We start from the raw sequence: 114,393 nt of genomic DNA, 5'->3' as shown, positions 1-114,393 counted from the left end.
AGATAAATCATCAGATAAAGCTTCCCTCAATTTGTTCTATTACTGTATTCTCTCTTTGCCTCCCCTTGCTCCCATTTTTAGATTTAGTCAGCTTGATAGAATCTCTTATTGTCACATGTACTGACATGTATTTCGTCACAAGCCTTGATCCCTGGATCAGAATCTACCTGGGAATCAGTCAGTAACCCCTTCACATGCAGTATAAATTATTGTTCCTTCTGAGATTCAGCATTCTTGAAGTATGGAGAAGGTACAATGGCAGCCTCTTATGATCCCATGTTAGGTACAGGTATCTAGCTACAAAGCTTGCATACAACAGAGGAATAAAGAAGTAGTTTAAAAAATAAGTTAGAATTAAGATAGCATTAAAGGGTTGACCTTACAGTGGGGTAAAACAATTTCAGATAAACATTACAGCGTCGCAGCTTGGCACAGGGCCACCACATGTGGTCTGACCACCTGCACCAGACCCCAGTCCAAAAGCCGTCCCCGCTCCACTCCAAGCCATCAGTCCGCTCCCTACCAGCACTCGGCTGCTCCAAGGTAAGTCCCAGGACTGTCTCCCAATGCCAGTCTCCATCAGGGAGTTGCTTCAGCTCACGCTGTTCTAGGGCTCACAGCCAGAGCTGCGTTCCGGGACTCGAGCTGCTCCAGGATCACTGCCCGTGTCTGCCCCAATCCAGGATTCACCTCTCGGGGTGAGGAATGAGAAAAACAAACAAAAAAGAGAAAAGAACGGATGGAGCAGAGGACCTGCCATCTTGCCAGTAGTACAGGACGTGAGCATTGCTGAAACATGGGCCATGCTACTGGAACTTTTCATCATGCACTCATCAGGACAGATTTGCAAGAATACCAAATCTCATATGAAGAGGTTGCTGATTGGTTGCCAAGTGGATTCTGATCAGGGGATCAAGGCTTGTGACTAAATATGGAGAAAGTGAGGACTGCAATGCTGGAGAATCTAAAAGTAAATGCACAGCATGTCAGGTAGCATCCGAGGAGCAGGAGAGTCAACGTTTCAGGCATAAGTCCTTCACCAGTAATGGCTGATGCTTATGCCTGAAACATCGACTCTCCTGCTCCTCAGATGCTACCTGACATACTGTGCACTTACTTTGAGATTCTCCTGCATTGCAGTCCTCACTTTCTCAATATTTAGTCACAAGCTGCTTGACTTGCTGTGCTTTTCCAGTGCCACACTTTTCGACTTGTGACTGAACATCTAAGGACACCTGTCCTATCAAAAGGACAGGCGAGAGGGCAGAGGGGGCAGGGTTGCCTTGCTAGTAAGAAATTAAAGTAAATCCATAGCAAGGTGTGGAATGTTTGCCATTGTATTATAATACTTCTTGGGAAACTCTTCAATAAGAACATAGAAAATTGTAGCAGAAGTAACGGTGGCACAGTGGTTAGCACTGCTGCCTCACAGCGCCAAAGACCCGGGCTCAATTCCCGACTCAGGCGACTGACTGTGTGGAGTTTGCACTTTCTCCCCTTGTCTGCGTGGGTTTCCTCAGGGTGCTCCGGTTTCCTCCCACAATCCAAAGATGTGCAGGGTAAGGTGAATTGGCCATACTAAATTGCCCATAGTGTTAGGTAAGGGGTAAATGTAGGGGTATGGGTGGTTTGCGCTTCGGCGGGTCGGTGTGGACTTGTTGGGCTGAAGGGCCTGTTTCCACACTGTAAAGCAATCTAATCTATTCTAAAATACATTATATGTGCACGTGCTGTGTGGCCATCTCTTAAAATCGAAGGGGGCAGTTTTCAGTTAAATCAAAGCCAGTGATACAAGCTTTTAGGTAGGAGATCCAGCAGAGTAACTCAAGGGCATCACTTGGTATCAGACCAGGGGCTTGGGGGATGAGGGCAAAACTGGCTGGAGTGAACTGGAAAGTAGCTTAACGGTAAACATATTTGAGGAATTATTGTAGGAATTTAAGAAAAAAGTTCATGGATCACAGTAATATATATCTCATGAAGGAAGGAGGATTTTCAGAATAGGATAATTCAACCACAGTTAGCTAGGGGAGTTGCGGGCAGCATCAAAAAGCAGTCCAGGTGGCAAAGACCCCCTCTTTTGAATTTTTGATTGCTTTTTGTTGTTTTGTAGAAATTCTATGACTCTATATCAAAATACAGCAGCATTATATTATTTTGTAGAACTTGAATATTATATCGAAGTACTGCAGGAAGCTGCAGTAGAGAGGGAATTGGAAGTCCTTGTCTATGAAGCTAGCATACAAGTTCATCAGGTAATAGAGACAGCAAATGAAATGTTTGTCTTTGTGTCAAAGGGAATGGAGCAGAAAATTAAGGAGGTTTTACTAAACTTACATAAGGCATTAGTCAGACCACAGCAAGAATACTGCATTACAGTATCAGCACTCTTATCTGAAGAAAGTTATTCTGGCACTGGAGACAGCTCAGAGAAGATTACGTAAACTTCCATCTAGTAAAGAGGGACTGTCTTATAAGGAGAGACTGAATAGTTTAGACCTGTGCTCATCAAAGTTTAGAAGAATGAGAGGTAGCCTTATTGTTACACAAGACTTAAAAGACTTGACAGGATAACTTGACTTGATGCAAAAAAAAGGTTATTTCATTTTGTGGAAGAGTCGAGGACCAGAGAGCATAATCTCAGAATAAATTGTCACACATTTAAGACAGCGATGAGAAGGAATTCCTTCTCCCAGTGAGTAATGAGTCTGTAGGATTCTTCAGCACAAAGGGCTCTTAAAGCTGAATTGTTAAGTATATTCAAGGCATATAGACATATTTTTAATCAGTAATCGAGCCGAGGGACATGGAGAAAAGTCAGAAAAGCAGAGTTGAAAATTATGAGATCAGCTGTGAGTTCAGTACATAGATATATACCAAAACAGCTTGAAGAAAATGTTTCAGCAAAATTAATTGTTCTTAGGTTAAATAGAATCCACAAAAGCAAAAGCTAAGGAAGAGGTGAGCTGCCAAAAGTTATTTAGGGTATACTTAGTCTTCCAAATCTCAACAGACAATAACATATCAAAGTAAAGTTACCATAGTCCCACTCTCATGTCAGAGAGATAACTGGTGGTGATTTGACCACCACACCTTGGTCTAGACATGTTAGAAATTTATAGGTTTATAGAGTCATAGAGAGGTACAACATGGAAACAGACCTTTTGGTCCAACCCGTCCATGCCGACCAGATATCCCAACCCAATCTAGTCCCACCTGCCAGCACTCAGCCCATATCCCTCCAAACCCTTCCTATTCATATACCCATCCAAATGCCTCTTAAATGTTGCAATTGTACCAGCCTCCACCACTTCCTCTAGCAGCTCATTTCATATCCGTACCACTCTCTGTGTGAAAAAGTTGCCCCTTAGGTCTCTTTTATATCTTTCCCCTCTCACTCTAAACCTATGCCCTCTAGTTCTGGACTCCCTGACCCTCGGGAAAAACTTTGCCTATTTATCCTATCCATGCCCCTCATAATTTTGTAAACTTCTATAAGGTTACCCCTAAGCCTCCAACGCTCCAGGGAAAACAGCACCAGCCTGTTCAGCTTCTCCCTATCACTCAAATCCTCCAGCCCTGCCAACATCCTTGTAAATCTTTTCTGAACACTTTCAAATTTCACAACATCTTTCTGATAGGAAGGAGAACAGAATTGCACGCAATACTCCAACAGTGGCCTAACTAATATCCTGTACAGCTGCAACATGACCTCTCAACTCCTGTACGCAATACTCTGACCAATAAAAGAAAGCATACCAAACACTTTCTTCACTATCCTAACTACCTGTGACTCTACTTTCAAGGAACTATGAACCTGCACTCCAAGGTCTCTTTGTTCAGCAACACTCCCTAGGACCTTAACATTAAGTGTATAAGTCCTGCTAAGATTTGCTTTCGCAAAATGCAGCACCTTGCATTTATCTGAATTAAACTCCAGATTCCGCCCTCATTCTTCTAACTTCAGAAAACACAATTATAATCTACTCATACGTTAGTCCTGCCATCCAGTGAATCCATGTGGTAAACCTTTGCTGCACTTCCTGTATTGAAAGACCATTCTTCCTCAGATAATGAGGCCAAAACTGCACACAATAGTCCAGGTGTGATCTCACCAATAATCTGTATAATTGCAGCAAAACGTCCTTGATCCTGTACTCAAACCCTCTCACTTATATAGTTTGCTATCTTCACTGCCTTCTGCACCTGCTTGCTTACTTTCAGTCAACTGGAGCATGAGGACACCCAGGTCTTGTTGAACATTCCGCTCTCAATTTACAACCATTCAAATAATACTCTGCCTTGTTATTTTGCTACTAAAGCTGATAGCCTTACATTAATACACATTATAATGCAACTGCCATGCATTTGCCCTCTCACTCAGTCTGTCCAAATCAAACTGTAATATCTCTGTATCCTGCTCACAGCTCACCCTTCCACGCAGGTTTAAATCACCTGCAAATTTAGAGATGGTGTATTTAGTTCATCCATCAAAATCATGAACATATATTAAGAATAGCTGGGACTCAAGTACTAATTCCTACAGTAACCCACTATTCAAAAAAAACAAATTCAGTGGTTAGCACTGCTGCCTCACAGCACCAGGAATCCAGGTTCGATTCCGGCCTTGGGCAACTGTCTGTCTGGAGTTTGCACATTCTCCCTGTGTCTGCATGGGTTTCCTCCAGGTGGTCCGGTTTCCTGCTACAACCCAAATATGTGCAGGTTAGGTGAATTGACCATGCTAAGTTCACATAGTGAAAAGGGATGTGTAGGTTAGGTGCATTAGTCAGGGGTAGAACGTAGAGTCATAGAGATGTACAGCATGGAAACAGAACCTTCGGTCCAACCCATCCATGCCGACTAGATATCCCAACCCAATCTAGTTCCACCTGCCAGCACCCAGCCCATATCCCTCCAAACCTTTCATATTCATATACCCATCCAAATGCCTCTTAAATGTTGCAATTGTACCAGCCTCCACCACTTCCTCTGGCAGTTCATTCCACACACGTACCACCTCTGTGTGAAAACGTTGCCCCGTAGGTCTCTTTTATATCTTTTCCCTCTCACCCTAAACCTATCCCCTCTAGTTCTGGACTCCCTGACCCCAGGGAAAAGACTTTGTCGATTTATCCTATCCATGCCCTTCATGATTTTATAAATCTCTACAAGGTCACCTCTCAGTCTCCAATGTTCCAGGAAAAACAGCCCCAGCCTATTCAACCTCTCCCTATAGCTCAAATCTTCCAACCCTGTCAACATCCTTGTAAATCTTTTCTGAACACTTTCAACTTTCACAATATCCTTCTGATAGGAGGGAGACCAGAGTTGCAGACAATATTCCTAAAGTAGCCTAACCAATGTCCTGTACAGCCACAACATGACCTCCCAACTCCTGTACTCAATACTCTGACCAATAAAGGAAAACATACCAAATGCCTTCTTCACTACCCTGTCTACCTGCGACTCCACTTTCAAAGAGCTACGAATCTGCACTCCAAAGTCTCTTTGTCAGCAACACTCCCTGGAACATTACCATTAAGTGTATAAGTCCTGCTAAGATTTGTTTTCCCAAAATGCAGCACCTCACATTTATCTGAATTAAACTCCATCTGACACTCCTCAGCCCATTGGTCCATCTGATCAAGATCCTGTTGTAATCTGAGGTAACCTTCTTTGCCATCCACTACACCCCCAATATTGCTGTCATCTGCAAACTTACTAACAATACCTCCTATGCTTACATCCAATTCATTTATATGCATGACGAAAAGTACTGATCTTTGTGGCACTCCACGGGTCACAGGCCTCCAGTCTGTAAAACACCCTCCACCACCATCCTCTGTCTTCTGCCTTCGAGTCAGTTTTGTATACCAAATGGCTTGTTTCCCCAGTATTCCATAAGATCTAACCTTGCTAACTAGTCTCCCATGGGGAACCTTGTCGAACACCTTACTGAAGGCAATATACATCATGTCAACTGCTCTGCCCTCATCAATCCTCTTTGTCACTTTTCAAAAAAACTCTATCAACTTTGTGAGACATTATTTTACACACCAAGCCATGTTGAATATCCCTAATCAGTCCTTGCCTTTTCAAATACATGCACCTCCTGTCCCTCAGGATTCCTTCCAACAACTTGCCCACCACTGCGTCAAGCTCACCTGTCTATAGTTCCCTGGCTTTTCCTTACCAACTTTCTTAAATAGTGGCATGACATTAGTCAACCTCCAGTTTTTCAGCACCTCACCTGTGACTATTGATGATACAAATATCTCAGCAAGGAGCCCAGCGATCACTTCCTTAGCTTCCCACAGAGTTCTAAGGTGCACCTGATCAGATCCTGGGAATTTATCCGCTTTTATGCATTTCAAGACATCCAACATCTCCTGCTCTGTAACATGGACATTTTTCGAGATGTCACCAACTATTTCCCTACATTCCATATCTTCCATGTCCATTTCCACTGTAAACACTGATGCAAAATACTCGTTTAATATCTCCCCAGTCACCTGCGGCTCCACACAAAGGCCGCCTTGCTGATCTTTGCGGGACCTTATTCTCTCCCTAGTTACCCTTTTGTCCTTAATGCATTTGCAAAAGCCCTGTGGATTCTCCTTATCTCAATTTGCCAAAGCTATCTCATGTTTCCTTTTTGCCCTCCTGATTTCCCCCTTTCTCCTACTGCCTTTATACTCTTGAAGATGGGGTGGGGGGAGGAGGAGGAGGAGGAGGAAACAACCATCCCAGATGGTGTCACCATGATACCAACGGTGAAGACACCCTTCATATATTCCTTCACTCAAACTGTATGAATTGTATAATGAAGTTCCTTTACAATGCTGAACTCATTATCTAGCCAATATCTTGGGCCACAAAGAATAATACAAACGAGTATTACACTACATTGTCTGCCTTGGGCAAGGCCAAGGTCCAAAACAAAACCATTTGAATCTGTTTCCATTAGCTACGTTATAAATTTTCAGTCAAATTGCAAACATAAAGGCAGGCTAAAAGCGTGGGAGCTGGACTATCAGCAGATACAGCCTGTCTTGTGGGAAATAGAAATGATGCCAGTAAAGAAAACAAGGAAACAGCAAATAATAGGAGACATCTGGACAGAGAGGTGTTGGAGTTGGAATGGTTCCTTTTAATCTTAGAGACTTAAAACCCATCTGAGTGAGGGTTGCACTGCTCATTGGGTTCCTCCAGTGTGTGTGGGAAAAAAGCAATAGTTAGGAACAAACTACTGCAGATGCTGGAATCTGTACTGAAAAGAATAAATGCTGAAGATCACAGGTCAGGCAACATCCATGGAGAAAGAGCAAGCTAACAGTTCAAGTCTAGATGACTCTTCATCAGAAGTGAAGTATGGAGGGTGCTGGAGGACTGTAGTGACTGTAGTGGGTGTAGGGTGCAGGTGGAGAAAAAAATGTTAGTTGTTTATATTAAGTGAACAGAATGTGAAAATGAGGCAATAATGGTGTGTCTCCAGCCAGATTTGAAAAGATAGTAAGTGGGGTGGGCGGGGTGAGGACATGATAACAAGCTGAAAAAAATGGTTCACCATTTAAAGGTATTGAACTCAATATTAAATCCAGAAGGCTATAAAGTGCTTAGTCTGAAGCTGAGATGTTGTTCCTCCAGTTTGCGCTGTGTTTCACTGGAACACTGCAGCATGTTGAGGACAGACATGTGGGCATGTGAGCAGGATGCTGTGTTGGCTGCAGGAAAGTTGGGATCCTGCTTTCACACTGACTAGAGATGCTCCACAAAGTGGTCACCCAGTCTGCATTTGGGTTCTCCAATGTAGAGTAGGTGACATTGGGTGCAGTGAATACAATACACAAGATTGGAGGAGGTCCAGGTGAAATGCTGCTTCACCTGGAAAGGCTGTTTCGGTCCTTGGATGGTGAGCAGGGAGGAGGCGAAAGGGCACATGGCAAAGTGCCATAGGAAGTGGGGTGGTGTTGGTGGTTGTGGAATGGACGAGGGCAATCCCTATGAAATACAGACAATGGGGTGAGGTGGTGTTCTGCTGGAGTTGTCAGAAATGGTGGAGAATGATCCTTTGAATTCAGAGGCTGGTGGGATGAAAAGTGAGGACAAGGTGAACCTGATCACGCTGTTGTGAATGAAGGGAAGAGGCAAAAGCGGAAGCATAGGTATGGTTGAGGGCCCAGTCAACCATAGTAGGTGGGAAGCCACAATAGTGAAAGAAGCAAGCCGTGTCAGCAGCACTGCTTTGGAAGGTGGTAGCATCCAAACTGATGTGACGTAGGTGAAGAGACTGGGAGAATGGGATGGAGGCCTTGCAGGGCATGGGGTGTGATCAGCTGTAATAAAGGTAGCTTCATGGAAGTCAGTGGCTTTGTAGTGGATGGCAGTGGACAGTTTATTCCCTGAAATGGAGACAGAGAGGTCAAGGAAAGGAAGGGAAGTATTGGAAATGTACAATGTGAAATTTATAGAGCAGTGGAAATTGGAGGCAAAATGAATGACATTTTCAAGGTCCTTGCGTGATGCCACCTTCCAAAACAGTACTGCTGACATAGCTTGGTTCTTCCATGACTGTGGTTTCCCACCCAATGTGGTTGATGGCCCTCAACTGCATCTGGCCTTACACCCGTGCTTCTGCCCTTGCCCCTTCCCTTCACTCACAAATTGTGATTGTGTTCCCTTTTCCTCACTTTTCATCCCACCAACTTTCGTATTTAAAGAATCACTCGCCACTATTTCAGATAACTCCAACTGGTCGCCACCACCAAACACACCTTCTCCTCACTCCCTCTGCCTTAATTTCGGAGGGATCACTCCCTTTGTTCACCCGAGTTCATTCCACAACCACCAACCCCTTCCCACTATGCCTTCCCATGTAACTGCATAAGGTGCAGTTTGCCTCCTCCCTGTTCACCATCCAAGAAAGTTTTCCTCTGATTCCAATTGACTCTTAGGGCTCCTTGATTCCAAACTCGGTCAAAAGCAGCTTTGATGTCAAGGGCTGTCACTCTCACCTCACCTCTGGCATACAGTGTTTTTTCCACGTTTGAACCAAGGCTGTAATGACGTCACGAGCTGAGTGACCCTAGTAGAACCTGTACATGGTGTCTCTGAGCAGGTTTTCACTGAGCATGTGCTTCTGAATTGAGTTGTTGATGACAATTTTCAATCATTTTAGTTAGACATGGTCCAATATGGCCTTCCCTTAACACGACTACACTGGAGCAAAAGATAATAATATAGTATTTAAAATTAGGCTGAAACATGAAATACAATGCAAAAGCTTAGTACAGAGTAAAGACATATGGATATAGCTGTACACAGAGGGAGAAGAGTTATTTGTCTGTTGTATTTGGACAAGTTGGTACTATTTTCACCCAATAATTGTGTTTCTGATAAGTGTAGTCATTAATAAAGAAGACACCACTAAAAGATTGGCCCAGGAATAATACATGGGGTGAAGAATATTAAAATACATGGACATTGAGTAAAAAGCCGATATGTCCTATTTTGCAATAAGAGTTGGCAATCTATTACAGTCCCATTATTAACCCAACCATTTAAACCCAGTTAGAAATGAAATGTCCAGAAGGTTTACTTTGGTGTCATTTCTCAAACACGGGTTATCTTTGCTCACAGATGCAAATGAAACAGACGATTGGCTTTTCACTTGATGGTGTCGCTTATCATTGCAACTGCAATAAACAGAATTGCTACAGAGACCAGAAACCAATCAGACAAAGGGAGACAGGAGGGTGGGCCATGAAAAAAATCAATAAAAAGAAACAAAATTTGTCGGTGGACAGCTCGAAACTGTTGAGGAGACTCGAAGAGTGACGAGAGCAGCAGCCATGGCACTTGAAACCATCTGTCCAAAGTAGTTTGATAAAGTGAATCTGAAGGCAGAAGCAAACGTTGCTGGAGAAACTCAGCAGCTCTGGCAGCATCTACACAGAGGGAAACAGTCTACATTTCGGGTCCAGTGACTCTTTATCTGAAGAACCCAACTGGACCCGAAATATCAGCTCTGCTTTCTGCCCACACATGTTCAGACCGACTGAGTTTCTCCAACAATTCCTGTTTTCGTTCCAAAATTGCAGCATCTGCCGGTCTTTGCTTCGTCAATGGAAAGGCAGCGCAATGAGGAAACGGTATTTTCTGCATTGAGCGGCTGCATGATCTCAAACAAATGATAGTCTGAATTCCAGTGTTCTCTCACGTTAGCTCCTCAGGATTTCCCAGTGACTTTTGTGTTCCAGAGGCGACTCCCGACATCGGCACCTGAATAATGAGGTTAGGTTGGGGGATCGGTGGTTTATTTTATTCTTTGTTCCGGCAGGCTATTTATCATTCATCCCGGAAGCAAGGCTTACTTTTCCTACGACGAGAATAACCAGGAGAAACTCCAAAACCATGGGAAGAAGGTCATTGATGCTGTGGCCAAGGCGACAAAAAACGTGAACAATCTGAAGTGCAACCTCGACAAGCTGGCTACAAAGCATGGGAAAGAGCTTTTGGTGGATCCTCAGAACTTCCCGGTAGGTATCTTCGCGGGAATCTTGAGATGCTCGGCACAGGGACTGGACATTCATTTGGAAGGGCGGGAAATGAAAAGCCAGCTGTGCACGGAACTGAGTTTCCAATCACGGCATGGTGAGGCTGCGTTCTCCTTCATGTATACTATTTCCATTTACAATGTGAGTTACACATGATCATCAGAGTTAGGAGTGATAGGCCCAGGGATGTCTACAAACAGGATGATCTACACCTGAACCAGAGGGGTACCAAGACCCTGAGCAGGAGGGGGGGGGAGGGGGGGAGGGGTGAATTTGCTAATGCTCTTCTGGAGGGTTTAAATTAATTCATCAGGGGGAATGGGAACCTGACTTGTAGCTGCAGTATACAGGAGCTTGAGAGGAGTGAGATCATGAATAAGGTTTCAAGGTCTCAGGGTGGCCGACAGGAAGCTGGTTTGAAGGATGTCCACTTCAGCATTAGGAGCATCCAGAATAAGTTGGGTGAACTTGCAGCATCGGTTGGTACCTGAGACTTTGATATTCTGGCCATTTCTGAGACATGGATAGAGCAGGGTCAGGGGTGGTTGTTGTAGGTTCTCTGGGTTTAGTTGTTTCAGTAAGTTCAGGGAAGGTGGTAAAAGAGGGGGAGATGTGGCATCGTTAGTCAAGGACAATATGATGGTAGCGGAAAGGACATTTGTTGAGGACTCATCTACTGGAGTAGTATTGGCTGCGGTTAGAAACGGGAAAGGAGAGGTCAGCCTGTTGGGAGTTCTCTATAAGCCCCTGAAAAGTTCCAGGGGTGTAGAGAAAAGGATTGCAGGGATGATTCTGGATAGGGGCGAGAGTAACAGGGTCATTATGGGGGCTTTAACTTTCCCAAATATTGACTGGAAATGCTATAGTTTGAGTACTTTAGATGGGTCATTTTTGTCTTAAGTATGCATGAGGGTTTCCGAACACAGTATGTCGGTAAACCAACACATTGGATTTGCTGTTAGATTTGGAGGTAGGTGAGCACTTTGGTGATAGTGATCACAATTTGGTTACATTTATTTTAGCGATATATACCACAGGGCAAGAATTATAGCTGGGGAAAGGCAATTATGATGTAATTAGGCAAGATTTATTACATGTGGGATGGGGAAGGAAGCTGCAGGGAATTGGCACAAATGAAATCCCCTTGATAAGTATGTACCTGTCAGGCAGGGAAGAAGTGGTCAAGTGAGGGAGCCGTGGTTTACTAAAGAAGTTGAATCGCTTGTCACGAGGAAGAAGAAGGCTTATATTAGGATGGTTTGGAGATGCTGGTGTTGGACTGAGGTGTACAAAGCTAACAATCACACAACACCAGGTTGTAGTCCAACAGGTTTATTTGGAAGCACTAGCGTTCAGAGTGCTGCTCCATCAGGTGATTGTGGAGTACATGTTTACAATTGTGTACTCCACAATCACCTGATGAAGGAGCAGTGCTCTGAAAGCTAGTACTTCCAATTAAACCTGTTGGACTATAACCTGGTGTTGTGTGATTGTTAACTTTGTTAGGATGAAATGTGAAGGCTCAGTTAGGGCGCTTGAGAGTTATAAGTTAGCCAGGAAGGAACTAAAGAGTGAGCTAAGAAGAGCCAGGAGGGGACATGAGAAGTCTTTGGCAGGTAGGATCAAGGAAAACCCAAACGTTTTCTATTGGTATGACTAGATTAAGATTGGGGCCAGTCAAGGACAGTTGTGGGAAGTTGTGCATGGAGTCCAAGGAGATAGGAGAGGCTCTAAGTGAATATATTTTGTCAGTGTTCACACTGGAAAAAGAATATGTTGTCAAGGAGAATACTGAGATACAGGCTATTAAATAGATGGGATTGAGATTCATATGGAGGTGGTGTTAGTGATTCTGGAATGTGTGAAAATAGAGAAGTCCCCTGGGCCAGATGGGATTTATTTTAGGATTTTCTGCGAAGGTAGGGAGGAGTTGCAGAACCTTTGGTCTTTATGTTGTCATTGTCTGCAGGAATAGTGCCTGAAGACTGGAGGATAGCAAATGTTGTCCCCTTCTTTAAGAAGGGGAGTACAGACAATTATAGACCAGTGAAACTTACTTCAGTTGTGGATAAAGTGTTGGAAAAAATTATAAAAGATAGGATTTCTAATCATCTAGAAAGAAATAATTTGATTAGGGTTAGTCAACATGGATCTGTGAAGCCTTGTGTGCCTTGGCATAGCAGGTGCACATCTAAATCTTTGCTCAATGTTATGAAGGTTTCTTCATCTACCAACCTTACAGGCATGAGTTCCAGGTACTCAGGTCATCGTTGATCTCACTGTGGTCTGAACTCCACTTTCCTGCCTGTCTGTCATAGCCTATAACTCTCTTACTGATAAAAACAAACTGCTTTATTATTGCAAGCATTGGTCTCAGTGGAAGAGAATTGAAGTGAGTAAAGGAATGCTTCCTCATAAGACCGTAAGACCATAAGAAATAGGAGTGGAAGTAAGGCCATTTGGCCCATCGAGTCCATTCCACCATTCAATCATGGCTGATGGGCATTTCAATGCCAGTTACCCGCATCTCTGCATTCAATTGGAAACTTATTGTTTTTAAACGGTGACACCCAAGTTCTAATTCTCCCCCATGAGAGGACACAGGTACTGACCACTGATCAGTCAACTCCTTCAGAATCGCATATCTTGCAATTATTTCACCTCTCATTCTTCTAAACTCAAATAGGTGTAGGTCAAACTTTCCCTCACACCAGAATATCTTCTTCCCAGAATGAGACTGGCAAATCTCCTTCGAACAAGTTTCAATGGAAGCGTATTGCTCTTTAGATAAAGGGACCAGGACAGTACTCCAGATACAATCTAAACATTTCCCAAGAAGGTTACTACAAGATTCCCCTGGGATTATATTCCAACCACCTAACCAGACAGGCAAATATCCCAGTTGTCTTTCTAATCACACACTGCAGGTCTGTGCTGAAAATTTTGTCCCTGATGAATGAAGTCACCCAAGTCTCTCCATGCTGTAGCATATTATTTATATCGTTACAATGTTATTCTTCCTGTTAGTGAACAGATTGCCAGATTTTACTCACCATCCACCACAAAGCTTGTTTTCTGTTTGAAATTTGACTTTGGAAAACTGAAACTCAAACTGATAACTACAAAAGGCAGCCTTGAAATCAAATTTAAAATGCAAGGTCATTTCGATAAATGACTCTTCCTTTCAACATGACCGATGTCAGGTGGCAAAACAGAAATTTAATTACTGTATTGCATTGTTACCTCCTTAATTTTGTGTAAGAAAGCTGTAGCAATGTCCAATTGATTTCAGAGTGTCCTTTTCCAATCTCTGGGTATCCATGCCAGTGTTGAACATTGTTCAGAGAATATGGCAATATCATTCCTAAAATTTCTTATTGAACTCAGAACATATCCCCCTTTTACACGGCAAAATGTTTTCTTGAAAGTGTGTTAAAATATGTAATGCTTTTACATACGTCTCACACCTCATTTTATATTCGCATTTCCTGTCAACAAAGTGAATTTTAAATCCAAGGAGCAACTTGTTCTTGCAGAGGCTGGTGCATGTATGGAAATGAGCTACCAGAGAAAGTGGTGGAGGCTGGTACAATACAATATTTAAAAGGGATTTGGATGGGTACATTAATAGGAAGGGTTTAGGGAGATATGGGCCAAGCGCTGGCAAATGGATCTAGATCAGTTTAGGATTTTTGGTCAGCATGATCTGTTTCTGTACTGAATGACTCTGTGACTCTAGGTGGAGTCCAGGCGACCAATCATGTAGCACCAAATGCCAGAATTAGTGAAATTGTGCATATTATGAAGGCTTCCAAGTCTGGATAGCTAAGATAGTAAGATAGCTAAATGTTGAGGCCAGGGGGCATTTGAAAACAAGGATTAGAATATTAAAATACAGCCTTTTAGCTGGGAGCCAACAGGGTCTAAATGTTGAAGATCTAAAATGGAGGAAGGCTAATTTTGACAGTATTAGGCAAGAATTTTCAAAAGCTGATTGGGAACAGATTTTGCAGGTAAAGGGATGGTTGGAAAGTGGAAAGCCTTCAGAAATGAGATAATGGGAGTCCAGAGGCAGTATATTCCTGTCAGGGTGAAAGGAAAGGCTGGTAGGTGTAGAGAATGCTGGATGACTAAAGAAATTGAGGTTTTGGTTCAGAAAAAGAAGGAAGCATATGTCAGGTATAGGCATGATAGATCGAGTGAATCCTTAGAAGAGTATAAAGGCAGTAAGAGTATACTTAAGAGGGAAATCAGGAGGGCAATAGAGGGACATGAGATAGCTTTGACAAACAGGGTTAAGGAGAACCCAAATGGTTTTTACAAATACATTAAGGACAAAAGGGTAACTCGGGAGAGAAAAGGGGCCCTCAAAGATCAGCAAGGCGGCCGATGTGTGGAGTTGCAGGCGATGGGGAAAATACTAAGCAAATATTCTGCATCAGTGTATACTGTGGCGACGGGCATGGAAGATATGGGATGTGGGGAAATAGTTGGTTACATCTTAAAAATGTCCATATCACAGAAGAAGAGATGCTGAATGTCTTGAAATGCATAAAAGGTGATGAATCCCCAGGGTCTGATCAGGTGTGTCCTAGAACTCTATGCGAGGCTAAGGAAGTGATTGTTGGGCCCCTTACTGATATATTTGTATCATTGATAGTCACAGATGAGGTGCTGGAGGACTGGATGTTGGCTAACATGGTGCCACGAGTTAAGAAAGGTGGTGAGGAAAAGCCAGGGAACTATAGATGATGAGCCAGACATCAGTGGTGAGCTGGTTGTTGGAGGGAATTCTGAGGGTTAGGATTGACATATATTTGGAAAGGCAAGGACTAAATAGGGATAGTCAGCATGGGCTTGTGCGTGGGAAATCATGTCTCATGTACATGATTGAGTTTTTTGAAGAAGTAACAAAGAGGATTGATGAGGCCAGAGTGGTGGACATGATCTACATAGACTTCAGTAAGGCGTTTGACAAGGTTCCTTTTGGGAGACTGGTTAGCAAGGTTAGATCTCATGGAATAAATGGTGGGTCCATGGTTTTTCATCCACATAGGAGGTATAGTTAGTAAGTTTGTGGATGACACCAAAATTGGAGGTGCAGTGGACAGCGAAGAAGGTTGCCTCAGAGTACAATGGAATCTTGATCAGATGGACAAAAGTGCTGAGGAGTGGCAGATGGAATTTAATTTAGATAAATGTGAGGTGCTCCATTTTGGAAAGGCAAATCAGAGCAGGACTTATACTTTAATTGTAAGCTCCTGGGAAGTGTTGCTGCACCTTGGAGTGCAGGTTCATAGTTCCTTGAAAGTAGATTTGCAGGGAGGTGGGATAGTGAAGAAGGTGTTTGGTATGCTTTCCTTTATTGGTCAGAGTATTAAGTATATGAGTTGGGAGGTCATGTTGTGGCTGTACAGGACATTGGTTAGGCCACTTTTGGTTATTGCAAGCAATTCTGGTCTCCTTCCTATTGGAAAGATGTTGTGAAACTTGAAAGTGTGAAGAAATGATTTACAAGGATGTTGCCGGATTGGAGGATTTGAGCTGTAGGGAAAGGTTGAATAGACGAGGCCTGTTTTGCCTGGAGTGTCAGAGACTAAGGGGTGACCTTATAGAGGTTTATAAAATCATGAGGGGCATGGATAGGGTAAATAGATAAGGTGTTTTCCATGGGGTGGGGGGGAGTCCAGAACGAGAGGGCATAGATTTAGGGTGAGAGGGGAAAGATATAGAAGGACCTAAGGGGCAACATTTTCACACAGAGGGTGGTGCATGTTTAGAATGAGCTGCCAGAGGAAGTGGTGGAGGTTGGTACAATTAAAGCATTTAAAAGACATCTGGATGGATATATGAATAGGGAGGGTTTAGAGGGATATGGGCCAAGTGCTGGTAAAGGGGTCGAGATTCGTTTAGGATATCTAGTCAGGATATCTAGGATATCAAGTTGTTTCCATGCTGTACACCTCTATGACTGCATGACTCTAAATCAATGAAGACGGAAATGAGATTTGCGCCAAGTAGATGCAAGCAACAATCCTCCAGGCACTCATGGTAACAGCCGGGAAGTCAGTCAGCTAACAGTGGAATAGTCAGTGCTGTATTTACTAAAGTAAGGGTGTGCATAGCCAAGTATCAGAGGTGGGTAATAGTAGTCAGGTGATATTACAGGTTAGAAAAAGGCAACTGTATAGTCTCACTTCTCACCCAACTACGAATCGCAAGTGAGACAACATGGGGATGGAAAAGCTGTCCAGGGACAATTGGAAATGATGGCAATGCTGCAGTGAAGGCATATGGTCCTGCAAATGATATCAGTCCTGACAGTTGCACTCATGACCTGTACTTCAGAACTCGCCATATCTCTGGAGAAGTGCTTCGAGATGATAACATTTACTTCATTCATTTCAAGTGATTTAAGAAGGAAAGATATCCTGTGCAATGTTAAAGAGCCTTGGTTGAGAAGTGCCTGGAGGATTCTATACATTCTTGGACAACGATCTACAAGTCAGTCCTCAGCTGATTTTCTGTCTATTGTTGCAATATTACTTATTGTTTATTCTTACTGTAGTTGCTTCAAATTTTTGAATCCAATCATGGAAGGTGTGGAATTTGAATTCAATAAATAGCGAAATAAGTATCTAATGATGGCCCTGAAATTACTGTCATTTATCAGACAACTCCATCTGGCTCACTATTATCTTCAGGGGCCTGGTCTTACCTATTGTACACCTACAGTAATGTGGTTAACTCTCAGCTGCCCTCTGAAACATGCTAGAAAGCCACTCAGTTGTTTCAATGATGACACAGTTCATACAAAGGAATAAAACTTGACAGAACACATGGCATTGACCAAAGCACCAGGAATAACAATCTCAGCTTTGTCTAAGTACAAAGTCTGCCTTTTTAACACTTTTTTTTGGGAGGGGGTGGTGTGTCTTAAGTGCCACAATTGGGAGAACTATCTCACAGATTAATTAAGCAACAGCCTGATATACTCATGCTCACAAAATCATATCCATTAGACAATATCCCACACACCACCACCACCATCCCTGGATCTGCGCTGTCCAATCAGCAGGAGAGACCCAGCAGAAGCAGGGGCACAGTGGTTCACAGTCAGGAGGGACTTGCCCTGGGAGTCCTCAACATTGACTCCAGACCCTCATGGCACCAGGTCAGACAAGGGAAAGGCAACCTCCTTACTGATTACCACCTCCCTTGGCTGGCGAACCACAATTTCTCCATGTTGAACAACACTTGGAGGAAGCATTGAGGATGGCAAGGATGCAAAAAGTACTCTGGGTGGGGGATATCAGTGATGGTCACCAGCAGTGGATTGGCAGCAGCACTACTTGATCGAGCTTGTTGGATGCTGAATGACGTAGTTACAAGATGGACTTGCAGCTGGTGGTGAAGGAACCAATAAGAGGAAAAACACATGAAGGACATGGATGAGGTGAACAGACAATGTCTTTTCCCTGGGGAGAGGAGTCCAAACCTCGATAGCACAGGTTTAAGGTGAGAGGGGAAACATTGAAAGGAACCTAAAAGACAACGTTTTCTTGCAGAGAGTGTTGTGTATATGGAATGAGTTGCCAGAAGAGGTGGGGGAGTCTGGTACAATTACAACATTTAAAAGGCATCCGGATAGCAATATGAATAGGAAGGGTTTAGAGGGATATGGGCCAAATGCTGGCAAATGGGACTATTAGTTGAGGATATCGAGATGGCTTGGATGAGTTGGACTGAAGGGTCTGTTTCTGTGCGGTATATCTCTATGACGCTATGATCTCATTCTCACTAATGAATTGGCTGCAGATGCATCTGTCCATGACAATATCAGTTAGAATGACCACCGCACAGTCCTTGTGGAGACAAAGTCCCACCTTCACGTTCAGAAAACCCGTCCTTCGCATTGTTCGCTGCTGTCACCGTGCTAAATGGGACAGACTTTTAATAGATTTGGGCATCCATAAGGTGCTGTGGGCCTTCAACAGCAACAGAATTGTACTTCAGCACAACCTGCAACCTCATGGCCAGGCACATCCTCTACTTAACCATTATCCTCAACCCTGGTTCAATGGAGAATTCAGGAGTGCATACCAGGAACAACAACAGACATATCTAAAATGAAAGTGTCAACCTGGTGAAGATACTAAGCAGGACTTAATACATGTCAAACATTATAAGCAGCAAGCAATAGAACTAAGCGATCCCACAACCAACAGACCAGATCCAAATTCTGTAGTCCTGCCTCATTCAGTCGTGAATTGTGGTGGACAATTAAACAATTCACTGGAAGACAATGATCCACAAATAACACCATTCACGGTGATGCAAAATTAAGGCTGAAGCATTTGCAACAATCTTCAACTACAAGTGGATGATCTATCTTAGCTTCCACCAGTAACCCAAAGCAGCACAGAAACCGGTCTTCAGTCAGTTCAATTAACTCCCCGTGATAGCAAGAAATGGTTGGAAGCACTGGCCGGTGCAAAGGCTCTGTGCCCCGTGAACATTCTGGATCTCGTAATGAAAACTTCTGCTCCCGAACTTGCTGCTCCACCAGCCAGGCTGCTCCAGTACAGGTATAACACTGGCAATGATCTGACAACATGGAAAATTTCCCAGGATTTCCTGTACACTGTAGGGGAAGCAGTAATGCAGTGGTAAGATCATGAGGCCAAATGCAGAACCCTAAAGAAAGAGATCACCGCCCCACCCCCGACAGTTTGGTGAAATGTGTATTCATTTTATATTTGGAATTTAAAAACTGGTTTAATGGCAACTGTGAAATTACTGTAAATTGTCCGTAATCTCGTCTGGATCATTAATGTCCTTCAAGGAGGAAATCTGCCCTTCTTGTCCTGTCTGGCCTCCAAGTGACTCCAAAGCCACAGCAATGTGGTTGCCCCTTAAATTGCTGTCTGGGCATTTTGGAAAGGGAAAATAAATACTGGTCAAGCCAGGGATGTCCATATCTCACAAACTAATTTTCAAAAAGCAGGAAAAATCCAACCCAACCAATTACTGCCTCATCAATCTACTCTCCATCATCAGTAAAGTCATAAACTATAGACCGGTGAGCCTGACATCAGTGATGGGCAAATTGTTGGAGCGGAGCCTACTGGACAGGATTTGCATGTATTTGGAAAGGCAAGGACTGATTAGGGGTAACCAACATGGCTTGATGGGTGGGAAATCATGTCTTATTAACTTAATTAAGTTTTTTTGAAGAAGTAACAAAGAGAATTGATGAAGGCAGAATGGTGGACGTCATCTATATGGATTTTAGTAAGGCGGTTAGCAAGGGTTCCACATGGTGGACTGGTTAGCAAGGGTTGGATCACATAGAGTACAGGGATCTAGCCATTTGGACAAAGAACTGGCTCGAAGGTAGGAGACAGAGGGTGGTAGTGGAGTGTTGATTTCAGACTGGACAAGTAGTGTATCACAGAGATCGGTGCTGGGTCCACTGCATTTTGACATTTATATAAATGATCTGGATATGAATATAGAAGGTATGGTTACTAAGTTTGCAGATGACATCAAAACTGAAGTGTAGTGGGCAGCCAAGAAAGTTATCTCAAAGTACAATGGGATGTTGATCAGATGGGCCAGTGGGCTGAGGAGTGGCAGATGGAGTTTAATTTAGATAAATGTGAAGTGCAACATCTTGGAATGGGAAATCAGGACAGGATGTATACAGTTAATGGTAGGGTCTTGGGAAATGTTGGTGAACAGGGAGACCTTGGATTCGGAGTTCACAGTTCCTTGAAAGTAGTGTCAGATGTAGACAGGATAGTGAAGAAGGCATTTGGTATGCTTGTCTTTACTGGTCAGTATAGGAGTTGGGTGGTCATGTATAGGACACTGGATAGGCTACTTTTGAAATACTGCATTCAATTCTGCTGAACCTGCTTTAGGAAGGATTTTGTGAAACTTGAGAAGTTTGAGAAAAGATTTATAAGGATGTTGCCAGGGTCGGAGGGTTTGAGCTATAGGGCGAGACTGAATAGGCTGGGGTTATTTTTTATGGAGAGGTTCATAAAATCATGAGGGGCATGGATAGGGTAAATAGGTCTTCTCCCAGGTTCCTGAGTCCAGAAACCAGTAGGCATAGGTTTAAGCTGACCGGGAAAGATTTAAAACGGACCAAAGGAGCAACTTTTTCACGCAAAGGCTGGTGCATGTATGGAATGAGCTGCCAGAGGAAGTTCATTGCAACATTTAAAAGGTATCTGGATGAGTGTATGAACAGGAAAGTTTTAAACGGATATGGGCCAAATGTTAGCAAATATGTCCAAGATCAGTCTATGATGTGGACATGCCTGTTGAATGATAGCCAGGTGTCATGTGATTTTTGACGAGATCAGTTAAGATTATCTGGTCGGTATGGATCATTTGGATTGAAGGGGCCATTTCTGCGCTCTATTTCACCATGATGATAAGTGGACTCAGGGCTCCCAATGGTGGGTCTGTTTCCATGTTGCACAGCTCTATGACTCTTATGATGGAAGGTGTCATCAACAGTGCTAATAAAAAGCAGCTGCTCAATAATACCCTGCTCAAGATGAAGTAATACACACTACAGAAGCTGTGAAAATATTTTCTATCTGAAAAGCCAAAACTGAAAATATCTTTTTCCCTACAGGAGCGTTTGCCACCTCAGATAGAAGGCATTGATACAGTAACTCTAGAAAACCGTTCAATGGTAATGGTTTTCTTTTGAAGTGCGCTTGCTAACAGAACACCCAGTCTGATCCCACACGTGTCTAGTACCTGGTTACCTGCAACACCCCTTCCAGAACCCACATGAGCTCGAGGCAGCTGTTACACACTGGAAACCAAGCTGGATATTTCTCCACACCGCCTACAGGGACAGGACAGAGTTAGGTTTTCACATCTGAACTATTGTCCTGGGTAAGTTTATCAGGAAATAATGCACACAAGTATGAGGCAAATTTTTAAATTAAATGAAATACTGCTTTGCCAGAACAATTGGTCAATTAATTTTCCATTTCTCCTCATTGTCCAAAAAGCTCTTAAAACATTTAATTAGTACCCAATGTGTGTGTAAGAGATTTGAAGTTTAACAAGTATCAGCGCGGCCAACTCCAGGAATATAATCAACATTCACCCTGAACCTTGGGTTGTTCATGGTGTTTGCAGAGATAAGATAATGATCCAAAGCATGAAAAGTTGTCTGTTGGACCTCATTTCAAAACTGATGCGGGGGAGGCCCTGTACTACAGATACAGGTGAACTGATAAACAAAGTGCTGAAGAAACTCAACAGAACTGGCAGCACTGGGGTTAATGGGGGGTGTGGAAAAGAAACAAAATTAATAACACAAGTGCCTTAACACTTCTATGGAAGTGGACAGGCCTATCAAATGATGGTTACAATAGCGTTGGGAGGTGGATTAGTCAGATAGATTGTGAGGTTGCTTCAAACAAAGAGGACTGATCTTGATGATAAATAAGTGTAATGATACCTTTCGGACAGTCAAAAATAGTTTCATTTGCTCAGAGCAAACCCAAGTTAACAAATGGTGAAAGAAGAAGGAGAATCCAGTTCATGTCATTATGTGTCCATCAACCTTATTGATTTGTACCGTTCCTGCACAATGGGTCTTTGTTCCACATGCACGTGAATATCTATACACCTCTGCATCTTGGAATGTTGCAGGCAGCGTAGGTCATACAAGATATTTTGCATTGCTTTGACTGTTTCTGCCACATTATACTCCATCTGCCAGATTTTGCCAACTCATTCAAGCTGTTCATATCCATCAACAACTTCATTATGTTTCCTTGGAAATGTAGTTTCCGAACTACCTTGGTGTCATCTCTGAAATTAGATGCCATGGATTTGCTCCCCTTAAATATTTGTTACTTTCACATCCAACAGCTTCTCCTGAATCTGGTAAGTTTTGGAAAATTAACACCAACGTGTGCACTAACACAGCAGTCTGAGGATAAGCTCCATTGGTACCTGAAAATTTGTCAGCCTGTATCTCCATCATTTCGGTCTCTATTCCTTCCCTCATGATTGTAATGTTGCTAAGAGCCTCTCTCTGTTCCATTTCCTGATTTACAGTATTGATTGGAAGAAGTTTTAAACCCTCCATAGCAACGAATGAATCAAAATATTAGTTCATTTCATCCATTATTTCTTTATATGTGGCATTTAACTCTGGATTCACACTGTCTCGATGATGTGCTGTTTGACTTTATGTTTCACTTGACATACTGTTTTCTTTTTCGAGTTGCTGTTAAAATGCTTAATGTTCAATTTACATTCCTATTTAGTTTTTTCTCCAACTCCAGGGGAATAAGAATTAGGGCGCAATATTAGAAACGAGCTCCAGGAGCTGGTTATCAGGATTTGAATCCTTTCCCCACATTGAATCCAAGACATGTCTGCTCTCCACAAGTGAGGGATCAGCTGGAGATGGGGAGAGCATCTTCCACTGGAGAGCTGAGATGCTATCAGTGCCAGAGACCGATTTGGATCCACTCCATCTACTGACTGATAAAAGGGCATTTTCATCACCATCTTTATATGAATACCCTTCAAGAAAGTGGACGTTGGAATGGAAACTGTGAGAAAAGTCTTCAATGCATGGCAAACGCCGGGTGGCACGGTGTCAAAAGTGTGGGTTCAGCTCCTACACTGGCTGAGGGCACTATCGAGATCCTGCCTACTCAACCTTACCCATTAACTAAAGTGTGGTAACCCTCAGGTTAAACGTATCACCAGGTTTTCACCAGTGGGACCAAGGTGACCTCTACTTTGCCTCTCTTAATGGTGCATGCACATGTTAAAGTTTTTACCAATTCATTGGCGTCATGCTGTTTCCCCAGGGAGTGTTGGTTTAGTGTCACTTCTTGTTGCTTTAGTCACCAGGTTTGCTCTGTTTCTGTTGTTGAGATTGCTGTGGAGCCATGGGTCTGAAGGTTGGTGGTAAGTTTACCCTCTCCTGGTCAGCTGTCTGCAGTTGAGGAAAGCCTCTGCAGTTGGATGAACCCACTGACAGTTGTGAGCTATGTCTAATTCTTCACTTCCACCACATACAGTCAAGTTGATAACTGCTCCAGACAGGAATCAAATCATCATTTGTCCTGCCTTCTGTTGAGGATACTGAGGATTTGTACCATGACTGGCCTTAGAATGACTATTCCTAATTGCCTTCTAGAAGGTGGTGATGTACTGCCTACTTGATCTGCTGCAGCTCATTTCACATGCCATTAGGAACGGTGATCCAGGATTTTGACTCAGCGGCACTGAAAGAATGGTGATTTATTTCCAAGGTTGGATCGTGAGTGATTTGATGGGGAATTGCATGTGTTGGTATTCCCAGGTATCTGCTGCCCTTATCCTTCAAGATGGAAGTGACCCAGGGTTTGCAAAATGCTGTTGGAGCAGCTGTGCTGAAATCTTGAAGTGCATCTTGCAGATAGAACACATTACTGCTACTGAGTATCAGTGGTAGAGGGAGTGATTTTCATTGATGTAGTGCCAATCAAGTTGGGTAACATTGAATGTCAAGTGGTGATGATTTGATTTTGTCCAGCTGCAAATGGTCATCGCCTGGCACTTGTGTGAAATGAATGATAATTGCCGCTTGTCAGCCCCAACGTGGATATTGTCAGGTTTGTCTGCATTTGAACATGGATTATTTCAGTGTCTGAGGAATCAAGAATGATGCTGAATATTGTACAATCATTGCAAACATCCACAGTTTTGACCTTATAAAGGAGGAAAGGTCATTGATGAGGCAGCTGAAGATGGTTGTACCTGGGACACTATGCTGAGGAACTTTTACAGAGATGTCCTTGAGATCAGATGACCAACCAGGAGCATCTTCATATGTACCAGGTATGACTCGAAGCAAACAAAGAGCTTTCCTTTGATTCCCATTGACTCCAGTTTTTCTAAGAATCCTTGATGCCACACTTAAACAAATGCAGCCTTGATGTCAAAGGGAAGTCACTCCCACCTCACACCTGGAATTCTTGTCTCCATGTTTGAACCAAGGCTGTAATGAGGTCAGGGGCTGAGGGGCCCTGGTAGAACCTAAACTGAAAATCATGCAGCAGGTTTTTGCTGAGCATATATTACTTGATAGCACTGTTGATGGCTACTTCCATTACTTTGCTGATGATCAAGAGTTGGCTGGTGGGAGTAGCATTTATTCAGGTTAGAACTACCCTGCATTTTGTGGATAGGACATACTTGGACAATATTCCACATTGTTAATAGAGGCCACTGTTGCAACTGGCCTACACTGGACCACAACAATGTCTTCAGATAGATAGGTTCTTGACTGGTAAGGGTTATGGGGAGACGTTAGGACAATGGAGTTGATAACTATATTGTCCATGATTGAATGGCGGAGCAGACTTAATGGGTCAAAGGGCCTAACTCTGCTCCAAAATCTTGTGGCCCCAACGAAGACTTTTCCCCTTTGACTTTTAGACAGGTTACTTAGAGAAGCATTGGAAAGGGTGCAGGGGAGATTTACCAGGATGTTGCCTGGTATGGAGGGAAGGTCTTATGTGGAAAGGCTGAGGAACTTGAGTCTGTTTTCATTAGAGAGAAAAAGGTTAAGAAGTGACTTAATAGAGACATACAAGATGATCAGAGGATTAGATATGGTGGACAGTGAGAACATTTTTCCATGGATGGTGATGGCTAGCATGAGGCACCTAGCTTTAAACTGAGGGGTGATTGCTGTCGGACAGATGTCAGGGGTAGGATCTGTACTCAGAAAGTAGTATAGGTGTGGAATGGCCTGTCTGCAACATTGGTAGACTCGCAAACTTTAAGGCCATTTAAATAGTCATTGGATAAACATATGGATCAATGGAATATTCTAGGTTAGACGGGCTTCAGAACGGTTTCACAGGTCAGAGTAACATCGAGAGCCGAAGGATCTGTATTGTTCTGTTCTAGGTTCGAGAATACTTGTTTGAAGAACATGTAGTGTGCTTGTCACAGAGGTAGTTATGTTGCTGACTGCCACAGACTCAATGGGCTGAAGGGCCTTTTCTCTGGGCTGTAGACATTGATGATTCTTAGAACAGAAGAAACTCACACACAGTGTGAAACAATGGAGCACAGCAACATTAACCAGCCACTTCACTGTTCAGTGCCCCCTACAGTGACAAGGTGCCTACTTCCCTCTCTGTAGGAACAAACAATACTGACCGCAGAGTCCAGGAGCCTCAGAGTGAGCTCAACAAGGGAGCTGTAAGAAATGAGACCCAGTGACTTGAGATGTTGATTTGGCGAGGCCGGTGGCTTGCTGGTGCCAACTTGTTCAGATGAAGTGGGCACAGGAGTGCATCCTTGGAGGGTCTTAACATCTTTCAATTGGTTGATTAAAACAATTATTATTCAGCAAAATACTATGACTACTCTTTGTATTGACTGGACAGGAGTGAGCCAGGAAGGACTGATTAATGTTCAACATGTGGTTGTCTTAATGCTGAAACATAGAAGAGTGCTACCCAGAGATAGGACATTAGGGTCCCACCCAGCCCAAAAAGGTTCAGCCTATGACATTGGGATTTAGCTTTGGGGAAGGGCCCTGTAACAGAGCATAAAAGGAGACGAACTTCAGGGACAACACAGCTTCTTCGTACAAGGGAAAGCAGTGACCTCTTAACAGACAAAATGGTGCATTGGACTGACAAGGAGACAGCTGAGATTGCAAAATGGAACACTTTGGATTGTGACGATCTTGTTTGCAAAAGCCTGAAGAGGTACAGCTTTATTTTCATTTGAATGCTTCCTTTGGATTAGATGAGATTCCCTACAGTGTGGAAACAGGCCCTTCAGCCCAACAAGTCCACACCAACCATCTGAAGAGTAACTCACCCAGTCCCATTTCTCTCTGACTATTGCACCTTACACTATGGGCAATTTAGCGTGGCCAATCCACCTAACCTGCACATCTTTGAACTGTGGGAGGAAACCCACACAGGCAGTCACCCGAGTCTGGGATTAAACCTGGGACTTTGGTGCTGTGAGCCACCATGTTGCTTTACATTTACACAATTCTCTTGACATGCGCATGTGTTTGTGCAGGAAGTTCATATCAAAGGATTCATTGCAGTTTCAGTCACACTGCTGTAAAATGGAGCTACAGTGCAAAATATTCATTGATTAGCTTTGTGATGTAGAAATGCAATCTGGAACTTGGCATTAAATTGAATCATTGTGCTTTTCCTCTCCAGGATGTTTACTGTCTATCCTTGGACTAACCGTTACCTTGACAAAAGGGAAAATTTTGCGAAAAAAGTGTCATGGAAGATTACTGAAGCTGTCAATGATCTTAATAACATCAAGGACAATTTTGTAGATCTCAGCAAGTTCCATGCTAACGTTTTACACGTGGATTCTGGAAGCTTCCATGTACGTATCAAATTTTCTTCTTTATATATGTGTTCCATTTTCATTGAAATTGTGTTGTAACTGCAAACTAATCCTGGGTCAGCATTGACATGACACTCGGTCAACTGAGACTCCCTGGAAAAGGGTGTGTGTAGTTTCCAGCGAGAGACTTACTCTCCTCCTACTTTTGCTGCAAAGTCGATTTGGGGCATTACTCTGGAAACGGAGTGCACAGGTCAGTAAGCCTCAAACACTTCATTCTGACCAACTTGATCTGCTCGTTGGCTCATATAATGCTTTACACAGCAGCACAAGCTGATCTGAACGAGTACTTATTACTCACTGTTCCATAGACTTATTGTTAAAGTTCAGGGTCAGGATATGTGGTGATACACTTTAGTGGGAAGGTGGGACTTGAACTAGGATTTCTGTCTCAGAGGTGGCGATACTACCACAAAACCGCACCATTCTGAGGACACTGAGATCTTTCCTGTCATGATTAGCATTTTGGCAGAAAATATGTTAAAGTGCAGTAAGTTTAAAGTTTAACCTATTGGTGCACACTTTATTTTCAATGAACTAAGGCTTTTTACTTCTCTTTCTAGCTGTTGGCTAACTGCATTATCATCGAATTGTCTGCTCAGAACCATGGAAATTTCAATGCAAAGCTCCATGGGATATGGCACAAATTTTTTGCTGTGCTGGTTCATGCTATTACAAAGCAGTACCATTAAATCCACGATGATAAAATCCTGTCATCTTTTGTCAAGAAATGAAACCATCATAACCAAAAGCTCTCAGCTCTTAATTGTCTAGTAGCTCATGCTAAAATGTAGCTGATGATTTTGTTGAATACACTTCATTTTTTGAAAATGCACTCCTTCCAATATGCTAATTCTACACAATTTCTGAAACTTACCTCCCTGTATTTTCATCCTGTTGCTTAGAAATCCAATAAAGAATCAATGTTACCTTGCAATTGTCAGTTTCTTTATCCGACTTTTGTCCAAACATTAAACAAACATGAAATGACATAGTGAGGTGAACATTCAGGATCCATTTCTCAGTCAGTCCACTGATAGCTTAATAATTAAAGTTTTCAATTTTAATCAACTTTTCACCAAGTATTATAACATTTTGAATGCTAGGAGAGTGACAACTACTTCGGGGAATTCAGTACACATCAAATTTTCTTGGAAGCTGGACAGCATACATTAGTGAGGGGAAGAGTTGACATGTAATGATGATGAGGGATTTGGCACAGAGTTCTGCAACCACAACATGATTTCTGAGTGTTACATTGCCTCCCTGATACCAGGTTAGAAGATATCACCAAGCAAGAACAGGACATACTGCCTGGGAAAGGGAAGATCCAAAAATTGTTGTCTTTTTCAGAATTGATTGTGTGTTAATGAGAGACTGATTTAATAGATCACAAACACAGTAATTGCTAATATAATAACTTTCAAAAATACAGTAAGCAGCCCACAAATATATCTGCTATAGCCATGTGATTGAATATGACAATCACCTTTCTGAACACTCTCCAAAGTCAAATTCTTCCAGAGAGTCATGCCCCAGGTAATTCCTGATAGGTGTGGAATGCTTGCCATTGTTATATAATCCTCAACATAAACAGTTGTTTTCTTGGGAAACTCTTCAATAGGAACATTTCCAAGTCAGGATGGTTAGTGGTTTGCAGCTGGTAGCATTCCCACACCTCTGCTGGCCTTGTCCTTTTAGGATGGAAGGAGTTGTGTATTTGGAAGGTGCATCGTAGGGAGCTTTGGTGAATTTCTGCAGTGCAGATATGATCGATAGTACATACTGCGCATCAGTGGTGGAGGCAATGGAAGCTTGTGGTTGTAATGCCAATCAAGTGGGCTGCTTTGTCCTGAATGGTGTCAAGCTCCTTGAATGTTGTTGTAGCTGCATCCATCCAGGCAAGTGGGGAGCATTCTGCCATATTCTTGGCTTGTGGCCTGTAGATGGTGAACAGGTTTTGGGGAGTCGTGAAGTGAGTTACTTGCTGCAGGCTTCCTAGCGTCTGACTTGCTCTGTGGTCATATTAATTATATACCGAGTCCAGTTTAATTCAGCAGAATAAATAATGTCAGAGTAAACAATCCATTGTTAACAGTGGCTGTCCTGTGTGAAAACTCATTCCATACACACACACTCTGCCCCGAAGATGCTTTTTAAATCTTTCCCCTCTCATCTGGCACATGGCCCCAGGTTTTGGACTGCCTCACCTTGGAGAAAAGACCTTGTCTATTTACTTTATCCATGCCCATCTTAAATGATGCTATCATGCCCAGTTCTACCACCTCCACTGGCAACACGATCCAGGCACTGACCACTCTCTGCGCAAAGAACTTGCCACACATATTTCCATTAAACCTTTTCCCCTTACCTTGAACTCCATTAAACCTTTCCCTCTCACCTTGAACTCGTGACCCCTGGTAATTGAGTCCCCCACTCTGGGAAAAAAACTTCTTGCTATCCACTCTGTCTATACCTCTCATGATTTTGTAGACCTCAATAAGATCCCCCCTTCAATCTCCATCCTCCTAATGAAAATAATCCTAATCTACTCAACCTCTCCTCATAGCTAGCATCCTCTATACCACACAACATCCTGGTAAATCTTCTCTGTACCTTCTCCAAAGCATCCACATCCTTTTGGTAATATGGTGACTAGAACTGTGCGCAGTATACCAAATGCAGCTGAACTAAAGTCCTACTCAGATTACAACAGGATCTGGACCAGATTGGCCAATGGGCTGAGAAGTGGCAGATGGAGTTAATTCAGATAAACGCGAGGTGCTGCATTTTGGGAAAGCAAATCTTAGCAGGACTTATACACTTAATGGTAAGGTCCTAGAGAGTGTTGCTGAACAGAGAGAGACCTTGGAGTGCAGGCTCATAGCTCCTTGAAAGTGGAGTCGCAGGTAGATAGGATAGTGAAGAAGGCACTTGGTATGCTTTCCTTTATTGGTCAGAGTATTGAATACAGGAGTTGGGAGGTCATGTTGTGGCTGTACAGGACATTGGTTAGACCACTGTTGGAATATTGCGTGTAATTCTGGTCTCCTTTCTATTGGAAAGATGTTGTGAAACATGAAAGAGTTCAGAAAAAATTTACAAGAATGTTGCCAGGGTTGGAGGATTTGAGCAATAGGGAGAGGCTGAACAGGCTGGGGCTATTTTTCCAGAAGCGCCGGAGGCTCAGGGGTGACCTTATAGAGTTTAAAATTTAAATAGGCAAAGTCTTTTCCCTGGGGTCAGGGAGTCCAGAACTAGAGGGCATAGGTTTAGGGTGAGAGGGGAAAGATATAAAAGAGACCTACGGGGCAACGTTTTCACGCAGAGGGTGGTACGTGTATGGAATGACCTGCCAGAGGAAGTGGTGGAGGCTGGTACAATTGCAACATTTAAGAGGCATTTGGATGGGTATATGAATAGGAAGGGTTTGGAGGGATACGGGCTGAGTGTTGGCAGGTGAGACTAGATTGGGTTGGGATATCTGGTCGGCATGGACGGGTTGGATGGAAGGGTCTGCTTCCATGCTGTACCTCTCTATGACTCTATGGCTCTATGACTATAACATGACCTGCCAACTCTTGTACGCAATACCACATTTGATGAAGGAAAGCATGCTGTATGCCACCTTGACCACTCTACTGACCTGTGCTGCCACCTTCAGGGAACAATGGACCTGAACACTCAGATCTCTATGTATTAATTTTCCCCAGGGGTCTTCCATTTACTGTATAGTTCACTCTTGAATTGGATCTTCCAAAATACATCACCACACATTTGCGCAGATTGAACTCCATCTACCATTTCTCTACCTATCTCTCCAATCTATGATCTACTGTTCTCTCTGACAGTCCCCTTCACTGTCTGCTACTGCACCAATTTTACTGTCATCTGCAAACTTTCTCATCAAACCACCCATACCTGGCTCCAGATCATCTATGTACACTACAAACAACAGTGATCCCAGCAGGGATCCCTGTGGAACACCACTGGACACAGGCCTCCATTTTGAGAAACTCCCTTCCACTACTACTTTCTGTGTCCTGCTGCCCAGCCAGTTCTCTATCCATTTAGCTAGTATACCCTGGACCCAATGCAACTTCACTTTCTCCATCAGCCTACTATGGGAACCTGATCAAACACCTTACTAATGTCCACGTAGATGACATCTACATCCCTTCCCTCATCAATCAGCTTTGTCACTTCCTCAAAGAATTTTATTAAATTGGTAAGACATGACCTTCCCTCACAAAACCATGCTGTCGAACACTGATAAACCCATTTCCTTCCAAACGGGAATACATTCTATCCGTCAGTATCTTCTCCAGGGGCTTTCCTACCACTGACATCAGGCTTACCAGTTTATAATTACCTGGATTTTCACTGCTACCCTTCTGAAACAAGGGGACATTAGCAGTTCTCCAGTCCTCTGGGACCTCACCCATGCTCAAGGATGCTGCAAAGATATCTGTTAAAACCCCAGCTATTTCCTCTCTCGCTTCCCTCAGTAAGCTAGGATAGATCCCATCTGGATCTGGGGACTTGTCCTCCTTAATGCCATTTTGAATATCCAACACTTCCTCCCTCCTTATGCCAACTGGAGTAATCAAATATCTCTCCCTACCGTCAACATCCGTCATGTCCCTCTCCTTGTTAAATACCGATGCAAAGTACTCATTAAAAATCTCACCCATTCTCTCTGATTCCACACATACCTTTCATCCTTTGTCCTTGAGTGAGCCAACCCTTTCTCTAATTACCCTCTTGATCCTTACACATGAATAAAAGACTTTGGGATTTTCCTTAGCCCTGTTTGCTAAAGATATTTCATGACCACTTTTAGCCCTCATAATTCCTCGTTTCAGATGGGTCCTACTTTCCTGATAGTATTCCAAAGATTTGTCTGTTTACAGTTACCTGGACCTTATGTATTCTTCCTTTTTCCTCTTAGCTAATCTCACAATTTCACCTGTCACCCATAGTTCTCTAATCTTGCCATTTCTATCCCTCATTTTCACAGTGATATATCTGTTCTGCACTCTAATCAAGCTTTGTTTAAAAGCCTCCCACATATTAAATGTGGATTAACCTTCAAACAGTTGCTCCCAATCCACATTCCCCAGCTCCTGCCGAAGTTTGGTATTGTTGGCCTTCCCCAAGTTTATCCCTCTTCCTTTAGGACAATTCTTGTCTTTGTCCATGAGTATTCTAAACCTTATGGAATTGAGATCACTATTCCTAAAGTAATCCCCTACTGAAACTTCAACCATCTGGCTGGGCTCATTCCCCAACACCAGGCCTTTTCCCAAGGTGGACTATTTACATTCTGGGCAGCATCTGAGGAGCAGGAGAATTGACGTTTCAGGCATAAGCCCTTCATCAGAAATGAGGCTGGTGTGCTATTCCTGAAGAAGGGCTTATGCCCAAAATATCGATTCTCCTGCTCCTCGGATGCTGCCTGGCCTGCTGTGTTTTGTCAACATCACATTTTTCAACTCTGGTACTCCAGCATCTGCAGTCCTCACTTTCGCCTATTTACATACTGCTCTAGAAAATCACCTGAATGCTCCTTACAAATTCTGCTCCATCTAGACTTCTAACAATAAGCAAATCCCAGCCAATGTTGGGAAAATTAAAATCTCCTATCACCACCATTCTCTTGCTCCTACATCTTTCCATAATCTATTTACATATTTATACATCTATCTTATACTTGGTATTGCGAGGCCTTTAATACAGCCCCTATTTTGCTACCATACTCTTCCTATTTCTGTGCACTGCCCATATTGCCTCACTGCTCAAGTCCTCCACAGTGCCCTCCTTCAACACAGCTGTGATATCCTCTTTGACCAGTAATGCAACTCCTCCACCCCTTTTACCTTCCTCTCTATCCCACCTGAAGCATCGATATCTTGGGATATTTAGTTGCCAATCATGCCGTTCCCTCAACCAAGTCTCAGTAATAGCAATAACATCATGCTCCCAGTACTAATTCAAGCCCTAAGTACATCTGCCTTACCTACTATACTTCTCGCATTAAAACAAATGTACCTCAGGCTACCTGTCCCTTTGTGTTCATTACCTGCTTTAGTTACTACCTCCTTCCTGTCTACTAACCTCCTCATTTGGTTCCCATTCCCCCTCCCCAACAGCATTAGCAAAAGTGTCCCCTAGGACATGGGTTCCAGTCTGGCCCAGGAGTAGACAGTTGAAACTTTATTGCTGGAACAGCACAGCAGGTCAGGCAGCATCCAGGGAACAGGAGATTCAACGTTTCGGGCACAGGCCCTTCTTCAGGAATCTTCGAGGAGAAAGTGAGGTCTGCAGATGCTGGAGATCAAAGTTGAAACTTTATTGCTGGAACAGCACAGCAGGTCAGGCAGCATCCTGTTCCCTGGATGCTGCCTGACCTGCTGTGCCGTTCCAGGAATAAAGTTTCAACTTTGATCTCCAGCATCTGCAGACCTCACTTTCTCCCAGGAGTAGACAGTCCAACTAGTAATAGTCCCACCTCCCCCAGAACCAGTCCCAATGTCCCAAAAATCTGAACCCCTCCCTCCTGCAATATCTCTCGAGCCAAGTGCAAAGCCTCAAGCAATGACCATCTCCAATAAGAGTGAATCTAACCCTCGCCCCTTGATATTTAACAGCATTACCATGGCTAAATTTCCCAATGTCAATATCCTTCAGTTTTCTATTCAGCAGAAACTGAAATGCATCGTCCATATAATTACAATAGCAGGTCAGTGGCTGGTCTTTTTCTTGCAAATATCTCACCTGGGTTCTCCAGTTCCTGACCATTATCTACAAGTTGAGACGCAATATAACAATCTCCCCTTGCCTTGGTTGATCTAACAATGTGAAAAGGTACTTGGACAGCAGAGACTTGAGAACACCACAAACTGCAAGTTCCCATCCAAAGCACCCACCATTCTGACTTAGAGATGTATTGCCTTTCCTTCACTGTCACTGGGTAAATATCTTCAACTCCATTCCCAGCAGCACTGCGGGTATCTCTGTATTCCAATGACTGGAACAGGTTAAGATGGCAGCTTTTCAAAACCGTTATAAATGGGCAATATGTGCAGGCCTAGCCAGGGACATCCACATCCCAAAAACAAATAATATAAATTGGGTGGAGATCATGGGTGCATTGCAAACCATCACCCTAATCTCAGCTTTAAGATCCTGATCCCACAATTAGCATTCTGCACTCATTGCTGACAGCTACATTGGTCTGTACTTTGGAGTGTGTTTTGCAGATCACCCACTAGCGTGACCCTGAGTGTGGACACTCCAATTTGCTTCAATGTGGACCTTTCAGTTTGCAGTCAGCTGCAGTGAAGCTCAACGCGAGCTTCAGGAACAGCACCATAACTTTTGAGTCAAATCTCTTCAGCACTCTGGATGCAAAATCAAAATCAACAATGAGAGATCATAACTTCAGCTTCCCATTTTGTTCTGCGTGCTTTTCTTTTGTGTGTTTCTTTGTGTTGCTCTCGGGTGTGGGAACGGAGCCATTCTTAGTGCAGCTTATGCTTTTTCACTATCTGTTAAGGTATATTTTACAAACTTTAGTAAAATAAATGTTAAAATGTCCATTAAGCTTTGTTTGGGCAAAGGTGAGGTTCTTTGTGTGTATCTGCTTTGACACAAGGCACTGTAGACCAGATGGTAGGAAGTAAGGAAAACAGCCATGACTCTGTTAAACCAAGCAATAATTTAGAATTTAGAATTCCTACAGTGTGGGAACAGGCCCTTCAGCCCAACAAATCCTCACCGAACCTCCAAAGATTCTCTCCCACTCATTACTCTATATTTATCCCTGACTAATGCACCTAATCTACACATCCCTGAACACTATGGACATTTTAGCATTGCCAGTTCACCTTTGGATTGTGGGAGGAAACCAGTGCACCCAGAGGAAACCCACACAGACATGGGGAAAATGTGCAAACTCCACACAGATTGGAATCGAACCCAGGTCCCTGGCGCTGTGAGGCAGCAGTGCCAACCACTGAGCCACCATGTTGCCCTCCATGTTATTTCTCTCCATAATGCAGGTACAGGTAGACAGGGTGTGCTCCCAGGATCTTAGTAACACTGTTGCCACTGTTCCTCCTGCCCCTGTTATGATCCACAGTCTGGGGGCTCCCTCTATGCTGGATGACAACTCAGGCATTGGTTTCGAACATCACCAATTGTGATGATATGGGCAGTGCTATCTTTGTTCCTGGCAGCTGCAGCTTTCATCACTTCGAGGTGAAGTAACCTTGCATGTTCAGTGGCACTGGTGTTGACAATAAATGCAGATATCTACATCGTCATCTCTTTGGCTTTTGCATCTTCGATGAATGTTGCCAGTTCATTTCTCCTGCCCTATCAGAGTCCGCTCTTGTTCCTTTGCCACCTTACCCTCCTCAGGGCTCTTTTGCTGGCTTAAAAACATTGATATTTCCACCATCCTCCAGTTCTGAAGAAAGGTCATTGACCTGAGACGTTAACTCAGCTGCCTGACCTGCTGAGTTTAGATTCAGGCCTTAATACTCCTGCAAGTCTTCTCCAACATTATAATCCATTTCCATCATCAATAAGGACAGGAAAAAGGTCAACTGACCCTTTCAAGCCTGCTCTAATAATCTGTAAGATTATGGCTGATCTGATTGTGGCCTGTTCTCCACATTGATGCTAAAGTTTCTCAACCCACCCATCCCCATGACCTCTGACACCAGAAAGAGCAAATGCCTACTTCACCCTTGAATATCATCAATGGCTCAGCGGCCGTTACTCCCCAAAGGAGAGAATTACATGGCTCAACAATCAGTCTTGTCATTGCCATTTATAATGTAGGAGCGCCCCTATTTGTAAACTGTGCCCCCTGTCTCTAGATTCTACCACAAAGGGAACAACTAACCTGTCAAGCCTGTTCAGAATATTATTTATTTCACTATGTGTGCCTCTCATTCTTCTAATCTTGGTCAAGCATCGGTCCAAAATGTTCAACCTTTCTTCATAAAACAAGCTTTATACAGAGGAAACCACCTAGTGAATCCTCTCCAATATCCTTCTCGTACACTTCTACCCCTCCTTAAGTAAGGGAACCAAAACCATCCCCGGGTCTCTATGTGAAGCCTTACCCATCGCCTTTCTTTACTTTTATCCTCCATCCTTCCTGCAAAAAATGCCAACATTCCAGAGCCCGTACTTAACCACTTGCTGTGTTTGTCTGCGAACTTGTTGTAATCCATGCACTAGGACACCCTAGTCTCTCTGTACTGCTATATCCTGCCAACATTTAAACAACTTTTCCAGCCAAGCCAATAGCCTCATATTTTCCAACGATCCACCTCCTGCCAAATGTGGCCCAATCATTTATCCTGTCTGTATCCCCTTACAAACTATGCAGAGCCTGCTTTATGACCCATCATTGCTAAGAGCTAATGTTGCTGCTGTTGTTGACCAGAGAAAATTGAAGTGACACCCAATTTTCATGTTTACTTGTTTTTGCATGTATATCGAAACACCCAGCTCTGCCTAACTGCTCTCACATCTGACTATTCAACTGCCTTGAAATTGCAAAGAGCTACCTCGTATTATTAAGATATCCTAAATCCTCCGGCATGACATGACCAGCTCAGCCACACTGTCTCCAAAATATACCAGCCTTTGTCATCACCAGCCTTGATAACACTCGCTTGACATGGAACCCTACAGTGTGGAAGCAGGCCATTCAACTCTTCGGGTCCGCTCTGACCCTCAGAACAGCATCCCATCCATAGACAATCGCTACCCCATTCCTGCAAACCCTGCATTTTCCATGGCTAATCCATCTAGCCTGCACGTCCCTGGACAACTTAACACGGCCAATCCACCTGACCTGCACCTCTTTGAACTGTGGGAGGAAACCTGCACAGACATGGGGGGGTGTTGGGGAGGTGACGGGATAGCGGGGAAGGGGTTGGGGGGTGTGAATACGCAAACTCCACACAGACAGTCACCCAAGGATGGGATTAAACCTGGGTCCCTGGTGCTGCTAGCACTGAGGCACTGTGCTGCCCATCTCACAGTGTACAATGTGGAAACTTGAAGTCAATCAAATTTTTGCTGCTCATGTTGTTAACACAACAAGTCCTGTTCACCATCACCCAGGTAGGGTGTTTTTATTTTTAAATTCTCAACTGGTTTCTAAATCCTTGCACCTTAAAAATCTACCTTATGTTGCAGTTTTACAGGATGTTGGTGAGGCTGCACTTGGAGAATTGTGTTCAGTTTTGGTCACCTTGCTATCTGTTATTAAACTGGAAAGGATCCAGAAGAAATGTACAAGGATGTTGTCTGCACTCAACAGCCTGAGTCATAGGGAGAGGTTGGACAAGCTAGGACCTTTTTTCTTTAGAGTGTAGGAGATTGAGGTGTATAAGATCATGAGAGGCATAGATAGGGTGAATGCAATCAGTCTTTTCCCCAGGGTGGGGAAAGGTTAGACGGGAAAGGATAAAAGGGAACCTGAGGGGCAACTTTCTTATACAGAGGGTGGTACACATATGGAATTAGCTGCCAGCGGAAGTGATTGAGGCAGGTACATTTACAACATTTAAAAGGCATTTGGACAAATACATGGACAGGAAAGGATGAGAAGGATATGGGGCAAGTTCAAGGAAATGGGGTTTTGGTCAGCATGGAGCAGTTTGGGTCATAGGGCCAGTCTCTCTGCTATAAGACTCTATGATTCATTGACCAAACTTATCCTTCTATTTCTCCATGTTGTCTGGTATAAAGTTTGATTGGTACCACTCCTGTCAAATACCTCAGGTCATTTTACTACATTGCATTCATTGCACTTTCCAAATTGTCCACAGTGCAACCACGTAGCTGTGGGTCTGAAGCCTCACAAACTTGATTGAGTTTTTTGAAGAAGTAACAAAGAGGATTGATAAGGATAGAGTGGTAATGTGATCTATATGGACTTATAAGGCATTCTACAAAGTTCCCCATGGGAGACTGGTTAGCAAGGTTGGATCTCATGAAATACAGGGAAAAAATACCCATTTGGATAAGAATTGGCTCAAAGGTAGAAGACAGAGGGTGGTAGTGGAGGGCTGTTTTTTCAGACTGGAGGCCTGTGAGCAGTGGAGTGCCACAAGAATCAGTGCTGGGTCCACTACTTTTCATCATTTATTTAAATGATTTGTATGTGAGCATAAGAGATGTAGTCAGTAAGTTTGCAGATGACACCAAAATTGGAGGTGTAGTGGACAGCGAAGAAGTTTACCTTAGATTACAACAGAATCTTGATCACATGGGCCAATGGGCTGAGAAGTGGCAGATTGAGTTTAATTCAGAAAAATGCAAGGTGCTGCATTTTGGGAAAGTAAATCTTAGCAGACTTAGACACTTAGGTCCGAGGGAGTGTTGCTGAACAAAGAGACCTTGGAGTGCAGGTTCATAGCTCTTTGAAAGTGGAGTTGCAGGCGATTAGTATAGTGAAGAAGGTGTTTGGTATGCTTTCCTTTATTGGTCAGAGTATTGAGTACAGGAGTTGGGAGGTCATGCTGAGGCTGTACAGGTAATTGGTTAGACCACTGTTGGAATATTGTGTATAATTCTGGTCTCCTTCCTATTGGAAAGATGTTGTGAAACTTGAAAGGGTTCAGAAAAGATTTACAAGGATGTTGCCAGGGTTGGAGGATTTGAGCTACAGGGAGAAGTTGAATAGTTTGGGGTTATTTTCCCCAGGAGTGTTGACGGCTGAGGGATGAACTTATAGAGGTTTATAAAATCATGAGGAGCACGGATATGGTAAATAGACAAGGTCTTTTCCCTGGGGTGGTGGAGTCCAGAACTAGAGGGCATAGGTTTAGGGTGAGAGGGGAAAGATATAAAAGAGACATTAGGGGCAACTTTTTCACATGGATGGTGGTGCATGTATGGAATGAGTAGCCAGAGGAAATGTGGAGAATGGTACAATTGCAACATTTAAAAGGCATTTGGATGGGTATATGATTAGGAAGGGTTTGGAGGGACATGGGGCCGGGTGCTGGCAGGTGGGACTAGATTGGGTTGGGATATCTGGTCGGCATGGACAGGTTGAACCGAAGGGTCTGTTTCCATGCTGTACATCTCTATGACTCTATGAGATGTAGGCCAGACCTGGTAAGGATCGCACATTCCTTCCCTAAAGGTCATTAGCGAGCCATTACAAGGAAACACCTAGAACTTGTTAGTGCTGGCCTTCATGTTCACATTATCAACATCAAACAGCGCTCAGGCCTGAGAAGCCGCCTTTAGGGAGCTGTTACCAAAGATAGAACCAAAGTTCCTGGTCCCGATATTTCAAAAAAATGGTTTTAAAGTTCACTCATGCCATTAATCCCCCAGAAAACATATTTATATATTTTCCCTGATATCTCTGCAATATTTTATTGCATTTTCACCAACTTGTTTCAGGAATAATACTTTTTGAAGGTGTATGGAGAAAACTGGGCATGATTGACAATTTCTCAAACTTTTATTAAACTGTTCCATGGGCTACATAGCTGAATTAAAGTCCTTTGGATGATGTGTTAGGGCAGATTTGGTGTTTCTGTTATGGTTAGAATTAACTGGCTGGGATCTGACAGCTCCAACAAGGATGACCATTAACCTGCACGTCACTAGAATGTTTCATTGTCCCACCATGCCCCACAGCACTTCACAGGAATTGAGCTGTGCCAGAGTTGTAATTGTTGTTATGATAACAAATGCAGCAGGAAGCAATTGCACATAAGAAAAGTTGATCAGTGATCAGAAAATGCAAATACCCCAAAAAATTAGGCAATCAGAAAATTGTGATGCTTGCCTTACCTATGCTCAGTAGAAATGCTACAGCTGGTACACGACTTCTAGCTGACTTCTGATGTAAATGGCTGTAGTATGTAGCCTAGTGCTAAGCAGGAGAGGTTTGTGCAAGGCCATTACTATATCGTAAGCAGGCCATGGCTCACAAAGGTGAGGTGGCACCCAACTACAGTCAGAACTAAAAGAATACCTGACCAACATAGTGGCTCAGTGGTTAGCACTGCTGTCTCACAGCACCAGGGATCTGGGTTCGATTCTAATCTTGAATGACTGTTGAATGTGAAGTTTGCACATTCTCCCTGTGCCTGTGAGGGTTTCCTCCCACAGTCCAAAGATGTGCAGGCTAGGTGGATTGAGCATGTTCAATTTGCCCTCATAGCGTCCAGGAATGTGCAGGCTATGTGGGAAACGCGATGGGAAATGCAACGTTACAGGGTTGGGGAGGAGTGGGCATTGGCTCTGGCTGGGATGATCTTTGGAGGGTCAATGGAGAATCGATAGGCAGAATGACCTCTTTCCTTTACAATCGGGGTCCTATGAGAGCGTGTGACTTAGTAAATAGTGGGATTGCATATTGTTTAGTGCAGGAAGTGACTGCGAGAGATACTGGCTCATTCAGTTCAGTGGGATAAGCAGTGAGGGAGTGGAATGGTCACAGTGGATCAAAAGCTGAGAAGGTGGGCACTGTGCCATGAGAAATTCCCTGACTTCACTCTCTGAGTTTGGTGAAGAGGGAGTGGGTGATACCAGAGCCCCCTGCTGCTTCTCAGTGAGCTGTTGATTTTAACGCGCTTAGCATAGCAGGTGAAAGCTCATTGGCCTATCTCTGTTTGACTACGGCTGCACTTGCCTTCCTGCTCCCTGGAGGAGAAGAGGAAGGGAGCATGGGGAGACAGAAATCAGGTCCTAGGGTTGAGGGGACATTGGGACAATTGGGTCACAGGACTGCGGGGGTCTCAGGATTACGGAAGTAGAGGGGAGTCTCGAGTCCCAGGAAGTGGTGTCAGATTCTGAGGGGAGAGAGGGGTGTGTCAGGTCTGGGTCTGAGTTCTGAGAGAGTGGTAGGGGTCTGGGGAAGATGAGGTGGGAGGTAAGTCAGGGACTCAACTGAATAGTTTCTCAAGAGTTAGACTATCAATTCAATCGTAATTTTTGCTGAGTAACTATTTACTTAACTGCACTGGAGTCCTTCAAACACTCTGCCTTGAACAGATATTTCCAGAACCTTTCAGGTGAAGGGAAAATTGTTGAATGGAATCTTAAATTTCCCAGGCAGTTTGCCCGGACTTTGCTGCAATGGGGATTGCACAGGGTCTCAGACGTTACTCCCAGCCACACTGCAGCAAGTTAAACATCACATACAGCTCCAGGTTATAGTATAATAGGTTTATTTGGAAGCACTAGCTCTCAGAGCACTGCTCCCTCTGAAAGCCAGTGCTTCCAGATAAACCTGTTGGACTATAACCTGGTGTTGTGTGATTTTTAACTTTGGATTAGAGTGGTGCTGGAAAAGCACAGCAGGTCAGGAAGCATCCGAGGACAGTCCTTGTTTTTACCTAATTGATTTTTAACCTTGTCCACCCCAGTCCAACACCGGCACCTCCACATCAACACTGCGGAAATGACTGCAATTCAAGCCCAAATTTAAACACAGATGTTGGTAGCCCATTCCCATCGACATCCACATACCCTCCCTTAAGTTAAAGCCCTCGCGATATGCCTGATGCATCTATCCTTAGTGTTATATCCAGTCTTTTGGGTGAGAGAAACCCGGTAAAACTTGCAAAGGCTCACACTTCTCCCAACTTGTCTGACACACTGCTCACAGCAGACTCTCTGTACAACAGTACATTCATTTTCAGGTGTGGCTTTTTAAAAAAAAGGCATTTCCCTGAATAGAAATAAAAGCCATGGGTGATGAAAACCAGGTGCTGCATTTTGGAAAGGCAAATCAGGGTAGGACTTACACACTTAATGGTAAGGTCCTCGGGAGTGTTGCTGAACAAAGAGACCTTGGAGCGCAGGTTCATAGTCACAGGTAGTGAAGAAGGTATTTGGCATGCTTGTCTTTATTGGTCAGAGCATTGAGCATAGGAATTGGGAGATCATGTTGCAGCTGTACAGGACACTGGTTAGGCCACTTTTGGAATATTGCATTCACTTTTGTACTCCAGGAAGGATGTTGTGAAACTTGAAAGGGTTTAGAAAAGATTTACAAGGATGTTGCCAGGGTTGGAGGTTTGACCTATGGGGAGAGAGGCTGAACAGGCTGGGGCTGTTTTCCCTGGAACATCGGAGGCTGAGGGGTGGCCTTATAGAGGTTTATAAAATCATGGATAGGGTAAATAGGCAAAGTCGTTTCCCTGGGGTTGAGGAAGACAACAACTGGAAGGCATCGATTTAGGGTGAGAGGGGAAAGATATATTAGTGTGGTGCGTGTATGGAATAAGCTGCCAGAGGAAGTGGTGGAGGCTGGTACAGTTACAACATTTAAAAAGCACCTGGATAGGTATATGAATAGGAAGGGTTTGGAGGGATATGGGCCAAATGCTGGCAATGGGACTAGATTAATATAGGATATCTGGTCAGCATGGGTGAGTTGGACCAAAGGGTCTGTTTCTGTGCTGTACATCTCTCTGACTCTGTAACTCACTACAAATTACTACACAAATTACTCCCATTAACCAGGGATTTCTCAACAATGACTGCACTTTGTTTAAAGCACATCGAATCCTTACGGTGTGGACACCTTGAGTCTAGGCCAACCCACACCCCCAAAAGCAGGGGAAACCAGACCTATCCCTGCATTCGCCATCACTAGCCCACCAGACCTGTACATCCCTGGACACAATGGGGCTATTTAGTACAGTCAATCCACCCTAACCTGCACACCTTTGGACTGTGGGAGGAAAGCGGAGCACTCGGAGGAAACTCACGCAGACACGGGAAGAATGGGCAAACTCCACACAGACAGTCACCCAAGGCTGGAATCGAACCCAGGTCCCTGACGCCGTGAGGCAGCAGTGCTATCCACTGAGCCTAACCATGATGCTCCAATTTCCACAACATTTCCAGCAAAAGTGCTGGGAAAATTACCAATCCAATTGTTAAATTGAATTACATTTACATATGATAGCAAAAGCAATTCTGTTGATTTAATAAAATGTACATTATTTGTCCTTGAACTTGTACAGTTTTGCATTGTATCATGTACAAGATTCCTGTGACTAAAAGTTACTCATCCATTCTGTTCTCTTCCACTGTTTAAAAAGTCGTTAAGGCAAACAATAGACTAACAATTTGCATTTGTATTTGAAACCAAAAAAAAGAAAACGACATGGTTAAAAGTTGCTTTACAAATTTTAACCATTAAACCCACACCCTTTAGCATTAAATATCTTCGCAAAACACACTTGTTCATTACGTGCTGACAAAAAAAACGTCGTTTTAACAGAAACTCAGTTGCCCAACGGATGGGTTCCTGGACAATGCAGACGGGTGAGTTCCTAGCGAGATAGCAGGCTGCACTTTCCATGCAGTATCTGGGCTCCCAATGCTGAGCCGTTCCTAATGATGAAATGGCTTCCACAGTCATTATTAACAATGGCTAGTGACTGCACAGTGTGGGGCAGCGCCAGGTGGGGGGAGACAGAACTGGTTGAGGCTCATGGGGGATCCTCAAAAATGCAGGTTCCGTCTGATAGCTGCAGAACATTAAATAAAGTAATGAAGGCCCACACTGCAAGAGCCATCAGTGTGGCCCAGGGCTGATCATGCTGCAATTTTGACTTTTTTTATCCTGGTGTATCCTTCATTATCATCTTTTTCTTCCTTTGGTGTGAGGTGAACATGACAGAAAAAATACTGCTTTTATTGCTTACTTTCAATGAAGTGCTTGTTATTACTGACTGAAATACCTCTGACAAGGCAAGATCAGAGAAGTTACATCAAAACAAGCCACACCAACTTGTATTAAAGGTGTCGAGATGAAAATGTTAAAACAGCAAAGAGAGAAATTTGGCGTCAGTCAGTTCACACAATAATGTCACTCCCTGCAATGCGGGCCCTCACAACCTCAATCCATGGCCCTACACATTTCAAGACACAGCTCTCCAGCACCTTCTCAAGGGCAATTAGTGATGGACAATAAATGCTGATCTGACCCATATCTCTTGCAGAAATACAACAGGACTACCACACAATGGTCTGTGCGACAGCTATTCTTTCTGCAGCTGCAAGAAACACTGTCAGGATTGAATGAGATAAATCATCAGATAAAGCTTCCCTCAATTTGTTCTATTACTATATTCTCTCTTTGCCTCCCCATGCTCCCATTTTTAGATTTAGTCAGCTTGATAGAATCCCTTATTGTCACACATACTGACATGTATTTAGTCACAAGCCTTGATCCCTGGATCAGAATCTACCTGGGAATCAGTCAGTAACCCCTTCTCATGCAGTATAAATTATTGTCCCTTCTGAGATTCAGCATTCTTGAAGTATGGAGAAGGTACAATGGCAGCCTCTTATGATCCCATGTTAGGTACAGGTATCTAGCTACAAACCTTGCATACAACAGAGGAATAAAGAGGTAGTTTAAAAAATACGTTAGAATTAAGATAGTATTAAAGGGTTGACCTTACAGTGGGGTAAAACAATTTCAGATAAACATTACAGCGTCGCAGCTTGGCACAGGGCCACCACATGTGGTCTGACCACCTGCACCAGACCCCAGTCCAAAAGCCGTCCCCGCTCCACTCCAAGCCACCAGTCCGCTCCCTACCAGCACTCGGCTACTCCAAGGTCAGTCCCAGGACTGTCTCCCAATGCCAGTCTCCATCAGGGAGTTGCTTCAGCTCACGCTGTTCTGGGGCTCACAGCCGGAGCGGCGTTCCGGGACTCGAGCTGCTCCAGGATTACTGCCCGTGTCTGCCCCAATCCAGGATTCACCTCTGGGGGTGAGGAATGAGAAAAACAAACAAAAAAGAGAAAAGAACGGATGGAGCAGAGGACCTGCCATCTTGCCAGTAGTACAGGACGTGAGCATTGCTGAAACATGGGCCATGCTACTGGAACTTTTCATCATGCACTCATCAGGACAGATTTGCAAGAATACCAAATCTCATATGAAGAGGTTGCTGATTGGTTGCCAAGTGGATTCTGATCAGGGGATCAAGGCTTGTGACTAAATATGGAGAAAGTGAGGACTGCAATGCTGGAGAATCTAAAAATAAATGCACAGCATGTCAGGTAGCATATGAGGAGCAGGAGAGTCAATGTTTCAGGCATAAGTCCTTCACCAGTAATGGCTGATGCTTATGCCTAAAACATCGACTCTCCTGCTCCTCAGATGCTTACTGTGCTTTTCCAGTGCCTCACTTTTCGACTTGTGACTGAATATCAAATGACACCTGTCCTATCAAAAGGACAGGTGAGAGAGGGCAGAGGGGGCAGGGTTGCCTTGCTAGTAAGAAATTAAAGTAAATCCGTAGCAAGAAGCGATATAGACTCGGAAGAATCTGTTGAGGAACCTCAAAGGGTAAAAAAACCCTGTAGGGGGTTGTGCATGGGCCTCCTAGCAGTAGTCTGGATATGGAGCAGAAAATAAACCCTGGGACAGAAATGATACGCAGGCAAGGCACTATTACTATTGTCATGGGGTCTTCAATATGCAGGTGAACTGGGAAAACCAGGTTAGTAATGGATCCCGAGAAAAGAAATTTGCGAAATGCCTACGAGATTTTGTTTTGGAACAGCTTGTGGTAGAAACAACTAGGTAAAAACAAGGACTGCAGACGCTGGAAACCAGAGTCTAGATTAGAGTCGTGCTGGAAAAGCACAGCAGGTCAGGCAGCATCCAAGGAGCGGGACAATCGATGTTTCGGGCAAAAGCCCTTCATCAGGAATAGAGGCAGGGTGCCTGCAGAGCGCAGACCCTGTAGAAACAACTAGGACCAGGCAATTCTGGATTTGGTGATGCATAATGAGGCAAACTTGATAAGAGAGCTGATGGTGAAGGAATTCACCCCGCAATTCATAGATTCCCTACAGTGTGGAAACAGGCCTTACAGCCCAACAAGTCCAAACCGACCCTCTGAACAGTAACCCACCCAGACCCATTCTCACCCCCCCTCGCCCTATTACTTTACATTTACCCCAGACTAATGCACCTAACCTACACATCCCTGAACACTGCGGGCAATTTAGCATGGCCAATTCACCTAACCTGCACATCTTTGGACTGTGGGAGGAAACCGGAGCACCCGGAGGAAACCCACACAGACACAGGGGAGAATGTGCAAACTCCACACAGGCTGGAATCAAACCTGGGACTCTGGTGCTGTGAGGCAGCAGTGCTAACCACTGAGCCACCGGGTTTGAGAGGGAGAAGATGGCAGCAGATGTAATGGCATTGAAATTGGGGAAAGGTAATAGAGACACGAGGAAGAAGCTGGTCAGAGTTGATGGGATGGAGAGCCTAGTAGGGAAGATGGTGGAGCAGAAATGGCAGGAATTTCTGGAGGTAATTTAGAGACACAGTAGAAATTTATCGCAAGGAAGAAGAAACATACTCTGGGGAGGATGAGGCAACCATGGCTGAGACAGTGTAAAATCATACAAATGTGATTAAGGTTAGTGGGAAACCTGAGAATTGGGAAGCTTTTAAAAACCAGCAGAGGACAACGGGAAAAGCAATAAAGATGGGGGAAGATGAACAATGAGGGTGAGCTAGCTAGTAGCATAAAATAAGATTTCAAGAGTCTCTTAGCTATGTGAAAGGTAAGAGAGAGGTAAGAATAGACATGGGACGGTTGGAGAAGTAGTAATGGGAAACAAAGAAATGGCAGAGGAACTGAATAGATACTTTGTATTAGTCTTCATGGTGGAAGTGGCCAGCAGCGTTATAGAACTTCAAGAGAGTCGGGGGCAGAGGTGAGAGTAGTGACCATCACTAAGGACACAGTGCTGGAGAAGCTCAAAAGTTGGAAAGTAGCTTAATCACTCAGACCAGACGGACTTCCCCCCCCAGGATTCTGAAGGAGATTGTGAACGCATTGGTTGTGATCTTTCAGGAATCCCTGGTACCAGGGAGAGTGCCAGAGGACTGAAAAATGGTTAATGTAACTGTCCTGTTTAAGAAGGCAGGGCGGCAGAAGAAAACTATAGGCCAGTTAGCCTGACTTCAGTTATTGGTAAGATTTTAGAGTCCATTATTAAGGATGACTTGCGGAGTATTTGGAAGTGTATGGTAAAATATGGCTAAGTCAGCACAGCTTCGTCAAGGGGAGGTAACGTCTGTCAGAAATCTTTGAGGAGGTAACCAGCAAGTTAGACAAGTGCGAGTCTGTGGATGTGATCGATTTGGATTTCCAGGGGTCTTTGACAAGGTGACATACAGGAAGCTGCTAAATAAGATAAGAGCCCATGGTACCAGGGTCAAGGCATGGGCATGGATAGAGGATTGGCTGACTGGCAGAAGGCAGAGAGTGGGGATAAAGAGGTCTTTTTCAGAATGGCAGTTGATGACCAGTGGAGGTACACAAGGGTCAGTGTGAGGACCACAGCTATTCACATTATACATTGACAATCTGGACAAGGGAACTGAAGGCATTCTTGCTAAGTTTGCAGATGACACAAAGATAAATGGAGGGACAAGTAGCACTGCTGCAAAAGGATTTGAACAGGCGAGGAACGGGGCAAATAAGTGGCAAATGGAATACTATGTGGGAAAAAATGTGAGGTTATGTACTTTGTTAGGAAAAGTAAAGGTACAGACTATTTACTAAAAGGGGAAAGGCATTGCATGTCAGAAGCACAAAGTGACTTGGGAGTCCTAGTGCAGGATCCTCTGAAGGTTGACATGTATGCTCAGTTGGCGGTTAGGAAGACAAATGCAATGTTAGCATTCATTTCAAAAGAGCTAGAATACAAGAGCAAAGATGTCCTGCTGAGGCTGAATAAAGCTCTGGCCAGACTGCATTTGGAATATTGTGAGCATTTTTGGGTCCCGTATCTAAGGAAGGATTCTCCAACATTCTAAGGGGGTCCAGAGGAGGTTTCCAAGTATGATCCTGGGAATGATGGGCTTGTCATATGAGGAGTCAGTGGAAACTCTGGGTCTGTACTCAATGGAGGTTAGAAGGATGACGGGGAATCTGATCGAAACTGAGAGACCTGGATAGAGTGGACATGGAGAAGAAGATGCTTCCATAGTAGAAGTGACTAGGACCCAAGGGCACAGCCTCAGAGGGAAGGGAGGACTTTCTTCAACCAGAGGATGGTCTATCTGTGGAACACATTGCCACGGAGGGCTGTGGAGGCCAAGTCATTGAGTGTATTTAAGACAAAGATAGATTCTTGAACAGTAAGGGGATAAAGCAATATGGGGAGAATTGTGCCCTGGTGGGGCAGATTCAAAGCGCTCATTCTGCTCATATATCTTATGTACTGGAGTAGAATCATAGAATCCCTGCAGTGTGGAAACAGGCCCTTCAGCCCAACAACTCCACACCAACCCTCTGAAGAGCAACCCACCCAGACCCATTCTCCTACTTTTATCCCTGACTAATGCAGGAGAAAGTGAGGACTGCAGATGCTGGAGGTCAGAGCTGAAAATGTATTAAATTCCTGAAGAAGGGCTCATGGCCGAAACGTCGATTCCTCTGGTCCTTGGATGCTGCCTGACCTGCTGCGCTTTTGCAGCAATACATTTTAAGCCCTGACTAATGCACCTAACTAATGCACATTACTGAACACTGTGGTCAATTTAGCATGGCCAATTCACCTAACCTGCACATCCTTGGACTGTGAGAGGAAACCAGAGCACCCAGAGGAAACCCACACAGACACAGGGAGAATGTGCAAACTCCACACAGACAGTCTGGGATTGAACCCAGGTCCCTGGCGCTGTAAGGTCACAGTGCTAACCACTGGGACACTGTGCCACACATGTATCACATAAATCTAACGAGGCAATGTTGATCCTGAGTGCCCAACTTCCTGTGTGCCTTTCACACTATGGAACCCAAACTGCTTTTAGCTCTTCCTAAACCATGACTAATCAACTCCCTCTCCCACCCCCCAGAGTACTGCAAACTCCCTCAGGTACTGCCACTTTATCAACTGCTGGCTGAACCTTTCCTTCAGATTGTAGTCTTAAAGAATATCCTAATGACAAAGAATAGACATTGATAGACAGCTCCTGATCTTCCCTGCCATCAGGCACAAGCATATTTCCGTGAATTTGACAACCTAGCCAAGTTTACAAGAATTTAAGAAAACAGCGCGCAATGATATTTCCAAATGATTTTTAAATCCTGAAACAGTTCAAAATTGACATGACAACTGCACTGTCAGATTTATTCCCACTAAACAGTCTATGCTCACTCTGCTTTATAAAAGAAGTGACAGCGGCTGTTAGGAACACAGGAACTAGGATAATCTCCAATTTATGTTCTTGAAGTCTAAATCGTTCCTGTCACACTTGCATGGTGGAGCTATACCGCCACGTGGTGGCGATCGGCTCCAAGTACAGATTCACCAAAAACAGTCACTGCAGGAATCCCAATTCTAGCCGGATGCAGATGAATTTCACTCTGGAGTTGCATAACCAAACATGCGATGATAAAAGGATCGCAATGACAGGAAATAATCATATAAACATTATACCAATATAAACACAACATTTTATATAGAAAATAGTGATTTGTGCACTTGTAAATAAAATATCTTAGCACTTTTTATTGTCCCTCATTCAGAAATATTAATGATCAACCTCATTTTAAAAGAAGATAGAAAAACTACAAAGTGCCCGGAGAAGCTGAGCGGGTCTGGCAGGGAGAGAAACATAGGTTAACTTTTCAATGTCAATTAGAAACGCTTCAGTCTAAGTCACAAGTATTCAGCACTCCATTTTTAAAAGGTACTTCCTTTTGTGTCACACTACTGATGAAAAGTCTTTCATGGTGGGCACCATTCTGCGAGGGGAGAGGAAAAATAATGGGTTAGCCAAAGAGTTAGCACGGGTATAATGGGTTAAATGGCTTCCTCCTCTCTATTCTCATTCCTTGATTCAGTCTGTGATTTAGCTGTGATCTACCAGCGGAGCAGATACTGTCTCAGAAATCCAACACAGAGTCAGGAATATCATTCTTAAGACATTTTGTTCAGAATATTAATATCGAAGGAACAGGGAAATCCAACGCAGCAGTCTAGAAGATAGAGAGAGTGGAGCATGCAAGCATGTGTGTGATGGACAATTAAACTCACCGGAGGAAGAGGCTCCACAAATATCCTTATCTTCAATGATGGAGGAGCCCAGCATACCAGTGTAAATGATCAGCCTGAAGCTTTCACAGCAATCTTCAGCCAAAAGTGCTGTGTGGATGGTCCATCTCGGCCTCCTCCAGTGGTCCCCAGCATCATGGATGCTGGTCTTCAGTCAACTTCATTCACTCCATGTGATATCAAGAGACGGTTGGAGGCACTTGGATACTACAAAGACGATGGGCCCTGAAAGTACTCCTGCAATACTACTGAAGATTTGTGCTCCAGAATTTGTTACTACCCAAGCCAGGCTGTTCCAATACATTTACAAACTGGCATCTACTTGACAATGTGGAAAATTGCCCAGCTTTGTTCTGTATGTAAAAAGCAGGAGAAATCCAACCTGTCCAATTACCCGTCCCATCAGTCTCCTCTTTATCATCAGTAAAGTGATGGAAGTTGTCATCGACAGTGCTATCAAGCAGCACCTGCCCAGCTATAACCTGCTCAGTGACGCCCAGTTTTCATTCCACCAGGGTCACTCAGCTCCTGACCTCATTACAGCCTTGGTTCAAACATGGACAAAAGAGCTGAATTTCAGAGGGGAGGAGAGAGTGACTGCCCTTGTCTGTGTTTTTGTCCGAGTGTGGAATCAAGGAGCACTAAGAATCAGCTGGAATTAGAGGAAAGCTTTCCACTGGTCAGATTCCTACCCGGCAGAAAGGAAGCTGATTGTTGCAGTCGAAGGTCACCAGGATGTTGCCTGGTATGGAGGTCACTAGCTATGAAGAGAGGTTGAGCAGATTAGAATTATTTTCATTAGAAAGGCGGAGGTTGAGGTGGGGACCTGATTGAGGTCTACAAAATCATGAGAGGTATAGACAAGGTGAATAGCAAGAAACTTTTTCCCAGAGTGGGGGACTCAATTATTAGGGGTCACAAGTTCAAACTGAGAGGTGAAAGGTTTAGGGGAGATATACATGGAAGGTTCTTTATGCAGACAGTGTTGGGGGGGCCTGGAATGTGTTGTTAGTGAAAGTGGTAGAGGCGGGAATGATAGCATCATTTAAGATGTATCTAGACAGATACATGAATGGGGAGGGAGCAAAGGGAATAGGCGCCAGGTTTAGACAGAGGATCTGGATTGGCGCAGGCTTGGAGGGCCGAAGGGCCTGTTCCTGTGCGTCAATGTACTTTGTTTGTTCTTTGCTTCTTTTTTGTTTGTCAGTCATCTCAGCTCCAGCACATCTCTGCAGGAGTTCCTCGAGGTAGTGTCCTAAGCCCAACTATCTTTCGCTGCTTCATCAATGTTCCTCCCTCCATCATAAGGTCAGAAGTGGGGATGTGCATCGATGATTGCACAATGTTTTGCATCATTCTTGTCTCCTCAGATATTGAAGCAGTCCATGTTCAAATGCAACAAGATCTGGGCAATATCCAGGCTTGGCTGACAAGTGACAAGTAACATTAGCACTACATATGCACCAGACAATGTGCCATCAACAAAGAGAATTGAACCATCATCATTTGACATCATCAATGCCATTAGCGTCACTGAATCTCCCACCGTCAACATCCTAAGAGCTATCATTCAGGAGAAACTGAATTGGACATAATTAGCAGAGTGGCTATACAAGTAGGTCAGAGTTAGGAACATTACAACAAATAACTCACCTCCTGGCTCCCCAAAGCCTGTCCACTATCTACAAGACACAAGTCAGGAGTGTGATGGAATAGTCCCAATTACCTGGATAGGGGCGGCTCCAAGACTCAAGGAACTTGACACCATCCAGGACAAAGCAACCCACTTGATTAGCATTACTTCCACAAATATCCACTCCCTCCACCAAGGATGCTCAGCAGCAGCAGTGTGAGCTATCTATGAGATGCACGGCAGACTTTCACCAAGACTCCTTATAAAGCACCTGCCAAACCCACCACCACTTCCATCAAGAAGGACAGGGGCAACAGGTACTTGGGAACACCACCACCTGCAATTTCCCCTCCAAGCCACTCACCACCCGAACTTGTAAGTATATCGCCATTCGTTCACTGTTACTAGGTCAAAGTTGTGGAATTCCCTACCTAAGGGCATTGTGGGTCAACCCACAGTAGGTGGATTGCAGCAGTTCAAGAGCAGAGCTCACCACCACGTTCTCAAGAGCAGCTTGGGACAGGCGAAAATGCTGGTCAAAGCTTATAAATGAAAGAAAAGCAAGAATTTACATTTACTCGCTTATGACAAAAAAAATTCACTTGAATTTGTTATTAGCTTTCTTTTGTCAAAATGGCCTGCTTGTAAAACTGGATTGAATGATGAAAATCGACTTGCCAGGATTGTATAAAGGTTGTAATACAATTTTGTTCCTTGTGGTGGCAGCATTGGGCTTTACAAAGACAATGAGTCTTTGTTACACTTGAAAAGAAATTACTGGCACTGTAACTGGCAGTGTGATGCTGAAGAGTTATCCTGGGAAAGGATACTTGCTGTTGGTGGTTCCTGTGTAGCTGTGACCTTGTTCTTCTGAGTAGTAGAACTCACAGGTTTGGAAAATGCTCTTGGGAAAGAGTTTAGTGGGTCAATGCAGTGTGTCCTATAAATGGCACATAGTGCTCCTGCTGTGTGGGGTGGTGAAGGGAGTGTATGTTGAAATTGGTGAGTCTGGTGCCAATCAAGAGGAGGACTTGTCGTGGATGGTGTGAAGCTTCTTGTTGTTGCAAACAAGTGAGGGTATCCCAACATGCTCCTGACTTGTGCCTTGTAGATGGTGGAAAGGCTTTGGGGAGTCAAGAGATGAGTTGGTCTCTGCAGGACCTCCACTCTCTGAGCTTGGCACTACGATATGTGCAGGGTTTGTTCAGTTTCTGGTCAATGGCATTCCCTAGGATGTGGATTATGTGGAACTCAATGACAGTGATGCTATGGAATTGCAAAAGGCAGTGGTTAGGTTGCCTCTTATTGGAGATGCTCATCACCGAGCTGTTGTATGACATGCATATTACTTGCCAATTGTTCTCACAGTTTTCCAGCCGCATTGGACACAGACTGCTTTGGCCTCTGAGGAATTGTGCTGAAAATGTGTTGCTGGAAAAGCACAGCAGGTCAGGCAGCATCCAAGGAACAGGAGAATCGACGTTTTGGGCATAAGCCCTTCTTCAGGGCTCATGCCCGAAACGTCGATTCTCCTGTTCCTTGGATGCTGCCTGACCTGCTGCATTTTTCCAGCAACACATTTTCAGCTCTGATCTCCAGCATCTGCAGTCCTCACTTTCTCCTCTGAGGAATTGTGAATGGTATTGAAGATCAAGCAGTGAACAGCCCCATTTCTGACCTCATGGGGAAGTGGCTGGAGACAGTCAGGTCTGGGACACTACTCCAAGCAATAATCTTCTGAAATTAACATGATCTGTCTCCAAAAACCACGACACTTCCTTTCATATTAAAACTTCACCTCTCACCATAAGCCTAATCTATCAACATATCAATGTGTGTTTGCAGTGCAGGTTTGTTCATTAATCTTGCTGCAGACGACTATCAAAGATACCAATGTATACTTAGTCACACCCAGGAGAACACTCCAGCTGTCCTTGTGATGCTCCCATCTCCTCCCACTCCCACCACCCCCCAGAGCAGGGGCCCAAGCCTCGATTCCACGCCCAACTCCAACTTGTGACTTCAAAGTCTCAACCCCAGCCCTTTGTGGCTCCCTTTCACTCTCCCCTCTCCTATATTCCCATCCATCACCTTTACCACTAGCACCAGAGAGTGCTAACGCAATGCAGGGTTTTAAACTCTGGCTGACACAGACGATGGGATAGCAACGTCTACTGTCATTCAACCGAAAACAGCATTTCTGAATACAATTATACAAGTTTAAAAGAACAGCACATTTAAAGCAATACTGAAAAGATACAGATTTCAAATATCTTTACAGTGGTAAGGTTCATCAGCACATTGAGAAGGAATGGAAAAGGAGGTCATAGTATTTCACAATCAGAGAAGGGCTGTGCAGATCACAAGTGTGGATTTCATTGAGGTCAAATTTCTTAAGATAAAACATTGCCTCAAAATTGAACACTTCAGACCAAAGCTGAGCAAATGACTACAATTCAATACATTTAGAGGTTCCTCTGGTCCCCCATACCTCTAAGGGGCCTACCATGTACTCCCTTGCCTTGTTGGTTTTCCGAGAGTGCATTGCCTCACACCGATCAGGTTTAATTCCCATTTGCTACTGTTCAGCCCATCTGACCAGGCTATTGATATCATCCTGTGGTCCAAGGCTACCCTCCTCGCTATTTACCACATCATTAATGTTTGTGCCATCTGCGAACTTATTGTCCATTTCTCCTGCATTCATATCGAGATCATTAATGTACACTACCAAAAACAGGAGACCCACCACTAAACTTTGTAATATATCACTCTTTAAGGAGAAAGTGAGGTCTGCAGATGCTGGAGATCAGAGCTGGAAATGTGTTGCTGGAAAAGCGCAGCAGGTCAGGCAGCATCCAGGGAACAGGAGAATCGCCGTTTCGGGCATAAGCCCTTCTTCAGGAATGGGGAAAGTTTGTCCAGCAGGCTAAGATAAAAGGTAGGGAGGAGGGACTTGGGGGAGGGGCGTCGGAAATGTGATAGGTGGAAAGAGGTCAAGGTGAGGGTGATAGGTCAGACTGGGGTGGGGGCGGAGAGGTCGGGAAGAAGATCTCAGGTTAGGAAGGCGGTGCTGAATTTGATGGATTTGACTGAGACAGGGTGGGGGGAGGGGAAATGAGGAAACTGGTGAAATCCGAGTTCATCCCTTGTGGTTGGAGGGTTCCTAGCCGGAAGATGAGGCGTTCTTCCTCCAACCGTCGTTTTGTTGTGGTCTGACGATGGAGGAGTCCAAAGACCTGCATATCCTTGGTGGAGTGGGAGGGGGAATTGAAATGTTGAGCTACAGGGTGGTTGGGTTGGTTGGTCCGGGTGTCCCAGAGGTGTTCCCTGAAACGCTCCGCAAGTAGCCGGCCTGTCTCCCCAATATAGAGGAGGCCACATCGGGTGCAAAGGATGCAATAGATGATATGTGTGGAGGTGCAGGTGAATCTGTGGCGGATATGGAAGTTTCCTTTGGGGCCTTGGAGGGAGGTGAGGGGGGAGGTGTGGGCGCAAGTCTTGCACCTCCTGCGGTTGCAGGGGAAGGTGCTGGGAGTGGAGGTTGGGTTGGTGGGGGGTGTGGATCTGACGAGGGAGTCACGGAAGGAGTGGTCTTTACGGAATGCTGATAGGGGAGGGGAGGGAAATATATCCTTGGTGGTGGGGTCCGTTTGGAGGTAGCGGAAATGACGGCGGATGATGCGCTGTACATGGAGATTGGTGGGGTGGTAGGTGAGGACCAGTGGGGTTCTGTCCTGGTGGCGGTTGGAGGGGCGGGGTTCAAGGGCGGAGGAGCGGGAAGTGGAAGAGATGCGGTGGAGGGCATCGTCGACCATGTCGGGGGGGAAATTGCGGTCCTTGAAGAAGGAGGCCATCTGGGTTGTGCGTTTTTGGAACTGGTCCTCCTGGGAGCAGATGCGGCGGAGTCGAAGGAATTGGGAGAATGGGATGGCGTTTTTACAGGGGGCAGGATGGGAGGAGGTGTAGTCCAGGTAGCTGTGGGAGTCGGTCGGTTTGTAGTAGATGTCCGTGTTGATTCGGTCGCCTGAGATAGAAATAGAAAGGTCGAGGAAGGGGAGGGAGGAATCTGAGACTGTCCAGGTGAATTTGAGGTCGGGGTGGAAGGTATTGGTGAAGTGGATGAACTGTTCAACTTCCTCATGGGAGCACGAGGCGGTGCCGATACAGTCATCGATGTAGCGGAGGAAAAGGTGGGGGGTGGGGCCAGTGTAGTTGTGGAAGATGGATTGTTCCACATCCTACGAAGAGGCAGGCATAGCTGGGGCCCATGCGGGTGCCCATGGCTACTCCTTTCGTTTGGAGGAAGTGGGAGGATTGGAAAGAGAAGTTGTTCAGGGTGAGGACCAGTTCAGTCAGTCGAAGGAGGGTGTCAGTGGAAGGGTACTGGTCGGTACGGCGGGAAAGAAAGAAGCGGAGGGCTTTGAGTCCTTCGTGATGGGGGATGGAGGTGTACAGGGACTGGATGTCCATGGTGAAAATAAGGCGTTGGGGACCGGGGAAGCGAAAATCATGGAGCAGGCGGAGGGCATGGGTGGTGTCCCGAACGTAGGTGGGGAGTTCTTGGACTAAGGGGGACAGGACGGTGTCAAGGTACGCAGAGATGAGTTCTGTCACTCTTCACAGGCTTCCAGACAAAAAAAAACTTCAACTACCACCCTTATTTTGACAGTTTGGATCCAATTTGTCCAATTTCCCTGGTTCCCAAAAATTCTTACCTTCTTGACCAGAGTCTTTCGCCAGACCTTGTCAAAAGCCTTACGAATGTTTGTGTCAACTAGACTAGCTGCATTTCCCTCATCTACACATCTAACTGAATCCTTGAAAAATTCAATTAAATCTGTCAGACATGAATTCACCCCAGTCCCCCCACCCCTATCCGAAAAAGTCATTCGGACGATTCTTGATGAATCCTTGCATCACCAAGTGGGGATTAATTCTGTCCCTTCAGAACTCTCTCCAAAGATTTCCCTGCCACAGATGTTAGATTCATCGGACTGTAGTCCCCTGGTTTATCCCTACCACTCTTCTCTAATCTTCATAGAATGGCTACAGCCCTTTAGCCCGACAAGTCTACACTGACCCACCGAAGAATATCTCACCCAAACCCTTTGCCCATAACTCTATATTTACCCCTGACTAATTAGATTAGATTTAGGTTACTTACTTACAGTGTGGAAACAGGCCCTTTGGCCCAACTAGTTCACACCGACCCTCTGACAAGCAACCCACCCAGACCCAGTCCCCTACATTTACCCCTTCACCTAACACTATGGACAATTTAGCATGGCCAATTCACCTGACCTGCACATCTTTGGACTGTGGGAGGAAACCAGAGCATCCGGAGGAAACCCACGCAGACACGGGGAGAATGTGCAAACTCCACACAGACAGTAGTCCGAGGCGGGAATTGAACCCGGGTCTCTGGCGCTGTGAGGCAGCAGTGCTAACCACTGTGCCACCATGCTGCCCCAATGTGCCTAATCCACGCATCACTGAACAACTATGGGCAATTTAGCATGGCCAATTCATCTTTAGATTGTGGGAGGAAACCAGAGGAAACTCATACAGACATGGGGAGAATGAGCAAATTCCACGCAGACAGCCGCCTGAGGCTGGAATCAAACCCAGGACCCGGGTGCCATGAGGCAGCAGTGCTAACCACTGAGCCACCGTGCCACCCCTATGGGACCATATGCTCTTCAGTCTTCTGGAAACTCTCCTGTTGCCAGAAAGGATTTGAGACTTAATGTTAAGGCCTCAGCAATATCCCTTCATGCTTCCAACAGCATCCTGGGCTACTGGGCCTAGTCGTTTAACTCATTTTAATCCCAATAAATCCATTACTATCTCTGTCGGACCATAAGGAACTACAGAAAGTTGTGTGCACAGCTGAGGCCATCACTTAAGCCAACCTTCCATCCATGGATTCTATTTACACTTCTCATTGCCGTGGAAAGGCTGCCAACATCATCAGTGACCCCTCCCACGCCGGTACCATTCTCTTCCATCAGGCAGAAGATTCAGAAGTTTGAACACATGCACAAACAGATTCTCTGCCATTATTAAACTGCTGAATGGACCTCTCTAACTTCAAGTAATATTGATGTTGCTTTGTGCACCTCCTGTACTGTAGTAACCCTGTATGCCTCACTCTGTCTAAATACACTGATCTGTATGTCCTTGTTTGCTGTGATCTGCCTGTACTGCTTGCAAAACAAAACTTTTCACTGTACTTAGGTACATTAAACAACAGTAAGTCAAACCCTTTCTTTACACAGTAACTTATTCAAATATATGACTTATCGCCTCACTCAACTCCATCATTTCATTTTCATTGACAGGATGTGGATGTCACTGGCCAGGGCAGCATTCATAATGCCTCATTTCTGATGAAGGGCTTTGCGTGAAACATTGAGTTTCCTACTCCCCGGATGCTGCCTGACTTGCTGTGCTTTTCCAGCATCACTCTAATCGTGACTCCGATCTCCAGCATCTGCTGTTCTCACTTTCGCCAGACAGCATTCATTGCCCAGCAGGCTGTGGGCCTGGAGTCACATGCAGGCCAGACCAGGTGAAGATAATAGATAACCTTTCCTGAAAGTTATTAATGAGCCAGATTCTTATTGACACCAACTTTGGTCATCAGTAGATTCTTAATTACAGATTTCTTTCTATTGAATTCAAATTCCACCATCTGCATGGCAGGATTCAAACCCAGGTCTCCAGAACCTGATGAAAGGCTTCTGCCCGAAACATCGAGTATCCTGCTGCTCGGATGCTGCCTGACCTGCTGTGCTTTTCCAGCTCTCAACTCTGATCTCCAGCATCTGCAGGCCTCACTGTCTCCAGAACATTAGCTGAATTTCTGGATTAATAGCCTAGCGACAATACCACTAGGCCATTGCCTCCTCCATTTTGCCCTGCCATGAACATAGATGCAAAGTACTCACTTAGAACCTCACCTAAGTCCTCTGTCTCAACACACAGTTTGTCACTTTAGTCAGGAAATGGGCCTTTTTCCTTACTCTGGCCATCTTCTTGAGTTAAGACGCTCACCAAATTCCTTTGAATTTTTCTTTATTTTACCTGCCAGTATTTTCTCATGCTCTCACTTCAGTTTCCAAATTTACATTTCAAATTATCTCTGCATTTTCTACACGCTTCTAGGACTTTCAATGTTTCAAGCCCTTCATATCTCCCATAATCTTCCTTTTTTTTAAAATCCTGGTCAGTCTTGTTCATGTCAATGGTGGTCAACCATCACCTTTACAGAAACATGTTGATCCTGAGGTCTCACTATTTCCCTTTTCAAAAGTCTCCCATTGTGCTAATATAATCCAACAGGTTTATTTGGAAGCACTAGCTTTCAGACTGCTGCTCCTTTGTCAGATAGCTAGTGGGGCAAGATCATAGAAGACAGAATTGACAGCACAAGATCATAGTGTCATGCAACTGATGCAATATATTGAACAAACCTAGATTGTTGTCAAGTCTTTCATCTTTTAGAATGGGTTGCAGGTTTCAGATCATTAAGATGTAAATCCCAGAATTTCTTTCAAGTCACATTCCTGAGATAACTTAAGATTTTATTGTTAAAAAGTGACGTCTCAGCTCAGAAAATGCATTAAAGGTGTGAGGTTAGAGTCTGTCTGTATCCCAATCTTGAGTCAGACTGGTTCTGTTTCCAAAGTAGGAATTTATAAAATGTCACCTGGATTGACTGCCTGCAGATTGTGTGTCTTTGAGCAAAACTAGAATGAATCTGCAAATACAATTCTGCAAATGCAAATTCAACTCCAAGGTTTATATGTATGAGGGAGAGGGGGGAGAGAGAGAGATTTTTAACTTTGTCCATCCCAGTTCAACACCGGCACCTCCTCATCGTATTAAATTGGGCTTATCCCCAGTTCAGAAACTTTACTTCCAATCCAACTTGGTTCTTTTCCAAGAATGACTGAAATCTTACTCAGCTATATTGACTAATGTTCCCTCTAAGCTGCATGGAGAATAGTCCACTCTAAAGATCAATGTCACATCACAAATTCGAAGTGAGTATCTGAAAGCTGAATTTTAGTTTGACAAGACAGACAAAATGAAATGGAGAACCAGTCAGAGTGCAAACCTTCAACACTCTCAACAAGAGTCAGTCCAAGTGGCAAACTGGATAATAGATAGATTAGTTGTCAGCTCAATTAAACATGTTGGGTGGTGGAATTTGAATTTGGTAATCATCTAGAATTAAGAATCTACTGATGACCATGAGATCATTGTCAATTACCAGAAAGATTCATCTGGTTCAACAGTGTCCTTTAGGGAAAAAACTGCCATCCTCACCAGGGCTGGCCTATTTGTAACTCCAGACCCACAGCGATGTGGTTGACTCACAGATACCCTTTGAAATGGCCTAGCAAGCCACTCAGTTCACAGGGCAACTAGGAATGGGCAATTAATGCTGGGCCAGCCAGCAACGCCCATGCCCCATCTGTGAATAAAAGAAAAGTGAACAAGCTGACATAACAACCATAGCTGCACAACTGGACAAGTTTATACTTCAATACTGGCAACTGAATAGCTGTGAACGCACAAGCCACAACTTAGCCAACAATCCCAGAGGCCCAGAGCAAACATCAACAGAAAGAGAACAACACAGCAAGTGAACAACACCCCAAGTGAACAGCCAATGACAATGTATACATTAAGCGTCTGGCTGGATTGTGTACCTGATACATGCCCAGAGATGGATAAGAATAATGACTGTTAATGCGTGGCAACAGTTAAGTAACTCACAATGTAAATGATAATGCATGCAATTGTACTTGTATGAAAAGGGAGATGTTTGGGATAGAAAAGTTATACTGTGTTTATAGCCTCCTGCCTTGCTGCAGTTAGATGACCTCTCCCAAGAGATAGTCCCTGCAGACATTCATCTTACAGTCAAGACATAGCACAAGCGAGATTGTTGTCCTGCACTTTTGTGACAAGCTGAATGCTCCAGATGTCTCTCTTCTCCAGCTCCCTCACACATTCTCTTAGCTCCGACATGACCCTCAATGTTGACATTACATTAAGCATTATTAGCTCAACATTCCAAGACACGAAAGAGCTCCAAAACATGTGTTTCATAGCATAAGATTAACTAACTAAGAACGCAAAATTGTTTTGAATATGCACTGCCACATTAATCTACTGTAAAAAATCAATATATACACAAGAAGATTAAAACCTTTGCATGCTGCTTTATGTGTCGGCCATGCAACCGTACAGATTATTTAACATTCTTGTCGGATAGAAATAGATTTGCCCCTCTGGTCTTTTAAACTACAAAACTGAAAATGAACACAAACAAACTTCATAATTAGTTTCCCAACCTTAATCTCTAGCAGAGACAATGTCCTGCACACTGAACGTGAGCAACAGATCTCATTATAGAGTTCCCACAAAATTAATAAATTCTATCTGTAGAATTGAATTGCTATTTCCCATTGCCCCAAAAGATTGCGTGCTTTTTAAGGGGTGATAACTTAGCTGCTTGCTAAGGTACAAATGAGTGAATGGTAGAGACATCTACCTGCTGGCATTCAAGTTGCTAATGTACAGCTATCTTAGATAGTACACACTGTGGTCACTCTTTGTTAGTGGTGAAGGCAGTCTATGGAATTCTTAGTGGGATTCATCAACTTTTCTTCAATTGGCATGAGGTAAATGGGTCTATAAATCCCTGCTATAAGCCTTGCTCCTTTCTTAAACAGTGGGATGACAATTGCAAGTTTCCAATCTGCAGGACATTCCAGGATCTGGAGAATTTTGGATGATAATTACCAAAACATTGATTGTCTCTGTTGACCCCTCCTTAAACTGTTAGGAATGAAGGTAACAAGACCCTGAGGATTTATCTACTTCCATTCCCATTAGCTTATCAATCTTCTTACTAATATCAATTGTATTCAAATCTGGCACAGAGGCTTAGTGGTTAGCACTGCTACCTCACAGCACCAAGGACCTGGGTTCAATCCCAGTCTTGGGTGACTGTCTGTGTGGATTTTGCGTGTTCTGCCTGAGCTTGCTCTGGTTTCCTCCCACAGACCAATGATGTACAGATTAGGTAAAATGGCCACGCTAAATTTCCCGTAGTGTTCAGGGATATATAGGTTAGGTGCATTAGTCAGGAGAAATGTAGAGTATTAGGGGAGGGGAATAGATCTGGGTGGGTTACTCTTCAAGGGTCAGTGGGGTCTTGTTTGGTCAAATGGCTTGTTTCCACAATGTAAGAATTCTATGATGCTCATTTGACCTAGTCCTTTGGATCTCTAACTATGGGAGGTTTCTCATATCTACCTCAGTGCAAAGGGATGCATTTTTTTTGGTCATATGCAAGCTTTTCAAGATTTTTGGAAAGTTCGATTGTGGGTTTTGTCGCTATATCTTACCACATTCAACTCATTAACTACCCACTCTGCTCCTGTGGGGCTCCAGTCAGACAAAAGTCCGGCCCCATCTTACCATGTGCCATTCCCAGAATAACTCACCCCTGCCAGGTTACCCTGTAATCGGCAGGTACCCATTTCACTACCGCTATGTTTAAAATGCCATTCTGCATCCAGACAGGCTCTGTCAGTCCAGAGTAGTCAAGCACCATTACTGACATTTGGCCCATCAAGGCAGACAGAGGGAAATTCGGTGCCCAGTTTTACGAGTCTGGAGGTCACATTGGACAGGATGTTGCAGAAAATGGGTATCCTCTTCCCTCAGGATGTGGCCACAACACCATGCCAGCTTGGTCTGAGGTTGCCACCTGGAGGAATGGCCCGGCCTCTTGGCGAGAAGGTCAATGAACCCTCTCCCCCCCCCCGCGCTCACTCTATCTGTGTGACTCCACCTCCCGCCAAGGCTCACATGGTAACAATCTCACAATCCGCCATCTCTTGCTGCCACCCACCCCAATCACCAATTGTGCCAACCCTGCATGCCTCTGTGCTGCCCACCCAAACCCCACCTACACTAATAACTGTGCCAACTTCTTTTCATCTCCTGTTCATTTCTCATTCCTGGGGGAAAACAGTCCTCAACAGGGCAGAATGGTTCAAGGTGGATGGTGGGCTTATTGATATTCAGCCCCTCATTCCTTTATGAGAGTAAGGCCCTGCGCTCTGACCAAATGGCTGACTAACTGTGTCCAAGCCCCTAGACTGGTATCAGAGGTTGCCCTTGACTTACCATGCCAGGACCCTCTGACTCAAGGCTAGTATCCTTCAGTTGGCTAATGACTGCTAACAACCATTGGTTGTCAAGGAAGACAGAAGTACCGTGAGTCTGGTGTCTCTAACTGAATGCAATGGGGGTATGTTTTGTGCATCCAGGTAGGCTCAGAGTGAGCGAACTATATGAGTGAGTGAACTACCCAACGATAGGGCCTGGCCCAGAACATGAGCTGGCTGTGTCTCCCCGAGTGCACAGTGTCCTTACTCGAGCATTACAATGCAATTTACTGCGACAGAATTGAACTGGAGAAATGTTTGCGAGAGGTCTGGGGATATGCCACGAGGGTTCTTAGAGGTTGGCGCACTTCAGATGCCACTGTCTGTGGGCATTGGGTCTGTGGATGTGGCCAGTGCCTATGGAGTGTATCCTGAGATGTCAGTACCCATATCCAACATGGGGACCCTTTGGAGCCAATGTTGAGTGGAAGTCTCAAGGTACCTGTGCTGACTACCATGATTGGATTTCTGAATGTCTGGTTGGCTTGGCATTTTTGGCAAGATAGGAGGCTGAATATTATTGAGGGAAGTTGGGTCATCAGTAAGGCACTTAACAAGTTCTAGCCCTCTTAACTATCAACTCACCACTGCCTGATGAGAGACACTCACCTCATGTGGCAGGTGGATAAAAGATGTGGTAAATTCTCCCTGACATTGAAATTAGAGTTTTTGGACCTCTCATCCAATTCTGCTACAAATTCTGTTGTAGCTCACATTGTTTCAATCTCTATAAGGTTCCTTCTAAAGGAATCATTTAGTTTCTATATACTCATTCACTATTCTCATGACACTATTTTTAATGGATCCATGTATATCTTAGCCCAATGTTTCCTATTTGCATACCTGTAGAAGCCCTTACAGTTCAGTTTTATGTTTTTGCAAGATTGCATTTGTATTCAATTCTTTCTTTCCTTATTAGTTGATCTTCTTTTGGTGTATTCTAGAAATTTCTCGATCCTCAAATTTGTTATTATTTTTGACCACTTTGTAGGCCTTTTCTTTTAATCTTATACAACCCTGAACACCCTTTGGCAGCCCTGGTTCATCGACCTTTACTGAGTATTTGAACCTTAAAGTAATGTGCAGCTGCTGTAAGCCATGAAAATAGTCTTTGAAGCCTACGTAGTCTTGCCCTTCCAAAGCCAGATCTACAAATGTGTGCCTCATGTGCCAGATTGAACTGTATCATTTTCAAATCATACCATGCACATACATCTCTATTTAGTAGCCAATATATATTTCCAGCCAGTATCTGTTGCCCCTTGCTATTTCATAATTCTAACCAAAGAGATTTCATACTTAGTTCACAATTCCCATGATTTATATACTGTTTCTCTTGGGCCAGGGTTAAATAATATACCTGTATAACAAAAGAAACTGAATAAACAAGGCTAAATGAGAAGAACATTTAGTGAAACAGGAAAATCTTGATTGATCAAATGATAAATGAATCAAAATTTGCATTCATTTTTTAACCTATTGTTCCAGTCAACCTATTCAGAGATGTTATTACCCACAGCTCTGGCTTGAATCATGTCACAGAGTCATATAGCACAGAAACAGACCCCTGGGCCCGACTCCTCCATGCCGACCATATTTCCTAAAATGAACTAGTCCCATTTGCCTGCATTTGGCCCATGCCCCTGTAACCCTTTCCTACCCATTTACCTTTTCAATTGTCTTTTAAATGTTGCAACAGTAATCACCTCTACCAGTTCCTTTGGCAGCTCGTTCTTGGACATTTCAGTGATTTGTCCTGATCCAATTTAGTTTCGCTGTTTTCCACCTTTGTCCTTTAGAAATAATCCATAATTCAAATAATTACTTCAATTGATAAATGTTAACTTTTTTACATTAAAAAATTGCTCTATAATTGACTAACAAATGAGCTTGGAGGTGCTGGAATTAGCGGACAAGTGGCAAAATGGATTGTTAACTGGTCTTCACAAATTAATCTGATTCAATTTAATTCATTTGATCCAACAATCAATTAATTTCAGTTTTTAAATATGAAACCAGAAGAAACAAGGATCATGACCACATCACACTTGGAAAAGCATTGACAGAGGAAGCACTTGACAAAAGTTGCTCAGCATTTACTGATAGGAAAAGTCACTGATCAACAGAAACAGAGTTACAATGGATTAAATTACAGCCACTTCTGCAAATTCGGCAGCATTTAACAACAGAAAGAGGAACAATTTGAATTTCCTCGTGTTCTTAATTCTGTTCTTACTCTTCATACATCAAACAAACTGCTCTCTTCACTAACTGTTCCATTCCATTCTCAGTTTCGAGATAATTCCTGTTTTATGAATATTACAGTTGTTGACTTACTGTCTTAAAGGTAAAATGACCAAATTCCTTTTCTTTCTAATAGTCCCTGCTTATAATCTTCTTCCCACCCAGAATAAAACATCAGTAACATCTGCAAATGGCATATTCTGGTCTGACTCCTTTTGCATTGCTCAAAATGTTGAACCCAAATGTTCATTTGCAACGATTATTTTAATTTTATATTGGCATTTCCCTCTTGCTATTGTGAGTTGGTGATAATGAGCACTGTGATGTCTAGAGATTAAGGGAACATGCATTCCTGCTCATGGTTCATTCAACACATTGTCCTGGGATCTGTCGTCACTATCCTGAGTCTGTTGATCCCAGAGAAACCAGTTGAAGTCAGTTGTGGTCACAGCCTCCTGAAAAATACCCACTGAATGTTAAATACCTGGATGACACCCTTTTAGAATTGCTTACAGAATCAGTTTCCATCACTGTTTCAGGTGGAAAACAGGTAGTTCTCCTATGACACAGTAGTTGTGTTCCTATGTGATGCTGTGTTATAGAAAATCATGCTATATAAATAATGGGACCTATGGAAAAAACAGGATTAGGGACAAACCACCAAAAATAGCAGTTAGCCTAAGACAAACAAAAGCACACTCTAAGTAAATTTTGACTTGTTGTAACTGACCTGTTGTATGGTACTGTATGGTGCAATTCATCACAGCCTTCAACTGATTACTCTGAATTGTCATCTATACCTGCTGGCTGCACTACAGTCTAGCCGGTCCTCTGATTCTATCCAATGGTAACACTGCACAAGCCAGATCCCAGAATGAAACCATCTGAAGGAATGCACCGAACCTAGGAAGAAGATCAATGACCTTCTCCACTCTGCCAGTAAAAGTGCCACCATCATCTCATTGATACCTCACGCTCACTCCATCTCTGCATGTGTACCCACCATTTCCTGCAACATCTCCCCCACTCATTCTCATCCTCATCCTAACATCTGACCCTGACTTACCCTGAATCTCATCTGCACAGCCTACTCAAAACCTCAGGACATCTCCACACATGCACCAAAGGTGTGCCACACACCTTCCTCGCCCTCACCCACTGCGTGCAGAGTTTCCTGAATCTGACCACCCTGAGCAGCTGACTGACCATTCCAAGCCCCTGTACTGGTATTTTCTATGCAACTGGTTACCATAGTGATTAGCCACTGAAACAGATTCACATGAATCTGCAGATATTCTTTGACATCCAAACGTATTCTTTCAAACAAAAGAAGAGAAAATATGCTCTTAATCAAAAAAAACCAAGCCAAGTTTCAAACTGCTCCTCAATACTATTACTGTCCTTTTACTGTTAGCCAATTCCAGTGAAATGTCACTCCTATCTCAACTCTAAGTTTTTTTAATTAACTGATGGTTCCCAGCTTCTTGTCCTCAGGCTGTAGCGACATTTTCACGATGTTTTCCCAAGTCCACTAGCACAAATATTCCACAACAGCTTTCACGAAGCTCTTCACGAGAAATCGCACGAGCCAAATGATCGCGTGATGCTGACACAGAGTGTCCCCCCCCACACACACATCGCGACATCTAGTGCCGGAGATGAGAATTGCATAACCGCGAACTGGAGTTCGCTTTGTATAAAAAAAGGTCGACAACTCACAAATCACGTTTAATAAACAAGCGCTATAGGAGAACTACCTGGACTCCACTCTCTGAAAAGAAAAGTCATCCACATGTTCATTTCAGATCTTTTATCGATAATATTGACACTATTGTCTTGGGTTGTTAGCCCACCACCAAGGCAAAGAAACATTCTTGATCCACTCTGTCACATCCCCTGCTTATCTTACATTTCAAAATATGATGATTGCAACCTCTTTTGCAAAAGCAAAATATTTCAAATTTAAGTGAACACCAGTGAACAAACCGATGTCAAGCCTGATCAAGACACAATCCTGGCTGACTACTGGAGTTTCCTGGAGTTACCTGTCCCTTTGGTGGCTCAGTGGTTAGCACTGCTGCTGCAAAGTGCTAGGGACCAGGGTTTGATTCCATCCTTGGGCAACTATCTGCATGGAGTTTCCACATTCTCCTTTGTCTACATGAGTTTCCTCCAGGTGCTCAGGTTTCCTCCCACTGCCAAAAGATGTGGCGGTTAGGTGGACTGGCCTTGCTGAATTACCGAGAGTGTTCAGGGATATGTAGGTTAGGTGGCTAAGCCATGGGCAATGCAGGGTTACAGAGATTGGGTGGGTTGATCTACAGAGGGTCGGTGTGAACTTAATAATTGGCCTGCTTCCACATTGTTGGGATTCTATGATTCTCAGGTTGATTTGATTTGAATTATTATTCTCACATGTACCTAAGTACAGTGAAAAGTTTTGTTTCGCGTGTAGTACTGGCAGACTATACTGAACAAAGATCATAGGGTGATAGAACAGAGCAAGGAATACAACGTTAACAAAAAATTACACAATAAGATCGACATTAGATTTCAAATTAGAGAAGCCATTCAGAAGTCTAATAGCAGTGGGGAAGAAGCTGTTCTTGAATCGCTTGGTGCATGTGTTTAAAGTGCTGCCTGCTGGAAGAGGTTGGAAGACTTTATAACTGGAGTGGGGGGAGGTCTTTGAAGATGTTGGCTGCCTTTCTGAGGCAACAGGAAGTATAGGTGGAGTCAATGGAAGGAAAGTTGGTTTGCGTGATGGACTTGGCAGTGTTCGCAACTCTCTGTAATTTCCTATGGCCTGGGCAAGCAGCTGCTATACCACGCCACAATGTGAACCGTTCCAAGTGAAATATGGATAGAGCTAGTCTGCAAGGGCATCTCAACTCATACGGTTAATCAAGTTTGGAAAATTAAACAGAATTAATTAGTGACCACACCTCAAAGGGATGTTGTATTAAAAAAAAATCAAATTGCCAAAGTAAACTTTGCAAAATGTAAATTAAATTTTGGTTTAAGAAGAGATGATGCACTCCAGTCTCTGGGCCACTCGCTACTTAGAGAAATCCTTGCTCATGGATTCTACACGTTCCCATGACATGGACCCTTGGTAGTTTATCATTGCACAGGTCTTAGAAAGGGATTTACTTTTAAGGCAGCTCGATAGCATTACAACATCTATCTTACTGTCAATCAGTTAAGCAGTCAGTTGATCCATTAGTCAACTACATTTACAGTTTCACAGTAACTTAAATAAGTTTGGAACCCAGACTATACGTAGGTATGAGTTATCACATCAGAGCATTTTACATAAAGTTCAAGACATTTGTCTCAATCAGAACCCAGTCTTCATGATATGTATCATACTGACTAACAATTCACTTTAGCATGAAGAATAAATTTTGAAAAAGTTATGTCTAAATGGAGAACAGCTGTAGAATTCAGAATCTAGACGTCCCAAATATAAATCACAGAAAAGAAAGTAGGGTTTATCCCATTGATGAGATTGAATGGGACTCCTTCAGCTCTTTCTTCAGGTAAATTCTCTATTGAGGGCTCCTGATACTTCAAGGTCTCGAAGTATCTGGACCTTTGGGAGCTGTTACGGAGAAAAATGGGCACAACCGAGGTACTTGGGAACTCACTGGTCCAGACAGCAAAGAACAGATGAGCAGGATCTTGACCAGTAGGGGGAGCACTCTCACAAGCACTGACTTGGCTGCATTTGCAGGTTTTGTTGCCCGCAGCTCAATCAATGGAGCATGGAGTTCAGCCAGAGAATCTGTGAGTCAAAGAGTCATACAGCACAGAAACAGCACATTTGGTGCAACAAGTGCATGCTGAACATAATTCCAAACTAAATTCATCCCACCTGCCTGTTCCTGGCCCATATCCCTCAAACCTTTCCTATTCATGTACTTACCCAAGCGTCTTTTAAACATTGTAATTGTGCCCAGGAAGCCCATTCCAGCTGACCTCTGTGTGAAGAAATTTCCCCTCATATCTTTTTTAAATCTCTCTTCTCTCACCTTAAAAAGTGCCCCCTAATCTTGAAATCCCCAATCACAGGGAAAAGACAACTATCCTTAACCCTATCAATACTCTCATGATTTTATAAACTTCTATAAAGTTACCTCTCAACCTCCTATGCTCCAGTGAAAAAAGGTCCCAGCCTATCCAGCCTTCCTTTATAACTCAAATACCTGGCAACATCCTGGTAAGTCTCTTCTGAATCCTCTCTAGTTTAATGATATCCTTCCTATTAATGGGTGACCAGAACCGCACACAGTATTCCAGAAGAGGGGTAACCAATGTCCTGTACAACCTAAACATGACTTCAAACTCCTCAAAGCCCAGCCTAGCATGAAGAGGCCACTTGTAATGAGGTGCTCCACCACCATGCTGGCCTGCATGGACCTTTGGACAGAGACTATGATGTTTGCCATTTTAACTTTGCTTCCTGTTTTTCTCACCTATGGTCACGCTGCATATGGCTTTAATGTATATTTTTTTCTTCATTTCTCTATTCTATACCTAAGAATTGTACTTAGGTTCTCTGAACCTAATGTAGCACGATCAGTGTTGACTTATAAACTTTTCATTTGATAACATGTGACAATAAAGCTAATTCAATTCAATTCAAATTTTTCTCCACGACTGTAATGCTCTCCTAAACCAATGCTGCTAATCGTCTTTCGTTCTTTTCTCTACAATTTTCCTTAATAAAGAATAATATTGTCCTTTCTTGAGCCAGGACTCATACCACCGCAATTATACTTCCACATTGCAATCTGTGCTTGTAACTCCTAATCTTATTTTACTATACTCTGTGTATTCACAGACATGCACAGTAACACTCTTTTTGACTTCATTTCTTTCTCCCTTATGCCAGGTTCACCTATTAACTCGCTATACTCTGCGCTAATGCCAGCTTTATCCCCAAGCATTTTTCAAACCCTGATATTCCCCTTTACTATTTGTTCTTCCTTCCCACACGTTACTTTAAAATCCTCCCAATTGCACTAGCAGAACACCCCACAAGGAACTCTATTCAGGTGTAATCCGAGTTTTGCAGGTACCACCTTACCAGGGCCAAATCCAGCAATATAAAACTCTCCTAGGGCACTATCTATGCAGCAGCATATTAATCTGTCATACCTTCCTACTTCTGTACTCATTTGCTCATGGCACTGGGTATAATGCAGAACTTACACTATTTGAGGTGCTGCTTCCTAGCTTTCCACCTAGTTCTTTAAATTCTGATTGCAGATCAATGTCCCCATTCCTACAGATATCACTGGTACCAACATGGACCAGAACCTCTAACTGGTCACCCTGTCCCAGAACAATGCCCTGTAACTGTAGTGGCATCCATGACCCTAGCACAATGGAGACAAATGCCATCTTGCAGCCTTTATGTTCCCTTCACAAATGAATTCCCCCGATCGTGATTGCTCCCCCTTTCTCTCCTTCAGGCCACTTGCAGTGCCAGAAGCTTGGCTCTGGGTACATTGCGTTGAGAAATCAGCTTCCAAATTGGGATACCAATGTGTCAGCGACACCCCAGGGGACTCCTGCACTACCTGCCTAGTTCCCTTTGGTCCCTTCCTTACTCCAACCCATTGAGCTGTGGTGAGACAATCTCTGAATACCTGTGTAACTCTCAGCTGCATTGATGTGCTGCAGCGTCTTCAGTCACTGTTTGAGCTCTGAAGTTCAGACTCTGTTTCTCTAGCTCCTACACACATGGTTGTCCAGGACACATGTAGGGTCCATGACTTCCCACATATGGCAGTCATGAATTCAACCCAACTGAACTGAGCTGCCATGTGTCAAACTTACTTGGTCCTAAATACTCACTTTCTTACTTTATTAATTTCTTCATCTTAACATTACTCCTCTTATATTAACCTTGCTGGCCTTCCCAGACCCTACTTTGAATTGTTTAAACTAATTTAGTATATTTTCATTAACTTTCATTTATCCTAGTGTATCTCATTTATATCTTGGACAATTTTATTGATTCATAGTGATTGGTTTTATGACTTAATTAGAACTATCTATGTTTCAAGGCACCACATTGAACTTTATAAAGTAAATGAACAATAAACATTATCAGCAGGGCATTTTATTGCACTGAAGTAAACAGAAGACTATTAAAAGTTCCATTACGGCAACAGGTTTGTTTGAACTGCAATTGTGCATATTGAAGGCCATATGCCAAACTCGGCTATGGCTTCCAATATGTACAATTACAGCTCAAACAATATTTTCTTGTTTTGCTAATGTTACGAAATAGAATTTCAAAAATGCAATGTAAATTTTAAAAATGGTGATGTATGCAGCATTAATATATAGAGATATCTAGACTGCTTCTACATTGTTAGTTAATATATAAAAAATGCAATTGTTGGATCATTGAATAACCTGAACAACATTATTTTGAATTAATAGGAAGCATTTAATAAAATAATAAGATTTAAAACCAGCGTACTATACAAACTACCATAGTACAATCTTGAAAAATAATAATTTTCAAGTGGTTGATTCATCCACACATGGATATAAATTCAAACTACATGTACTCACAGTTCCAAAAGCATTTTGTTGACTCATTTTTCCATTTGCATGAAGATCGTGTAAGTGGAAGTATAAGTCTGCATTTTTAATTATTTAGCTTTTCTCCCAGTAAATGGTTTTGTCAACAACTCAAAACAAGTTGCAGAATAGAAAGAAGAAATGGGAGAGAGGGTGTGAGATGTTCTTTCTTAGCTAGCTCAGTGTTTAATATCATAATTGTCCCAAACTACCATCCATTGTGTCAAGAAAGACAGGCCAGAAACTGACTGTAATCAGGAATTAGAATGAAGATTGCAGTACATGGTGGAACACGTAGCTACGTGTGTCTAAATGGTAATAGAAGCCAGCAGAGGTGATGCAGATGTAATTTTGCAAAGATGGTAACAATAAGAAAACTCAAGTTTCTAACCAGGAACCAAACCATGTTACATTCTGCCCTTTTTCTTGCCTGCCTCAGAAACCTGCAAAGATCTACAGAAGATCTGTGGAAAAGTAACCTTTGTAAGATGACTGCTAAGCTATGTGTTGAAAAATCTTTGTTAAGCCAAACAAAGGGGACTTGAAATTGCAAGAGCGAATAGAAATCTTCAAAAAAAAAGTGACAGACAACATTAGTATTTCATCTTTGATCAGAGCTGAAAAGCTAGAAACTTCTTCTATAGGTCGAAGTAGAGAAAGAGGAATAGACCTGAGCATATTTGACTGACAGATATCATATCACAAACTGGTTGCAAGTTGGTGCGTGCAAGGACAGACAAATGGGAATACACCACAGCAGCCAATCTCCTGCCATGTGGAGCCATAAATAACAGCAGCACTCAAAAAAAAAACATGAACCAGGTATTCCTACAGCGAATGATTTTCTTGAAGGCAGCAACATTTTTCAACTTTAGCCAAGGCTGAGACTTTCAGCTTCACCCCAGTATTATCTGTGCTCTTATTAGCCACATGAAAGATTAAGTTAGAGGGATATTGTAATATTGTTAGAGGGAGTTAAATAACTGGGTGCAGGTGAGTTGTGGGATGTGTTGGAAAAAAAAAGGCTCTCAAGGTAAAATTATATATTTTTAAATGGGGCATACTTCCCCAGAGCTTTTGAAATGGACTACAAAACTAAAATAAAATCAATCAACATGCTTTTTTAAAACTTACTCCCATTAGTGAACCAGATGGGTTTTTTTCCCCCCTAGCAATCAATTCAAGGTCAATATTAGACTCTTAATTCCAGACTTTTATTGGATGCATATTCTACCATCTACCATGGTGGGATTTGAACCTAGTCACCAGCTAGGTCTCTGGATTAATAGTCTCATGATAATGCCACTAGGCCACCACCTCTATTTATTGATGTAGCAGTTGCTATGTCTGGCTAAATATTTGAAATAAAATCAGGTTAATTGAGTAAGGTAGTTGCTCAAATAATGCAGAAAATATTCCTTACTTTATATAATTTAGCAAGGCAAATGATCAATGGATATGTTTAATTTTTTCCATAACATTATCATTTATTTCTCCCATTCTTAATTTCAAAATTTCATTATTCTCAAGTAGATCCATTCAAATGCTGATGATGTTAGTCATTGCAGTACAGAACGGTTTAGAGAGAATATCATTCATTAATCAATGGTTGGAGTGGTAAGTGCTTGCAACCACATGCCATTAAGTTAGGATGTAGCTTCGTATTTCTTGTAGGAATCTTCAAGATGATGGTAAATGATATTGAAGGTCTTCACCCAGGATTCACGGATCTCTGGTGTAAAGCTGCTCCCCAATGATTCGCCCATGATCGTAACAATTAAATTAAATATAATCTAGACCAGAAAAAGCAGAAAGAATAAGAGCAACTTCAATGGGACGTGTTAGACTTAAACAATGTCAAAGAAAGTGAATTTATTTTTTATAATGTTGAGTTGCTTTGAATCATACTTTTCCAGTGGGCTATTATACTTGTACTAGGAGACCAGAGCCTGAATTTGCTGGACAGAGAACAAACAAAGAACATTACAGCATAGGAACAGGTCCTTCAGCCCTCCAAGCCTGCACCGATCCAGATCCTCTACCCAAACCTGCCACCTATTTTCTAAGGATCTGTATCCTTCTGCTCCCTGCCCATTCATATATCTGTCTAGATACATTTTAAATGACGCGATCGTGCCTACCCCTACCACCACTGCTGGCAATGCATTTCAGGCACCCACCAAGCTCTGCATGAAGAACTTTCCACGCATATCTCCCCTAAACATTTCCCTTCTCACTTTGAACTCATGATCTCTAGAAATTGACAGGATTATTTAACATATTTTCAAGCTGAAAAGCTCACTTTAAGGAATGGAATGTGTGGAGGTTGCTATCTTCCTCCTCAAAGCTGACAGTGGATGAAGCTTTTCCAGAACAGAAAACCACACGTTCATCTGAAATCTTAAGCACACGCTGTTACACACTGCACGTAGTACCAGCTAATAACAGCCCCTGCCTTGTTGGTGCGACCTTCTAGTTGAATGTCAGTAACTGCGACATGACATGGGCAAGTCCCAATTTTCAAGGGTGCATTAAAATCAACCAGATCAAGGACGGGCTGGGAAGATGAGTCGACAAGTCAAACAGGATCGGTGCTGGATCCACTGCTTTTTGTCAATTATATAAATGACATGGATGTGAATATAGGAGATATGTTTAGTATGTTTGCAGATGACACCAACATTGGAGCTATAGGGGTGGCACAGTGGCTCAGTGGTCAGCACTGCTGCCTCACAGCGCCGGAGACCCGGGTTCAATTCCCACCTCAGGCAACTGACTGTGTGGAGTTTGCACGTTCTCCCAGTGTCTGCGTGGGTTTCCTCCGGGTGCTCCGGTTTCCTCCCACAGTCCAAAGATGTGCAGGGCAGGTGAATTGGCCCTGCTAAATTGCCCGTAGTGTTAGGTAAGGGGTAAATGTAGGGGTATGGGTGGGTTGCGCTTCGGCGGGTCGATGTGGACTTGTTGGGCCAAAGGGCCTGTTTCCACACTGTAATGTAATGTAATGTAATGTAATGTAATGTAATGTAATGTAATGTAATCTAATCTAATCTAATCCCAGTCTTGGGCAATTGTCTGTGTGGAGATTGCATGTCTCCCTGTACATGCGTGGGTTTCCTCCCTCAGTCCAAAAATGTGCAGATTAGGTGGAAAAACCATACTGTAGTGCCCAGGGATATGTTTGCTAAGTGGATAAGCCATGACATTGCAGGCTGCAGGGACTGGGTGGGGGCCTGAGTCTGAATGGGATGCTCTTTGGAAGATTGTGGTGGACTTCATTGGCTAAATGGCGTGGTTCTGCTCTGTAGGGAATCTTTGAACATCCCAAAGTCATCTCAGCTCCTAACTTGCAATCATTCCTAGATGTGTCTTATTCTCTATACAACCATGGAGCTGTCATTTTTCAGCTTGTCTACTCATTGAAACTACTATTTTTCTGAATTACAATGTGCATTTAAAAGATTTAATTTGCACCACTGATTTACCAAAGACAAATTGATAATGTTTTTAGATAACTGTATTTGATTTTTCGGAAGGGGCTCCCATGTTGCTGTAGTAACATTGCCACAGCTTGACCAGGAGGCCCAAGTTCAAGTCGCACCTAGCCCAGGTGAGTGGAATAATATCTTTGAATAGATTGACTAGGAAAAACATCTGGAATATAACACCTGTATAAGCTGACCGAGCATTTTCTACACTCTTGTGATAGTGTCCCCACTGAGTTCAAATCCCACCTGCTCCAAAAGTGTGCTATTTCTTGTCTGAACGGGATCATTAAAAATATCTATATGCTTTATCTGGAATTTTCAATTAAACATTTGGATATTTTGGCCTACTCTGGCAGAAGCTTAGTATTCACACAGTGACTTTCAGATACTAGCGTCATCATTATCTAATCAAATTCTATAATGAGGTGTGGTGTAAAATTCCAAGCAGTGGAATGTGGTGAAACGGTTAAAAATTATGTCCCAATACATGTGTGAATCTAACCGGAATGGAGGTGTTGCTTAGTCCCGTGTGAATCTTCTTATCTGTATGTAACCAGAATGGAATGTGTTTTTTAGCCTTGCTCTGCTGTTCACATGAATGTTTATATCTGGAAAAGAGTATATCAGCTGGAAAAGTCTCCAGTTCGGTGAGTCTGCTCCGGGGTTACGTTTAACCGCCGAGCGTGGGTTGTTGGCAACTGCTCTACGAGAACTGACGGCTCCCAGTTTTGGTAACATGTAGAGTGAGTATAAGCCAGACCCGTTGTGGCGACGCTGCGGGGAATAAAATGCCCATATTCTAGCAGACTCGCCTCTTGGTCATTTGTTCTGTGTCAGACTACTCTCCTACGAACCTGACCTTGAGAATTTTTTAAAACATTTGGCGTAGTCGGCAGGATCAATCGCAATTGAGGAGAGATTTTGATACAGAACAATGTTTTGGAAAAAGACTAAGAAACCAGAAGAACAAACTGTGGAGGTCCCGACCGTCCCGGGATGGCATGGATGTGGGCATGTACGTGGCAGTTTGTTTGAGAAAGGATCCCAGTCCTGCCGAAGAACCCCTTGCCTGGGGTACAGCGGAGGATGTGGGCATGTCCAAAAAGCTGAAGCGGAGTTAACAGAATTGAATGGGATTGAACTGAACTGAACTGAGTGGAACTGAAGTGAATCAAATTGAACGGAACAAAATGGAACTGAGCTAAATTGAATTGAAATGGACGGAACTGAATTGAACACAATTGAATTGAACTGAACAGACCTGAACTGAGCTGAATTGAATTACACTGAATTGACTGAACTGAAATTAACTGAAACGAATTGAACTGAATTAAGCATAATGTAACACATGTATTGGGCCAAGCAGTGGAATGTGGTGTAAAATTATGTCCCAATACATGTGTGAATCATAATGTAACACATGTATTGGGCCAAGCAGTGGAATGTGGTGTAAAATTCCAAGCAGTGGAATGTGGTGAAACGGTTAAAAATTATGTCCCAATACATGTGTGAATCTAACCGGAATGGAGGTGATGCTTAGTCCCGTGTGAATCTTCTTATCTGTATGTAACCAGAATGGAATGTGTTTTTTAGCCTTGCTCTGCTGTTCACATGAATGTTTATATCTGGAAAAGAGTATATCAGCTGGAAAAGTCTCCAGTTCGGTGAGTCTGCTCCGGGGTTACGTTTAACCGCCGAGCGTGGGTTGTTGGCAACTGCTCTACGAGAACTGACGGCTCCCAGTTTTGGTAACATGTAGAGTGAGTATAAGCCAGACCCGTTGTGGCGACGCTGCGGGGAATAAAATGCCCATATTCTAGCAGACTCGCCTCTTGGTCGTTTGTTCTGTGTCAGACTACTCTCCTACGAACCTGACCTTGAGAATTTTTTAAAACATGAGGTTTGCCAGCTTTATTTTCCTTAAAATGCTGAATGCAAATTCAGGGAAACAATGAAGCAACACATGCTACATTAACAGGAGATTTACCTGAAAGTTGTAGACCTCCACTTTATGTTTGTGAACATGCCTTTCTGCCATGGTATCCAGAATGGTACAGACTGCAGCCCAATCATCCAATTTTTCAAAGATGCTCGTCAGTTTGTTCATCACTGTCTTGCCATGCCTTTTGATCTGAGCTGATTTTTGCATTTCTTCCTGGGTTGAAATGTCCTTAAAATGCTGAAAATACTTTTTCGTTTCAGGATAATCTGTGAACAACCTGATTTGTGCAAGGAAAAGATGTTCGAAAAGTATTAACAACGGATATGTATTAATGACCTATACGTTAGCATGCAGGGCACAGGTTCAAAATGTGTGGATGATGCAAAGCTTGAAATTGTGAACCAGAAGGTGGATAATGATAGAGGACACAGGGAGAATGGACAGACAAGTGGTGGTTGAAATTTAATGTGAAGAAGTGTGAAGCAATACATTTTGGTAGGAAGAACAAAGGGGTAATGTGAATTGAAAGTCTCAAGGAGATGTCAGAGCAGAGGAGCTTTGGGGTTTGCATGTATAAGTGATTGAAGGTTGAGAAATTGCTTAGTAAAGCATACAGAACCTTAGGTTTTATAACAGGACAAAAACATAGAAGTTACGATGAACTCTGCATAAAACAGTAGCTCAGTCTTCACTAAATTACTGCACTCAGTTCTGAGCTCTTTAGAAAGGATATAAAGATGTCATGGAAGTGGCAGAAAAGATTCAAGACAATGGTTCCAGGGACATATGGTTTTGTAGATGGGTTGGAAAAGCTGTGTCTGTTCTTGTGATAGAAGGGATTAAGAAGAGATTTGATTGAACTGTTCAAAAGTACAAGGGGCCTGAACAGAACAGTCATGGAGAAACGATGCCCATTGACAGCTTGAGATCTAGGGGACAAGCTGATTTGAGCACAATGCTATAGAGACAAACTTCAACCTTCCACTAAAAATCTGGACAACTGGATCAAGGACAGACTAGGAAAATGGGTCCGCAAGTCGAACACGAGAATTAACGCCAATGTAACTATCCAAGCCTGACTATCTCCAACGCATTGCATTGAAAACCTACTCCATTGTGGCCTCACATCCATTAACACTGCCTCGGCTTTCGCTGCTGAATGGAATTTTAACCTCGACATCAAACTGCTCCCCCTAGCAATATGGATAAAATCATGCCATTCAGAGAGAGGGAGGCAACATTGGTCTGCCAGCCAGCCCCAGGCTGCTGCTACCCAGAGGAATAATAATCATTACGCAGTGAGCATTTAGGATCAGAAATGAGAGTGTGGTGGAGGCAGATTCAGTAAATGAGAACTGGACAATTATCTGAAGAGAACAAGATGACAGCAGTTCAGGAAAATGACAGGAGAATGGGGCTCGCTGAGTTGTTCTTGCTGTGAGCTGGCACAGACACAAGGGGCCAAATGTTTTCCTTCTATGCTGCAATCACTCTATGATCCTGAAGATAACAACACTTTGAACATTGTTTCTTAGCCAAAATCCAAATGAAAAAGATAAAAATCAGCAATTCTTTCAGATATCAGTTTTACAATCTCAAGCCATTATGATGTAGGAATTAATCATTATCTGGAATTAATCAGCTGATTACATTCACTTCATCTCCAAAGAGAGGAGCAAAATAAAGGACTTTACCCTAATCTACTGCAATTTTTAAGTACAATACCTAACTAACTCTGTTTAATGGCTATCCAGTGGATATAATTTACTATAAACTTTCAAAGGGGTTTTGACAAAGTTCCAAATGTAAGATTTATAGAGATTATTAATGCTCGTGACCAATAACAATTTATCTAACTCTGATGAAGTTGTGGTACACTGATAAGAGTTTTATCTGAGATTAGTAGGAAACCTATTCTTAGTCTGCTTCTGTTTGGACTATTCGTGTGAGATATGGAGGAAGGTAATTCTAATGGCTAGGTTACAATATTGTTAATGACAATTACCTGGGTGGGTAGATTAGAATGATAAATATTTATAGCATTTCATTCAGTGGGTGGATTATAAAGAGGATACATATATAGTGTCACACAGGGTGTAGCAGGAAATATGCAGCATCCGTGTGCAACTCATTTAATAAGCAAAATTAGATGAGGGAAAAGTTACAAGGTGTACATTGAGTATTTTCTCAAAGTGATAAATATTGACATGAGGCGAAATTGCAAGACACAGAAAGGTGAGTTAGCAACTCATTTCATGTCTGTCCCCATTCCCAATTCTCTATAATGTCTAGGGGTGTGCAGGATAGGTGAATTAGCCATGGGAAATGCAGGGTTACAGGGATAGGACGGGGGGAATGCTGTGCAGTGGGTCAGTGCAGACTCGATAGGCTGAACAGCCTCTTTCCACACTGTAGGGTTTCTGTGATCTACGACTTAAATCAATACAGTAGGGATCTATTCCCCATTGTACACTTTGGGTGGGAGGGAAAGAAAGCCCAAAATAAAAAAAAAATCTTCAAAAGCGCAATGTTATATTGAGAATGATAGAATGAAAAGTAAATGTCAATCAAGGTCATAGCACTCCCAAGTTATGAAGTAAAACTCACAGGTCTGACTGTCTCTGCTAAAAAGATTGACAGGGACATGATACAATTCATTGAAATGCTCCAGGAAACACAAACCAGCCCGTTAACTTACATCATGACCGATCTGAACTAAATTCAGTCTTTATCTGATATTACTACACATCGATGGTTCAGTAGGTACCATGGGAACAACTAGCCCACCCTTTTGCACTAGGAGTACTCATAGAATAGAATCGCTACAGTATAGAAACAATAAGTCTACACGGACTCTCTGAAGAGCACCCCATTCAGAATCACCACTCTTGCCCTATCCTTGTAACCCTGCATTTCCCATGACCAATCCACTTTACTTGCACATCCCTAGACACTACAGGCAATTTAGTCTGGCCAATCAACCTAATCTGCACATCCTTGGACTGTGGGCGGAATCCACAGCAAACCCACACAGACACAGGGAAAACGTGCAGACTCCCCACATGCAGTCACTGTGAGGCAGCAGTGCTAACCACTGAGCCACCATTCCACTGTGAGCATTGCATTCCTACTGAGATTCTGTTTTTTTAAAATTCCTCTGTGGAAAGAGCTGAGCAATAATTCATTTAAGAAAACGTTGACAGAACAGCAATAAAAGAAAATACAATATTTCCAATACATCCAATAAATCTAAGTCCTGGAACTCCTGGTAGCAGCTTTGTGGATGTCCCTACACCATAAGAACGGCAGTGGTTCAAGAAAGCAGCTGAACCCCACCTTCTCAAGGGCGAATAGAACTGGGCTAGAAATGCTGGCCCAGCCAGGGATGCCCTTACCCCATAAATAGGAGAAACGCACATCACTGAGTCCATCATGCCCATGAATTTCTAAAAAGGTGAGCCCATCTCCTTTGCCACCACGTTTCAACATTAGATTGTGCTTATTTTTTCCCAAAACAAACAAACAGAGACAATTCTCAAGAAACTCAGTGGGTCTGGCAGTATCTGCACAGAGACAAAACTAGAGTTAACACTTCCAGTCTGGTATGACTCTTAGTTGTGTAGTCATACAGCTTGGAAACAGATCCTTTGGTCCAACCAGTCCATGTCAAACATAATCCCCAACTAAACCAGTCCTATCTGCCTGCTCCCCACCTATATCCCTCCAAACCTTCCCTATTCATGAATTTATCCAAATGTCTTTCAACCATTGTAATTATGCCCACATCCACCACTTCCTCTGGAAGTTTGTCATTCCACAGACGAACTACCCTCGTGTAAAAAAAAAACTGACCCTCGTGTCTTTTTAAAATCTCCCTCCTCTCACCTTAAAAATTTGTTCCCTAGTCTTGAAATCCCTTATCCTAGGAAAATGCACCTACCATCAATCCTATCTACACCCCTCATGATTTCTATAAACTTCTACAAGGGCACCTCTCAAACTCCTTTGTTCCAGTGAGAAAAGTCCCTGCATATCTAACCTTTCTTCATAACTCAAACCTTCCATATCCAGCAACATCCTTCTCCAGAACTGACTCGAAGTCTTGAAACATGAGCCCTGTTTCTCTCTTCATAAACACTATTAAAGCTGCTGAGCTTTTGCAGTATTCTCAGTGTTTGTTTCCGATTTCCTGCACTCAAAGTATTTTGCTTTCATTTGATTACTGGTTTTATATACTTTGCTTCCCTCCACACCTAGATTGCTGCAGGCAAAGTTGTTAATGAATACACCTACTATGTGAGGATTTCAAGGGATATAGTGTAGGAATAGGTAAATGGATGATAATATAGATTGGCCATGAACAAACTGATTGACAGAATACGCTCAAGAGGCTCAGTATAGCTATGTTACTATGTTAAATAATCAGTGTTACAATGGTGGCATTGAATGAAGCATATTGATTGAAAGACTAAGGTGCATAGTGTAAAATAAGCAATGTTCAACACAGACAATAAGAGAGAATTCATTATTAAATTACCAGACAAGATTTTGATTATCTCTACAGCTATTGAGTTATCAATGAGATTCTGACTCATGTTAAGCCATAATGGACAACGAATTTGTTTACTGATGGCTTATAAATCTATTGTTCTTTATCATAAGTTTTCCATGGGAAGGAATTGAAACTTACCATTGCCAAGGCTGAAGTAATGGTGCGGCACTATACTGAGCTGTTTTACTTGATGTGCTCCTGTAACACTGTGGAGTTTTGACAGCAGAAGAGAGCAGTTCAGTAAAGTCAGAGTGTGGAGTTTGCAGAGGATGTGGTCCCTGGAGGAAGATGTCAATTTCAGAAGACAGAGTGCAACAGCATCAATAAAGACAGCGGGAAATGTAATAAGAGCAGGCAAGAAAGTTAGATTCGGAGAATTACAAAAGACAGGAATTGAGAAAAGTTAAGGTCAATTTGGGTGGAAGTGATAGCTGTGAAAGTGGAGAATGACCTGGATATTTAGAAATGAAGTGCTAGGGAAATATGTGGATAACATTAGGAAAATTGAGCAAATGGGAATGAATATTAACTACAAAATTTTAACAGAACATTCATTGAGTTGAAAGCACTGTGATAGTAGAATATTCTAACCTATCATGCGAATATACAATGTAGGAGCAGGAGTAATACATTCCAGCCTTTCTTGTCATTCAATAAAAATATGGCTGATCTGATTAAGGACCCAAGTCTACATTGCTGCTTATCCCTTTTAACCACTGAAACCTTTGTTTATCAGGAACATACCTAACTATGCCTTAGAAGTGTTCAATGACTCTGCCTCTACCACAGAAGACCCTCTGAGAGATAATATTCCTCCTCATTTCAGTCTTAAATGAAACTCCTCTGATCTTTAAATGGTGTCCCCTAGTTCTAGTCTCTCCCATGACAGCATGTTCAGCTCCATCCCGGCGAGACCCCTCAGGACCATAATAAGATCATTTTTCAAACTCCAATAAAACACAGGCCCAGTCTATCTAACGTTCCCTCATTAAACAATCCCCCCATCTGAGGTATCAGTCAAATGAACCTTCTCTGAGCTGCCTCCATTCTAAGTGCATCTTTTCTTATATAAGACAATAAGACTGAAAATGGACACCAGATGTGGCCTCTCCAACGCTCTATAAGCAGCAGCAAAATATCCCTACATTTAGATTTCATTTCTTTTGCAATAAACAACAATCGACCATTTTCCTTCCTGATCACTTGCTGAAACTGCACACTAACTTTATGTAATGCATGCACCAGGAGAGTAATAGTTGATACATGTGAGAGGTCAGTTAAATCCAGCTTCCAGTTAAATCAATGGATCTTCTCTACTTCCAACTCCATCCCAGTAGTATAAGAAAGCAAAACATAAAGTTGTTAATAGTTCAAGTACTATATCCTAGACACTTTTAAAGAGCTATCATAGTCCCAGAGTCAGAAGTCACACAACATCAGATTATTGTCCAACAGATTTATTTGAATTCACAAGCCTTTGGATGCTGTTCCTTCCTCAGGTGAAGTGACTCCACCTGATGAAGGAGCAGAGCTCCGAAAGCTTGTGATTTCAAGTAAACCTGTTGGACTATAACCTGATGTCGTGTGACTTCTGACTTTGTCCACCCCAGTCCAACACCAACACTTCCGCATCACAGTCCCAAAGGAGCATAGAGCTGTTTGGTCTTAGCGAGTGACAACGGGTGATGCATTTTAACCTGTGGGTCACCACACCTCAGGTAAGTAGTCAATTCCCACACTGAGGTTGGCATGAAGCTCTTGCCTTTCCAGCCTCACCCCATGTCTGAGGCATGTGGGACCCTCAGATTAAACTCACCACTAGTTGCTCCTTGTCGAGAGTGCGGTGCTGGAAAAGCACAGCCAGTCAGGCAGCCCCCGAGGACGAGAGAATCAACATTTCAGGCATAAGTCCTTCATTAGGAAGCCTGATAAAGGGATTATGCCCAAAATGTTGATTCTCCTGCTCCTCAGATGCTACCTGACTGGCTGTGCTTTTCCAGCATCACACTCTTGACTCTGATCTCCAGCATCTGCAGTCCTCACTTTCTACTAGTTGCTGCTTTCCAATAAGTGCATGTGAGAGGTCAGAATTCTTCCATATAAATCAATTAAACATCTCTATTTCCAACACCATCCCAGTAATACAAGAAGGCAAAACAAAGTTGTTAATAGTTCAAGTGCTATATACTGGACTTTTTTAAAAAGCTATCATGATCCCAGAGTTAGAAGTCACACAACATCAGGTTATGGTCCAACAGGTTTATTTGATGACTTATGACGATTTACTTTTGTTATGATAAGACCACAAGCATTTAGCATGCATTCCCATTCCTGATAAAGGGCTTTTGCCCGAAACGTCGATTTTATTGCTCCTTGGATGCTGCCTGAACTGCTGTGCTCTTCCAGCACCACTAATCCAGAATCTGGTTTCCAGCATCTGCAGTCATTGTTTTTACCCTGCATTCCCACCCAGCCTGGTGTTAGATTGTTTAGCTGCATGTAGTTTAGTTATTTTGTGCACTTAATCACAAACATCTTTTCAGCATTAAGATTAGAAACTGGAAACAACTGCCTGAACATAATAGCTACCAGATTTAGAAGGTCACCCATATATTTTTCACTGCCAGGGGCCCATAATGAACCATAAATGAATTCAAAACTATACAGAGCGTCAGGATTAGCATGATTCTGCAAGATAGAGTGCAACTAAAATAGACATTTAAATATTTCCCGATAAAACATTCTTAATGTGCTGTAGTAATATCAGAAGTATTTATATATTTCCAGATGCCCAGAGCTGTGCCTATGAATATTTTCAATGAAGCAATTACCTGTGAGATGCTGGATAGTGCACTCTCACCGCTTTCTGATAACTGCAGTTATTTCACAATTTGAAAATCAAACAGAAGATGATGGAGAAAGAAAGAGTTTGATTCTGGATTTGAATTCTCTGCACTCAGTGGGTTTTTGAACAGATTTAAAATTTGTTCCTGTTTCAAACTGCAACTCAGAACCTGGCGAACTTGCAACTCCCCAGAAGATTAAGTGACCAAAGAAATGTTGCATTTCAATGATTCAAAAATAAACTACAGATTGGAAAAAAAAATAAGGAAATGGAAAAAAAATAACGAACTTGCAAGTCGTCATAGCTGCTGCCTGACCCGCTGAGTGTTTCCAATATCTTTTGTTTTTTGGCTTTGCAGTTCAGCTTGCACGCTTTATTTTAAATGTTTGCAGTGCAATCTCTGCAGCGGTCACAACACAGCTCCTTAAAGCGGCATCGCTAAAAATAGAGGCTAATTATCAGATGTACTAGACGGAATCCATTAGCGCCCGGCTAAAAGAAACGCTTGTGGGGTTGAGAGGAAGCAACAAGGCTGGCAGAAAGCCGCGGGGAGTGGAAATGAAAAGCCCCAGATGCATACACACCTCAGAACCACAGTCCTGCCGTTTCCCTCAGGATCCGCAGCCAACTTCTCCCACACCACACGGATGTTCGCTTTGTCCGCTTCAGTCAGCTCACTCATTGTGACAGCGGTCAGCAACCCCCACCCCCCCCCTGCAGTTGACAGGCAAACAGTCTGTGTGTGTGTGTGTCTCTGTGTGTTGCACCTTTAACTTCTTTCAGGGTTCCCTAGCTATCACGTGTCAGACACAAATCACGCCTCTTTGGCTGAAGGCGATCTCTAATGATTTCGGCACCAGTTATTAACGATTATTTCTGCGTGCGTGTGGGTATACTTAATGCAACAGGAGTTTAGAGCATCAAGGGACACAATCCGGATCGTGAAGTGCCTTCAAAGTCAGTCCCTCCCAGGGTAATAGCCTGAGGATATACAGTACAAGGTCAGGGTTAGGTGAGTCCGAAACTACAGAGGGCACAGGCTTAAGGTGAGAGGGGAAGGATTTGTAAGGGACCTAAGGTATAACTGTTTCATGCAGAGGGTGGTGGTGTGTATGGAAGAGTTGCCAGGGGAACTGGTGGAGGCTGGTACAATTACGACATTTAAAATTATGTGGAGGTGACCGGTGTTGGGCTAGGGTGGGCAGAGTCAGAAATCACACAACGTTGGGTTATAGTCGAACAGGTTTATTTCAAATCACAAGCTTTCGGAGCACTGCTGCATCGTCAAGTGAAGGCATCTGGAATGGGTACGTTTGAAAGGCATCTGGATAGGTACTTGAATAGGAAGAGTTTAAAGGGATATGGTCCACATACTGGCAAATAGGACTAGATCAATTTAGCATATCTGGTGAGCATGGATGAGTTGGACCGAAGGGTCTGTTTATGTGCTGAACATCACTATGACTCTAATTAACAAGAAAACGTGGTGCTGAAGAACCTGTTTCCACACTGTAGTTGTAATTGTACAACAGAAACAGCAAGTGCACGTACTAAAGACTGAAAGAAGTAAAAGCAAATTATTGTTTCACCTGAACATTAGCTGTGTGGTGGATGTGGAGAAGGAGTTGGTGAAAAGGCAAAAGCTGCAGACCCTAGGCTGCAGTGGGAAGTGAACGGGTTCTTGATTCAGGAATGGATCTTCCTGTAATGGACAGAGTAGAAAGTTGAAAGGGGAGGGGAAGATGACATGTTTGATGGTAGCATCATGAAAAAAGGGCAGTCGAAGAGCTATTGAATGTGATGGCTGATAGAAAGGAAGGTAAAATTAAGAGGGAGAGGTGATGACCTAGTCGCGTTATTACTGAACTGCTAATCCAGACACCCAGATAATGTTCTGGGGACTTGAGTTCAAATCCTGTCATTGCAAATGGTGAATAAAGCCCCAGCCTATTCAGCTTTATAGTTCAAACCCTTCGATAGCAGCAACATCCTTGTAAATTGTTTCTGTACCCTCTCATGTTTAAAAGCATCTTTCCTACAGCAGCCTATTGATTCTTTCTCATCTCACCAATAATTACATTGTTCTAAATTAAACATTTATCAATTAACAGGCATTAAACCAATGGACCCAGCTACCTATCTCACAGAGGAAAAATGATCATCCTCTCAATTGTCAAAGCTCAAATGCTTGGAAGATGAAAAATCACAAATATTGAGTTACTTCAATGTTGGACAAAGCATACATCAGTGGTATAGTTCCCCAAATTATCCCCTCTACTCCCTCAATTACAGGAACAGCATTTACACTTGACCTTGCTCTCTACCATGTATATCAATGGCTGAGAATGAATCCTTTTTTATAGGAACACCTATTTTATTCACAGGATGTGGGCACGGCTGACTAGACGAGCATTTATTATCCATCCCTAATTGTCCAGAGGGCAGTTAAGAGTCAACCACATTGCTGTGGATCTACAATCACATGTAGGCTAAAGCAGATCAGGATGGCAGTTTCCTTCCCTAAAGGAGTGAGTCAGACGGGCTTTCTTCCTCCTGACAATCAGCAATCATTAGACTCTTAATTCCAGATTTTTGTTAAATTCAAATTTAACCATTTGCTATGGCAGGGTTTGAACCCAAGTCCCCAGAACATTACCTGGGTCTCTGGATTAGCAGATCAGTAATCATACCACTAGGTCATCACCCCTCCCTCTTGCACTTACCCTCCTTTCTATCAGCCAACACATTCAACAGCTCTTCTACTGCCATTTTTTCACCCTCAACATGATGCTACCATCAAACATGTTATCTTCCTCTCCCCTCCCCTTTCAACTTTCTACTCTGTTCAGAACAGGATGGTCCATTCCTGAATCAAGAACCCATTCACATCCCACTGCAACCTAGGGGCCTTTTCACCAACTCCCTTCTCCACATCCACAATACAGCTATTGTTCCAGGTGAAACAATAATTTGCTTGTACTTCTTTCAATCTTTAGTACATGCGCTTGCTGTTTCTGATGTACTGAGGAAGACAAACACAGATTGTTTGAGCACACTGTGGGACACTTTTGTTCAGTCCTAAGCTTCTGACCCACCCTTCTCCCACTGATCTCAGAGTTCCCAGCTTCCTCCGTAGTTCCAATGAAGCGCAGCATAAGCTCAAGCAACAGCACTTCATTATTTAATTAGGCCATTGAAAGCTCTTCAGGATTCATGTTGAGTTCAAATATTTCAAATATAACCTTTGACTCCAGCTACTGCACCCATCTTCGGTTTCTTGACCTGTCCCAATGCCACTCTCTCTTCATCTTTTCTGGCATTAATTCGTTCCTGTTCTCCTCCCAATCAAAGGCCTTCGTTTTCTTCTTCTCCATACCGTTCCCTGCTTCTCTAATTGTTTAAAATATATTGCCTCTCCGCTATTTTTTCAGTTCTGAAAATAGATCATCAAAATGAAACAGCTTTCTTTCTGCACAGACACCAGCTCCCCTGTTGGCGTTTTGCATTATTTCTTGTTTTTTTTCATGAAAATATTTTCATTGCCTTGATTGACTTTCATTCTTTAACGTAACGCTTTCAATAATAGAATATTGCAATATAGAAGTACATTATTCAGCCCACCTAATTTCATGTTCAAGACTCCCATTGAATCTATAATAGCCACATATCAGACAGTGGATTGGAAAATCTTGACCATTGGTTGGGTAGGTTTTTGCTTCTGATTATTTTGGCAGTGACTTTAAAGATATATTATCTGGTTCACAGTTTTTTGGCCACTGGAGACAGATCCTCATTGTTAATTCTATCAACCCCTTTCAAGACGTTAAGTACTTCGATAAAATGACCTCTCGGTTTTCCTGGTTCTCTGACATCTTAGCCCCAGCTGGAACCTCACCCAGCCAGCACCCTTACAACACATTTACTTAGGGTTGGACAGCAGCTATCAGAATGGGGACTGAACCTTTGTTTTTTCAGATGACAGCGAGCCCTGAGTGGAGTGTCCTCTCCGAAATGCAGAGTTTTTTTGTGTAAAAGAAAATTGCCACTCCTCAGAATATCCCGGCCCATTATTCTCTGTGCGTCATAGAATCATAGAGATGCACAGCATGGAAACAGACCTTTCGGTCCAACTCGTCCATGCCGACCAGATATCCCAACCCAATCTAGTCCCACCTGCCAGCACCCGGCCAATATCGCTCCAAACCCATCCTATTCATATACCCACCCAAATGCCTCTTAAATGTTGTAATTGTACTACCCTTCACCATTCCTCTGGCAGCTCATTCCATACACGTACCACCCTCTGTGTGAAAAAAATTGTCCCTTAGGTCCCTTTTAAATCTTTCCTCATTGACTGCCACATTGTAACCTTCTCTGTACTGTAAAAATATACTTTACTGAGTTAAAGCATTATTGGGTGTGTTGAGGTAGTGAAATGGATTATAGCGAGAAACTTCCCTATGAATCCTTAATTCCATTAACCTGGCATTGCACCAGGGACCCGGGTTAAATTCCAGCCTCGGACAACTGTGTGGAGTTTGCACATTCTCCCGTGTCTGCATCAGTTTCCCCTGGGTGCTTCGGTTTCCTCCCACAATCCAAAGATATGCAAATTAGGTGAATTAGCCATACTAAATTGCCCACAGTGTTCAGGGGTGTGTAGGTTAGGAACCTCAGTCAGGGGAAATGTAGAGTCATAGGGGAGGGTAATGGGTCTGGATGGGATACTCTTCAAAGTGTCAGTGTGGACTTGTTGGGCTGATGGGCCTGTTTCCACAATGAGGAATTCTACTTGTGTTTTTCTATAAAATATATCATGTGACATATCTAGAAATGCGAAATGATGCCTCTGCTGAGTAATTTCCACACAACAATACATGAATTAACAGATTAAAAAGGCACGCCACAAACGCATAAATTAAAGGTGACATATGTGAGAAAGACAACTGACTCAGCTCACTTTACCATTCTTATAACACATAGTGAAAGTGATGTGAAAAGATTAGAGGAGTTTACATTTTAGCTCTATCAGACATTAAATAAAATGGAGAGACAAATAAAATAAACCTAGATTATAACTTCAAGGGAATAGGTGTGGAAGGACAGTTATAGATTCAGTTATAGATTCAGTGCCATTGAAATTGGTCATGGGCAGCAGCACAAATTTAGAGATATCCAATCAACAGAACATTACCTTCATGCATTCAAGTCAGACCAGTCAAACTTGCTTCACTTCTTTAAGGGAACGGAAACATTCACTAACAGTATAATCTGTAAGGAATGGTACACATAGACTTGCAACTCAGCTGACTGAGAAGTGGTGTATAAGCTAATGGTCATGAAAGAGTTTATATTTAGGGTGGCAAGGTAGCTCAGTGGTTAGCACTGTTGGCAAAAGTGAGGACTGCAGATGCTGGAGATTAGAGTCAAGATTAGAGTGGTGTTGGAAAAGCACAGCAGGTTGAGGAGCAGGAAAATCAACATTTTTGGGGCAGGAACCTTTCATCAGGAATGAGGCTGGGAGCCTTGGGGGTGGAGAGATAAATGGGAGGGGGTGGGGCTGGGGACAAGGTAGTTGAGAGTGTAATAGGTGGATGGAGGAAGGGGTAAAGGCCTCACAGCACCAGTGACCTGATTCTAATCCAGCCTCGGATGACTGTCTGTGTGAAGTTTGCACATTCTCCCATGTCAGTGTGGGTTTCCTCCCACAACCCAGAAATATGCAGGTCAAGTGGATGGGAATGCTAAATTGTCCATTGTGTCCAGAAATATGCAGGTTAGGTGGATTAGCCATGGGAAATGCAGGGTTACAGGGATAGGGTAGACGAGCGATTCTGGGTGGGATGCTTTTTGAAAGGTCAGTGTGAACTTGATGGGCCATACAGCCTGCTTCCACACTGTAGGGATTCTGTGATTCTATGTAGGAGCAATGCTGCAGCAGTTTGATCTGTAATTTGGCCACTAGGTGGGGACTTGGGGTAGTTTAGTCAGACAGGAGTTTGGAGTTGTGGGACTCCAGCATAGGCCCCTGATAAGCCAGAAGACCACAACATACGGGAGCAGAATTAGGCCATTTAGCCCATCAAATCAGCTCTGCCTTTCGATCATGGCTGATATGTTTCTCACCCCCATTCTCCTGCCTTCTACCCATAACCCTTGATCCTGTTACCAATCAAGAACCTATCTATGTCTTAAATATATTCAATGACTTGGTTTTCACAGCATATGTGGCAATAATTACCACAGATTCACCACCCTCTGGTTGAAGAAATGTCTCCTTATGTCAGTGCTAAAGTGTCGCCTCCTTCAGTCTGAGACTTTCCCCTTGAGTCCTCGTCTCTCCTTTTGTTGGAAATATGTCCCCCACATCCACTCTATCCAGGCCTCTCAATATCTTGTAAGTTTCAATCAGATTCCTCCCCCCCCCCCCCCACCATCGTTCTTCTTTTCTCCATTGAGTACAGACCCTGTGTCCTCAACCACTCCCATTGATCCAAATGTGTCTTGCCTACCTCTTGTTAGTAATGGTTAATATAGTTGAGAGTTCATATGACTTGGATATAGTTAATGTTGCACAATTAACCACAAGACAAGCCTCTTCAGATAAAACTGATTCCTGGTCAATCCTTCACCACAGACTATCGAGCAGCTTCCAATGATTGGAACATTTCATCACCATTGTAAGAAGGCCCAGAGAAAGTGAGTCCAGTGAATTGTGCGCCTTCTCAGCCAATGGTTTTCTTGGAATGCTGTAAAGACTGCTCTATCACAGTGCCCCTTTTGATCCATCACAGGCCCATGTGTATCAGAGGTGACCACCACAGTACAGACCATCGCTTTGCAAGATGGCTGCCACAGTTGAGAAAGGGCATAAGTTAAACTTGGAACTGTGAGAATAAGTTGAACTTCAGCGATGGATGAGAAATAGATTAACCTTTTAGCAAACGGCGAGTTAGGGGTAGGTGTTAACGGGTGCTCAGTGTTGGGTCACTACAATTTCTGATTTATATCAGTGGCTTGAAGTTAGAAAGCCAATATAAGTTGAAAAATGGGTGGAAGACCACCAGGATTGGAACTAAAGATATCAGCAAGGGAAAGAATACGAGAGAGGGTTGGCAGGGTATTGGAGGGGGAGTAGCCTTTATGTTAAAGATGTTTGGAAAAAGGTTATAATGCCTAGTAAGCAGCCAGTGGAGACGTGGTAGACGGAATTAAAAATAGAAAAGGATTTAACATTGTCACACCGTTCAGCGATGTAATGTATGCTGTGTAGGCTTGGTAACAGGCTGTCTTCTGGTAAAGAATATAAATAGTTTCAGGGTGTGGTCAGTTGGTGTCCCTGCCACTGCCTGATCGGCTTGTGGTTTGCAGCGAACATCACTGGGAGAGGCTGGGTTAGTTTCTCGATGGATCTCCAATTCTTAGATGAGATCCCTAACAGATTCCACCTAGATAAAGCAGATAAATTAATCAAAGATAGAAAGGGCTACAAGGCGGGAATATGAAAAGAAGCTTGCTGGTTCACCTAAATCAGAAAAGAAGTAACCAGTTGGAGACTGGTAGTGGTGATATTAACAAAGAGAGCAGCAAATAGTAAATACTGTGAAAATTAACCTTTTCTCATTACTAATGTTAAGTATCCCAAGGGATCAATTTAATGCTAACAATTGCAAAATTGAGAACTTGGGAGGTGATGGTATTATTGCTGGAATGTTAATCCAGAGAACCAGATAATGTTTTAGGGACAATGGTTTGAATCCAACCACAGCAAATGGTAGAAATTTAATTCATTGAAAATCTGGAATTAAGAGTCCAAAAAAGACCACAAATCTCTTGTTGATGGTTGGAAAAACCTATCTAGTTCACTAATATCCTTTTGGGACAGCTGCACTCCTTACTTGTGTCACCAGATACACAGCAATGTTTTTGACTCATAACTGCCCTCAGGGCAGTTAGAGATGGGCTATAAATGCTGGCTTAACCAGCAATGACCTCATCTCGTGAGTAAATAAAAAAAAATTCAGTGCACAGGATTGAAAATAATATGTGGCACACAAATTCAATGCATGCTGTCGAAATAGCCAAAGGTGAAGTTGATAAAACCTTAATAGGTGCAAAGTTCAACTTAGCCAACTATTGCACAGCACCAGTTTATCAAAGCTGAAAATTTGTTGAGTTATGTTGTCAAGATGGATAGATTTTTAATCAACAAGAGAGTCAAGGCTTATGGAGATAAGGCAGAAAAGTGAAGTTGAGGAATAGCAGACCAGCCATGTGCTTATTGAATAGGCTGAATGGCCTATTTCTGCTTTTACATCTTTTGGATCCAGTCTGATGTTCCTGACTTATGTCCTCCCTGTTTCATCCATAGCCCTTGCTTGTGACAGATAATATTTTATAGATTGCATTCTCCATTGTATCTGAAATATTGTTTCTTTATCTTCTCTTCCTTTCAGGATAACTGATAAGGTTTGTGAGAAACAAAAGTTCACTCACTTTAATAATTTCAGTCCGAGACTAATTTCTGAATAACAGCGTTTTATTTATACACCTATAGGTGGGTGCTTTGTCTAATTCCCAGGTAAGGCAATGACAAAATGCACAGTATATCCCAAAAAACCCTTGCAATTTATACTGTTTTTTTCCCATATGTTTTCCTTATTCCATTGTCTGTTCCCTACTTCGCTTACGTTACTCATTTCCTTAAGACTTATCCCACAACTTCTGTTTATCCTGTCTTGTCCGTGACAAACTCTTATCTCTGACTCCCATAAGGGTGTTTGACGTCAGTCTATCGTAGGTTATTGATTAGGCATATCTTTTCTTCTATCAGCATCTATTTCCATCCAGAGGCCACTTTGACCTCTTTGATTAGGGTTTGTTCCTGTGTCTCTGTGCAAGCGAGGAAAACAGATGTTTTCCTGTTTGCCCACACATCCACCATTGTTCTGTATTCACGTCTCATGCTAACATATCCTTTCTTTTTGCTGAATATATATTTTCTCATTCCTGTTCTGTATCAGAATTTATACTTGCAGAAATAACATTAATTCATTTATATCCCACAGGTTGGATATCTCTGCCCGTGCTTCTTGACTCCTCTATTTCCAACTTCTCATTAGGCTCCGTCAACTTGTTGTCAGCGTACCTATTTCTTGCAAATCTTTTTGACACTTTATCCTTTCTAAATATTTTTCAATCAACCCAATTTGAGAATGTGTGGGGCAGGTGAGACTTGAACCCTGGCTCAGAAGTAGGGATGCTTTCACTGCAGCATAAGCCCTCTTAACATCTGCCTTTCTTTTGATGAAGACCGTGTCCATGTAGTATCTTTATTTCATTCTCTACTTCAGTAAGACTAACTTGCTTTCACAGTCTCAAAGCCCCAATCCAGGCACCAATTATAACTAATTTGCCTTCTTGCTGAGAGAAATGATACAGTCATCCATTCTACATCTTGGCAGAAGCAGAACTAACAATAGGAACAGGCAGGTTCTGAAGAAAATAATAAAAACATAAGCAGACAACACTCACAACTTTTGGAACGTGATGCAGAATTTTTTAGTTCATTTTTCTGGATGTGAGCATTGCTGACTGGGTCAGCATTTACCGCCTGTCCCTGTTTGCCCTTGAATTGGTGGTGGTGATGAGCTGCCTCCTTGGACTGCTCCAGTCCACGTATTAAAGGTTTACCCACAATCCCCTGAAAGAGATAATGCAAAGATTTTGACCCAGTGACAGGGAAAGAATGATGATATATTTCCAAGTTAGGATGGTGAGTGACTTGGAGGGTATATTGCAAAAGGTGGTGTTCTCATACCCTTCTATATTGGTTTGGAAAGTTCTGGCTAGGGACCTTTGGTGAATTTCTGCTGTGCATCTTGTAGATAGTACACACTGCTGCTACTGAGCCTTGGTGGCAGAGAGTGTGGATGCTTGTGGATATGATATCAATCAAGTGGGCTGCTTTGACCTGGATGGTGTCAAGCTTTTTGAGTGTTGTTGGAGCTGCCTCCATCCAGGTAAATAGGGACTATTCCATCACACTCTTGACTTGTGCCTTGTAGATGATGGACAAGCTTTAGGGAGCCAGGAGGTGAGTTACTCGCCACAGTTTTCCTAGCCTCTGACCTGTTTCTTTAGCCACTGTGTTTATGTGGTGACTCAAGTTGAGGCTTAGCTATTGTCCAGACCTTGCTACATTTGAACACAGACAGCTTCAGTATCTGAGGAGTCATGAATGGTACTGAACATTGTGCAGTCACAGGCGAACATCCGCAGTTCTGACCTTATGATAGGAGGGAAGGTCATTCGTGAAGTAGCTGAAGATGGTTGGGCCTAGGACGCTCCCCTGAGGAACTCAAAATGACAAAAGACAAGTATAGCTCAGGAACAGGCCCTTCAGCCTTCCAAGCCTCTGCCAATCATCACCCATAACCAAAAACAAACCTACTGCCTTTATTCGGTCCATATCCCTCTATTCCCTCCCTATTCATGTAAACATCCAGCTGCCCCTTAAATGTCACCAATGTGCCTGCTTCCACCACCTCTTCTGGCAATGCATTCCAGGCTCCCACCACACTCTGCGTGAAAAACTTCCCTCTCACATCTTCCTTAAACTTTCTCCCTCTCATCTTGAACCTGTGCCCCCTCGAAATTGATACTTCAACCCTGGGAAAGAGCCTCTGACTATCCACCTTGTCTATACCTGTCATAATTTTGCAGACCTCTATCAGATCTCCTCTCAGCCGTCGTCTTTCCAATGAAAAACAATCCTAATCTTTTTAACCTTTCCTCATAACCAATGCCCTCGAGACCAGGCAACATCCTGGTGAACCTTCTCTGCACTCTCTCCAAAGCTTCCACGTTCCCATGGTAAACTAATAGAGAAAGTGAAGTCACATGGTGTGCCTGGTGTTCTAGCTAGGTGGATAAAGAACTGGCTGAGCAACAGGAGACAGAGAGTAGTAGTTGAAGGGAGTTTTTCGAAATGGAGAAAGGTGACCAGTGGTGTTCCACAGGGGTCAGCATTGGGACCACTGTTGTTTGTGATATACATAAATGATCTGGAAGAGGGCACTGTTGGTATGATCAGCAAGTTTGCAGAAGACATGAAGATTGGAGGAGTAGCAGAAAGCATAGGGGACTGTCAAAGAATACAGAAAAATATAGATAGACTGGAGAGTTGGGCAGAAAAGTGGCAGATGGATTTCAAACCAGACAAATGTGAGGTGATGCATTTAGGCAAGACTAATTCTAGAGCGAATTATACAGTGAACGGAAGAGCCTTAGGAAAAGTTAATGGGCAGAGAGATCTGGGAGTGCAGGTCCATTGTACTCTGAAGGTTTCTGCACAGGTGGAAAGAGTGGTCAAGAAGGCATATAGTATGCTTGCCTTCATTGGACGGGGTACTGAGTATAAGAGCTGGCAGGTCATGTTAAAATTGTACAAGACATTGGTTCGGCCGCATTTAGAATACTGTGGTTGCCACATTACCAAAAGGATGTGGATGCTTTGGAGAGGGTGCAGAGATGGTTAACAAGGATGTTGCCTGGTATGGAAGGTGCTAGCTATGAAGAGACGTTGAGTAGGTTAGGTTTGTTTTCATTAGAAAAAAGGAGATTGAGGGGGACCTGATTGAGGTTTACAAAATCATGAAGGGTATAGACAGGGTGGATAGAGACAAGCTTTTTCCCAGGGTGAAGGATTCAATAACGAGAGGTTACACTTTCAAGGTGAGAGATGAAAAGTTTAAGGGGGATACATGCGACAAGTACTTCACACAGAGGTTGGTGGGTGTCTGGAAAGCAGAGGCGGTAGAGGCAGGCAGGTACATTCATTTAAGATGCATCTGGACAGATGCATGAGTAGGTGAGTAGCAGAGGGATATGGATGCTTAGGAATTGGGCAATAGGTTTAGACAGTAGATTTGGATCAGCTCAGGTTTGGAGGGCCGAAGGACCTGTTCCTGGGCTGTAAATTTTCTTTGTTCTTTGTCCTTCTGGCAGTATGGTGACCAAAACTGCACGTGCACCCTAACAAAGGTTTTTTGTAGCTGCAACATGGCTTGCCAACTCTTGTACTCCACGCCCCGGCCAATAAAGGCAGCATACCATATGCCTTCATAATCACCTTGACCACCTGTGTTGCTACTTTTAGGGACCTGAACACCCAGATCTGTCAGTATGTTAATGTTCCAAAAGGTTCTGCCATTTACAGCATAACTCACACCTAAATTCACACTCCAAAATGCATCACCTCGCATTTGTTTGGATTAACCTCCATTTGCCATTTCTGTGCTCAAGTCACCAATCTCTCCTGTTGTATCCGTTCACAACTGTCAGCACTATCAGCAACTCCACCAATCTTCGTGTCATCTGCAAACTTACTAATCAGGCCACCCATATTTTCTTCCAGATCATTTATATACAGCACAAACAACAGAGCCAGCCTATCCTGAACTCCATGTGATTTTAGTGAGCACAGAAATGGCAAATGGAGTTTAATCCCAATGCTAGGTGATGCATTTTGGAGGATCAAATTTAGATGTGAATTATACTGTAAATGGCAAAACCCTTAACAACATTAACAAACAGAGATGTCCTGGAGCTGAGATATTGACCTCTAACAGCCATCTTCCTATGTACCAGGTATGACTCCGACCAGCAGTGAGCTTGCCCCCTGATACCCACTGATTCCAGTTTTGCTAGGGCTCCTTGATGACACACTCGGTCATACATAGACTTAATGTCACTCCCACCTCCCCTCTGGAATTTAGCTCTTTTGTCCATGTTTGAAACAAGACTGTAATGACGTCAGGAGCTGAGTGACCCTTGCAAAACCCAAAGTGGGCTCAGGTTATTGCTGAGCAGGTGCTGCTGACAGCACTGTTGAGGACACCTTCCATCACTCTATTGATGATCGAGAGGAGACTGATGGGGCGGTAATTGGCTGAATTGAATTTGTCCTGCTTTTTGTGTAACAGACATATCTAGGAAACTTTGCACATTGTCGGTTAGATGCTAGTGTTGTAGCTGTACTGGAACAGCCTGGCTAGGGGAGCAGCAATTTCAGGAGCATAAGTCTTCAGTGCTATTGCTGGAATACTGTCAGGGCCCGTAGCATTTGCAGCATCCAGTGTTTGCTGCCATTACTTGATGGCGTGAATCAAACTGGCTGAAGATTGGTATCCGTGATGCTGGAGACCACTGGAGGAGATCAAGATGGATCATATATTTACCACTTCTGGCTGAAGATCGCTGCAAATTCTTCAGCCTTATCTTTTGCACTGATGTGCTGGGCTCCTTCATGATTGAGGATGGTGATATATGTGGATCCTCCTCTTCCCATGAGTTGTTTAATTGTCCTTTAGGACTTGACCAGATTGATCAGTAGTGCTACTGCTGAGCCACTCTTAGTAGTGGACATTGAAATCCCCCACCCTGAGTACATTTTGCACCATGGCCACCCTCAGTGCTTCTTCCAAATGTTGTTCAACATGGCTGAGTACCGATTCATCAGCTGAGGTAAACAGTGACCAACAGGAGGTTTCCTTGCCCATGTTTAACCTGAAGCCATGATATTTCATTGGATCCAGAGTCAATATTGAGGATTTCCAGGGCAACTGTCTCCTAACTGTATACCACTGTGCCATCACTTTCACTGTGTCCGTCCTGCCAGTGGGATAAGACATATCCAGGGATAGTGATGGTGGTGTCTGGGACATTGCCTGTAAGGTATGATTATGTGAATATGACTATATCGGGCTGTTGTTTGACATGTCTTGACAGATGCTGCCAGAGAAGATGAGCTTTTCTTGCAATTTGTTTTGTTGCTTGATTAGTCTGTGAGACAATTCTTCCAATTTTAGGCACTAGACCCCAGATGTTCATAAAGAGGACTTTGCAGGATCGACAGGGCTATTTCTGGGCAAAAGTGAGGATTGCAGATGCTGGAAACCAGAGTCAAGATTAGAGTAGTGCTGAAAAAGCACGGCAGGTCAAGCAGCATCCGAGGAGCAGGAAAATCGACGTTTTGGGATATTTCTGCCTTTGTCTTTTCCAGTGTCTAGATCAATGCCAGCTTGTCCATCAGTTTCATTTCTTTGTTGAGACTTTGAGGCAATTGATACAACTGAGTGGCATTCTAGGCCAATTCAGAGGCCAGATAAGAGTCAACTACATTGCTAGGTTAACCAGGCGAATATCCTGAAAGGGCAAGGAATGATTAAGCCTTTCTACCTTATTGCCTCTGGGGTAGCCCTCCTCCAGTCAGTCCGTTTGTAGCACACTTGCCGCTGAGGTAGACATTTTGGACTCAAGCTCCTCTCTGGAACTCTGAGGTTCCAGAGGCTGGCAATTCAGTGCAGTTTGGAGGCACTGCTGCACAGTCAGATACCTCGCCTTTCACATAGAATGTCAAACCTCGGGTGGGATTTAATGGAGGAGACATAGCTCCCACCAGGAACCGAGAAGTCAGACCCATTACTGGAGGTTGGAAGGGGCTGACCAATTAGCAGAAATAGCATGTGGCATCAATCCAAATTTTATGCTGGGGGCAAGAGTCAGTTTCAACAGTAGCTATGTCATTGACCTGCTGGAAACAGCCTTGTGTTTCTCTCTGTCACCCATCACCTAGAAATCTTTGGAAAGATTGTGAAATGTAAAAATTGAGCACTGTGGACAGTTTGAGCTTTCTTGGCATCGGGTGGTTACCAAACCCATTTGAGTCTAAGTGGTCAATGACAGACTCCATTGAGAGACATAGCCTTTCTGACATGGCCTCCCTGAGTTCAGGAGTTAACTCATCCCTGTCCTGAAGACACTGGGATAACCCAGGAGCCCTCAGTCTGCCACTCTCCTGCTGGCTACCTTTCTGGCCTAGCATTAGCTCCTGCTGTAGGACTAGAATAGTGGGTCTGTCGCATGCAATTGCGTTTAATTGTGTATCTCATCCAGTGCTCGTGCTTGCCACTCCCATTCTACCCTGTATTGAATTTAGACCTTGAAGCAGAGACCCTGTACTGGACCCTCAGGCCCTCCGACATGCACTTATTTTGTAAAGTTCAGCCTCTCAGTTCTTCGGCTGCCCCTCTCCTTGCCACAGAGTTTGGCTTCCAAGGCTCGGCAGTCTGACTTCCAGGAAAGCCGGTCAGTGTCACCCAGAGAGGCCTACTGCTGTATTTCTAAAGATACATGAGACAACTGCTAAATTCACATGCCTTCATTCGATTTGGATGAGAAGCAAGTTTACTTTAACAAGTTTTGCAAAGTGCCTTAATGATCATCCCACTGCGCTAGGGTGGGATTTTCCAACTACCGGGACTTAACAGTTGTCCTCCCAAACTATGCTCTAGCCTCACCTGCTGTAGTGAGCATCATCACATTGTACCCCTCACCCACCCTGTCTGATCAAAGTAAAATATCCTGTCGTACTATGAAGAGAAGTGGGGCAATTCTTCCAGAATCCTGACCACAACTTATATAACATCCAACACCACAAACGTATCTGGCCACAATCAAGGGTCAGTTTGCTCTTTGTAGGGCCTTGAGTGTACAGTATTGATTGGGGGAAAGTGAGGACTGCAGGTCCTGGAGATCAGAGTCGAAAGTATGGCACTGGTAAAGCACAGCCGGTCAGGCAGCATCCGAGGAGAAGAAGAGTCGACGTTTCGGGCATAAGCCCTTTATCAGGTATGGGGTTGGGGGTGGGGGAGGGGGCGGGGTGGCGAAGGTGGGGGTATGCGGAGGCTGAGAGATAAATAGGAGGGTGGGGGTGGGGGTGAGGTAGCTGGGAAGGCGCTAGGTAGATGCAGGTGGGGGGGGGTTGATGGTGATAGGTCGGAGGGGAGGATGGAGGGGATAGGTGGGAAGGAAGATGGACAGATAGACAAGTCAAGAGGGCGGTGCTGAGTTGGAGGGTTGTGTCTGGGATGAGGTGCAGGGAGGGGAGATGAGAAAACTGGTGAAGTCGACATTGTTGCCATGTGGTTGGATGGTCCCAAGGCAGAAGAGGAGGTGAACATCCTCCAGGCATTGGGTGGCTTGGATTTGGCGGTGGATGGGTGGCTTGGATTTGGCGGTGGAGGAGGCCCAAAACTTGCATGTCCTTGGCAGAGTGCATAATATTGACTGCCACTTTCCCTACACTGCATCAATGAATCCACATAAATTTCTGTAAAATGCTGTGGGATGCTCTGAGCTCATGAAAGGCAATATACAAAGGCAAGGTTTTCTTTCTATCACAGCTTTTCACCTCATTTATGTAGTTTTGAGTTAAAGAGACCACCCTTGTACTTTTCTTGCCCAAACTGTGATCTCTTTATTCAGTGTCTGTTTTCTGTTACTTTCTAGTATCCAATGATCTTGTTTGTTGCTATTACAGTTAATCTCTTTCCTGTTTTTTGTCTTTTTTGAGAAGCCATCAAGCATCTGCTATTTAGATTTAACTTCCAGGCTGAGCTTGCCATCGGCAAAGAGTCGAGAGTTTGTTACATGTAAATCTTTTGAAAACAATTTCGTTCCCTAAGCAACTAGCCCTTGGGATGAATTCCTTCACCAGTATTTGATGTCACATGCCATCATGATGTTACATGGCATAATATACTGATGAACTTCGTCTATCACACTGTGGTAGTTATGCTAGCCCACATAACTGAAGAACAAGATCTAGATCACACAGCACTAAAGAATTCAACAAACATTTACTACAGCCCTTGATACTGACACATGTACATTACAATTGCAAGTAGCACAAACTAAACAATTCAGATGTGCTGTGTCACACTACTGTCAGCATGTCTTGCTGCAAGAGAACAGAACTCAGGAAGATGGAGGCTCTGAGCTTGATAACATTCGCTCATTTTCCATGTTACAGTGCTGTCCCTTCACAGTATATCTCATATTTCCTATAAGACATACAACAATATCCCTCGTTTTCCGAAGAAAATAAATCCCATCATTGTGGGTGTTGTCAATTCAACACTTTTATTGACAAGTAAAAGCAGAGTTAACAAAATTAATAATTCCAACTTTGATACAACACATTGATTGTTTAAGATCTTGTCTTAATCTGGTGATTTTACAATTTTACATTTAATGGTAGGGTCTTGGGGAAATGTTGCCAATCAAAGAAACCTTGGAGTGCAGACTTACACTTGCTTGAATGTGGACTTGCAGGTAAAAGGACAGTAAAGGCGTTTGGCATGCTTGATTTGGAGATGCCGGTGTTGGACTGGGATGTACAAAGTTAAAAATTACACAAGACCAGGTTATAGTCCAACAGGTTTAACTGGAAGTACTAGGTTTCGAAGCGCTGCTCCTGACGACAACCACCTGATGAAGGAGCCAGTGCTTCCAGTTCAACTTGTTGGACTATAACCTGGTCTTGTGTGATTTTTAACTTTGGTATGGTTGCCTTTGTTGGTCAGTGCATTAAGTATAGAAGTTGGGATGTCAAGTTACGGCCACACAGGACACTGGTTAGGCTCCTTTTGGAATATTGCATTCAATTCTGGATTCCCTGCTATAGGAAAGATGTTAAATTTGAGAGGGTTCAGAAAAGATTTACAAGGATGTTGCCAAGGTTGGAGGGTTTGAGCGATAGGGAGAAGCTGAATAGGCTGGGGCTATTCTCCCTGGATCATCGGAGGTTGAGGGGTGACTTTATAAAGGTTTATAAAATCATGAGGGACATGGATAGGTGAATTGCCAAACTCTGGGGAGTCCACAATTAGAGAGCATAGGTTTAAAGCAAGACAGGAAAGATTTAAAAGGAACCTAAGGGGTAACTTTTTCACCCAGAAGACAGTGCATGTATGAAATGAACTGCCAGAAGAAATGGTGGAGGCTGGTACATTAAAAGCATTTAAATCTGGGTGGGTAATATGAATAGGAAAAGTTTGGAGGAATATGGGCCAAATGCTAGCAAATGGGACTAGATTAATTCAGATATCCTGTCAGCAAGGATGCATTGGACTGAAAGGTCTATTTCTATATTGTACATCTCTATGACTCTCTGACTTCTCTGGAGAAGTATGTGCTATTCTCTTGGCTTGCTGCTGGTTGCTATCACTCAGCATCACTGCACCATCATTGCGATCAGAGATTCCTTCCTCACAATCTATGAACATGACTAATGTGTCACACACTGGTCTGAACTGTGCACCTGTCCCTTCCCAATGTAGCACAATGATCAGTAAAGACTTCAGACAACCTGGCTTGATAGTACTTTTGAGAAATCTCTGCTGGTATCCAGGTAATTATGACTAGATTTCCGTCTCACTCTCTGTCTGGTGTGTAGTCTGGGTAGTTCTCTACCTGCTTACCGTTGGTGTGTCTCTTTCATTCTCCTCAAGGTTTGATGTGGAAAGTCTGATGAGTCGATCACCCATAAGGGTGTGGTTTGAACCTCATGAATACTGAGATCTGTGCATCGATTTCAATAACACAAACTAAACTTGCACTTGGCACTGCAGTGTGATTGAGTTAAGTGCTGTGAGAGGTCTTTTGTGCCATGGAGAGGTGATTGTTGGGGTACATGTCTTTCGAATGCATAGTGGCAACATAGAACATTACAGCGCAGTACAGGCCCTTCGGCCCTCGATATTGCGCCGACCTGTCATACCAATCTGAAGCCCATCTAACCTACACTATTCCATGTACGTCCATATGCTTGGACAATGACAACTTAAATGTCCTTAAAGTTGGCTAATCTACTCCGTTGCAGGCAAAGCATTCCACACCCTTACTACTCTCTGAGTAAAGAAACTACCTCTGACATCAGTCCTTTATCTATCACCCCTCAATTTAAAGCTATGCCCCCTCGTGCTCACTGTCACCATACTGAGGAAAAAGGCTCTCCCTGTCCACCCTATCTAACTCTCTGATTATCTTATATGTCTCTATTAAGTCACCTCTCAACCTTCTTCTCTCTAACAAAAATAGCCTCAAGTCCATCAGCCTTTCCTCGTAAGACCTTCCCTCCATACCAGGCAACATCCTAGTAAATCTCCTCTGCATCCTTTCCAAAGCTTCCACATCCTTCTTGTAATGCGGTGACCAGAACTGTACACAATACTCCAAGTGCGGCCACACCAGAGTTTTGTACAGCTGCAGCATAACCTCATGGCTCTGGAACTCAATCCCTCTATCAATAAAAGCTAAAACACTGTATGCCTTCTTAACAACCCTGTCAACCTGGGTGGCAACTTTCAAGGATCTGTGTACCTGGACACCGAGATTTCTCTGCACATCTACACTACCAAGAATCTTACCATTAGCCCAGTACTTTGCATTCCGGTTACTCTGACCAAAGTTAATCACCTCACACTTGTCCGCATTAAACTCCATTCACCACCTCTCAGCCCAGCTCTGCAGCTTATCTATGTCTCTCCGTAACCTACAACATCCTTTGTCACTATCCACAATTCCACATGTTGGCACTAGCTCTTGCACCAATATGGGCTTTCAGTGAGTTTTGGTGCTGACAGCTCTATAGTGACACACCATGTTGCTGGACCCCTGGGTTTGCCCTGGTTTCAAACCCTCACTTCATTTTACACTTCTTCCAGAATAAATAGTTCTTTGACTTTAAGATTCAGTTTTCTTTAGTAAACTGACCAGAAATTCCATTTTCTTTTTCTAGCTTGGCTATCCTAGAGATATCAAAGACAGAACATGACATGCAACGGTTAAAACACTAACTAAAGAGAGAGCAAAAGAAAGAATTTTAATGGCCAGGCTTCCCAAAGTGTAGCTCACGATCCTCAGTGAGACACTCAAAAGTTCAAACTTTGGGGTCGTGAACTCTGGCTGACATGAGCTCCAACCAAGTGCTAACAGCAATGAACCTTTTTGAATCTTCCATTTTATTTAATAGCAGGAGGGGTCAATCTTTCAGGTCTGACTCCTGACCTGGAAAAGTCAGTGAAAAGGCTGATGCTTCTTACTGCAATTTAAACAGCATCCCTCACCACCCATACCCAGTTGCTCTCCCAGGTCATACAGTCAGTTCTTCTATAATATGATGGTTGTGTTCTACATAGAAGTCATAGAATCTCTACAATGTGGAAACAGGCTATTTGGCCCAATAAGTCCACTCTGATCCTCCAAAGAGTAAACCATCCAGACCCATTCCCCTACATTTACCCCTCACTAATGCCACTAACCTACACTCTGGGGCAATTTAGCATGGCCAATTCACCTAAACTGCACATCGTTGGATAGTGGGAGGAAACCGGAGCACCCGAAGGAAACCCACGCAGACACAGGGAGAATGTGCAAACTCCACACAGATAGTCGCCCGAGGCTAGAATCGAACGCGGATACCTGGTGCTGTGAGGCAGCAGTACTAACCACTGAGCTACCGTGCAACCCCATATTATAGAAAAATTGCACTTTAGAAACAGCGCTTAAAAGTATTGCCTTATGTATTCGGGTTACAGCTAACACACGTTTTACAAATTCGCACTTTAGAAACAGTGACCCCAATTCATCAATCGCGTTACAGTGAAATCACAAGAATGAAATGCACGTTATAGCTAAATGACCTGCATCTCAACCTTGGGTAACCGTCCACCTCGACACAGCTCTGGTGCGAAGTCCAGAGCGAAAAGAACCAAATGTAGTTGGTAATGACTGTATTGGATGTCCATTTTGTAGATGATCATTAGAGTATTAGACAATAAGATGAAGGAGTAGAAGTCGGCTATTCAGCCCATCAAGTTCACTCTGCCATTTAGTGAGATCAAATCTCATTTGGTAATCCACAACTCCACCTTCCTGCCTTTTTCTTGTAACCTTTGATTCCTTGACTGACTAAAAAAACGATCTCAACCATGAACATATAGTAAACCTTTTATTATCCAACACCTATGGGACCAGGAGTGTACTAGTTGATCAAATATTCTAGGTAATCAAGAGGTGCACATAATCAATCAATGTTAAAAACACACAGTAAGTAATAGAAGCACAATGCTTATAACATCACTATTATCCTTTATTTACAGCAAAATCCCTAAATAATAATGCAACTTTGCCTCAAATAAAACTTACTGACAGAGAGCCTTCTCACTCACACCCTCAACTGACTCCTCAGACATTGTGGTATCTGAGGAGAAATTGCCTCAACTCTTGATATTTAATGTAACCATTCAATTGAGCAACAAGTATATTTACATTGAAGTGAATACATTAAAAAAGTATAATGATTTTTCAGAATAATACAGTAAACTTGGCAGTATTTGAGACATACAATAATTACCAGTTGATTGAGAGTTTTGGTTCATAAAGTGTCAGCTAAAACTCAACTGCCCAGCTTCAACAGCACTCTGCAGTAAACAGTTCCACAGATTCACTCCCCTCTGAGAGAAGAAATTCCTCCTCATCTTTGTCTTAAGTGGGTGACCCCTCATTCTGGTCCTAAACTCTCTCACAAGAGGAAAACAGCCTCTCTATATCTTTCCTGTCAAGTTCCCAAAGAATCTTATATATTTCAATGAGGTCACCTCTCATAGTTGGACCATTTTGTTTCATTCACCAGTTTGATAGTTTTTCCATTCTGGAACAACAAGAAAAATTTGGGAAGCAGTGCTTTATGGATTAAAGCTGCACAGTATTAGCTGGAAAAAATGTAATGCAGTGTGGCAGTAAAATTGAAATTTTTTTCATAAAGTCAGTCTTTGGAATCTGCAGTGCAGGACAGCGAGCATTTCCTGTTTATGCTTAAACCACATTGTAGGTTTACAACACGCATAACTGCTTTGTTTGAGATACTGATGTTAGAAACAATATTCGTGGGAGACATTTTCTGCACACTCTGGTAACATTTAGAATGTAGAACATTACAGTGCAGTACAGGCCCTTCGGCCCTCGATGATGCACCAACCTGTGAAACCAATCTGAAGCCCATCTAACCTACACTATTCCATTATCATCCATATGTTTATTCAATGACCATTTAAATACCCTTAAAGTTGGCGAGTATACTACTGTTGCAGGCAGGGCATTCCAAGCCCTTACTACCTCTGACATCTGTCCTACATCTATAACCCTCAATTTAAAGATATGTCCCCTCGTGCTAGCCATCACCATCTAGGAAAAAATCTCTCACTGTCCACCCGATCTTATCCTCTGATTATCTTATACGTCTCAGTTGAGTCACCTCTCAATCTTTTCTTTGTTTCTTTAATGTATGTATTGTTTTCTGAACTTTATTTCAGGATTGCTTTCTTAGATTTCTATAAACCTTTGGGTTGTTTATTTATGTTTTGAATCAATCTGCTCAGTGATGTCATTGGTGAGACATGAACCTGGACCTCCTGGCTCAGAGACAGGGACACTGCCACTGCACTATAAGAAGCCTCCCTTCAGCGCTTTTAGATATTTTTACATCAACCAACAACACCAAAATCAGATTACAAGAGGTCAACACTCCAGATGGTATAAACAGAAAATGTTGGAAAACACCAGGATTGATATACAACATAGATTCCAAAATAGACAGTTATGTGACATCTTGACATATGGCATTCTGGTTTAAAGGTACTCACCTCACCTGTAGTCACGCTCACTGCATTATGAAGTCAGAGTAATGTCTCCAGTCATTCAGCACCGTCATTAGTAGGTTCAAACCCCAGAGAATACATGCAAGTCTGAGAAATTGTAACATTGAAATCTTTGGGAGAATAGTCCACAACACCAAGTGGTTACTGGTCAATGAATGCTTTGAAGAAATCCAGAAGCTCTCCTCGAAATTTCCTTAGAATTGTCTGACAAGAAAAGATTATATCAGATATTTCTCTGCAAGGCTTTTGGGAGGATTTCCACAGCAACGGGAAATGAGTAATTCAGGAGAACAGATGTCAAGATTTTCTCTGCTATGGCCAATAGGGAAACACCTTGATAGATACCACAGCTCCATTTATTTTCGTACACCCCTTTTTTTCCAAGATGGCGGCAAAGTAGAACACTTCAGCCAGAGCTCAGCCACTCCTTTTACTTTTTTTTCTCATTTGTGTTTCTTTCTCCCTCTGCTTCCTTTTTGGTGATGCTCTGAACTCTTGGCCTCAGCAAATATTTGGACTCTCGGCCTCAGCTCAGGCCTTGCGGGGTGTACTCCCAGCCTCGGCACACATTCGGACTCTCGGCCTCACTTCAGACCCAGCGAGGTGCACTCCCGGCCTCAGCACACACTCGGACTCCCAGCCTCAGCTCAGACCCAATGAGGTGCAGTCCGGGCTTCAGCACACACTCGGACTCTCAGCCTCAGTGCACACCTGGCGGTGAGATATACAAACAGCATGGCGTGGCTGTGTCTCAGCAGTTCATGGCAGTTTTTCAGCTTGGTTTGGACTTCTGGCCTCGAGGTCTCCAGGCCTTGTGAGCCTCATGGCGAAACCCGACATGGTCTGGAGTCAAGGCCTAGCACAGACTGGAGGCTAGGTGTCAGCGTGGACTGGGTTTGAAGGACTGTTATTCTGAAGTTTTTAGTTCTTTGTTTTTCCAATTTTCTTTTCCCTAAGGACTTGTACCGAAGAACCTGTATCTAGGTACCTTTGTACCTAAGATAGAGTCATAGAATCCCTACAATGTGGAAACAGGCCCTTCGGCCCAACACGTCCACACCAACCCTCCGAAGAGTATCCCAACTTACACATCCATGAACACTATGGGACAATTTATCATGGCCAATTCACCTAACCTGCACATCTTTGGCTTATGGGAGGAAACCAGAGCACCCAGAGGAAACTCATGCAGACATGGGGAGAATGTGCAAACTCCACACAGACAGTCACCCGAGCCTGGAATCGAACCCAGGTCCCTGGCTGTCATAGATAATGCCATGGGTGGCAACATGTAAACTTTTCATTGAACTGGTTGGAGTACATGTGACAATAAAGTTCTTTCAGTTCAATTCATAATAGTTACAATTACTGCTTTTCTGAAAACGTGGTTAAGAAGAGTTGTTTTTCCACCTAAATCCACAGGATGGGTCAATGGAGGGTTGATGTATGAGCAAACGCGCAGCAACTTTGAAATCCTCAGGACAATATCGGGCTTTATAAGAAAATTCCTGCCATCGCTTGTCACAGGTTTGCCAGCCATGGTTCTAGCCTGGTGTATGGGAGTCGTCCTGGAGCGTATCAGTAAGAGCTGTCAGAAAAGCACGTTCCTACCTTGACAGAGAGCATTATTATCCCAAACAGAAACAACATTCCATGAGCGAAGGGGAGTTTGTCCATTTGACCTTGCACCGTGGTGCTGGTCACGATGGTCATCAGCACATTGTCCACTCTCCATCACATTTTATTAATTTATTCATGTAATTCTTGGGAGTAATAGCCCTTGGGGGGAATGGGAATGAGTTAAATGCTTGAACTGCTATACTCCTTGAAGCGTACATTCACCCACAATGCTGTTTGTCAGGAAGTTACGGGATTTTGGTAACTTCAATGGATGGTGTGTGCGTGATCTGGGGGATGGGGTGGCGAGAGTGGTTTGGAGTTTTCAGGTGCTGGTTTTCCAACAATGTATTGCTGAATCCTCCACTATCAGCATCCTGAGGGTTACAATTGACCAGAATTTTTGGATTAGGCCTTTGAACACAGTGGCTACAAGAGCAAGTCAGAGGCTAGGAATACTCTAGTGAGTAACTCACTTTCTCACTTCCTAATGCCTGTTCATCATCAACAAGGCACTCGTCAGGAGTGTTATTGAATACCCCCCACTTACCTGGATGGGTGCAGCTCCAACAACACTCAAGATGTTTGTCATTCAAGACAAAGCAGTCCGTTTTATTGGAACCAAAACCACAAGCATCCGCTCCCTCCACTACTGACGCTCTGTAGCAACAGTGTGTACCAGCTGCAAGATGCACTGCAGAAATTCACCAAGGTTTCTCAACCAGCACTTTCCAAATGCACAATCACTGCTCTGTCAACGGACAAAGGCAGTAGAAACATGGGAACGTTCAAATTTCCTTCCAAGTTCCTGACTGTCCTAAACCTGGAAATATTGTTCCTGCAGTGTGGCTGGGTTAAAAACCTGGAATTCCCTCTCCAGTGGCAGTGTGGGCATGTAGAAACCAAATGGACTGCAACCCTTTAAGAGTCCAGCTGGCCACCACCTTCTCAAGAACAAATAATGATAAGACTATAATTGTTGGCCCAGCCAGTAGTGCTGACTGGCTAAACCAGTTCCAGGACATTCAATATACATACTCATTAATTGGCTGACATCACCCTTTTGATCTTAATGCTGTTATAAACTGCAGCTTATTTGACACATGCACATTTTTAATTACACAAATGCTTTTAAATTACAGGAATCTGCAGGGTAAACAATATTAGTTTTATACCAAGGAGCATAAAATATCAGGGAGTTCCTTTGGAAAATTAGAAAGTTTCAATTTCAAGACTGAATTTAATTTTAGCTAAATGCCCCACTTGAGTTGAATTTTTGGAGAGATACCACAGATCCTAAAGAGATTTCTCCCTGTCTCTTACCAAACTCACTTCACTAATTACCTTCTACACCCTGTTGTCACCACCTAGCCTAAATCTGGGTCCCATTCTACCACATACAGCCAGCACAACAACAGACTACTCACCAACTAGCCATCAAAAGACCAGCATTCCTTGCTCCTTAGCCATCTTTGAAAACCACTGTGCACTCAGACCAGTCTTGGCCATCTGGTGTTGACCTTCACTGGCCCGTAGTGGCTGACTGTACCTACGCCCCTGGACTGGTTCTAGAGACTGCCCTTGATTTACTGGGCTGGGACTCTCTAAGCAAACAGCTCAGATGAATTAATTGAGGACTGTTGACTATTACATTCAGGTCTAATTATAAGTTAATTAAAGATCGTCAGGAAGGCCTGTAGAAGTTAACACCAGGAACAGTCATGCCTCATGGCTGACATTCCTTGCATGTCCAACTCTACACTCTCACTAGTCATTGTGTAATCACCAGGTCACACAGCTTAACTGTCCTTATCTGCATGCCGTCTAAACACTCTCTCTGAGTCGCCACTACCCTAACGCCAACACTCACTGCACACCCAAGGCATGTCATTGCTTGCTTGTATGTATTGTTCTCCAACTGGATGGTCCACAGAATCAGACGATGAAGAAGAGGCAGTTTCGCCCATTGTGTCTGCATTGCCAAAAATCCCAAAGGTGAGCTCTTGTGTACAGTCAGGGAGTGTGAACACAAATGAAAGGGATAGAGGCTGCAGTGTGCCTCCAGAAAGCAATCTGAATGCTGGCCTCGTAACCAATGATTAGCGCCTATTCCATGATAGTCCATTGCTGCCAGCTCCCATTGACCAGAGCTGGCTATCAATCAATCTCTGTCTGACATGTAATGCCTGATATGCCTGAGCTCTAACATAGCGCTCACTCTCTCAGCCTGCCTGAATGCTGACGGCATCCCTGTCTTGCATTAGCTTGACTTGCCTTTTTGAGCTTTCTCACCTCAGCCAGAGATTCCAAGGCTCAAAAAAAAAGAACAGGGAGAGGCCATTCGGTCCTCCAAGCCTGTGCCAATCATCATGCCCTAAACAAACTAAAAAACAAACCTTATTCAGTCCATATCTTTCTATTCCCTCTTTATTCATGTAACCATCCAGATTCCTGTTGGAATTTTTTGAAGAGGTAACAAGTAGGTTAGACCAGGGAAACCCAGTGGATGTGGTCTATCTAGACTTTCAAAAGGCCTTTGATAAGGTGCCACACGGGAGGCTGCTGAGCAAGGTGAGGGCCCATGGTGTTCGAGGTGAGCTGCTGGGATGGATTGAGGATTGGCTGTCTAACAGAAGGCAGAGAGTTGGGATAAAAGGTTCTTTTTCAGAATGGCAGCCGGTGACGAGCGGTGTCCCGCAGGGTTCGGTGCTGGGGCCACAGCTGTTCGCATTATATATTAATGATTTGGATGAGGGAACCGGGGGCATTCTAGCGAAGTTTGCCGATGATACGAAGTTAGGTGGACAAGCAGGTAGTACTGAGGAAGTGGGGAGGCTACAGAAGGATCTAGACAGGTTGGGAGAGTGGTCCAGGAAATGGCTGAAGGAATTTAACGTGAGCAAGTGCGAGGTCTTGCACTTTGGCAAAAAGAATAAAAGCATAGACTACTTTCTAAATGGTGAGAAAATTAATAAAGCCAAAGCACAAAGGGATCTGGGAGTGCTAGTCGAGGATTCTCTAAAGGTAAACATGCAGGTTGAGTCCGTGATTAAGAAAGCGAATGCAATGTTGTCTCTTATCTCAAGAGGGTTGGAATATAAAAGCAGAGATGTACTACTAAGACTTTATAAAGCTCTGGTTAGGCCCCATTTGGAGTACTGTGTCCAGTTTTGGTCCCCACACCTCAGGAAGGACATACTGGCACTGGAACGTGTCCAGCGGAGATTCACACGGATGATCCCTGGAATGACAGGTCTAACATATGAGGAACGGCTGAGGATACTGGGATTGTATTCGTTGGAGTTTAGAAGATTAAGGGGAGACTTAATAGAGACGTACAAAATAATGCTAGGAAATTGTTTCCGTTAAACAAGGAGACTAGGACCCGTGGACACAGGTCCTTAGAATTAGAGGGGGTCATTTCAGAACAGAAATGCGGAGACATTTCTTCAGCCAGAGAGTGGTGGGCCTGTGGAATTCATTGCCACGGAGTGCAGTGGAAGCCGGGACGCTAAATGTCTTCAAGGCCGAGATTGATAGATTCTTGTTGTCTAGAGGAATTAAGGGCTACGGGGAGAACGCTGGTAAGTGGAGCTGAAATGCGCATCAGCCATGATTGAATGGCGGAGTGGACTCGATGGGCCGAATGGCCTTACTTCCACTCCTATGTCTTATGGTCTTATGGTCTTATGCCTCTTAAATGTCGCCAATGTGCCTGCTTCCACCACCTCTTCTGGCAATGCATTCCAGGCTCTCACCACACTCTGTGAGCACACTCTCCTCCCATGCCCACATGTCTGTCCTTGGCCTGCTGCAATGGTCCAGTGAAGCTCAACACAAACTGAAGGAACAGCATCTCATCTTCCGACTAGGCACCTTACAGCCTGCTGGTCTCAACATTGAATTGAACAACTTCAGATAATTTTATTTAATTTATTTTATTTATCTTTTTTAATATATTTTTTTCATTGTTCTGTACCTCTTATTTCTTGATTGTCTCTCTTTCTCTCGCTCCCCACTCTCTCATCACCTTTTCCCTCTCCTCTTCCCCCTTTGCTACCCTTCTCCCCTGTTTTCCATTTTGCCTCTGCTTCACCCATTCCCCCCATCCCCCACATATTTTGTCATTTAGCACTGGCTTCAGCCTTGGTCATTCACAGCTCCTAATCTCCCTATAATCTCTCTATCACCTCTTTATTGCTACCTTTGCTTCTGGAGCCATGACTCACCTTCTCTCAGCCTAGTGTATACAGTTCCCTATTTCTCCCCTTTTTTTAAGCTTTGACAAAGGATCAGTTAGACTTGAAACGTCAGCTCTTTTCTCTCCTTACAGATGCTGCCAGACCTGCTGAGATTTTCCAGCATTTTCTCTTTTGGCTGTGTGAAAAACTTCCTCCTCACATTTCCCTTCAACTTTCCCCCTCTCACCTTGAATCTGTGCCCCCTTCTAATTGAAATTTCAATTGTGGGAAAAGCCACTGACTATCCACCCTATCTATGCCTCTCATAATTTTGTAGACATCTATCAGGTCTCCTCTCAGCCACCATCTTTCCACTGAAAACCATCTTTGTCTTTTTAACCTTTCCTCATAGCCAATGCTCTCGAGATCAGGCAACATCCTGGTGATCCTTCTCTGCACTCTCTCCAAAGTCTCCACATCCTTCTGGTGGTGTGGTGACCAGAACTGCACACAATACCCCAAATGCGGCCTAACAAGGGTTTCATACAGCTGCAACATGGCTTGCCAACTCTTGTACTCCATGCCCCTGCCAAGCATACTGTATGCCTTTGTAATCACCTTGACCACCTGTGTTGCTAATTATAGGGAACTGTGGACCTGCACACCCAGATCTGTTTGTAGGTTAATGTTCCTAAGGGTTCTATCTTTCACAATTGTCAGCACTATCAGCAACTCCATCAATCTACATGGCATCTGCAAACTTACTAATCAGACCACCCCTCATTTTCCTCCAGATCATTTATATACACTACAAACAACAGAGGACCTAAGGTTAATCCCTGTGGAACATCACTAGTTATCGGTCTCCATTCTGAAAAACACCCTTCCACCACTACCTTCTGTCTTCTATGACCAAGCCCGATGTGTATCGATCTAGTGAGCCCATCCAGTCCCACATGATTTTAGTTTTTGTACCAATCTGCTATGTGGGACTTTATCAAATGCCTTACTAAAGTCCATATGAACTACATCCACAGCCCTTCCCTCATCAAGTTTCTTTGTCAACTCTTCAAAAAATTTAATCAAGTTGTTGAGACATGACTTTCTCTGTACAAAACCATGCTGCCTGTCACTAGCCAATCCATTTTTTTCCAAATGTGCATATATCTTGTCCCTCAATATCTTCTCTAAGAAACTCCCCAGCACAGATGTCAGGCCCACTGGCTTATCATTGCTTCCTTTCTTAAACAAGGGAACAACATTGGCTAATCTCCAATCCTCTGGTATCTCGCCTGTGATCAAAGAGGATGTGAAAATCTCTGCTAATGTCCCAGCTATT

At 43.3% G+C, this 114,393-nt stretch overlaps 2 protein-coding genes and 1 long non-coding RNA gene across 5 annotated transcripts; 1 reads left to right on the top strand and 2 right to left on the bottom strand.

The window, feature by feature from the left end:
* The first annotated feature begins 9,804 nt into the window (after positions 1–9,804).
* LOC122544797 (hemoglobin subunit beta-like) lies at positions 9,805–27,942 on the top strand. Of its 3 annotated transcripts, none has more exons than XM_087998006.1 (3): positions 9,805–10,154; positions 10,343–10,541; positions 21,214–21,477. In XM_087998006.1, exons 1-3 carry the CDS (start codon positions 10,048–10,050, stop codon positions 21,289–21,291), a joined length of 384 nt encoding a protein of 127 aa, XP_087854132.1. In that variant the 5' UTR covers positions 9,805–10,047; the 3' UTR covers positions 21,292–21,477. The 3 variants fall into 3 exon arrangements, with proteins under 3 accessions (XP_087854132.1, XP_087854133.1, XP_087854131.1); XM_087998007.1 differs by lacking the exon at positions 21,214–21,477 and adding an exon at positions 26,807–26,977 and having other exon boundaries at positions 9,807–10,154; XM_087998005.1 differs by lacking the exons at positions 9,805–10,154; positions 10,343–10,541; positions 21,214–21,477 and adding exons at positions 26,179–26,332; positions 26,807–26,984; positions 27,569–27,942.
* On the bottom strand, positions 27,807–64,776 carry LOC148146633 (uncharacterized). Its single transcript, XR_015760604.1, has 2 exons — positions 64,689–64,776; positions 27,807–28,945 (listed from the first exon to the last, which is right to left on the bottom strand). It is a non-coding gene; the product is annotated as an uncharacterized LOC148146633 (long non-coding RNA).
* Positions 64,777–71,379: 6,603 nt separating this feature from the next.
* LOC122560497 (cytoglobin-2-like) lies at positions 71,380–85,430 on the bottom strand. Its single transcript, XM_043711153.2, has 3 exons — positions 85,276–85,430; positions 77,340–77,571; positions 71,380–73,660 (listed from the first exon to the last, which is right to left on the bottom strand). The coding sequence occupies exons 1-3, from the start codon at positions 85,371–85,373 to the stop codon at positions 73,514–73,516; spliced, it is 477 nt and encodes a 158-aa protein (XP_043567088.1). The 5' UTR covers positions 85,374–85,430; the 3' UTR covers positions 71,380–73,513.
* Positions 85,431–114,393: the final 28,963 nt, after the last annotated feature.

Source organism: Chiloscyllium plagiosum, unplaced genomic scaffold (genome assembly GCF_037043375.1).
Source record: "Chiloscyllium plagiosum isolate Xiang-an unplaced genomic scaffold, Cpla_swu_hap1 HiC_scaffold_20, whole genome shotgun sequence".
NCBI lineage: Eukaryota > Metazoa > Chordata > Chondrichthyes > Orectolobiformes > Hemiscylliidae > Chiloscyllium > Chiloscyllium plagiosum.
Note: the sequence above shows the minus strand (reverse complement) of the source record. Positions and strands in the feature narration are given on the sequence as shown.

Bases quoted from the DNA above. Each gene is read 5' to 3' on its own strand.
- LOC122544797 (XM_087998005.1), top strand. From the start codon at position 26,244: ATGGTGCATTGGACTGACAAGGAGACAGCTGAGATTGCAAAATGGAAC. The intron at 26,333-26,806 runs GTACAGCTTTAT...TTTCCTCTCCAG, and splicing joins GTTTGCAAAAGCCTGAAGAG to GATGTTTACTGTCTATCCTT. The intron at 26,985-27,568 runs GTACGTATCAAA...TTCTCTTTCTAG, and splicing joins TGGATTCTGGAAGCTTCCAT to CTGTTGGCTAACTGCATTAT.
- LOC122560497 (XM_043711153.2), bottom strand. From the start codon at position 85,373: ATGAGTGAGCTGACTGAAGCGGACAAAGCGAACATCCGTGTGGTGTGG. The intron at 77,572-85,275 runs GTGTGTATGCAT...TGCACAAATCAG, and splicing joins GGCAGGACTGTGGTTCTGAG to GTTGTTCACAGATTATCCTG. The intron at 73,661-77,339 runs GTAAATCTCCTG...TTTCTGGTCTAG, and splicing joins TGGAGGTCTACAACTTTCAG to ATTATATTTAATTTAATTGT.